This window comes from Epinephelus fuscoguttatus, linkage group LG23 (assembly GCF_011397635.1).
Source record: "Epinephelus fuscoguttatus linkage group LG23, E.fuscoguttatus.final_Chr_v1".
NCBI lineage: Eukaryota > Metazoa > Chordata > Actinopteri > Perciformes > Serranidae > Epinephelus > Epinephelus fuscoguttatus.
In genome coordinates, this window is record NC_064774.1 from 14,972,992 (window position 1) to 15,117,170 (window position 144,179).

Sequence of the window (144,179 nt, forward strand, 5' to 3'; positions counted from 1 at the left end):
TTCTTCCATGTACCATACAGTCATTTGCTAACGTATAGACCGAATCACCTTGACATCATGCTAACAACAATCATAACCAGGTAGACAAATGGCAATTGAATTTCAGTTGCGGAGACATGTAAAAGCTGTCAACGTGCATTTAATTATGTATAGCTAACCACAGTCGTCCAACCTATCTGACGTTTCTGCTGTGCTTACTTTATGTACTGCACTGCCTTGCTAGCGTCTTTGATAAACCAAATCTACCAGCACAGAAGCTAAGTAATGTACTGCTGTGGAGGGAGGCTGCAGAAAGACATATATGAACTGCCTAAAAAGACTTCAGGCTGTTCAGGCCCACGAAAAGTAAGGCACCAAATTTCGTACATATCCCACGTAACGATGAGCCAGTAATTCCTGCATAACCCACGTGACCAGTGTGAGCAAAGAACAAAGCGGTACTGAAGGGTCCAGTTCGGAGGTAGGCTGGAGAGTTGGATCAACACATTCTCACTCTGACCTCGTCACATATCGGCGTTTGGTCATGGACCTTCCAAGTCCAGATACAACGATCTGGGTGCGTTGGTTGTTGACGTTCTGGGACGCCGTGTCAAGTTCTGCCGGTTACATGCATTGTCTTCTTTGAAAATACACTTCTGTTTTCACAGGAAATTTACTGTTTACATACAGTCTCTTTCAAAATAAACACACTACGTCAGTATAACAACACAAATTGACGTTTTGTCCTTGAACAACTAATGCACATGGTTGGGTTCAGGCAACAGAAATACTTGGTTTGGTTTAGGAAAAAAGAACAGGGTTTGGCTTTAGAATCTTACAGGACGCGAACACCTGGTTGAAGGTCTGTGTTTGTTGGACCTATCCAGCACCACTCCCACACGTCCTACTCAGACTAACCTAACTTTCGTTCTCGTCCCACCGTGTGTCCCCCTGACGCTGGCGAGCGCTGTTAAAATATAACAGTGACTGGACAGCTTTTTTCACCAGTGTCTGACGCTGCAATTCACTGCCCAAGCACCAGATTTTGGCGACTTTGGAGTGAGACCGGATTTGGCGGATAGGTCATTAAACACAAGACTTTTCCCTGGAGACCTGTGTTGAGAACCATGGAACTCTGAGTCATTTTAAGGGATGTCCTAACCTTGTTTTTTTTCCTAAACCTGACCACAGTAACTTTACTTGCTTAGCCTTATGTTAATTACATAACTTTACCTGAAGGACATAACATCATTCGTGGGCCACTAATTTGTAGGATATCAGACAAACTGTTGTATGAGGATACACTGAAAGATCCACCTAACAAAATCTGTTTAAGTGAATGCCATACTTATAATATTTTCTTTTGCTTTACCTCACAGACTAACCAACTGAAGAAGTGGTATACCAGCAACTCCTGTGTTCTGCAACGTAAAATCTGTTTTTGTCAATGGAGTCAGGTGATAATGGCTTTAGTCGCCTGTCAAAAAGGGCTGTTTCACGGCAGTGAAAATATTCCATACATTGTTTACACTTCAACTGATATTAAATTATTCTCAGGTAGCTAAAAACTAACCAACTGATGTGGTGTTTGCTCATCCTACTTTTATTTTGTGTTTGGGCAATCCTGTCTCACTCCAAAGTCGACAAAATCCGATGCTTGGGCAGTAATTTGTGGTGTCAGACACCGATGAAAAAAGACATCTTTTAATGTTGGCGTGATACATGGTCTGTCGCCGCTAGAGTTTAATGGCGCTTGGCAGCATCGGGGGAAACGCGGCGGGACAAGAATGATAGCTAGGGCGGTCAAAGTTCTAAGTAGGATGGGTTGGAGGGGTGGTGTATGGGTTCAACAATCACCGCATAATCACCGACCTTCACCTGAGAGAGCAGTGTTCGCGTCCCGTAAGATTCTTAAGCCAATCCCTGTTCTTTTTTCCTAAACCTAACCACGTGCTGTTGTTGTTGGAGGACAAAAAAAGTCAATTCGTGTTGTACCGACATAGTGCGTTTATTTTGATAGAGACTGCATGTAAATGATAAATATCCTGTGAAAACGTAAGTGTATTTTTAAAAAACGACAATGCACGTAACAGGCAGAACTTGACAAGGCGTCCCAGAATGTCAAAAACCAACACACCCAGGGTAACTTTGATGTCGTATCTGGACGTGGAAAGTCCATGACCAAATGTTGATATATGACGAGGTCGGAGTGAGAATGATGATTTTGATTTTTCTTTTTAACTGTCCACCATGTCTGGCAGTCCAACAATGTCTTTGGAGTGCAGTGCTAATAGGTGGAACACTCTTTTAAAGGCAGCATTACTTTAATAATTGTTTACACATGTAATAAATCAGTGTAGGTAATAAACGGACTTGTTAGGTCGATGTAATCACTGCAGGACTCCCTGTTTGCACTTACCAGCAGTTCTGTTTTTAGTGGTGTGCAGCCAGTGTATTGGAGTTGTTTAAGGCCCTGTGGATTGCAGGAAACATCTTGGAGAAGACAGCAAAACGTCTTCCAGATTCTAGTCAAGGCTGACATAGAGTAAAGTTGGGTTTAAAACAAAAGCTGATGTCACTGCCAGCTCTCAGATTAAAGGTGTGACAATCAGAGAAATCGGCTAGTTCACTGATGAGCTAGAATTAAAACCATGCAGCCTCTCTGCCTGGCTGCCGATCTGCATCTCTCGCTCTGGATAATCAGCCGAATGACTTAAACACAGTGCAAACCCCCTGCTCTTTTTAACATGCTTTTCTCACCACCGGCCTCTGCCATTGATAAAGAGATTAGAATCAAGCAGATTAAAACACAGTCACGGGATAATCCTGGGTGCTCCAAATCTGCCAGGTCATCAAGTGACACTGTGTCGGGCTCCATAGCCAATGTCAAAATCAATTAAGTTTAAACTGGCTCTTATGTAACACAAATATACTTCTCGCATGGAGCGACACTATGGTGAGTTTCGGTTTATAAAGTACTTAAAATAGAATAGTTCAGGATTATTTGATAATATGCCTGGTTTTTACCAGCTCCCCAGTGAACTATACTGACGTGCAGAGGATTTCTTCTTCCTCATACCGAGTGAGATACTTTTTTCCCGAATGTACCATTTCATCAAGGTCCTCTTGAACCGCTCTTAGTCTGGCCCTTCCCCTGGAGCCACTTTGCCTTGGGAGACCCTACCAGGGGCTATTATCCCCGAACAACACAGCTACAAGGATCATGGGGATACACAAATCACCACGTTAAGGTGGCGATTCTAGAGCGACTTCTGTCAGAGGTGTTTCAGGAAAGTCAAACTGGTAGGAGGCCCCGGGGTGGACCCAGAACACACTGGAGTGATTACATATCTCGTCTAGTCTGGGGAATGCCACGGGGTCCCCCAGGAGGAGCTGGAAAGTGTTGCTGGGAAGAGGGGTGACTGGAATGCTTTGCTTGGTCTGCTGCCCCACAACCTGGCTTCAGGTAAGCGGCTGAAAATGGATCATTGGATGGATTAATAGATAGATAGATAGATAGATAGATAGATAGATAGACAGACAGATCACACAGTAGTGATACCCTCGATGAATGGATGGATGGATGGGTAGGTAAATGGCTCTGTTGGCAAAATCATTTCAGCCAGTGTCCCTAACTGAACCATTGAGAGCGCTGGCAAACAGCCACAACAGTGAGGACATGCATTTATGCCAAGAGATGATGTTATGTACTCCAGAACGGGGCTCAGTCTGTGGGGACTTGGCCTGGGGATGGAAGGGTGGCCGAGCAAAGTCCCGATCAGAGTGCTGTCTGGTAGCTGTAGAGGTGCCAGTTCACCTCCTGGGTACTCAAGGGCTGAGCTGTCCTTGAGCAAGGCAACGAACCCCCAACTGCTTGAAGCACTGACTATGTGGCATCTTTCCATTAATGCATGTCTATAACAATAATAACAATACACCAGAAATTATTCACATGATGAGTTTTAATGAGTGATTTGAACTGGGAAAGGTTGGTTCATTCTCCAATGTGTTTGGGGAGAGAGTTCCAGAGAAGGAGAAGGCCCTGTCACCCTCGGTTCGGTGCTTGGTCCTGAGTGGTGGAGTCAGGAGGTTGGCATCAGAGGAGCGGAGGCTGCGGGAGGGAGTGTGGCGGTGGAGCAGGTCAGTGAGGTAGGAGGGGGCCAGGTTATGGAAGGCTTTGAATTGGATCGTTGTGGGACAGGGAGTCAGTGGAGGACAGGGGTGGATGGATGGATGGATTAGGATTTTGGATGATGTACCATAAAGAATGCTGTTACAGTGGTCAGTTCTGGATGTGATGAAGGCTTGGATGAGAGTGGGTCGGGTTTGTGTTGAGGGCCTGTGTATGGAATGTAACTGTAACTAAGGGCTTCTTTTTCTTCTTCTTCTGTTATCATTATAAAAACCTGCACCTGCAACAATCACTATCCATCGTCCAAACAGCAGAGGCAGCTCTACAATATTGGCAGTGTGGGCACTGTTGTATTTTAAGACAGTACAAGTCTTTGATTTCGCACAGGCTGTTGCTCCCAGTGCGTGTGTGTGTGTGTGTACCAGTGACCGAGTCAACACGCGGCTGCTGCAGCTATTTAGGTCACTGTGCTTCCCAGACGGTCAGGTGACTGTCACGTTCAGGGTCCTCCGCTGCCCTCCAGCGGCAGAAAGGTGAACTGCAGCTAGTTGTATTGCAGTACTCTACACAAGGGGGATTTCATGTTGGTGGGAATTAATGAGTCATTACTTAAAAGGTATTTACCCTACAGTCCCTCGTGCATGTTGGGCTCCCCATGACATCGTGGTTTGAGTGTTAGTGACGTCAGCGTCACCTTAGCACCCACGTTGTTAAGACATGAGAGAAAAAAAATAGCTCTTATATCTGTTTATGACAATTAAAAATGACTTGTTCTGACCTTAATACAATATGTAGTATATTTACATTTTGGGCTGGGTAGTAATAGATTACGTGTAATCAGGATTTTGAAATCAGATTACAAAAAGCCTAAACTAAGAATAATTAGACCAGATTATACTTGAAAATTGGTTTTATTAGATTTTAGTTACATTATGAAGGATTTCTTGATGACATCTTTTTAACTTCTTAAAAATATGGCTTATTATTATTATTATTATGCAACATTTTCAAGGGTAATCAGATTTGATCAACGGGCAGTGTTACCAAGATATTGTCTTCGATTTTGGATGTTGTATCATATGGCATAGATGGTTTTTTCCCCCTCATTTTAAAGGCTGCGTTAAAGTCAGTGATGCAACTTTATCAACTTACCAGACTTTTTATCTTAACGCATTTAACCATAACCCACTTAGTCATTATTGTGTTAATAGTTTCTGAAAAACAAAAGTCATCCATAGAACTTCTTTTTTTTGTATCAGACAGGAATTTGGTTGGAAATATTATGTTTGATTTTGTCTCCCAGTCCTTTGAGGAGATTTAAAAATATCAAGATATATATCGCGTATCGAGATACTGCCTAAAAATATTGTGATATAATTTTTAGGACGAATCGCCCAGCCCTTGTGCTGAGTGTGTAAATGCATTTTATTTTCATTGAAAATGTTTCAAGATGTTTAAAGAGGAATAAAAGAATATTTGTGGAACTCAAATTTTTGTGACTGCATCCAGTCTAGTCCAGTTTAATCTGGATTTTAGCACTGTGTGTTTGCTTGTTGACCTTTTAACAAACAGGTCTCAGAGGGTCTGGGATTAACTCGTTTTTCTTTTGCTGGATCCCCTCAGGTGAGTGTTCTTTCTCCTCTTTTATGTTGTTTCTACACAAATGAATGTCAGAATAATCACGCATCAAGATTTGTCCTTCAGTATGTGGATGACTGTTATTGTAAGTCTTCTCTGACACATAGTCACAAGTACTGTGTCTAATTATACACTGTCAACTCTTCCAAGTTCCCAAAACAATTCTAGAGAACATACTTTGTTACTGTACCAGTAACTAAGGTGCAGAGTGAGAGCTGTTTTTCCTTCTTTCAGCCCGTTGTCACGTTGCCAGTGACTGGACCAGCTGACTCAGACTTGGCATCTACCTTGCATTTTACCAGCAGCACATGATTGTCTAATGTACGTGATCACTTACAGTACTTCCCCACAAAGTGATGCAACACAATCTAATGAAATGGAAACTGGGCTGTGACCTCTTGTCGTCACTTCATTTATTTACAAAAAACAGGAAAAAAAACATGGTTACAATGAAAAAATTACCAAGACGTAAAATGTCAAACAGAGGAAACATGTCACTGTTTTAATGTGACACTGATTACATCACAGGAGCATCATCTATTTATAGTTTAAAAAAAAGGAACAAAACCGTGTTTCGGCTTTCTGCTCTAACGGGTGATTGATGTTGCAGTCTGCGTCCTCCGGGGTTCAAATCTAAGTACAGCTCTTCCTCTTTCATTTCCTGTTGTGGCTCATTCTTCTGCAGCGCCTTGTCTCTGTTGGTGTTTCTGCTCTAGAACTTGAACTCTTTGTATTTCTTGGCGCCGCCTCTCGTGTCCTGTGGCTGGGCCTTCCTCTTTTTTTGCTGTGCGGTGACGAGCGAAGCAGGAAGGAAGAAGGAAAGAAAGGAGGGTATTAATATTCAAATATCACCACAAAGGGAAAACTGAAATGGCAGAACCACACTGCAGTAACAGCCCCACACTTTCCTTTAGTCTATCAATAACACCTGTAGAGTCAGGCTTTTTTCCTGTGTGTGCAATGGTAGTGATGGCCAAATGAGGCCTCAAGAACCACTGTCTTTATTTTCTGAAGCCATAAGATGGCGCTGGGTGTTCAACAAAGGTTTGAAAGCACACTTCATTGCAAGTACTTCAGCCTTTATCTTTAAACCAAGAGCGCCATCTGGTGGGGTCAGAAAATAAAGAAATCGGTTCATGAGGCTTCATTTGGCCATCACTAGTGATCAGTTTATCATGTGGGGTTAAACTGTGACCAGCTCTTCCATTTATAACGAAGCAGCCAGTGTTCTGTTTTTTTTTTCCTTCGCTGTAACTGCTGTAAGATTCCCCCAAATTCACTAGCGCTCTGACAGTGCGGCCACGACTATCGAAGCTTTGGTCTATAGAAGATTTTTACTGAATGCATCGTAACTTAAATCTCATAACTCCATGGGATCCTCAAAACTTGTGATGCCTGCAAGTATCTGACAATATATGAAGACACAATACCAAATTTGACAGAGCAGTGTTCAATTATATAAAACTGTATTTTCTTTCCTATAAAGTAGCAGTTTCGGACATACGAGGTTTCCACCTGACAGTGATGACATGTTGCTCTTCTCTTATATATGTCTATATTTATGACAGTTTCTGCTGCAGTTGCCTGGAAACAACTGCTCTGTTTGAAATACCAATCAGACTTGAGAACAGCATATGTAAACACTTCCATGAACTAGGTATAAACTGAATTACTAGACTGTTTAATTTCTCAGTTAAGTTAATTTGTCTGCATGAAGACAAACTATGACTCGTCTCTGTACCTTCTGTTTGGCAGCGTGCTCAGCCACCATGTCGCTGAAGTCCTCTTTCTCCACCTGGGCCTGCTGTTCTCTGACGTGCTCCTCGTACTTCTGCGTCATGGCCATGGGGTCCAGCTCCAACTCCTCCGGAGCCAGGGCCACCTCTACGCCCTGCGACTCCTGCCCTCCGCCCGCCTTACGCCCGACCATGGCCTGAAGATGGCAGAGAGGGAAAGAGACAAAGGAAGAGATTTAAGGATTGGCTACACACAGAGCATCCTAGAATTTGACTTCACTTGGACATACTGTAAATACGCCGCTACGCAAACATCATCTCAAGCTCCTATAATCGTCTTACCCCTGACACGTCGTAGATGTGTGTCGAGGCCATCATGGCAGCTCCTACGGGGCCAGTTCGTCTCTCTGGGAGCACCGTGAACAGCTGAGGCGTCTCGTTCCTATGAGCACAACAGACAGGTCAAACCAAGAAAATAAATGAGCTGATCAAATGGATGATAAATGTTTGGGTGCTTTTAATGTTTAAAGGTATACTAGGCAGGATTGTTGGTTATTATTTGTAAACACTAGGGATGCGCGTGATTAGTGTTTTATTTATGTACAAGGCTGCTAAACGGTCATGCAGCCGCCCGCCACTAGTTGGTGCTACAGAGACGTCAGAAAATGCCTCTCATTTCAAATTTAATTATAAATTAGATGTTGTTTTATAAACTTTAAAGTGAATTGCTATCAGATAATCTCCAATGTTCAATGTGCCCCACATTTCAGAGGCAATTTATTTATTTCAGATGTTATTTTAGTGGTTACCTTTGACTGAGTTGCCATCATGTTCACATCACACCGCACGGCGCCAAGTGTCTCGTACTTCAGCCGCATTTAAAATCCAACATGGCTGTTGAAGATGGTGATTAAAGGCTTCAAAGGGCTCTTAATGCACACAATATTTATTTGGGACAATGCTTCAAATGCTTAACAATGCTAAATTTTGACTGTTTTCTGAGTGTTTTCCCTTTTTGAGACTAGTCAACTAGTCTTAATTAAAATTTTTGTTTGGTCGCCAGGAACATCTCTAGTAAACGCGCTCGCCAGTGAAAATGAAAGCAAAAGCCAACCCTTGATTCATTTTTTTGGCATTTTGCCTAGTGATATTTGTTTTTTTTCTGCACTCAGTCTCTTGGATGCCTGCTGCTTACGGTCTGGAACCTGGTCACTACCTTTTCATAAAGCCCCAACCTCACCTGAGCGCTCTGGGGGTGCACGCCCACACACTGACAGAGGGCCATAAGTGATGACTGAGAAAGATTACCTGCGCTGTTCTTTTAGGAGAATCCTGCATGGTTTATCTTTAAGTATAGCCAGGTGGAACTAACTGCAACACTAATTATTTATGAAATTATTCTATGTATTTTTGTATTTTCCTTTTCACAGTGTAACAAAAGGTCCAAAGTGGGTCACAGGTTCGTTCTGAATGGACCGCAAGTGACTCATGAACATGTCAAGTTTGTGAAAAACTCATTTCAGAGTAAGGTGAATTTTCAGCACAGAGCTTTTATTTTGAAGTGCCGTTTCCCACTGTAGAGTGAGGGACTAACAGACAGTTACTTGACTAGAGACAGCAAACTAGCTCAATGACATGGCCAAACGCAAATATGACGCTGAATATATTAACTATAATAACTGTGTGGACCTCGAACTAATGACTGAGGAGAAATCTGGACCCTGTGGCTGGACCAGTTGGGAACCACTGACATAAGAGGTGCTTTCCAGTTTTATAACTGGTTGTGACTTGTTTCCTTTTGGGAAGGTGTTTGGTAAACTATCTTCTTCTGTTTTACGCTGAACAAAGTCCCCAGCAGGGGGGCTGTGTCTGTTTCTGACACTGCTGTCCTTGTGCCGAGGTCGCACTGAACCATGATTTCTGTGTACTGTCACACCCCTACTCATTTTCTATCCAATTTGTAAAGGTTTTAAAACAGGACATTATCTCTAAATACTTGTTAGTTGCAGACTACTGTGGCTGTTTGTCACTTCCAGCTTTTACAGCAGCAGTTATCTGATGAAGACAAAGACTCACACCATATGAAAACCTTGGAACAATAATAATAATTCATAATAAGACAGAGATTTTCTGGCATTCTTCCACAATGGGCGATAAAAAGTCGTTATTTTTTTAGATGAATTGGAGGTTTATGTTAATGTTGCATAACTTGTTTTTATTTTTCATGCTCTGTGCTCTTTCAATAAACTCATTAAGTGGGAATGAAATGTCAGATGCTTCCGCTACGTCTCGCCTGCGGTGCACCCAAACAGCAGGAGCTCTGCTGCGGGAGAAAATGGGAAATTAAAACAGCGCCACTGCGGTGACAAGACAATACAGAGCGACACTCACCCGTCCATGGCCTCCTCGATTTTCTTCTTCCTCAGCTCAATCAGCTCTGGCGTTTCCATGCCGGCGGGCACTGATGAGAAGCCTCCGGGGGTGATCAGCCCACTGAGACACACAGAATGAGATACTTGATGAGTTCTGTCCATCGCGTGTCAATTTCTGTGTGTACATCCTGGTGTGCTTGTATGAGTGTTAAACACCTGGAGCTGTGAGAGTGATCTGACACATACAGGCATATGGCCCCGCTCATCTGTGCATACACCCCCCTCCCCCAGAGCAAGCAAATGACACAGATGAGCAAAGACATGCACACACGGAGAGATGAGACCTGGTGCTTTAATCTGAAAGGTCAGGGGCCAGTTGATTTAATAACTACATGGTAAGTGATGGTAATGTCATCAGTCTGTGTGTGCACTGATAAGGCTGTAATGAATAACTGACATTTAACTGGCAGCTCAATGCAAAGAACGAAATAAGATGAGGAAGCTCTTAGTTTGGAATGAGACTCCTCAAGATTTATATTTCATAGCGTCTTGATTGAAGTGTACCTGTCTGCTGGTGTGAAGAATCCGGTTTCGTCTGGTTTCTCCTCGTCGCTCTCCTCCTCTTCCTCCTCCTCCGATGACTCCTCATCTGACGGTTCCAGTTCTCCCCACGGTGCGTGGTCCACCTCCTCCTCCTCTGCTTTGGCCTGATCACATATGCGACCAATTATTACACATCCAACTATAGGTCAAGAACTGACAATCTGAGTGTATATAAACCTGATCTCCAGGAAGAGGAGGCACATCTTTGTTATTCTATGATATTTACAGTTTCTTCAAAGAACATATGTGTGTGTGTTTGTAAGAGGCTGTGTAGTCCTGACCTGGAAGTCTGCAGCATTGGTCCCAAACACATCACCGTACAGAGGTTTGCCCATTTCATCAACTGGCGGCTTCCCCCAGCCTCCAGCGTGATAACCAAACGTGCAGTTCTGACAGGCGGAGAGACAAGAGCAAAAATCTAATTAAACACTCTGACACAATAACAGATATAACAACTGAGTTAGGTTTACACACTGGAGCCACTGGGATAAACTTTTTAAATGTAATAACAAAGTATAAAGTGAATTATTATTAGACAGGTAAAAACTAGTAGTAGTCGTCTCACCTCTGGGATGGGGGAGTTGAGTCCAGGGATCTTGAGATTGGGGTAGGAGGGAGGCGGGCCGTACCTCTGCATGGCTATCAACCAGGGAGGAGGCACCTTGTGAGCGTTCTGGAGAAGAAGAGACACATAAGCAACATAAGTTCACTGACCAGCACTACCTGAGGCTGGAGCCTATCCCAGCTAACACTGGGCGAGAGGCAGGGTGCACCCTGGACAGGTCACCAGACTGTCACAGGGCTGACACATAGAGACAGACAACCATTCACACTCACATTCACACCTACGGACAATTCAGAGTCACCAGTTAACCTGCATGTCTTTGGACTGTGGGAGGAAGCTGGAGTACCTGGAGAAAACCCACGCTGACACGGGGAGAACATGCACAGAAGGACTCCCTCAACCCGGTGCTTGCTACAGTACGCTTACAGTTGAGAACAGATAAGGAAAGAGAGTTCGGATATTCAAAATTGGAGTCAACGCTTTGTTCCCAGAATTAGCCTGGTTCCAAATAGCTAGCTGCTATCAAATGACAATTGTGCTCTAGCATTGCTAGGGAAGCCAAATATCCCATGGCAGGTGTATTGCTCAGGACACAAGGTAGCACAGTGTCAAGCGCAAAGTTGTTTGGAAGATTGGTTCTCTACAAAGATGCAAGCAGCAAGCCTGTTGCCCAACACATTTTAAACTGGTCCTGCACTAGTGCCGTAAAACAGTAGAGATGCTCTTTGAAACACTGGGCTGATTCTCTGTGGGTTTATAGAGCTAAAAATATGTTCAGCATTCATGACAACTGTTATTTTACTGCAACTGAAGTTTTAAAAAACAAAGACAAACTGCCCGGGTGTATTTTTGATAACTCAGCTGTCGTGTTCCTCTGCTCGTTATGCAGACTCTGAAGAAACATTTTGTCTTGTCATGTCTCGTCTTACAGGAGGAGATTCATTTTCACAGCCTGTGCGTTCATGCATTTAACAGCAGGACCAAGGAGAGCGACACAACGCGATAATAGGGAAAGTGACACAACAGCAGGGAAAGAAAGAAATGGCATTTTTCTGCTCTTTGCGACCTTTTTGTTTCCTGTGGTAGTTGTGCTTTTATTGTTTGTTTGCTCAGTAATGTCACATGGAATAATAATGTTAGTGGATCTTACGGGTCCGACTGGCATGCCCAGAGCGATCCGCAGCTCATCAGACAGATCACCCGGCTTCTTCTCTTTCAGACGAGTTTCAAACTCTTTACCCTGCAGAGACACAAAGACACAGAACAGGTCACTTGCTGGGCCTTTTTAAAGCAGCACAGAGCGCTGACGATTCATTCCCAACAAGAGTGATTGACACAGAGCAATAATTCTCAAGGATCTAGTACCTCGTAGTAAAGGTCTCCATGGATGGTGAGTTTGGGCTTGATCTGCCACTTGAAGAAGGCGTCGTGGAGCTTCTGGTAGTCGATGTCGATCTTCCCCATCTTGGGACGAACCTTCTCCCTCATTTTGGTTTTCATTGTTTTGGCGTCCTCCTGTAAACAGAGAATTAAAAGCTTAAAAAGTAAGAAGCTGTATCTTGATCTTCTTAGAAATAAAAAAGTTGAAAGGCGCAGCTTGAAAATGAGAGAGTATCAGTCTGGTCTCCCACCTTCTCCTGCAGGGCCTCCCTCATCTCCTGGATACCCGTTTTCTTGATGAACTCCGGCAGCTCAAACGGAGGCTTCTCTATTCCTCTCTTGCCCTGCAGGTACTTTCGTTTGAAGCACCAGTGGCGGGGCACCGGCACCGTGTTCCTGGTGGCCTTTAAGTGGACCAGCAGCTTGGGCTCCTGGGCCGTCACGTCGTGCATCTCTACGACATCTGGACGAGCCACCAGCTGGAGCAAAGAGACAGGAAGAGAGATGAGATGAAGGGTGATTGGAACTCTTTTAAGCCTCTGATAAAGATCCAGACATCCAATTACCAAAATCCTTCATCTGGGTAAGAAATGAATAACCAAGATCTAAGAAGTGATGTGATGTGACTTGAAACAGTAAAAAGCAGTCAGCTGAAGATGTTTTAATGTCTGGCCATCCAGCTGACGCTTATGGAAAACTCTGTTTACCTGTTTGAGTTCAGCGACAGTCAGCCTGTTCATCCTCCTCAGCTTCTTCTTTGACAGCTTAGGTACGTCTGGTCTGATTTCCTGCACAGGAATTCAAATGTTTTACATGTAAACCAACAAAGATTTTGTCCTTTCTGTTCGACTGTTTTAATAAAGGAAAGAAATCAAACCTCATCGCTGTCATCGCTGTCTTTCTTCTCATCCTCAAAGCCCTTTTTCCGCAGCACGGCCGTCTCCTGCTTCTCTGCCTTCTCGGGCTCCTTCTCCTTCTCCTTCTTCACATCGTCCGTCAGCTACGACAGCCAAACAAAACAAAACACCATGATGCACCTGAAAGCAACATATATGCATTAAAGAAAGTCAACAGTGCTCTGCAGTCACCTTGAACGCCTCAAAGATCCTCTTGAAGAAGATGTAGTTGGGGTCGTAGATCTCTGGCTCCTCTGTGACGTACTCGATCTCCACCTCGGGCTCCTTCTCCTTCTCTTTATCCTTTTCTTTCTCTTTGTCGCTGCCCTCCTTCTTCTTCTGCTGCTCCTGCTGCTCCGCCTGCTCCTTCTTCTCCAGGGCTCGCTTCTTCTTGCTCTTCTTCTTGCGGTTTCTACGCCTGCGGTTTTTCTACAAGAGAGGGTCGATTCATGAATTCTAAAATGACGATCTTTCGCGATGACATGCAAATGTGAAAACACAAACTGTGGCAGTGGTGTGAAAATGTGCAGTGAGTGTGACTCAAATATCCAAGATGATTTTATGCTTAATTAAGTGAGCTGGCCTCTAATTACCATAATACAATGAGTACTATAGTAGCAACAGCTGAAATACACAAACACAGCCGCCTAGTGTTTCTGGAAAGATGGTGTGAGAGAAGACTTACATCTTTCTTAGATATCTGACTGTCATCGTCTTCTGTCTCAGACATTACTGGTCCAGAGGAGTTGTTCATGTCCATCTCTGCCCCCTCATCATCATCTTCTTCCTCTTCTTCTGACAGACAGAGAACATACACAGAATTCAGATCATAAACCTGAATGGTACCACATCCAAACTGCACCCCGGTGTGTAACGTAACTCCAGTAAAACACTGAGCAACAGCCGTACTGACCTGCGGGGTCGGTGAGCTGCTCCTGTCTGATCTCCTTCAGCTGGAGGATCTTCTCCAGAGCTTGAGGGATCTTGGGCCCACTGACGCTTACCTCCTCACTCTGCCACATCTGGAGCAGAAGCCAAAAAACCCAAACAAAACCCTTGAGACTATGAATCTACAAATTTGAGTTGAAATAAACCCTCAATTCTCCCACTTAGGTGTAAAAACATGCTGGCTCAACACACTCTAAAATGACCATTCAATTAGAGTCTGGTGTGTTTGGGGCTGTTTCTGGCTCAACTAAAAGGATCTTACTTTTAAACAAAAAGGTCAGTCTCTGTAGAGATCCTTTCCAAAACACTGTTAGACATTGAGTCTGTCAGTGGCAAAAACAAGCACTGTTAGTGGACAAAATTGACGGTGTGAACATGTCCTTAACGGCTACTTAGCAGCCTGTTTTGCTGCTGCCAGCTGCAGTGCTCTCATTTAATACTGGACCAGTTTAAAAACATCTTGTCCCCATTTGTCGCTTGGACACAAACACATGGGAAAATGGGGTCATGGTTGAAAAATACCAAACTTGGCCTTTAATACATTTTGCACGTCTAAAACTAAGCATCAGTTGTCAGGTTTTTCCACACATTCACTTATTTGTAGCAGCCCGCCACTATTAAAACATCAGCCGCCCCATTTTGATTTCCGTCCTGTTATTTATGGCTCCACATTCTCACGGTGCAGAGCGTACTCTGGTCTCTGACAGAGCAGCAGCAGAACACCTTGTGCAGTGAAAGTGAAACTTAATTAATTACACTGGGTCTTAAAGTTTGCGTCGACTTATAGACAGCTGCTCCTCTTATCTATTGACCTAATCTGATTAGTGCTGATGGGATCAACTGATCAATTATCCTCCCTGCTACTCAAAACTCCTCAAACTGGCGTAGATTCTTATACCGTGGGCATCACTGGTAGTGTTATCTTTCTTAATAAATACATACTGTGTTCACTCCGGTGTGAACGGGGCTGCTGTAAAAATATACAAGTTTTAAATATGGAGTAAAAAAAGGAGGAGGAGCCTCGACCGCAATCTTTGGAAGAACCACAACTGAACTGAAGTCAGGTGCACAGGTTGCATTTACTTCCCACCTTATGACACCTAAAGAAAAACACGTGTGCTTACCTCTCTGTTGTCTTCTCCTGGAGGAGGCGGCACTCTCTGTTTCTGGGTCGGCATCATACTGACACCAGGAGGCAGTGGCCCACGAGGATCTAAAGTTGCTAGAAGACGATTTAATAAAACTTTATTTACAATGTGATCATTTACACCACACGTTTGATCATAAAAAGTCAGCCTTAAAGTCTCACTGGAGACCTGGAGCCCTGCCTCAGAGTCCAGATGAAAGCACTGTCATGTGCATTTATCTATTTCTATTTACTACATCATCAACATACCTCTCACTGCAGTGACAGGGGGACCGGCTCTGGGCCCCGGACCCTGCTGCATCTTAACCATCTCGTGCTGACGCTCCTGTTCCAGCAGCACTGCAGCCTGATACACAAGAAGGGAGTAGATGGGACTTTAAATCATGGTTAAAGAAAAGGAGTAAAATTGAATCGGGGTTAAAAAAAAAAGGAGAAAAAATGCGCCCTAACTGTTAGGAGGTAATTATTTTTAAATTGTTATAAAAGTGGAAATGTTGGCGTGTTTGCAACATTTTCTTTAATTTCTAAATCTGAAGTGAAGCTCTCTCTGACGAGGTGGACTATCTCTATCGTCTCACCCTTCTCTGCTGCTCCAGGAGATCCTGTTCATCCATGACATGGGAATCACCCTGTGATACACAGAATCAATGAATGACCGAGCAACAGCCAAACAAAAATTCTCCCTGCTCCATAGTGACTGAAACTTTTATCTGCAGCTGTTAGACACAAGCGTGGCAGTTCAATTCTACTATTCAAAGCAGATATTTTGGGTTGTGTTCTACAGCTTATGTTTTAATGTGTTTTAAGGACCCGTTTTTTCTTAATCCTACAATTCCACAAACTGACTGTATCTCAGCATTATGCTTGCGTTTGAAAGGGAAAGCTGAAAGCAACACGTGGATTACATGGTCGGTAAAGGTCACCTGCTGCTTGGCTCTCTCCTCCTGCTGCAACACCATGGCTGCTCTGTGCTGGGCCATCTTCAGCTGATCATCCTGCGATAAGCCGGGTGGGGGCAAACTTGGGGGCTCCATGCCCATGTGGATGCCGGGTGGAGGGGGCCCTCCTGGCATCATGGTCATAGCCTGGAGCATACCCATACCAGGGGGCATGGGTGGCATGGGCATCGGGGGCATGGGGGGGATACCTGGCATCTGGAGAGGAGGAAACACAAGAGACTGTGAGGAGAATGAGCGGCATGAGTGTGTAAAATTAACTCACACTGAGGCTGTATTCTAGATATTCTTTTAATTACAGCAGCACTACTGTTCCCAAAACTAACTGATGCTCACAGTAAAATGTAAGAGAAGATAACTTTAGATCCAGATGTTCAGAAGGTTTTAGCAGGAACCGAATTATCTGCAGAGGCCTCTTCCTCTCCAAAACAAAAAGACCAGGCATTTTAAATTGGTAAAAACACTCAGCCTTTTCCCTACAGTTTTCGGCTTGTCACGGAGGAGCTTCTAACAACGGTGGCTGATGTGAAAACACAAGTTGCTCTGGCGAAAGCCAGTGCTTGATTTGTCAGTTCTGGGCTATTGTAGAAACATGGTAGTGCAACACGGGGGACTCAAGGACCAGCTCCTTATGTTGATAGAAACTGCTCTTGGGTAACGAAAAACTCATAAGCCCTTTTTAGATAGGAATTGTGCAAATTTGCAGGAAAGCCCAATCAGTCTTCTTTCAGCATTGGCAGTATAAAAACAAAATGGGGGAGTGCAGCAAAATGCCACCTACCTACTTTTATTTATACAGAATGCACCTTTTTCGGGGCAATGGGGGGCGTGAGCAAGTAACAAAACATGTAGCTCAGCGTGTGACGTAAACAGTGATGTGGGAGGGAAGCCACAGCTGGTCAGTCCTTCTGCAATTCTTTCGTAAGTCGTCCCGTTCTTCACCGTCCCTGTCAACTGACGGTTAACGGCCTCTTTGTATGTGAGGACAAGGAGGGCGCGTATTTCCTAGTCTCCACAGTTGCTCATCTTTACAGTGTCTGTCAGGTTTGTGTTTCCCTCTTGCTACTAGCTGCTCGCTAATTCCTGCTATCAGCTGTTTCCTGTTTATCCACCACCAGTGTCTTGCATGTGCGGCGTCATCAACAGCTCCTCCTGTTGCAGAAGGCTGCCTTGGTCTGTTTAAACTAAAAGGATTCTGCCAATATGACTACGCTACGAGGTGGAAAATTGGGCACGCTGGATCAACTCGCCAATCCGCTCTGTGTGTCTAAACGCTCGCAGCTTGCCGGCAAAATGGCCCAACATTTGCGGAAAATCTGACAGTGTAAAAGGGGCTAATGTTTCTTATTTTCAGGTGATTATTCACCAAAGAAAACATACTTATTATATCAAGTTCCTTTTCTGGCAATATATCCCCTTTAATCCGACACACTGGACCTTGGATTACATGTTAAAAATAGGGTGATATGCAAATATCATCAAACATACAACACTAGTTTGCAATACACACTAATGTGATGATAGTATGAGATTTCCTCAGTATGATAACTGTCTCAGAAAATATCACGGTTTCAAGGTATTGCAGAATTTATATTATTTGCAGTCAGAATGACCCTTAAAGAATGAAAATGAAAGGGTTATTTCCGGTTAAACAAATGTTTTGTGACTATAATTGCAACTTGAAACCATTTAGTTAATGGCAGTAAAATGTAAAAAAGAAAAAAAAAAAAGGGCCCTTGAAAATAACTAAAATTAAGGGGAGATACTCCACCAAGTTGCTTTTTTCCCCAATATCGTACATAAGCAAATACACACAGTATGATAACCCTCAACTTTTATATTACGGTATTCCTTAAAACCCGTATGTCGCTACAACCGTACGTATAACACAATCATATCCACAAACTGTATTTCCACCCAACATCAACATCACATATGAAACACTTACTTGGGAGCTCATTGGTTTGTCGTCATTGGGTTTGCTGAGGAGGATCCCAGTCTGCAGAGAGAAACACGCACAAATGAGTGAACACTTTGAGCTTAATACTTTATGACCAACATGGAACTACTTTATCCTGATTAAATCATGGGTAGCTGCATGGTCAAAAAGTACTGTACCACTCTAATATGTAGTTGTATGGTAGATCTGTAGGAGTGTTGCTCATGCTTAGTATGTGCTTTTGCTAGCAACATGTCAACGCTTACAGGCACAACACTCATGACACTCAACATCAACACATAGAAATCGCTATTACATGGTTAACTAGATTTACCTGAATCATGTAGCCCTTCAGTCTGTCAATCAGCTCCTCTCTGGGACCTGCAGAATGACAGAAAACTTAATTCAAAGAAGACACGCATGCTCCACTGCTAACTACAATCTTCATATTAGACAGCACTAACACTTCTGTGAACGCAAGCTGAGTTTTCCACTCTAGTTACGTCCTCTTCAAAACTAAACTGACTAATTCATTAGAAAAGTTAGCCAACTTTAACTCTGGCGAGTGCCAACACGACCCTTTATGAAAGTTACCCTGCAAGCTAACAGCTAAACCAACAGGCTACTTATAAATATGAACAGATAACTGCTGTTAATGTTGCCTTCAACACATTTTGTTGGTAAATGTAATAACAGAATAGTGAATGGACATTTCAAATCGTGTAAACACACCGCAGGCCTAGCTTTAGCTAGCTCATTGCAACGGCGGTGTTGCGTTTGCTAGCTAGCGTTAGCAACTAGCTAGCTACTGTTAGCTAAACACAGCCCGTTTTCCAGCTCGCTCTCCGTCTTTCCCGGTCTTTTCTTACCCATATTGGGCGCTCCCAGCTCCGCCAGCTTGCCCTGAAGCTCCGGGTGGCTCCATGTGTTCAATGCAGCGATAGCACTGCCTAAATCGGAAGGGAGGGACTCGGTGCCCGGTGGTCCGTCGGATGCCATATTCAGGTTCTCTCAATGGGACAACGGCAGCTGCGGAGAGCACGAGCGGCGCAGGACCGGGACTTCCGCAAAGCATGACGGGAAACCGCGCTGCCTGCTGGGACGTGAAGTCCGACAGCAGGAACATCGCAGTTACTAATTATAGCCTCGAGATGTCAGTGCTGACACCTTGAATCTTGCTTCACATCCCCGTATTCATTCCTAACGGGTCAGTATAAAGGTATAACACACTATATTTCTATGAAACATTCTGTTTAACACATTAATTAAAGTTTTTAAGTAATATATGGATTTGTCTTGTTAAAATTCTTCAAAGTTATTCATAAATTTTAAAACAATGCTGCACAAAAATCTCAAGACAAAACTTTATTTTGTCCTTTGGCTCCTGTTTTAGGATAGTTTAGATATCCTATATAAAATATAGGCTATTAGCGGTAGAAAAAAATAAAATAATGAGGCATTATCTGCAAAATATACTTTAAGTTTCAAAAGTAGGTAGATGCAGCAAAATGGTGCCTGTCAGTGTTATGTTATCTCATGGATGGATTACTGGATGGGCTTACTAGGCACAAGTCCAGGGGGCCAAAGTGTCCCTGAACCTTCACTTGGAAAATGTCAAATTACTGTAACATGTCATGACCAGTAAGAGACTCAAAATGACCACAAAAGGACACAAAACAACCACAATGAGACCCAAATGACTACAAGGAGACACAAATGACTACAAAAAGACACAAAATAACCACAAAAGGACACAAAAACCACCACAAGGAGACACAAATGACCACAAGGAGACACAAGTGACAACAACGAGACATAAAACAACCACATGGAGACACAAAACCACCAAGAAGTCTACATGTCATGCTCCAGTGAAGAAGAGGTGGTCAGACACTTTGCATATCTTTTCCCAGGGGCCCACTGTCTCATAATCCGCCCATGTGTTATTAGCCTTTACATCATTAGAGTATTATCATTATTAGTGCATTAATAAATGTCCATGCAACCTTTAGGCATTGCATCTAGTTGAGACTGGCTAACTATTTATTTCACCTTCTGTTGGGAAGCCTAACAATGAATAACATTTCACTAGGTGGAGATGCTGATGCTGAATAATATGAATTTCTCAACTGTAGCGTTTGGATAAACGTTGTGGAGCTGAAATTACAATATTTCTCCTGAGAAATAAAGGTGAAAGTTTAAAATGTAAGTTCAAAATTATACTTAAGCACAGAAATTGAGTTACACTCCAGTACTGAAAGGGGCAAGGCTACATATGGACACATGAACTCCAATAATAATGTACAATATTATGGACACGTGTTGTTTTATAGTTAAAACGTTGTCTTATGTCATTATAATTCCGTGCAATGCCTAAATATGAAACCCGACAAGACTGTACTGCTTTATCAGGCACTGTCTGCTCTGTGCAAAACAACCACATGAGCGCAGTGTGTGGGGCCCTCCCTCTCCCTGTAGTGTGGTTTATAACCAGCGGGCACTGCGCAGGCGCAGTGTGAAAGGCGCACATTAGATCTATAGACCAGGGGCTGAGACAGCAAGCAGGGCGTTTCTGAATAATACGCGTCGGTGGAGAGCAGGGGAGGGGTTGAACCTTCACTGAACATGGAAGGAAAGCCAAGTTGCGTATTGAATGTCTAAATAACTGCCTTTTTAAAGGAACCACCCGACAAGGTAAATATAAAACTCCTTCACCAACTGATTTCACTGCACGGCTACAGTTTGTGTCGCGCTGCAGGATGGATACAAATCTTAAAATGCTTGTGACATCTTAGTCTGAACTTTTTACCACAGAGAGCTGGAAGTTTGGTTGTGAAAGCTGTAACCAGTCATGTAAAGCGAACTCCTTGCAACTTTCACGACGTTGTAAAACTGAAATGTGCCATTAGTGCGCGGTAAGTTGAGCGAAATCTCTGGTTATAATGTTTTGCATTTCTCTCTGATCTGATCACTGTGCACGGATACTTTTCCTTGGTGAGGGTGAGGAGAAACCAGCTGTTAGTGTTGGTCAACTTCAGAAAGTTTCAGTCTGACAGCTGGACACTGTGTCTTCTCCCAGGGACCACACCTACCCACCATCAGGACTACATGCTTGTGGGAGCCATGCACCAGGATGTGCCTTATATTAAAAAACAAGTTGCTTGAAATTCACTTTAATATAATAAGTCTTTTCTGCACGCACAGCTTGTTTTTTGTTTTTTCTACACCCTCCTTTGATACAGATCAGCCCAAGAGCCAGAATTTATCCTCCTCACTGGACACTGTGCGTGTCTAGTTCCTCTGCAGGTCTATTTTCTCCATGGCTTTAAAGCAAACACTTTGGATATTTCATTTCGCTGTGTTTGGAATATGAACCCTGCATGCAGAAATACACCAGAGGCGGGTCAGAAAGCTTACTCACAGCACAAACACTGGACCTCACACAACCCTCAGGCATTACTTGGTTACAAGCAGCATGTGTTTAAGCAGTCTGCTGTGTGGTGAGGACACACATCAGCAGGAGTGACACATACTGTAATGACGTTTGGGTTGGTTTCAAAATCCTCATGTGACCCCCTGCGTGTGTCCTATCATCATATACTGTACATTTTCCACTTATAGCTGCATGACCTGTCTCTTTTCTCCAACAGTTTATAATAACATCATATGTATAATGGATTTAACTACATGGTGTGTTATGGAGGAAACACATACACTATGTCACAGTCTGTGTGCAAGCATGTATTTCCTCATTTATTTGAGTATTTGCTTTGTTCTTCAGCTCTGTGCCGTTAGACTGGTGAAAAAAAAGTGTGGTGGCTTTTCTTTATGTGTCTAGCCTGCGTGTCATATCTCATCGATGTCACCACCTGCACTGAGGTGGAGGATATCTCTGTATGTATGTGTGTGTGTGTGTGTAAAGGGGGGTATGTAAGTGTATTTCACATGTGCGGGGAGAGATGAAATATTTATTACAGTCAGATTGAACTCACGTTGGGCCGAGTGAGCCCCGATAACACGCAGCACAGATAAAAACCACTAAATGGTTGTGATGTTGGTGGAGTATGTTATACTGTAAAACTTCAGTTAGTAGCCTGGGGTATTATTTGCTTAAACTGAAATCAACAAGCTTATATTTGGGACAGGCCTTTAATTGCTTTCACACAAACCTGTTTCTTGGTAAAGATCAGGAAATGCTATCAAATTGTTTATTTAAACCAGTATGAATTTCACTTCCAGACCAGGCCTCTAATTGAGACAGGCCTATATTTATTGAAATGTGTAGCTACTATGCTAATGCTAATGCTAGTACAGCCCCACTAACTGTTATGAAAGTAGCTTAAAAAATGAAAAAACGCCATTTACAGTACTAAGTGTTTGCAGTCTGCTGGAATAGCAGCATATCAGTATAACGTGTTCTTTAAATACTACAGGTATGGGATCTGCAGTAGCAGCAGTGGATTTAGTAGCAGCTGCAGAAGTAGTGTTGGAAGAAGAATTCAGTGTTTTTACTGGTTTAAATCACTGGATGTGTCTGTATTTAAGAGGAAGGGACCTCTGTGGATAATTTAGCTCCTGGTAAAAACCTCCCAAACATCTGGATCTAAAGGTATCTTAGAAAAAAGGTGAGGACACATAAGCAGGTGCTGGGCTAACGGCTAGCATTGGAGAAAAGCTAATTTGTAACATGAAACTGCCTCATTCAGTGTTTTACTGGTTTAAATCACCTGGTCTGTTTGTTTTGGGGAGGAAGAGACCTCTGCGGATAATTCAGATGCTGTAAAAACCTACTGAACTATGAGCGCTGAAGGAATTCTAACCAGGAGAAGTTTCAGCTGGTTGCAATCTGCAATCCTCACCACTAGATGCCACCAAATCCCCCTAAATCTTACACATGGCTCCTTTAATGGAGCTATATGTAAGAAATCTAAAGCAAATAGTCATAAAATATGTCACAGAGACTAAGGTATAATGTTCATATAACATACTGATCTCACCGGCAACAATAGTACAGCCAGAATATTCGCATTTAAAAAACATTTTTACAGTCCGCAAATCATGTTTATGTTTTGAATTTGTGTTTTGGCCTGTTGCGCCACCCACCGCCGTCTACCAGTCACGCAGTCAGTAGAGTCTCAGCATCAGTTACAGTTACAACTGAGCTACAGCAGCACGGCAAGCAGCATTAGCAGTGTCCCGCTACATAGCATTAGCAGCCGGCTCCTCCTCAGCTGTATCCCAGCAGCAGCGTTAGCAGTGTCCCGGTACATAGCATTAGCAGCCGGCTCCTCCTCAACTGTATCCCAGCAGCAGCGTTACCAGCGTCCCGGTACATAGCATTAGCAGCCGGCTCCTCCTCAGCTGTATCCCTGCAGCAGCGTTAGCAGCAGAGAAACCGGACTTGCTCGAACGAGCCGCTGGAAAACCGAAGATCAAGGACGCTGCAACGCGGCCCTGCCACGGCAGCCGCCCGTGGGCAAACCACTCAGTCTGTGTAGGGGAGGCGGCGGACACGACTTGCGGAAGTATTTTGAATTTGAGTGCAGTAACAATTTTGGCCACATTCTTACATACAGTGTCTTTAAATCAAAAAGTGTCTGATCAAACAATACGTAAAACTCTGGACGTTAACAAAATTGTATAATGTTGCAGTAGTAATACTCATTTTCAGATTTCTTTATTGTCATTGTACAGACATACAACAAAATTCAGGTGCACTCAAGGATCGTGTATATATATATTAGTAGTAGTATATATATAGTAGTATATATATAGTAATAAAAATATGCCTTCAATCCACTCACATTCTACACAATTGTAGATACCATACACGTGTTAGCACCCGATGCAGTTACAATGGGATAAAAAACGTACTTATGCATATTGTTGCGCATAAAAGAAGGTATTTCACTAAAGAAAAAGAACTGTAACGTGCTTTAGTGAGTTTGCTTCAGTCCAGAGTTCAGTATAACAAAGGTGTCTTTGGTAGCAGTGGTGGTTCTAGTACTGCGAACCAGCAGCTGTAGTAGCCTTGTAGCAGTAATACTAATTGCAGTAGTACTACCTTTGTTTGTAGTCGTTGAAATGGTAGTAAAAGCATGTATTCTCACACAGTTTCTGATTATAAAACAATTCTTCAGTCTGTAAAATTGGACCTGTAAACCTGAAGTTGTTGCTATATGTTCCATTCTCTGACTCTGTTAGCTGGAACACTTTCCAGTCGGTGAACTGGGATGTTTTCAATGGGTGTGGTTCAAAGTAAGCTGGAATGAAACTGGAACGGAGTTCCTCCGAACCAATAAGAGCCAAACACCTCCTGTCGTGACTGACAGCCGATTGTTGAAACAGGAAGAGTGTTCGATTTGGATAGTGGAGAGAGTTGAGGTCGTAAAAAAGAGATGAAGCTGATGAAGACGTAAAAAAAAAGGAGAGCTGTTAAAAATAAACCATCTGTTTGTCTGTGTTAGGAAGAAATAAAGAGACAGGAAGAAGCAACGTGAGGACAGCAAAGACAGATGGACCGAGATGAACTGTTTCAAAGCTCCAGTTCTGTCAAAAGCTTCGGTGGCACTAATGACAGTTTACACTTCCTCTTTCCTGCGTCTGCTTAATTAAAGAGTCAGAGAGAGCTTTTGCTTGTTCTGGGCCTCGTGCAGGCGTCATTGTGCATCAAGATTCACACAAAACTGCACCCTCTGTTAGTCCTGTGCAGAAGAAGTAACCCCACCCCACCCTACACACACACAAAGCTACCATCCACCACTTTGATAACACACCTCATTGGATTAAACATTGACTTTGATACGTTTCTGACTGACACTGTGTACAGCACACAGTAAAACTAGCACGGATGTGCCTATTGTGACTAATCCCTTTGCTATGCACAGTGAGCATGTGTATATGGTCAACTGAAAAGAAGAAGGCAGGGCTTGTTTGCCTTTTAAATCCTGAATCTATGGAGGGTGTATGTAACTGCTGCTTTTGTGTGTGTAGCACAGAGGTATAGAGCTATGTATGGACTTGCATCTCTGCATACCTTCCCATTTCAGCACCTCATTTTTAACTTTGGTCTTTCAGGGATTGAGCTGCTGGTGGGACAAGGAAGGACTGCACTCGTGTTGGTATCTGGACTAAAAAATAGCAACAACCTGTGACTGGTGCTCATTGGGACAAAATCTGCCATCACTGTGAAGAGGACACCCCTTTCCAGACAGAGCCTGTAAAACATTCTGAGCCCCTATACTTTTACTGGTTACTGCATTTGAAGCATCCCACAGCAGAACCACAAGTACCGCCTGGTCAATATTTAACGACTGCTTAATGGTCGCTGATGTTTCATTCTGATTCGTGATTGAGCCTTGAAGCCATTACCACCTTATATCAGATATACATCAGCACTGCCGCAGCTCTTCGCATCAGAACTGTAGCTACAACAGGTCACAGCTGTCCCATTAATTATTGACACATCCTATTGTAGTGCCACACATACAAACATCCAACAGAGACTGACAGCTGACCCTACAGTTTACTCCACAAGCTGAGGATGGAGGCGCCCATTTATGCCTCAGGCATGGCCTATAAGCTGAGGAGCCAGTGGGATCGTGATGATGGTCTGGGACAGAATCATAAGGCTGTGAAGTTTCTGGGTCAGGACTATGAGAGTCTGAAAGCCCAGTCCCTCCAGAGCAGGAGGTTGTTTGAGGATAGTTACTTCACCTGTTCCGCATCGTCTCTAGGATTCAACGAGCTCGGCCCGAGATCTTCCAAGACTGCTGGAGTCCGCTGGATGAGGCCCACGGTAAGAAAAGGAGGGGAGGGTTAGAATAAATATTATATTATTTACTGTTCTGACTTTTGAAAAAGCAACAAAAAAATCAGGTTTGTTCAGAGCAATTAATTATAAGATTATTAACTACTCACTCTTGTGTCAGCAAAAGCTTCTTCAAAGTTCGTAGGACCTTCAGGTTTCATCTCAGCCTTCTCCCAAACTATTTGAACTCTGTCCCAGCTGGCCACCAATGTTGTTAGATATTTGGATAGAATATATGTTGTAACATCAGTTGCAACGACCACAATTCAACGACAACGTCTAATGCCAATGTCAATTTGATGTAGAATACTAACGACAGTTGACGATGATATTTGGTTGGATTTTAAAGTTAAAGTTAGTGTCCACACAACGTGACGTTCTAACAGTGTTGGACATTTAAAATATTGTCAACCCGATTTCCATTCCAACCAATATTTAAAGTGTGTCCGTCGCAAGGGTCCAATTTGTGATATCATATTGACATCCAGTTCCAGCTTGGCTGCCACTGAGCATCCTGGTAGAGTTAAGATCCACAGCATCACTGAAATAGTACAGTGTAGTGATGGAAGTGGTGGTGACTTCACTCCTTGAAAAACATGTTTGTGAACCATGATTGTTGTGGGTTGCTCTGGACCACAACAGCCCCGGCTTCTTAGGAGCCTCATAAAGGCCAAGGCTTCTGAAAGCGGTCCCCAGGCTCACCTTGTACACTAAACCATGATTGGTGGAATATGAAAGGGCACTCCTTAGACCCAACTGGAACCAAAAGAGTGCAGTGGTCTCATTCACAGTTGGTCCTTTCTTGTCTTTGGATAAAAACAAATATCTGTAACAGAGGGTAGGTAGTCAATGTGATCCGCCATCTTGCTACTACTGTTTACTTCCCTTGTGCATTGCTTAGTGTCCTCCATTGATTAAACATCTTAAACATCTGGTTCTGCCCAAAACTGGTGGAAACATGGGCTGGATCGTTAAGGTTCCAAGAGTTCTGAAAATAACCGGTTCAAGAACCAGAAGTCATTTGGTGGAAAAGGGGTATCAGAAGGTGGATTGGTTCTGGATAGAACCCCCAGATACCCCTTTTCCACCTAATTAGCTCTGGTTCTTGAACTGGTGCCATTCAGGAGTCTTGGAACCTTGGTGCTATTGAGCGAACCAGTCCGTGTCTTCCCCAGTTTTGATCAGAACCATTGTAATCAAGGATGCAGAGGGTAAACAGAGGGCATTGCACAGTACACACCGGAAGTAAACAGCAGTAGCAAGATGGTGGATCATGCTGATTACAGATAGCCGTTTTGTTTATGTTTGGAACAACTATTAAAGAGACCACTACAAGCTCTTTTTTCCCCACATGATTTCTCACCTAACATCTCTTTTGCTGCCTTCTTAATCCTCTCTTTCCAACCAGTAGAATATGACCCGCCCACTGATGTCATCACGGTTCAAACTTCAGGGTCAAGGAACACCTCCTATTTTGGGGTTTCAGCAGGCTCTGGTTCAGAACCAATTTAATTTGGTTGAAATGGTCAAAATGGTTTAAAATGAGGTCCAGGAACTGAAACGGTCCCTGGTCTATGTTGGTGGAAAAGAGGTAAGAGAGGGTTCTGGGTCTACAACATAGAAAGGTTTTCTGTAGAACCTGTCACAGAGGGTTCTGGGTGAAACCTTTCACAGATGGTATAACACGCTAAAAGGGGTCCATGTGGAACCTTCACTAAAGGTCCTACCAGGAACCTAAAAGGGTTCTCCTATGGGGACAAACTGATGGACCCTCTATGGTTTCAGTTAGGAACCTTTATTTCTAAGATTGCGTTCTGTGTTAGCTTTTTTTATTACCTGCTATAAAATTATATTTATCTCCCAAACAGCCTTGAACTTCATCTGCTGCTTGGCAACTAAACTTTCATAAGGAGTGATTGTGGGATATCATTTAAACGTTCCCACAGCACCAGACAGGAGTTTGCAAGTGTCTCAGAGAGGTTTATCTCTCCTCTTCCTGCTTTTTTTCTGTCCATGTATCTCTTAAACCTCCAATCCTTTATCACCTGTCTCTGTGGTTCTTCCTCTCCCACTCTCTCATCAGTGCTTCCTACATTATGAATACCTCACGGTGTTCCCTGTGGCCAAATATGACACTGGAGAACAAAGTGGAAGTGTCTTTATTGGGTGTTATCACGGCAACCTTGAAGACAGCACACTCATTACTGTTGAGTTCACACATACCGTGACAGGTCACTGCTGTCAGTCCCGTAATAGAGCAGTCGTGATCTTAAAAGCTCTGAAGGTCGTGATCATAAGCGTGACTGCAGCCTGTTAGCTCCTCCTGCAGCTTCGATTTGAGTTTGTGAGAGTTGCAGTGGGCTTGTGTGCAGACCACACTGTGTCCTGTTGTGTGTCCTGTCGGCTGTAAGGCTTCCCGGGGTCTCGTTTCTCCAAAAAGTCTCATGTTTTATAATGCATGTGTCTTGCCTGCAACACAGGATCTGTAATATTTACGCCGCATAAGAGGGTTCATTGTGTTCGCATTTCCCCAAAAATCTGTGCTCTGAAAAAGAGAATTTATGCCTCTGTGTGTGTGTGTGTGTGTGTGTGTGTCACACGGTAACTGTTTCTGTGAATTCAAGCATGTGCCTGATGGTGTGTGTCTGTGCAGCTGTGTGTTTGTGGGGCAGGAGGATAAATGGAATATTTCTTTTTATAGCTTCATGCGGGGTTTCTCACGCTCAACATGCTGAGTCGAAGATGGTTTACAGAGCAGGGAAATACTTGGGAACAAGACGTGGACAAGAAACATTAGAATGCAACATTGTTTTCCTGAAATGTTAATTTCGTGATGTCTGCTGGTCCTCAAATAGTCTGGTGTTAATTTTAGCCGGGCATTTTTAAAGGAGCAGCTTCACGTTTGGAGAAATATACTTGATATTCAATTTACATCACTTTAAAAACATAGTGAATAAGAGAATTATTTTGAGCATTTTAAATTAAATTTACTTATAGCTTGTGTATGCAACATAGAGCATTAATAAAGCAGCAAACCTATTTGCTCTGTAAAGATATAGCAGTGTAATTGTGTCTTGAGGAGAGAATGATGTCACGCTACGTGTGCGTGTGTTGTAATCTGAACTTCTTTATGGTTTGTGGTAGCCGGTTCCTGCTAGCTCATTGTCACCGCTTTGCATTGTGCTCATACGGTCATGCGGTAAATGATATTGGAATGGCGTTGTCACAGTAGCTTAGTGCCCACCCTCTACTTCTCGGGTAAAACTGTTTGCTCTGTCAGCACTGTTGCTGTTGTTTAGTGCTGTTTATGGAGTTAGCACGGTTAGCAGCTAGCTGTGGGTTATCCGCCTCCATGTTGAGAACTGTTTCCAGACAACTAATGTGCTCTGAATTTTGCATAGACACACTTTAAATATTAGATTATCAAAAATGTCGCCATTTAATTATGTTAGTCGACTGATAGATTTACTTTTTACTTGTTTGCTAAGATTGATATCAGTTTTTTTTTCAGAACACAGACACTTTTGAGTCCTTTGAGCTTAGCGCAAACACTAAAATAAGTTCAAGCAGCTAGCCTAGCTAACTCAAAAGTTAAAAAATACCCCTTTAAACAACTTTAAAGCTTGTATAGTCAGCAGCTAACTAAAGCAAAAGGAATTGTGGTATTAGGAGCTATTTCTTGACTAAAAATTGTAGCATCTGAGACGTTTGTTGTGGGGTGGCCAGATTTGTGTGCTAGCTTCAACCAGAAGCAAAACCAAATTGACCAGCTTTTGGGGATATGAATATCATCCCTATGTTTCCTGCTTACCACTCAAAAAGGTTCTGTGTTTCCCGCTTGGTTGAGCGGTACAGTATTGACTGCTAAATTCAAAATGTTTTGTTTTCACATTTTTAACCACATATTTTGAATTAAATGAAACAGCTTTTGCACGTGGGCTTGGCTAGCTGTGTTACCTTTGTTGTCCAAAACACATAGGGCTGCAACTAAGGCCGTGATCACACAGAAATGAGACGCTACAGACGCGGACGCTTCAAAGACGCTTGAAACGCTGGAAGCGCTTATGCAATGCGCGCTAGCTACTGGCGTCTGATGCTAAAAAAGTTGAAAATATTTTAACAACGCGCGTCTAAAAAGACGCTTGAACGCTGGGCAGACGCGCCGTATCATAGGAAAACAATGGTTTTGCTGACGTCGCATTTCTGGCATTTCATCTCGGTGTGATCGCTCCCTAACCTAATTTTCATTATCAGTTAATATGTTGATTATTTTCTCATATATAATCAATTAGTAATTTGGTCTATAAATGTCAGAAAATGATGAAAAATGTTTCAAAGCCCAAGATAACGTCCTCAAGTGTCTTGCTTTGTCCATAACTACAAGATATTAAGTTTACTACTAAAAAGAGGAGCAAAGAAACCAGAAAAAAAAAATCACGTTTACAGAGCTTAAATTTTTTTTTAGCATTCTGAATTGTTGAAATCTGTCCACACCATGTATGGTGTGCTTTCTCTGGATAAGACCCTTTGCACTACTCAATACTGTCAGCATGAGAGAGACAGCAAATGTAACATGCTGATATAATAGGTATCCAAAAGCAAGCATTGCAATAACTTGTTTGTTTGTGTGTGTTTACACTCGACAGGAGTTCTGCAAGCGTCCCGAGTTCATCGTAGATGGAGCGACTCGCACTGACATCTGTCAGGGGGCTCTGGGTAAGTCCATCCGGCAGAGATCCCATCTGTTTCACTCTTACTACTGCATGATTCAGCAATTAGAGGAGAGAAAAAGCTTAGATTTAATCTGGTAGAATGTCAAAGTGAGAAATGCCGGCAGATGCCAAAATAAACAGGTGATTGACTGGAGGTTTGCCAGGTTGAAATCCCAAGTGTAACTGTGTAGACATTTAACATTGTCAGGGACATTTTGATATGTCAGACTAGACAAAGCTCTGGTGTAAATAATTATATTAAAGAGGGTTGAATTTGCGGTCCTGTTTGTAGACACTGGATACACTAAATTGAATCCACTGTTAATGTTTTAAATGACACCTGCGCAGCTAAACTACAAACTGATTTAACTGTATATCTTAAAGGAATAGTTTAAAATTTTGGAAAACACGCTTTGCTTTTTTTTGTTGAGCTAGATGAGTAGATTAATACCACTCATGTCAAGAAGCCAAGAGAAGATTTAGCAGACTGAAAGCAAGGGGAAACAGATATCCAGTTCACCAGCACCTCTGATTTACATGTTATATCTCATTTGTTTCATTTATACAAAAACCAAACTGTACAAACAAATTTTTTTTTTGGCTCTGAGCTTATATGGCTTGACATACTCACAGTGATGATAAGAATCCAGAAGGTCACTTTGCCCGACCAGGAAATAGTCTCTCACCTAATCTGCTGATATAAAATAAGCGTCTTGATCAAAATATTAAACCAAACTTTTCCTTTAGTTAAAAAACATGTTATCAGAATGCCACAGAAATATATGAACAGGTTAGGGTGAGTTTAGGAGAACAAAAAAATATGAAGTGATACTTTGATGTGAAGGTGAGACAAGTTTGGTATCAAATAAGCACTTGTTGAGCAAAATAAGAGCCCCTGCAACCTTTAAGGCAGTTGCCTATAAACAGAATGAGAAATTAAAGCCATTGAACATTGCACTACAGTAAAGGTTGAGGACTTGGAAGAGACAGGTTTTAAAAAGAAAGCATTTCTAAGCCCTGTTGCCGGAAGAAAATTTTAGCATTGTATGTTTGTGCAAATCATTGAGTCACTGCTGCCTTTCCAGCGGCGATTGTATCCCTGAATGTGGGTGTTTTTCAGTGAGTCAAACGCTGTATTTCAAGCAGATACAGAAACTGGGTGTTTTTTAGTGGGCCATCGCTGCATTTCCAGTGGCGAACTGCGGGGTTCTTCAGGGAGCTGTTGTTTCATTTCCAGCTGTGATTGTGCCACCAAATGTGGGTGTTTTTTGGCGAATCTTAGCTGCATTTCCAGTGGGTATTGTGCCACTTAACGGTGGTGTTTTTTAGCCGTCCGTCACTGTATTTCCAGCGGCAATTATGCCACTGAACTTGGGTGTTTTTCAGGGAGCTGTTGTTTCATTTCCAGCAATGATTGTGCCAACAAAGGTGGGTGTTTTGTAATGAATCATTGCTCTATTTCCAGCAGGTATTGTGCCACTGAATGTTGGCGCCTGTTAGTAAGCTGTCACTGCATTTCCAGCAGCTATTGTGCCACTGAACTTTGGTGTTTTTTAGTAAGCTGTCACTGCATTTCCAGCAGCTATTGTGCTACTGAACTTTGGTGTTTTTTAGTAAGCTGTTGCTGCATTTCCAGTGACAATTTTGCTACTGAAAATTGGTGTTTTTTGCAACTCATCGCTGCGTTTCCAGTGTCAGTTGCTCCACCGAACTTGAGTGTTTTTTAGTGAGCTGTTGCCGCATTTCCAGCTGTGCCACTGAATTTAGTGCCACCTGCATTTCCAGCAGCTATTTTAGTGAACTTTGGTGTTTTTAGGGAAGCTGTTGCTGCATTTCCAGCTGTGACTGTGCCAAAGGTGGGTGTTTTTTAGTGAATTGTGGCTGCATTTCCAGCAGTGTTTGCACCACTGAACTTGGGTGTTTTTTTAGCAAGCTGTTGCTGCATTTCCAGTGACAATTGTGCAACAGAAAATGGGTATTTATAGCAGTTCATTGCTGCGTTTCCAGTGTCGATTAATCCACCATATTAGAGGGTTGTTTGAGCTGTTGCTGCATTTCTAGCATTTTGTGCACCAACTGTGGGTGTGTTTTTAAATGGTCCTAACTGACCTCAGTGTGTAAAAATGGTTGAATTTCCTTTAAATATTGAATATCATGATAATTTTAGCTAAGATGGCTGAATTTGAATGTTTCTACAGAAACATTATTTCTACCATTTGCCGGTTCCCATTACATAAATGTCCTAAATCCTCTCTCTGTGTGTAGATAAGATTGAGCTCTATAGTCAACACGTCTGGTAACAAAATCAGCGGCCAAAGTCAACAGAGCAAACTAAACGAGGATAAGAGTGCCAGATGGAGATTGACATCCTGAAGGAGCGAGAGACGGAGGGCAGTTAACAGTCAGGTCGGAATAACCAGTGACATTTTATTGCCTGAGACGTTTCCCGCTCGACACAGAGCTGCATCTATTATTCAGGCTTTGTTTCTCTGCCTCACATCTGTAAACAAGGCCACCCTCCCTCTGTTAGCGTAGCTCTGGCAGCGGTGGAAGCGACTTCCCCCATCGCTGAATGCAATTCTTTACCCACCCTCCCCCCTCACAGCTCCCAGAGGAGCTGAGCTGAATTGCAAAACAATAACCCCCCAAAAATGATGAGCCAGGAAACATGATGCTTCACTTTGTTTTACAGGCAAAAGGCAACATGACTGAGTCTTTATCTGTACGCTATCTGTGTCGGCAGCTATCAGGGGCTGTTTATGGATTATGTGATTGATAAAGTAAAAGTAAAACAGCCTTACTTTATAAATACTGTAATCATTAACTAGCATGAAGAGATGAAACATTAGCAACAGTGAAGGAGAAAGTATCAAGAAAAGTCGTGACCTTTAGTATTAACATAAAGGCATCAGATTAGACCAATCAAAATGCTCAGCTACTCCCAGATAACACAACAAACATCACTGTTTTTGTTTGTGATCAGATTACCACAGATCACATACCACAGCCTGCGTGCATAAAAAGCAATATGGTAAAAACTACGTCAGTCATGGTGTTCCTGTCCTCCAACCGAGACCCTTTTGCAACATCATAACAGAAACAAAGTGTGATTCCTAAAAACAACGTCGGTGACTTATTGTGGAGCCGTGGTAGTTTCAGCCCCTTTCTGTAAGTCCAATGGAACAAGTGCCTCTCCCATTTCCCAGAGGGCAAAGCTTGTTCAAACATAGTCCCATGCTCTTGTCTTTGCTGAGCTGTAAATGGGAAAATTCCAGTTTCACGAGTGTCTTCCCACTAAGCCTCCGAGTCTTTACCTCAGTGAATGAGTGAATTATGGAAAATAGTTAGGAGTCTTTTTTAGATCTCAGCTAATATGGGAATGGATGAAGTCTGTGTTTAACACCTGCTTCACATAAACAACCTGCTGTCATTCTTGTTAACAGTATGGCAGGTTTTGGCACTCAGGGCTGATCCCAGGTAATAAAACTGTGTGTATGTGTCCTCAGGGGACTGCTGGCTGCTGGCAGCCATCGCCTCGCTGACATTAAACGACAACCTCCTCCACAGGGTGGTTCCTCACGGACAGAGCTTCGGACAGGGATATGCCGGCATCTTTCACTTTCAGGTAATGAAATCTTTACTTCCTGCATTTCCAGACGCCCTTCATATGCCTAAGGACACAACAAACACAGCTGACACCTCCACCACAACTCTGCGCCCCACTTTTCAAATGTAGTTCACTGGGACTTCAACTGTTGTTGCTTCTAAGATTCACAGTTAAAGGGTAACGGACCACTTCCTTACTGTTCTCAAACAGCTCGCCATCTTATAATGTTCCTAATGAAGGACTTGAGAACTCATAAGCCCTTTTTAGATTGGCATTGTGCAAATTTGCAAGAAAGACCAATCTGTCTTTTTTCACCATTGGCAGTATAAAAACAAAATCGGGGAGGGCGGAAAATTGCAGCCTACCTACTTTTGTTCATACAGAATGCGCCTTTTTCGGGGCAATGGGGGGGCGTGAGCAAGTAACAAAATGTGTAGCTCAGCGTGTGACGTAAACAGTGACGTGGGAGGGAAGCTGCGTCTGGTCAGACGGCGATTCTCTCGTAAGTCGTCCCGTTCTTCACCGTCCCCGTCATCTGACGGTTAATGGCCTCTTCGTTTGCGAGGACAAGGAGGGCGCGCAATTCCTTGTCTCCCCAGTTGCTCATCTTTACAGTGTCTGTCAGGTTTGTGTTTCCCTCTTGCTACTAGCTGCTCACTAATTCCTGCTATCAGTTGTTTCCTGTTTATTCACCGCCAGTGTAAAAGGGGCTATAGGCTGAGCTCATTTCATTTGCTGTGTTTCTACTCTAACTCCTTCCTGTTGTGTCATTTCCTGTCAGGTGCACCACTGGTTGTGCAAACTGTAAAAGTGAAATCAAGAATAAGAGTTTGTTTCTTTGGTTCAAACTGAAGTGGAAACGTTTAATATGTTGTATTTTTCGATGTAGTTGTGTTTGACTTCACACTGATCAGGCACACTCATTTCAGAATTTTTCTTTGACACACTAACAGCTCCTTTGTTTATCTCTCACTGTGGTTAGATGCATGGTCTGATTTGTGTTTGAAAACTGAGTCACAGGAAGATCCCTGATGCTGTCGGTCGTCAGTGTCTTTCACATTTGTTTTTGGCAGCAGCAGAGAACACAGAGAAGCTTATTGATTAATAGAAATACAGTTGCAGGTATTCATGCTTCAGGCCACCAAACAGCTCTCACTGTGTGTCAAACAGTGCTGAAAGGATAAGTTGATTAATCATTTATATGGCAGACAGTTAGTTCAGTGGCAATAATTTTACTACTCAGTTCATAACTTTAAGTATTTACTTTCGTCTGTGAGGGTGTCTAGCTTCTCTTCATGTCAGTTAAATTTAAACTGAATCATTTTGGGTTTTTAAATGTATTGACGGAATAAGCATTTGCAGGATGACACCTAGACCAGTGGTTCCAAACTGGTGGGTGACTCGGGAATGTGTCGAGTTTGTCAGAAACACACTTTATTTTGAAGTACAGTGAATTTCCGGCACAGAGCTTTTATTTTGAAGTGTGGTTCCCTGACTAACTGACAGCTTGTTAACAGAGACAGCAAACTAGCTCAACGACATGGCCAAACGCAAGTATGACGCTGAATATATTAAACTGTGTGGACCTTAAAGTAATGACTAAGGAGAAATCTGGACCCCATGGCTGGACCAGTTGGGAACCACTGACCTGGATCTAAATCTTAAAGGTCCAGTGTGAAATATTTAGGGGGATTTAGTGGCATCTAGTGGTGAGGATTGCAGATTGCAACCAGCTAAAACTTCTCCCAGTTAGAATTCCTTCATAATCGTTAATCATTACGCACAGAAACCATGCACACTGTTTCTGATGTGTTTTATTGTTCTATTCGTTGTGAAAATTCGCAATACAAGACATAATAAAAAGACAAATTCCCTCCTTTGCCTCTCTCCTCTGGAGTTACCTATCTGGCTGTCACCACTCCTTGTGTCTTTCATTTGGCTGCATGAAAGGCGGAGCTGTCCTCAGTCCGTGTCTCTGTAGTCCACATCCCCCTCCTCTGCATCATCATCCTCCTAGATATTACTATGTGACCTGCTGAAAGTGAACTGAGTTATGAAATGATTCTGTGCACTGCGGTTGTGTCTCGCAACCACATTGGCTTCACTGATTCTTGGTCAAACGTCTCTAAAGGCTTCTGACACAGAAAATCGAACCTGTTCCGAAAACTTTAACGAAGGACGAAAGTTCTGGGGTGTGATTGACACAACGTGAAGTTATATTTATTTGTAGATGTGCGACACTTAGGACGAAAAAACGGACTCACCGTGCAAAGGCCTTAAATCCTACACACTGGACCTTTAACATGTTGAACCAGTGAGTCAGTGAAGAGTTTAACTCGTGTGTCTCTTCCCAGAATTTCCCAGAAAGGAAGAGGAATTTAAACCACAATATTTCTGTCATAATCTGCATATTTACTTGTCAAACCTCACTGAGTCATCCGAGATAACTGACCTCTCAGATCCACACCCAGTCGGCCAGACGATAAACTTAACCTGGGATGATTTGAGTCACTATCAAACTGATTTAAGCGACCAACACCCATTTCTTTATCACAAATACAGTGTTTAGAATCTGTCAGTCACGTCTACCCCTTGACAGTCAAACACTGATGTGTCTAATGTTTCACTTCACCCGCCTGAAGGACCAGTCCTGCTGCTTTGTGACATAAATAAATTTGTTCTTTTTGTTCTGTCTCTATGGAGCGAGCCGACGGCAGACACCCGCACCTTATCAGCTGAACTTTGTACACAAAACCAAATACTCCAAACACACACACATGAACACACACACCCAAAAGCAGGAGGCAAATTTGAGACCATGTGTGCTGCTGCACACTGAACAGCGCATGCATTCAGTCCATTATGAGATAGGGAAATCTTTGCAGCAGTGGTTTATTATTATGCGGAGCTCAATTTGAATGTAGCATATTTGTACAACCAAAATGAGTGCAATAGAAAAGTATCTACACGCTGGAATTAGTACTCTCATAAACTTTTACAGGCAATATTTCTACCCCATGCAGGTCTGCATGAGGACGTAATCCCACTGAGGTTTTGCGGACGTGCACGCAGCAACACTCGCCATAAATCATAGCCTATCCTTGTAGTATTTAAAACTTCCTACCTCACAGGCTTCCCTTCCTCTATTCTTATTTCTTTCAACTTCCTGCATATTAGACTGCAGTTAAGGATATTTTTACTTACTGTTTCTATTCCAGGCAGTGTTATTGTTTTTATGTCGCCCAATATCACGAGCTATTCTGGTTTATTCGTTAGTGACATCAGGAAGTGCCGTGAAAGAGTGTGTCTGTCTGTGTGTCTGTGATTTCATATGCCTCGTTATCTGTGCCTGAGTGTGAGTCCTCTGATCTTAGACAGCCATGTCTCTGGTGCTTTCATTAGCTTGTGTTCATAGCTGGAGGGGGGCTGTGAACCTCTTTGCCAAAATGTGTTGCCAAGCAGCCTCGCATGTTCCTCTCATGTTCTCAGAGTCTGCAAAAAAAAAAAAAAACAGCTGCAGAAATCAGCGAGAGAGGATTTTAAACTGAGCACGCAGGAAATCTGGATTTGAATATTTAATGATTGATATTTTATTCTTAAGTGCAACCTTAAATTTTTCCACCATTTCAACCTGCTTTGTCACGGAGCACTTTGAGCCGAGTCGGCTGCCCGCTTTGATGCAGTGAAGGGTTTTTTGCCAACCAGACTGTCAGCCTGCCAAGTGTTGGGAGAAAGAGAGAGAACAAGGAGGTGAGACAGGCAACAGAGGGAAAGCTCTCACAGATCAAAGACACATCATACATGCACAGGAACTGACATACTATGTACAACAGGCATGGATGGATTACTGAACGGGCTTACTAGGCACCGGCCCAGGGGTCCAAAATGTCAGGGGGATCCCTGAACCTTCACTGCAAATGTCAGATGTCAAATTAACACGTACAGACCAGGAGGAGAATCAAAATGAACACAAAGAGACACAAATCGACGACAAAGCCTCACAAAACACAAGACACAAAACTATCTTAACAAGACACAAAATTCAGTCAATAAGACAAACATCTACAAAAAGACACAAAGGAACCACAAAGGGACAAAAAACAAACACAAGGAAACACAAATTAATACAGAGAAACATAAAAGGATAACAGGGATGCAAAGGAACTGCAAAGAGACACCAAATAACTGGAAAACTGGCAAAACAATCACACAGAGACACAAGATGACTACAATGAGACCCAAAACAACTTCAAGGAGAGACAAAACAATCCCAAGGGGACACAAAACAATTAAAAGGACAAATAAAGCTACCACAAAGCCACACAAAACAACCAAAAAAGACAAAATGATCTCAATGAGATGAAAATGTAACTCAATAAGACATTAACATCTACAAAATAACAAAAAAATACACAAAGAGACATGACTACAAGGAGACACAAAAGGACTACAAAGACATGGAAAGGACTACAAAGAGACACAAAATAACTACAAAACAGGCGAAATAACCACAATTTCTATTTTTGGTACTATATTGTATCTTATTGATTATTTTCAAGGCAATTTTAAATCTTTGTCTTTTTGTTTTATTGAATATTTAGGTGAGATTCATCTCACCTGCACAATCTGTTTTTTGTTGTTGTTGTTGTTTTTAAAACCAATTGTTTTAATAATGTGCAAATAAATAATACGAATACGAAAGAGACAAAAAACACCACAGGGACACACAAAGCATCCAAAAAGACACAAAATTATCTCAGTAAGACAAAAATGTAACTCAATAAGACCCAAACATTTTCTAAAAGACTGAAGAACCACAAAGAGACACAAAACAACAAAAAATGCCTCCAAATAACAACAAGATGACACAAAAGGACTAAAAAAGGACTGTTGACTGTTGCAAAGGAACTGCAAAAAGATACAAAAGAACTACAAAAACAGGCAAAGCAACCACAAAGAGGGACAAAATGACTACAAAGAGACACATAACAACAAAAAAGACATCATAGAGACACGAAACAACCTCAGGGAGACACAAAAGGACTACAAAGAGATGGAAAGGAACTGTAAAGAGACACAAATGACTACAAAAACAGACAAAACAACTACAAAGACACACAAAATGACTACAAAGACACACAAAAGAACCACAAAGAGACACAAAATGACAAAAAATACCTCAAAGAGACACAAAACAACTTTAAGATGACACAAAAGAATGACAAAGTGATGCAAAGGAACTGCAAAAAGACACAAATACATACAAAACAGTCTAAACAACCACAAAGAGACATATAACGACTACAAAGACACACAAGAACCACATGGAGACACAAAACGACTACAAAGAGACACAAAACAACTTTAAGAAGACACAAAAGAACTATAAAGAGCTGCAAAAAGACAAAATATCTACAAAGAAACACAAAACATCTAAAAAAAAAAGACCTCAAAGAGACAAAAAGCAACCTCAAGAGGACCACAAAGAGATGTAAAGGAACTGCAAAGAGACACGAAATAATTACAAAGCAGGGTAAAACAACCACAAAGACAAACAAAATGACTACAAAGAGACACAAAACAACTACAAGGAGACAAAAAGGGACTGCAAAGAGACACAAAACAACTACAAAGACATAAAACACAAGGAGACATAAAATGACAAAAAAGACCATGACGAGACACAAAACAACCTCAAGGAGACATAAAAGGACTACAAAGGGGTGCAAAAGAACTCTAAAGAGAAACAAAGTAATTACAAGGAGACACAAAATGACTACAAAGAGACACCAAACAACCTCAAGGAGACACAAAAAGACTACAAAGAGGTGTAAAGGAACCCAAAAAGACGCAAAGTAACAACAAAAACAGGCAAAGAGAAACAAAAGGACTACACAGAGACAAAATACCACCAGTAAGTCTGTGTGTCTTGCTCCTGTGTGGGAGAGGTGGTGGGGCCCTTTGTATATCGGCGCCCATGGGCACATTGTGTCATCATCCACCCATGGGAACATGCACAAACACACAGACTGACAACCCTGGATCACTGGTATTATGCTAGTCTTACTGCTCAGTCATGGAAGCTATTACACCAGAAATGGGCACACTGACAAATCAGACTGGTTGCTGTCAGCTGCCAACAGATGCACACACACACACACACACACACACACACACACACAGAGACGCAGGTTAAGCTGTAGCATAGTAGGGAAATCCATCCGTCAACCCCTGAAGACAACGAGTGGAGCATCTGTGTCGGTAATTGTCCACTTTTCTGAAGCATCCTTGAGAAATTCAGCTGTGGGGCTGCTGCGCTGACTCATCTGGTATCGAAGGATCGATAAATACCATCGCGCACATGCACACACTAATACACACACACACGCGCGCGCGCGCAGAGCTCCCATTTACTCATGTCTGCTGGGCTGGTGACTCAATTACAGAGAAGTCAGCCAAGGGAAAGCAGAATGTTTGACCCGCTTTTCACTGATTATTTCCAGAGATGCTGTGTACATTTTTATATATAGATGCAGTCGTTCTCCATGTATATATATACTACATGTTCCCTCTGCCAGAATGAGTGGAAATAATACTTCCATTTCCTCTGAAGGCTTGTAAATGCATGCATGTGTTTAACGTACATGCATGAAAGCTAAATGGCTCGTAAATACACACGGCTGCTTTCCATTTAGTGAAGAGATGCCCTACTTCCACCGTCCTCTTTTTCCGTTATGCCTGCATGGGTTTTTGTTTTAGCCTCTCTTCTTAGTGTTTGTATCACTGCCAATAAATGTTGCGCGTGTTTCCATTACTTGCAGTTTCTCATTTTCTTCTCTCTGCCCGAGCATGTTTCCACTTTCTGTTCCCCTTTTGTGTGCTGTTGAGTCTTCTTCCAGGGATTCCCCGTTGTATGACTTTGGATCCTTTAAGCCTCTGGATAAGTTCGCCAGACCTGAATGAGTCATCCCGAAATGTAATTACGAGCGCTGACTGTGGGAATGTTAATTGAAACAGAGCAGGAAAGGAGGGCGTCTGTGCGAAGGAGCGAGGCAGGCAAACAAAAGGAGGGAGAATAAATTATGAACCAGGCAATCTCAGCCATCTCAGTCGGAAACAAACAAAACTTAACTGGGGCAGAATCTTTTATCGTATTCTTATAATAGCTCATATTTCACACAGAGAGTCTGCACTGTTTGTTGAAATGTGTTGAGGAGTTCTCTCGCTAACCGAAATCCGTGCCACAGATGTGGTAAGAGTTCACATCCCTCAGTGACGCAGCGTGTTGCTCCCACATTGCTGCGAGATAAACGCTCAGCCACGGCAGAGTAAAATTAGGAAGTTGTGCGTGCCAGGGGCGAGTGTGTGTGTGTGTGTGTGTGTGTGTGTGTGTCTGCTTTGTGTGGTCTTCAGTCAGCCATGTTGTGACACAGCTCCTCCCAGAGGTAGATTCAGCTCTGCAGAGCATGCAGAATTCATCCATCCATTCGTCTATCTTCCTGCTGTTAACACACATGCTGACATTAAGTGCAATCTGTAAATTCACATACACATGCACACACAGCTGTGGCTTTTATTTGCAACTTCTTTCCCCAACGCTTTCTTTGTTCTACATACCTAATTACTTTGACAAAGAAATATGTCATTCACAGCAGCTGGTTTCTCAGATGACCAAAAGACAGAACTGGAGGTGCCCTCTTGTAATTGTTTTTGATGAGAATGAAGCTTTTTGATTGCGGTTTTTGAGTTGCCTCATGTTTCTCCGCTCTAACAACCTGGTGTTTTGCCGGAGTGCTCTAAACTCCTTGAGTTGAAAAAACTCGAAAACATCATCTCTTTTTTCGTCATATTTTCTCCAAATTGTCCAATCGGAGGATTTGAGAGGCGGGCCTTCTGTGGTAGTCACGACAACTAGTTTACAGTTGGTAAATAATGGAGGAGAAACTGGTAGCGGTTGACGATAGACAGCAGGTTGTCAAACTGCCCCTGAGTCATCCTAAAATATGCCTGGAAATGGCCATCATTGAGGAGAAGCTCCTGGACCAGCTGGTGGTACTCCCTGTGATCCACCCTCTTTTTAGGGTCTCATGTACCCACACAGATCTCTGTTTCCCTGTGCCCAACAAACTATATACTGACAGCCTCTCACCCTCAACCAGAGCTACAGCAAGAACACTCTGTCTGAACATTTTAGGAACTAGCTACTAGTTACTGTAAGATCAATAAAATGAATAAAGGATGGATTGATTACACAGGAAGGTTAGAATAAGGAGGTGAGCCCGTGGTCGCCTGGCAACAATAAAAAGGCGCAGCAAGTGTTTATTTTTTCACTAGTGGCATACACTTTCTGTGTGATCAGGGCCTTATGCCTCACATTGTCTCAACGTGTCCTCATATAACAGTTAAGATGAAATCCTGTGAATTAGCGCCCCACGAATGACATCACGTACTCAACATGAAGTTCCTTACTTAACGTAAAACTAAATAGGTTAGGTTCAGGCAAGTTAAGTTACTTTGGTTAGGTTTACGAAAAGAAACGTGGTGATGACGGGCGGCACGGTGGCGTGGTGGTTAGCACTGTCGCCTCACAGCAAGAGGGTTGCCGGTTCAATCCCGGGCATGGGAGCCCTTCTGTGCGGAGTTTGCATGTTCTCCCCGTGTCAGCGTGGGTTCTCTCCGGGCACTCCGGCTTCCTCCCACAGTCCAAAGACATGCAGATTGGGGACTAGGTTAATTGGTGACTCTAAATTGTCCGTAGGTGTGAATGTGAGCGTGAGTGGTTGTTTGTTTCTATGTGTCAGCCCTGCGATAGTCTGGTGACCTGTCCAGGGTGTACCCCGCCTCTCGCCCGATGTCAGCTGGGATAGGCTCCAGCCCCCCCGCGACCCTCAAGAGGATGAAGCGGTTAGAAGATGAATGAATGAATCTCCAAAGTTTGGGTGCCAAGTTGACACTAAGCTGCAGTACTAAGATGTAAGATTCATCTTGGCTACTCTGGCGTGAACCCTGACTTCGAAAATACATTCAAACCAGATTACATTTGAATTGAGGCATAGCAGTTGCAACCCAGTGCAGGTCATTGTCCAGGAAAGATCATTCACTCTGGAGGATATTTTCAAGTGTCTCAGGTTTTTTGGGTGTCAGAAGTGAAGGTAAAGTGGCCAAAAGGAAGGGGTCATGAAGATGGATTTTAGTCTAGGAGCCGTGTCATGTCCTCAATGTAATTTACACCTTGATGCCAGAACATCGGGGCACAGAGGAAGATGAGACTGAAGGGCACAGGGAGGCTCAGCACAGAGTGGACTCTGTATGCAAGCTTATATGATTGTTCTAAAGCCATCAAGTCCTTTGCTTCAGATGTGATGGGACTGTTCTTTATTTATTAATCTAGGTCTAGGTACGCTGTCTGAAGGGTTACTTATGGGTCCAAAGGTACCACACCGAAAGACTTTTATGAAAAAGGGGCTTAAGAGAGACACAGAGCTGCTCCTCTGTTTAATCTGTATGTTCATTAGTCTACAGTGGTACATCGGTCTGTATTTTTCGCATGCACGTGTGGGAGACAGAGCTGCTCGATTGTGTCAGGTGAGCGTTTGCGAGTTTGTGTGTGAGATGGATCATAGTGCATCACCATTTTTTCTTGGTAGTTGTAGTCTATTGTGAGACATGGAGACCGCGCCTGGATGCGGATGACAGATGTGTTTAAAACGCAGCGACAACACAGACATTTCATATACAAGATGTATATATTACGTGGGCAAAGTAGATTCATTTGTAAGGCCATAGAAATGACTTTACAATGGATTTAGGGCCTATTTGATTCTTTTATACTCATAGTTTTGAGTCCTGTGCTGCAAACCTTTAAACCTCTGTAGTTCCAGTGATGTGTGCAAGACGTACATACAGCCCTGCTATTTATTTTATATAATTTTTCGTTTACATGTTGTGCAGCTGTATATTTTTACACAGTGGGAAAAAAATCCCTGTCTTTGCGTTTTATTTTAATCACAGTCTGTTTTTATAAAACTGCTTGTGACATCTGAAAATGCGGCTTGCAACGGAACATGAAGTCCATTTCGTAGAAGATACCGAGGTATATATTTCTGTCCATATCGCCCAGCCCTACCTCAACCAAAATAAAAAACTTTTACCCCCTTTACAACTGGCATTAACATGCGTTTTCTGTGATTGGATTGCAATCGGATAGCGCTTGACCACATACATTTATACCTGGTATTAATATGCGTCTCTGGTGTCCACATCCAGATCCGTTTGCTATCTGATCATGATCCTACCCGCTGACCTCACATCCTCCTCTACTTCTTCTGCAAACATTTCCAGCAGCAGACTACAACATCATATCCTGTGCGCCGCAATAACAACAACAACAAGATGTTAGCCGCCCGTGAAGTCGCGTTATTGTATGGACACTTTTGTCGGTTTTCTTTTTCTTGGCAGTCGCTACCTGGTGAGGGTTGTTGTTGTTGTTGGTGTCTTCTTCTTCCTTCTTCCTGTGTCCAGCCGGCCCACCTCACTTGCGTATTTCCGCCCACGGAGTTGTTGTGTTGTTGTGTTGTACTCTTGTGTTCGATGTGGTCACAATGCGTCTCTGACCACCTTCAGTAGTGGTTTGGCAGATCGGATACAAAATATGTCCTTAATGCGTTTCAAGTGTATTTACACCTGCACTTTCATGTGGTCAAGAGCAATCCGATTACAATCTGATCACAAAAACCGCACGTTACTGTACGGTGTAAAGGGAGTACTTTTTTTAAATGCCTCTCCTGTTTTGGACCACTTCCTCCTCCTTCATAAGTCACAAACACATCCTTAAAACGAGAGTCTCAAAATGTCATCAGTGATTATTTCTATGTTGTGTCTGTGTGTGTGCTAACTAGCTGAACAAAAAATAGCAACATATATCAGCTGTTAAAATGGCAAGTATGAGACTTGAATCTTCAAAACTTTCAGTAACACCCAGAACTCTAAGGTTTTTCAATTGTAAAGCATGTTGTTTGTTAACATTGCTGAGAAATAGCAGGTGTCAACAGCAGAAACTCTGACACTTAATTGACTTCAACCTTTCTGAACCTGTTCTTCTTGTAAATGAGCTCCAGCTTTAGGTCATATTGCCCCCACACCTTCATCCCATACATCATATGTTGTGTCGATCTCTTCTGCTCCCTGCTGGCCGACAGGCACACTGCCACGTGTGTGAAGGCCAAATAACAATTCAGAGAACAATTCTCCCTGCCCTTATTTACCTCTGTTTACATGCTGCACTGCAAAGCCTTGTTCTGCCTCCTCATTCTTCATCTTTTCAGAGAGATTTGAAAGAAATTTCGAAACCCTCACATACATGTTTTAGGTTCTCTCATTTATAATGCAGCTGACTTGACATATTGGATATAAGTTGACTTGTTTTAGTTGAAACAAGGTGCGGCAAATCACAGCTACTTTGGCTTGTAAACCAGTAATTTGCTTGCAAGACTGGTTTGGAGATATTTAAATCATCAGCGAGGGCGCGTGAGTTTAATGATTCCCCTTCAGCCACTGTATTTATTTCAGGGTTGAAACGCAGAAGCAGGCTGAGGATTACAGCTTTTCTCAGATGTCTCCTCGGCGTCACGTGTTTGTCTCTTTCTGTGTGGTAAAATGTGATAAGCTGTTGATTCTTCTTTGTCTTTTGTTGCTGTGCCCTACATTTCAAACCAATGAAAATTTGAGCTGAGGGAAGTGTCAGTAAATCCAGCCAGCGGCGTGATAAATTTGGCAGCACCAGACATAAGACAGGGCTGACTGATCTTTGATCAGTAGTAGAAAGTAAGAAAGTACATTTACTCAAGTGCTATTATGAGAATAAAACAGTTTTAAATAAGTCAGACAGAACAGATACTCTGTGTACAGGTACATTTTTCCAACGAATATATATTCCTGAGTATTTCCATTTTCTGTTACTTTATACATTTTATACTTCTGCTACTTTTATGCACACTTTATATCAAATAAAACTCAGTTTATCTCTTGTAATTTAATCCTGAGTGTCTGATGAATGACCTGCTTCCGTTCTGCTCTGTCCTTTAAAGGGATGGTTCACTGGTTCACTCCAGATCAAAGATATTTTTCCACTTTCCTGCAGTGCTGTTTATCAGTCTAGATTGTTTTGGTGTGAGTTGCAGAGTGTTGTAGATATTGACCGTGGAGATGTCCGCCTTCTCTCCGATATAATAGAACAATATGGCACTCAAAGGGCCAATAAATACATTCGAAAAACTCAACAGCAATGTGTCTTTACAGTAATCATGACCCCTATTTTCTTTTTACCTAAATACACCCACCAACCATATTACTATGCAGAAGGAAGTGTGCATCTACTCACCTAGCACCACTGAGCTAGCTAACGTTACAGCTCAGCAGAGCAGGACTCCACTGAGTTTACATCTCATGCTGTCACAAGCACAAGCCTCTGGTCAGTGAGTAGATGCACTCTTCCTTCTGCACAGTGATAGTTTGCAGGCGCCGTTCGGTAGAAAGAAAATAGTTCCCACATGAAACTGCTCACAACAAAGTCTGTGGATTATCTTGAGTAACCAGGTCATGATATCTGGAAAGAGACATTGCTGTTGAGTTTTTCAAATGTATTTTTTGGCACTTTGAGCGCCGCAAGCTGAGTGCCATCTAGTTCCATTATATTGGAGATAAGACAGACATCTCTACGGCTGATATCTCCAACACTCTGCAACTCAGAGCAAAATAGCACTACAGGTAAGAGGAAGAAATTGTATTTTTATTTTAGGGGTGGACTGTCCCTTTAACTGACTTCACATTCTGTATGTCTTATTCATAGTTTGTGTATCTTAATAAATTTCGCCTGTTAGGTCAGTGAGTTGTAATATTGATGTTTCCCTCTGTCTGTCTGCAGTTCTGGCAGTTTGGCGAGTGGGTGGAGGTTGTGATCGATGACCGGCTGCCAGTGAAGGATGGAAAGCTGCTGTTCGTCCACTCAGCAGAGGGAACTGAGTTCTGGAGCGCTCTGCTGGAAAAGGCCTACGCTAAGTGAGACTGACAGATCATAATGAACTCTTAATGAACTCTCAGTCGAGGCTAATGATGTATTAATGTCACATCATCATCAAAATGCATGATGTTGTCGCTGCTGCAGCTTTAGCTGTTCAGAACGGATGATAAATACACATGAATAGGGGTCTGCTCTAATTCCAGTCCCAGTCTCAACTATTGAAGCCTGTAGCTGGTGGCTCCATTTTATACAAAGACGCCTATGACCAGAGTTTCGAGATGCAGAAAATCTGTGTTAAAAAGCACGATTGACAAATACTTGTAGCCCTTACGGACATATTGAGCAACTTGAGACCACAGCTGCTCCACTGGACAGCTGCGGTCTCTGTTGTAAATTTGCTTAGCTGTAAAAGTGAAGCAGAGCATTGAATGTGCGTGCCAAGTTAAGTGGGCCTCCTGGTTGGAGAGCAGAGAAGAAACGGGAAGTGCATGACGTAAAGTGAGATTTATGCATTGTTAGATTTGCTCTGTTGAGGATGTGACAGAGAACATACTCTGAACTTTTCCCCTCTAACAACAACTCAAGTCTTTGGACTCCATCTAAGGCCTGCTCTCATACCTAACACACTCTTTGAATGATTTTAAATCCTCATTAATCTCCTCCTGTGTCCCAGGTTGAACGGCTGTTATGAGGCCCTGTCAGGGGGCAGCACGTCCGAGGGCTTTGAGGACTTTACAGGCGGCGTGACGGAGATGTACGAGCTGAGGAAAGCACCCGCCGACCTCTTCAGCATCATCAGCAGGGCCGTAGACAGAGGATCACTGCTGGGCTGCTCCATTGACGTCAGTACTGCATCACTTACGCATCCTTTGTTTTAGTTTTAGCAGTGCTGGTAGGAGAATTTTGGATAGAGCCAGGCTAGCTGTTTCCCGTCTTTATGCTAAGCTAAGCTAATGTTTGGCATCTTCCCTCTCATCTTACCTTTGGGGAAAACACAAATAAACATTTATCTACATTTTAACAAAAAAAAAAAAAAACAAAGTAAAGAAAAGAAAGAAAAAACAGGCCATCACGTCAGTTCAGTTCAGTACCTCCAGCTGGGAAAGACACCTGCTGTGTTTTTAATCGACCCGTGGCTGTTTTTGTCGTGGCTCTTTGGCCATCAAACTTTGGAATTATTTTAGCAACCTGTGGCTGCTTTTCCAGTGGTGCTTCAGACCCAAAACATGGTTGTTACATAGCAACCTGTGGCTGTTTTCTGGCGGCCTTTAAAGCACCAAACGTAGATTTTTTTAGCCACCTGTGGCTGTTTTGCCTGCAGCTTTTCAGCCCCCTGAAGGGTAGTTATTTGTGACCCATGGTTGTTTATCCAGCCACTTTCAGCTCCCAAATGTGGCTTTTTTTTAGCGACCTGTGGCTGTTTTTCTAGCGGTTTTCAAGGCTCCAGATGTGGATGTTGTTTAGTGACCCGTAGCAGTTTATCCATTTGCTTTTTGGGCGCCAAATGGTGGGTGTTTTTCACCGACCAATGGCTGTTTTTCTAGTGGCTTTAAAGACACCAGATGTGGGTGTTGTTTAGTGACCGTTGGCTGTTAATTCAGTTGCTTTTTGGGCCCCAAATGTGTTGTTTTTTTTCACCGAACCGCAGCTGTTTTTGTAGTGGCTTTTCAGCACCTAAATGTGGGTGCTTTTAAGAGATTAATCGCTGTCTTTTCAGCAGCTTTTCAGCCCTTAAATAGTATTTTTCGTAACCTGTAGCTGTTTTTCCTGTGGGGATAGTGCCACAAAGGGCAGGTATTTTAATTTTTTAATTTAATTTCCTGGCCTCCCAAATTTTAAGATTTGCTTTGCTTTGCCTTATATCATTGTAAATTGTCTCTGGGAGCGTTTTATAAACAAAAGGAGAAATGGACAAAATACTATCGTTAATAATGAAAACAGTAGATTGCAGTGCTTTAACACCACTTATAAATCCAACAGGTGTTTGTAAAGTTTGGCTCACTGAGATATACTTTAGTTTGACCCCTGTAGGGGCAGGTTAAAGGTCAAAGGGCTGTACATGCCGACCTGGGATTTCAGAAGTTGGAAGGATTTTCACAGGGGAGTGGGGATCAGGGAAACCAGATGCATTCAAATACACCAACAGCACAGAGTGTACTGTTATATTTATGTTCAATGTACTATTATGTATTTGCTAGAAAAGAGAGTTGTTGTCTGACTGAGTGGGGGTGAACTGAGGAGACTGTAAATAGGGCAGTTTGAGTGAGTGGGTGCTGTAATGGCAGAAAAATGTGGGAAATTTGATCTGGGACCAGAAGAGGGCAGTGGAGATTGAGAGCTCGTGGTGAAAGGGTTGGAGCTGGCATGGATTCACTGTAATTCTCAAGGACAGTGGGTGTTTGCAGACAGAGGGGATTGAACTCTCCCGTCTGTCTTGGTGAAGGTCGTGCTCTGTAATAAGTGCTGATCAGTTTGGTTAGGACGAACTGCAAATATGACTCGTGTGGTAGGAAAACATGAAGACAAAGATGGAAAAAAACAGCAACAAAGGGAGGTCAATGAGGAGGTAGAACATCTCCAATAACAAACACTGTAACCTTTGCATTTACAGTTTACATTATTACAGTTATAAAGGGATAGTTTGGATTTTTTTAAGTACAGTTTTATAGGGTACTGGTCTATAGTCGCTGTATCACTGTCAGTAAGAACAACAGGTGTGCCCCCAGTTTGGAGAAGCAGACAGGCGTACCAAAATGGAAGCTAAGCAATGCACTGCTGTAGATGGGGAAACAGCAAAATGTATTTTTAACACAAAAAAAATCAATATCAGTTAAAATGGACACTATGTATATTTTGTTTTTTATCTTCCGACCTAAATCTACTGTAGGTAATACACTGACTACAGAAAAGTACCTCATACAACCCCACTTTGAAAAACTGAAAAACTGAACTGTCCCTTCAGTGTTGTAAAAATGAAGAAAGAGTATGGCATGCACACAAGTCATGTCTCCAATTTTGTACGTTAAAGGAACATTTCACCCCCCAAATTATCATTTGTATAACCATCACTCACCCTGTGTTACGTTTAATTTATGTAGAAAACTTTGTTTTTCTCGTATGGCTTCACAGTGAATGAAGAATCCAAAAAAAAAAAGGCGGCCAGTCCACATGTCACAACAGCAAAACTCAAGTAAAACATCTGTTTACAAGTGTTTTATACGGTATTGTTTTAGCAAAAGTGCACATTTGAGAAGTACTGAGCGTACAACTGGACTTTTTGGATTCTTTGTTCACTGTGGAGGCATGCGGGAAAAACAAAGTGGTGAGTAATTGTTATACAAAGTCATTTTGCAGGTGAAGTAATCTTTTAATATATGTGGAATTCAGTTTAATCGTGAAGATTTCTCAGCAGTCTTTGAATGTCACTGCATTTGCCGCTTACATAGGGTGACACACACGTAAACCCTATAGTGTCACTGTGTTTGAATTAGTTCAAACAGCCAGTAATCGTCACCACGTTAATGGATTCCTCGCTCTGTAAAGTCTGCTGACGTTATGAATGACTGTAGATCAGTAGTCAGTGACCTTTGTTCTCGTCCTCAGATCACCAACTCAATGGACATGGAGGCCGTCACATTCAAGAAGCTGGTGAAGGGACACGCCTACTCTGTGACTGGTGTGGAGGAGGTGAGCGGCAACAAAGCAAATCTCCTGGCTGAAAATGGCAGTACAGTTGTTTTGTGGTGCTCAAAACAGATCCAACAATTTTAGAAATGCAGTGTGAAATCTTAGAAAACACAAAATTTCTGGTTAATTCTCAAGTGGTAAATTGTTTCGAACCCTAATCACAATTTGCCAAGTGTATGGGAAACATGCATCTCATGACAGCGCGAGATGTGAACATAATGGCATCCTTAGGTGTAGTTCGGTAGAAAGAAATTAGTTCCCACATGAAACTGCTCACAACAAGGTCTGTGGATTATCTTGAGTAACCAGGTCATGATTTCTGCATCTGTTATTTCCTTTTCAACGCATGTTGATTTGATTTAAGCTGATTCAAGCTGATTTCTTTGTTAATTATTGTGTGTTGTACTGTAACAGTTTCAGACAGTAAATACACATGACTGTGTGCAGGGTGTTTGTGCAACACACTAACACCACATGACGCAAACAGTAAATATGTGTGACTGTTTCTACGCCCTCAGGTGGTGTACAGAGGAAGTCCGACCAAACTGGTTCGCATCAGGAACCCCTGGGGGGAAGTGGAGTGGACTGGACCCTGGAGCGACAAGTAAGATTTTACTTTACTCTTTCTAACACTGAAACTGTGGTGTTTAATGGCAACAGGGAAAAGGAAAAACACACAATTCCCAATGTCCTTAACGTGATAAATAGATACTGTGCAGGATTTAAATTTAAATTTTGGTCAGTTTTACCTTATATCTGTGCACTGAATCTGGTTTTTACATGCATTTATTGCCCTTGAATTTAGTTACCAAAGTCACACCACCCAGCCACTCTGATCTCAGAAAGAAAAAAGAAAGACAAACAGTAGCGGAGTGGGGTTATCTGGGCTGTTCTGCTGTCCTCAGTACTGGGAAGAAGAGTCAGTCAGAGTTGAGAAATGGGTCCGATTACATAAAGTCATATCACCGTAGTTATGAAATAAAAAAATACCAGACATTCTCCCCCATAGCTGAAATAATGTCACAATCCAGTTGAGCATCTTTTCTGATAATAATAATGCACGTGGAAGTCAGCGCTTGTTGGCATGTATTAGCTCTAGAATTGCCACAGTTATCCAAGTAACGTTGGAGTGAACACTGGAACCATAACTGATTTAATGAGCCATTCGCAGTTTCACTGTACCAGCCGTGTGTACTTAGACTTGCATGGCTTAATCTTTGAGACAAGCATATGCTACCGGCAGGATCAACCAGGTAGCGCTCTTGCGGGACGGCCGGGTGCTTCAGTTTCAGGTGCTACTGTTGTCAGTGCTACAGTTGTTAGCTTAGCAGTTGTTGGTGCTGCAGTGGGAACTGCCCATTGGTTCGACATCCCATTGTTCTGACCATATTAAACTCATTTTTCCGAAATCATCATGATGCCCTGTGGTTAAGGTCTGGTTAGGTTTAGGCAAAAAAAACACTTGGTTAGGGTCAGGAAAAGATCATGGTGTGGGTTAAAATGAAAAAGAAAGTGACAAACATAAGCCGTGAGCCTGCTCCGCCTCAAGCCGGTCGTGGCGCACCATACACCCGCCGCAAGCCGTTGAGCACCGCGGACAGTCGGACTAATGGAATGTCGAACCAATGGGCTGTCGAACCAGTGACATGGACCCACTGCAGTTGTGGCAGTGGCTGTTGTTGGCGCTGTTGTCGTGGGTGTGGCTGTTGTAGGTGCAGCAGTGGAAGGCATAGCAGTTGTAGGTGCCACTGTTGTGAGTGCAGTAGTAGTGGGTTCAGCTGTTGTAGGTGCCAAAGTTGTTGGTGTAACAGTTTTAGCAGTGGCAGTTTTTGGCGCTGATGTCATATGTCAGTACAGATGAGAAAAAAACGCTGGTGTAGTTATGTTTTTGTACATTCACCTCTTTTCTTTGTGACATCCTCAGCTCCAGAGAGTGGGACAGTGTGGATCGCTCCGTCAGAAGTCGGCTACAAAACCGCAGCGAGGACGGTGAATTCTGGTGAGTGGTCTTGTGCTAATGGGATCTCTGATCTCTGATTTTTGGCAGCTGAAGGAAAATCAGCTGATGTGACATTACCGATGAAGGCAATGCAACTAAAGCTTTGATTGGGTACAAAAAATATGCCCAATAACCATTGGTTACAACCAAGGTCTGCAGAAGCCCATCTCTGAACCAACAACGCGTCCAACCTTGAAGCAGATGGGCTACAGCAGCAGAAGACCACACCAGGTGCCACTCCTGTCAGCTAACAACAGGAAACTGAGGCTACAGTTCACACAGGCTCACCAAAACTGGACAAGAGAAGATTGGAAAAACGTTGCCTGGTCTGATGAGTCTGGATTTCTGCTGCCACATTCAGATGGTAGGGTCAGAATTTGGTGTAAACAACATGAAAGCATGGATCCATCCTGCCTTGTATCAACGGTTCAGGCTGCTGGTGGTGTAATGGTGTGGGGGATATTTTCTTGGCACACTTTGGGCCCCTTAGTACCAACTGAGCATGGTTTAAACACCACAGCCTACCTGAGTATTGTTGCTGACCGTGTCCATCCCTTTATGACCACAGTGTACCCATCTTCTGATGGCTACTTCCAGCAGGATAACGCACCATGTCACAAAGCTCAAATCATCTCAAACTGGTTTCTTGAACATGACAATGAGTTCACTGTACTCCAATGGCCTCCACAGTCACCAGATCTCAGTCCAATAGAGCACCTTTGGGATGTGGTGGAACGGGAGATTCTCATCATGGATGTGCAGCCGACAAATCTGCAGCAACTGTGTGATGCTATCATGTCAATATGGACCAAAATCTCTGAGGAATGTTTCCAGCACCTTGTTGAATCTATGACACCAAGAATTAAGGCGGTTCTTACAGCAAAAGGGGTCCCACCTGGTACTAGCAAGGTGTACCTAATAAAGTTGCCAGTGGGTGTACTGTGCTTTTTTGGTATGCTTCTGTTTCCCTTTGTAATGTCTGTTTGATTTATTACAGCAAACAGTTTATGTTTTATCTGTACTGAAACAAGGTTCAACTCTTGGCTGTCCTAACAGTGTATTTATGTCTCTCAGGATGTCGTTCAAAGACTTCTTGCGCGAGTTCACTCGTCTGGAGCTCTGCAACCTGACAGCTGACGCCCTGCAGAACAGCCAGCTGAAGAAATGGAGCTCTTCGCTGTATCAGGGCGAGTGGAGGAGGGGCAGCACTGCTGGAGGCTGCAGGAACTACCCAGGTATGAGCGATGAGAGGGAGGAAAGAGGAGGGAAGCTCTTGGATGAGAGAAAGAAACTGTTAGGAAAGGTTTAAATGAAAGGAGAGAAGGAGGATGTTTACTAGAACATAGTGTAATTTTATTTTCTTTGTACATTTTGGAGATTAACTCAGAGTTTCTCCTACTACTGACTGATGTAGGATCACACAATGGTTATACTGTATTCCATAGACATTTAATACGTTACTTTTAGGGGATAAAGAATGTTAAAAAACAAAAACAAGGAGGTGTAGAAGGAGAGAGGGAGGATTTGGATGAATTTACCAAAGGAATGTGACCCAGTGACTCCCATTTAAACACTAAGTAACTCAACAATGGCCTGCTTTAAAATACATTTTGGGAATGCCCCATCATGATTGAACACATGCGTGGAATTTGATTGTTTCCTCGATTCACTGTGACCTAGATAACAGAATCACGAAAGTGTAACAATCTGACCTTTACGACTCTTCCTCCCAGCAACCTTTTGGCTCAATCCTCAGTTCAAGATTGCCCTGCAGCACCCGGATACCCCTGGCAAATCAGAATGCAGCTTCCTGGTCGGCCTCATGCAGAAGGACCGCAGGAAGAAACGGAGGGAGGGCGAAGACATGGAGACCATCGGGTTTGCCGTCTATGAGGTTAGCTGCCGTCCAACAAACGCTGCTTGTTAAAGTTCTAGACCAGGAGCTTAACCTGGGGGTTCTCATGACTTCGTAGGATGCTTTCACAACTCGGCTGTTTGGTCCATTCGGTGATTTAAAAGCCTATCAATCAAAATCTCTTCTTGTGTCACCTTTTAGGCCGTCAGATGTCATTAATAATCAGAGCCTATAAATTCCAACAGGTTCAGACTCACCAACAATCACTGATTAACTGAATGTTTTCTCAAGAGTTAACGTCACTATGCCCCAGGATCTACTACTACCACCCAGTTGTGACATGGATGTAAACTGTTTGGGATTTATATAGTAGTTGTGCGGCAGACCCTACGCTGTCGCCATTGTGAGCATTTACACTGGTGCGATGGTGCGTCTTTGTCACTCTGCTGTTACACCTCCAAAACACTAGTCGGCGATGGAGGTTTCTGTGAAGTGCCGTTAAGTTTAGCTGATTCAAAACACATATTAAACACACATTAAATATGGCTTAATAGAGACAATTTCAAACACAAGTTCACAAATCAGCTTCACTTTAACTCGCAGCATTCACAGACAAACACTTGTCTTTATCTGGACACATTTCCCCCACAAATACAACATGATAATGTTTTTTAGCACAAGCCTATGGCATTTTACATTGTATAAATTAGCCTAGCAGCTTGCTGACTTTTCCTCCACTTGTAAAACCAGGGACAACAGCAACATTTAACAAAGTTAACATTACAAAATTCAGCTCCATTACAACTCACAAGGTTCACTGACAAAACAACTGTCTTATACTAAACACGTTTTCCAAACAAATACAACATGCTAACGTTATTAGTCACAAGCCTATGGGATTTTACATTGTATAAATTAGCCTAGCAACTAGTGGAGATTTCCTCTGCTCATATGAAGCCAGGATAAATCACACATAAATCACATATTGTTTCTTATCTGTGAAATTAAAGTAAATTAAAGCTTTGTTTCCACTGAGGGAAATGGTTTCAGCTTAGAGAAATAGACAGGAGGTCTGCGTCACTATGACATGTAGTAGCATTTCTGGGGAAGGTTCACATCAGGTCACGACGTAAGCTCTTTGTCGACATGGAGCCACGCAGAAGTATGAATTCTGCAACTTCCTGAGAACCAGTGATTCTAGTTTTCCGTGGTCTGAGCCAAATGAACCAAACTACAGCTGTGAACACACCCCAAGAACCTCATTTGCTGCTTGATTCATCCTTCTGTTTTCATTGCATTTCACAATCCAGTTAATTTCTGAGTCACTGCCACTTGGACAATGCTGAAATTTAGTTCCAGTAACTTTTATCCAAAGGGAGCAAAGAAAAGTGGAAACAAAAGCAGCACCCATGACAACTTTTATTAGTTAAATTCCTGGCTATACTTATCTCAGTTTGTCTGAGCGACTGTCTTTAATTTCTCATCACTGACAAATCTCTACTTTCTAGTTTATTCTCTGCCTTTATGTTGTTCCAGATCACGTCCCTCATTGTAATAATCAATTTCTCTCTCTCTCTCTCTCTCTCTCTCTCTCTCTTTCCTTTTCAGATTCCAAGAGAGGTATGTGCTTTATTTCTTTCCACTTCTGTCTTGTGATTCAAGAACAACCTGAAAGTTGTTAAATTGCTCGATTAAAACATTTAACTTAGAAGTAGAAGGCAAGGAACGTTTTTATAAATGGCACATTTGAGCAACATTAGGACATTTCAAAGTGCTTTACACACAAAGTGCAATAAAAATGTCTAAATACAATTAAAAACAGTAATTAAAGAGCCCAAAGATAAGAAAATAGAAGCAATCTAAAACAGTAAGACAGGAATAAAATACAAGAAGAAAAGAAATGAATAATTCTTTGTTTTAATAAAAGGCAGCGGCAAACAGAAATGTCTTTAGTCTTGATTTTAAAGAACTGAGAGTTGCAGCAGACTTGCAGTTTTCTGGGGATTTGTCCCAGATATATGGTGCTTAAAAAGTAAATGCTGCTTCTTCATGTTTAGTTTTGATACTGGGGACACAAAGCAGACCTGAGAGGTTCACAATGTAGCAGAGGATCAGAAATGTAACTTTAACAAAACCATGTTAAACCTTTTAAAGGATTTATTGAACGCTGACCAACTTCCTCCCCTCTCAGTTTAAAGGCCAGTCAGGAGTCCACCTGAAGCGTGACTTTTTCCTCACCCACGCCTCCAGCGCTCGCTCAGAGCTCTTCATCAACCTGAGGGAGGTCAGCTCGCGGTTGCGACTGCCGGCCGGAGAATACATCATTGTCCCCTCTACCTTTGAGCCGCACAAAGAGGCCGACTTTGTCCTCAGAGTTTTCTCTGAGAAGCCAGCTGACTCAGAGTGAGTGGGAGCAGAAGATACTTTGGGCATGATATGATGTTTTGGAGAGAAAACTTCTGTATTCTTCACATCTACAAGATTATTTTCAGAATTGTTCTCAGTAAAGTGTTCCTCATAACCACCCGTCAAAGATTACTGTTACTGAATTTGCATTCAAAGGTTCTGTATGTAACAGGAGTCAGCATCCTGTTGCTCACGCTTGCACTCTGCAGGCTAGGGTTGAGCAAAGTACTTGGATAAAACCAGTATCCTGTACAGATAATGTGCTTTTTATGAGCATTAGTATCAATCAGGTACAAATGTGTCAATAGCTGTACTGACAAAACTGATCTGAAGCTCAATCCTGAGATTGTTCTGTAAGTAGTTTTCTAATAGATAATAAATATAGCAACTCCGGTCCCGCCCATTTTCAGTTTAGCCACACCCACTTCTGGTTCAAACTCCACCTATGCCTAGTGTATTTACAGATACAGATAATTCAGTTGGTTGAACAGATACAGATGTAGATAATGGTGTACTTGCTCTTGCCTACGTTAGCTCATTGGCCGACCAGCTAGCTGCGACTTAGCTATGTGGCAAGGATCTGTTTTCAGTTGCCTTGGAGTGGATTTAGCATTTTGCAAACCACCTTCGAGAGTCTAGATGCGTCAGCTGATGTCATCCACTCAACACAGTATTTTGGTGCAGTTGGTAGCTAGCGATTAGTCCACAATAGCAAGCAACGTTAGGTATTATTAGCCAGCTGAAACTACAATATAACATCATATTTAAAATGTCAATGTTTCTGTGAGGACTGTCTTTAGCACCAGGGCACTGAATTCATGATGTTGGGCACTGAATTTGACGAATTGCACCCCAAGGTACTTACTTCCCACCGCTCAGTGATGTTACTTTGTCAGTAGGGGAGCAGACGGCAGCTCCGTAGAATGACTCCGACTTAAATTAGCAGCTGTAACAGCTCAAATTCAACTAGCACAAACCTCAGTGTCAAGGTCTGCTGCAAAATGTCCATCATGGAAACATCGCTTGTGTGGACTCTGTTGTGGTGGGCGCCGGTGTCTAGTTGTCCGGTTCCCCTTTACGTTAGCAAGTATTACACGCTGTTAACACTGATGTTGAGCTGAAATTCAAGGCACTTGGAAACGCACATAACATAACACCCTTTGAATTTTCCCACAGTCCTTTTTACAGAAGTCAGTCCAACAGGTTGTTACGGGCAACCAAGAAAGTTGGGGAAGGTCTCAGATTACGTTAAAGTCTGTTTACCTGTTGACAACAAAAAGCGATTAATACATGTAAAACGTTACATGCAGAACCTCTCAAAACAAAAAAAGACAAGTTTTTAAAAAGTAATTTCTTAGAAATACTCAAGGAACATCATGATGAAAGAAATCATACGTTTTAAAATAACCAACAATGTAACTTTACGTTTATCTTCTTTCCATGTCAGGGAGCTTGATGATAACGTCGAAGCAAAACTTCCAACAGAGGTGAGAGGATGCAGCTGAACTACAACACCTCACCACCAATAATGCATAGGAAGGAGCTAATGCTTACTTTAAACGTCTCTTTTTGTGTTTCAGACTGAGCTAGATGAGAGCCAGATCGACGCCAGCTTCAAGAATCTCTTCAGACAGCTGGCCGGGCCGGTAAGCGCGCTCAGCGGGAAGTTCAGCAGGAGTTTAGCAGCTTTGAGAAATATCGGTTATGATATGTCAAATGATTTGCTCTTCTCTGTTTGTGCCTTCAGGACATGGAGATCAGCATCTCAGAGCTGCAAACCATATTGAACAGGATCATCAGCAAACGTTAGTAACAGATGAAATCACTCTGGAATTACAAGCTTGCTCATAACGTTACGGAATTAGGAACAAGTATTTAAACTTTCAATATTAAAAGGCGAATTCACAAAGAATGACTGGTGATAGCACCGTGAATTGCGCACTACTTGTGCCTGCTAACTGTGAGGTCCAGACTGACAAGATGCAGATGTATTCCTCAAAACTTTAGGCAAGGAATTTAAACGTGACAAAGAGGAAGTATATTTGGGTCAGTGCTGGGTATGATACTCCTTATCAACGCACTTCAGTTACCACCACCTGTCAGAAGATGGTAATGATTTCACTGTAATTGTATGTGGCTATTAACGCTGATCCTTCTGAAATCTACTTTTTTTCCCTTTTATATAGAAAGGGGCTGATTTTGTACCAAACACATATGACGTAATTTGGATATGTGTAGTACAGGTACACTGAAACGCTAGCACAGTTAGGGGTGCATTTCACTTTTTGCAAAGAACTTTAAGAATTTCACAGTTTCTTTTTGTCTTATTTGTGTAGGATTAGTGGAATTCGCTCCAGACTGTTTAATGTGTTCTTCTTTGTGTCTTACTTTCTCATGCTAACAGATAAAGACCTGAAGACGGACGGCTTCTCAAAAGAAGCTTGTCGCAGTATGATAAGCCTCATGGACGTATCCTTGTTATGGCACTGAAGTCTCAATTCCTAAACATTAACTGAGCATAAATATGATAAGGGGAACAAGCATGTTGGATTCTTTGGATTCCTTAACAGAGTACTCCACTGATTTAACACTGCAGCTCTATGCTAGAATCTAACCTTGCTAATAATATGTAGCATCTCTATATTGATACAAGTTTAAACATTTATATTTGTATGTGTGACCGAAATAGCTAACATTAGCTCAAGTGGGTAGCTAACAGCCCACTTTTATAACTGCTTGGCAACCAGACCAGGCCTCTAATTGGGACAGGCCTTCATTTATACATCAGGCTAGTAAAAAGGAGTGGGTGTTTAATTAGGATTAGGCTTCTAATTGAATTTCTACAGTACATATCCAGCTAACTAAATAAAAACCTAACTTTGTCTGTGGATCATCAGACATTAAATATAGAATTAATCTGCAGATGCTCCGGTTCAAAGTGAGACAAAACTTTTTCATGGATGTCAATTTTGAGCCACAATGATGGCCAAAACATGGCCTGCAACAGATAGTAAGGCTTGTTGTTCATAGCCAAGCTGATTTCTGCAAAACTGGAGTAAGGAGTCAACAGAGACCAGACTTTGATGTGTAAAATCGGTGGAGCTCCCCCTTTAAATTGACTGCTCAAAGTAGTATCAAAATTTGATTCTGTTGTCGCACTCATTGATCAGATGAACGTCACTGTTGTTCCTTGACTTGGTGGCTCAGACGGACGGCAGCGGCAAGCTTGGCCTGACAGAGTTCCATGTCCTCTGGGAAAAGATTAAACGATACCTGGTGAGATTAAACACTGACAGGTCAGACGGGGAAGTCAGGATAAAATAATATTGATTCTGCTTCATGGTACTTGCGTCAGCCTGTTGTTTGTTTTGATGTCTGGCCAGTGGACTGGTTTTTCAGATTCTTGTTTGCTTGTCTCAAAGCTTGTTTCTTTCCGTTATTAATTTCCTGTTTCTTTTCTTTCTGTCCATTCTCCATCTGTCTGTCACCATGCCAGACCATATTCAGGCAGTTTGACTTGGACAAATCGGGCACCATGAGCTCCTATGAGATGAGAATGGCTCTTGAATCTGCAGGTACATGTCCTTTTTGTTTCAATAACCAGACAAAGGAAAGAAGGCATTTTCTCTTTTCGTCACAGTGTTCCCTGCTCGATTGTAGTTTTAGAAATCTTTTTGTTCTTGTCTGACTTTTTCTTGTTTGTCTTCTTCTCCTTCAGGTTTCAAGCTGACAAACCAACTGTTCCAGCTGATCATCCTGCGCTACACAGAGGCCGACATGTCTGTTGACTTTGACAACTTTGTCACCTGTCTGGTCCGACTGGAGACCATGTTCAGTGAGTCCCATTAGTGCATACCTTTGATATTGTTAAAGGAACAGTTCACCCACTTGTCAGGTGTTTTGTTAAAAAAGGCAACATGGAGCTTATCACCTCACTTTATCACAAAACTGTCAGACCCAGATCAAATAATACAGTTTGTAATTGAAATAAATAGCATATAATACATGTGTGTGGGTTGCTGGGATTCATACTCAACTAAACACAGCATATTAGAGGAGCAGTGTGAAAGATTTAAGGAGATTTAGTGGCATCTAGTGGTGAGGATTGCAGATTGCAACCAGCTGAAACTTCTCCCGGTTAGAATTCCTTCAGTGTTCATTGTTCAGGAAGTCATCCAAAGAGGTCTCTTCCTCTCCAAAATAAATCACTGAATAAGGCAGTTGATACAAAACACACAAAACACACATTAAACACACATTAAACATGGCTTAATAGCTACAGTTTCAAACACAAGCACACAAATCAGCTTCACTATAACTCGCAGCATTCACAGACAAACACTTGTCTTTATCAGGACACATTTTCCCCACAAATACAACATGCTAATGTTTTTAGCTCAAGCCTATGGCATTTTACATTGTATAAATTAGCCTGGTGGCTAGTGGAGATTTCCTCTACTCATATGAAGCCAGGGACGACAGCAACATTTAACAAAGGTAACGTTACAAAATGTGGCTCTATTACAACTCACAGGGTTCACTGACAAAACAACTGTCTTATACTAAACACGTTTTCCAAACAAATATAACATGCTAACTTTATAAGCACAAGCCTATGTCATTTTACATTGTATAAATTAGCCTAGCAGCTAGCAGACTTTTCCTCTACTCATATGAAGCCAGGGACAACAGCAACATTTAACAAAGGTAACATTACAAAATTCAGCTCCATTACAACTGACAAGAGACCCGTTTCCACTGAAGAAGTTCCTGGTACTATTTGGGGGGCAGGAACTACTACAGGAACATCGGCCCTCTCAACCGCCGTGTCTCCACTGAGTGGAGTACGAGGAAGGTTCCTGTAAAGTTACGGGCTGCCTCTGGATGTGACGTAATCGTTGCGCGACCATTTTGACTGGGGCAACGTAGGGACGGATGTCTTAGTTACAACATGATTGAGCTAACTGGAGTAGCTTCATGTCGAAACCGACAACGGGAGGCTTTTAACAGATGACATCCTGATGTTAGCTTTGCCGCTGCTGTTAGCTGATGCTTTCTAGACATCGTGATTTCCCAAAACTGAATAAATACCACACATAGCAACACAAAACTGCTTTGCTAGCTCAATCATGTTGTAATTAAGATATCCGCTGGAAAGAATATTTTTTTCACGGGCCATTTAGTGATTTTTTTTTTTACATGGCAGCGAAAGCTATATGAACGAGCTAATCCTCATCTGCTGAGTTTTAAAAATGCCGGCTATTTCTGTTGACGTCACATCCCGCCTTGAGTATATCCAATCAGCACCAAGTAATCCCCAAACCCCAGCCAGGAGTCTTTCGGGGCCGTTCTGAGTACCTACTCCGAGGCAGGGACTTGTTTAGCCCCCGTAAAAGTTCCGGAACTCTGTCCTTGGGGGTGGTTCCTGCGGTGGAGACACGCACCAACGGCCCCGGCCCTGTAAAATTACCTCGAAGTTCCTGCGGTGGAAACGGGTCTAAGGTTTACCAACAAAACAGCTGTCTTATACTAAACATGTTTTCCAAACAAATATAACATGCTAACGTTATTAGCACAGGCCTATGGCATTTTACATTGTATAAATTACACTAGCGACGATGAAGCCAGGATAAATCACACACAAGACTTAAAATGCTATTTTTGTGGAGGCTTTATTGTCTTCACAATTTATTGTTTCTCGGACCATGTTACACTTCCACAAAGTGTCATGAAAATCAGGCCAGCAGTTTTTAGTCCTGCTGACGGACAACAAACTATGCAAAAACATAACCTCCTTGGTGTATGTATTAAGAGACTATATTTGTTTTTGTCTCTGCAGAAACCTTCCAGACCATGGACACAGATAAAGATGGTTTAATGTCCCTCAACTTCACTCAGGTATGGCCACATGTCCATGTGAACAGAAATATTGCCACATACCCAAACACAGTCTTTGCTTTACAGATTTTATCTACTAAAACATTTTGTGTTAGATATTTACTCACCATTTCTGTGCATGAAACACCTATCATTATTTATAATTAGCACCCCCTAATTCACGCTCTCTCTGTGTCCCACAGTGGATCACCCTGACCATGTTTGCCTAGAGATGAGTGGACTACTCTGTAAATGTTGCACTGCATCCTGCTGCAGCTCCAGGCCCAGTATGTGTTGTTTCAGAAGTGCCTTTTCCTCCACCTGTTCTTCCTCTCGCTGCTGAGGTCCTACGAAGCTTAAAGACTGTAAATTCATCTTTACAGTGCCTACATTGGAAAAATGTGCCAATTCCTTTATTTGCCACCTGTTTTGCCAACAGAAGGAAGCTCACGTTTTTGAGCCTGGCCGTCAACTCTGCAGTAGCACTGACTGTGAGCAAGAACGGTTTTAGCTGAACATTTATTGGATGCAGAGGACGGACATAAACATATTGGCTAAATTTCAGCTGGTGGAGACAAAAAATTTGTATTGATTTGTAGCTTGTTTGTTTGGAAAAAAAGGCATCTAGACATATGTTTTCTTACAAGTTACCTCCTTAGTGTAGGTTTAGAGAAAGTGGAAGAAGTAGAAGTAAATTTCTAAATTAAATATTCAAATAAATTGATAGTAGGCCTGTCACTATTTACGACTTTGGTTGGATGATACTTTGTCCCAGAAATAATTGCGATAAACGATATTATTGTCATTTGAGACCATTTCATGCCACTTATATAAATAGCATAATAACACAAGTACGGTGTTTCAAAAAGAAACAAACATTTCTTGCTAAAATATTAGCATATTTTGTAAAAAAGTAATTCACACCTGGTAATATATACAAGAAAGTATATAGAATTGTAATACCATTATTGGAGTAGTCCAGAATTACTCAGTTTTAGACTAAATTTGGCCAACAAAAACAAAACAAACGATTAGCGAAGCTCTGCAAGCACTTCGCAGTTATCTCCATAATCTGGGCCAGTGTGCTGCAGTCTGCTCCCGGGGATGGACGGCCTGCGAGCCAGGTGGTTTGTTTTTGGATTTCAGGAAATGGAGGATGAAGTTGTTGAATAGTAAAACCTCAAACGACGAAATGTTTAGCATGTTGCCATGAGTTGCCAAGCTAACGACTATCAGGACTGTGCATGTTTTTCTCCAAAAGTGCAGCTGCAGGCTAGCGGTAAGCTACACTGTGTCATCTTTTAAGTGTTTTATTTTTCTTCAAGCATGCGGCAGTTAGGAGACAAAAAAAGGCGAAACCCTGCAGTTTATTCTGGCATCATGTTATGTAAACAAACATGCATGTAAACACAGGTGATATGTCCAATGTCCATATATTGTAGGATATGTTGACAACGTAATTGTAGTGACAGGCCTAATTTATATAATTGACTAATAAACACTACATAAAATGATATGTCTTGATGCCACATTTGTTGGCTACTTTTAGCAGGATTTAGCTTAGCATATTTTAAGCGGAATTCCTGAGCTGGATTTTTCAACTTGAAAATGAAAACCATTTTCCTTTCACCTAAAATGTATTGTTAGGTTGTCTATATTGGCAGCTGGCATCAGCCAAGCTGGGCTATTTTGAAAAGGTGTTTTTAGCTGTCCACATTTGCTGAAACTCAACCAATATGTTTAGGTTTGCTCCATTTTATCAGTCGGCGAGTTTTGCCCTTTTAAAACAAATTAAGTCAATTAGTGGTTTGGTTTTAATTGTGTTTTTTGGGGGGGTTAGCTATCAACAATTACTTATTAATAAAATGAGCTCTAGATTGTTTGAGATACTCCTGCATTTCTACTCTTTTTGACAGATTTTTGATTAAATCATTTAATGTGAAAACAATCTAGTGGTCAGTCCACTAAGAGTTAATGTGAGGACAATCTTCAAAACCCTCCTCTCAGAGCTTATTTTTTATCAAAGATATTTGACGATGAGCCTGCTGTCAGTTATCACAATCTCCGTGCCAGCGATATGGAGAGCTGCTGAGTGTGCCAGCTTGTTCTTCAGCTTACTCTTTAACACCACACATTCAGCACATATGAATGTGAGGATTATTTTTCTCTGCTCTGCCTTTGTAGCAACATTGCCGGCCGGGCATTTTGTGTTTACATCTTGTGCCAAACTTTGCTTTCACCTCAGCATCAAGAATCTGCTCATGACGCTTTACTGGGCACTGCAGTGCAGAGACAATGGTGGTTTGTTGTATCATAGAGAATGTGTTGGGTTTTATTTCTTTAAAAGTAATTCTGTTTAGCTTTTAGACAGATGTAATATGCATGGCACTTTTTACTGAATGTTTTGGAAAATATGGAAAAAAATTTATATTATGGTTGGAACTGGATGTCACAGTGGTTTAAAAAAGGGATGCGTCAGCCTTGTTTAATCTTGCCTTTCAACGGGAACAAGAACACATCAATACTTTAGGTGAAGGTAAACTATTATGCAAGATGGACAGATATGTTGGGTGCATGCATGTGTGACATGTGATATGTCGTCTGCCTGCCTAATTTCTTTTTAACCAGGGGAGCAAGTGTTTTATTTTAAAGAACTGTATGGCAAAATAATGTGTCACATTTGGGTGGGGGTGGGGGGGTGGGGGGGGGACTTGAAAGTGTTTAGGTATGGAAGAAATACGTGTAAAGTGTTATCATTTTCTTATCAAGCAAAGAGTTTCAAGTGTTACAAATACCCAAAATGTTTGTTCTGCCAATTATTTCTTGTCTTTCTATAAATGTCAAGAGCTGATTTTGAAACATTTCAAAAAGTGACAGCCAAACCCTTAAATTTATACGATACTCCGACAATGCCAGCATTCATCTTTCAGTCTTTCAGTTTTAGCAGCGTAATGCTTATGTAACGTTATCTAATGTTTACAGTGGTAGCATTCTGGGTCCCTTTGGACCCATTCGTCATGCAATACATTGGTTTACTGTGTAGCGTCTCTGTAAAACTTCAATACACACTTTGAAAATAAACATTGGGATTTCATGAGTCTCTGAATTAATTATCAACTTATATTCTTATATTGGGGGGGGGGGGGTGTTTTTCTCAACCTGAACTCTGTTTTCTGATGTTTAATTGTGATCAGTTGAGACAGCAGTGTTTGAAAGTGGTCCAGTATTGAGTGTGAGGGCCGCAGATGGCAGCAGAGAAACAGGCTGCAATGTAACGGTAATGGGCAAATGTGCACCATCAATTTATGTCCAGTAAAAGTATTTGATTTTGCCACTGACAGGCTCAGATTATTATATTATAAGTGTCTGACAAAGTTATGGAAAGGATCCCTACAGAGATAGACCTTTTGGTTCAAAAGTAAGATCCTTTTTGTTTAACCAGAAACAGCCCCAAAATTGCTATCGCCAAACCCACCAGACTCCATTTTAATAAAAAGTAATTTTATCCCTGTAATCACACTTTATTCAAAGTCAACGGAAACAAAATAAAACTCGCATAAACAGTCTTGATTTCTCATTCCACTGTTCCAACAATCACCAGCTCTGGTTTGGTTGAAATAAACCCTTAATTCACCCATTAAGATATGAAAATATGCTGATTCTATGCATGCTAAAATTACAGTTTCTTTTAATGGAGTCTGGTGAGGTTGGTGCAATTTCATGGCAGTTTCTGGTTAAACAAAAAGGTCTATCTCTGTAGGGATCCTTTCCATAACGTTGTCAGACACTTAAAATAACAATTTGAGCCTGTCAGTGGCAAAAAAAGCACTTTCAGTGGATGTAGATTTACGATGCACAAATGCCCCAAGTGCTTACATTGCAGTCTGTTTGTTAGCAGCTTGCTGCAGGAATCTTGTTTAATATTGTACAAATTTGTTGTTCCCATTAGTCACTTATGCCGGGTTAAAACTACACGACATTTCTGTCTGTTCCAACAGTCACTTGTCAGATTAGGCGATTGTGGAGTCATAAAATCGTGCGGTGACTTGGCCGACAGACATGACACACTACACGATGGTCCACACCAATCATCCCTGGTCGTGTTTTACGACGTGTGTCGTCGGGTTATTCTTGTCCTATTTTTGTTATTGTTACTATTATTTCAGTCACTGTGTCTGTTCGTGTGCCAGCCGAAATGTTTGAAATGATGGCGCGATGCATTAACTTCATCGAGGCAAACGGGAGCCTCTGCAGTTGTGGCAAGTAAATGTAAGTATTTACTATTTTATTACTTAATATTCTCCTTTATGAAGAAATAACATTGTTTGCTAGCATGATGCTAATGGCAGTACTCACCGGGTTGCTAAAGGGCCTCTGTTGTTTCACACCATCATTTTACCTTTTATCGCTCTGTGTGGTAACATCGCTAGAGGAAATATCAAAAAGGCTGGGCTGTTGTCGTACAGTTGTGTACGGCAGCAGATCGCTCTGTGTTCCTATTCGTCAGTGGTACGGCGATAACGGGAGAAGTTGTAACCGTCAAAAAGAAAATCAAACATGCTAGACTTTATGTCGGAAAGTTGTGAGGCATCCCAGACGTGGCACCAGTTGTCGTCTGCTATGATACAAAGGATGACATGAAGCAATGGATTATTGCACACGACACAAGCCAACACTGCATGTCGCTGCGTTAGGCTATAATCGGGCTGATATCAGGCTGATATCGATATTATTTGTTTGGTTGTGATGAGTAAATCAGTTAAAATGATAAAAAAAGAGGTTCCCCTCCACACCCCGAAGAACGACACAAACAAACTTAATATAGTAATAAATAGTACCTTTAGTAACAACATTCATATTAAAAAAAACAACCACAGTAAAATACATTAAGTCCACTAATGTACACATTTCAACAACATCATAATATTAAGATCTTTACAGCAAATTTTTTGCTCATTGTTAAGTTAAATTGCAGACATTTATACAAGCTGATCACATGTTTTAAGTTAGAACAAATACATCTCATTTAAAATGATACAAAAAAAAAGTTTTCGTCAGGTAGAGGAATGTAAGATGTCATAAGGTACAGTGATGTGAAAACAAACGATGTGTGCGTTCTGTATTTCTGTATATATATATTCTGTATATATCTATGTGAGATTTCTGAAAGGACTTCTCTTTTAGCATCTTTTGACCTAAGACTAAAAACAGCCCGACTGCTCACCCAAATACTAAACTAAGTGGGCTTTTCTTAGGCAGAATAGCATTAAATATAAACCACTTTCAGTCTAGTTCGTCATAGCTTCTGACTATCATGGCGTCTCTTAGGCGTAGTTGTTGTGCTCGATCCTGGTCACCATGGTGGAAACCAGCCGCTCCAGCTGCTCCGCTCGCTGCTTGCCCGTCTGAAGGACCTCCTCATGATTGGCCTTCTCCTCGCTGTCGTAGTCCATCACTGCCTGGTTGGTGATCAACGAGAGGGCGAAGACGCGCATGCCGCAGTGACGTGCGACGATCACCTCGTGGGCTGTGCTCATGCCTGGCGAGGAAATTAAAACATCGGGATAAATATTAAAGATACCAGAATAGATACAACAGAAATAATAACCTCCTGAACAATGAACACTGAAGGGATTCTAACAGGGAGAAGTTTCAGCTGGTCGCAAGTTTCATCACCTCACAATAATATATCGATTATTTGGACAGAGATACAATATTTCCTGATATCTCAAAGTCTGGCACAATGCTTTTACATTTAAATTTGATTCGTTTTAGGGTCCTGCGATTGATATGAGACAATTTCAATATATATCTTTTTCTTGGCTACTTGTCATCATCTGCCTGGCGCGAGACTGCTAGCACTGTTTGAATGTTTGGGAAGAAGGTGTGCTTGGATGAAAATGGTGTCACTAACATGCTATGGGAATTTCAAAATAAATTTGTATCTCGAAGACGATGACATGTATCAATGTTCTTAATTTGCGTTGATAAGATCGGATCGTTGGTCATGGAATCGGTGCATCAATGAATCGTCACACCCCTAACTGCTAAATGCCACTAAATCCCCCGAATCTTAAACACTGCGCCTTTAAGGGTCTGGTTTTCATATGTCATTGCTGTACAGAAACTGCAACTATGAAATAGTCTGTATTTTTGGCTATGGCGTCCATGAAACACTACTCACCGACAGCATCAGCGCCCAGTTTGTGCAGCATGCGGCACTCAGCAATGGTCTCGAATGAAGGTCCGCCCAGCACGCAGTAGACGCCCTCCTTCAAGAAGTCACCGAAGCCAAGCTCCTGTCCCACGTCCATGGCCATTTGCTGCAGCTCGCGATCATAGGCATCGGACATGCAGGGGAAACGCACACCGAACCTGTGAGAGGAAGGAGTCGAGAGACGGTTGGAAGGTTTAGTGTGTGTGGAGGCCAAAGGAGAACTAAGTATCTGCAAACATGTTAAATAAGCCTAGTTAGGTTACAGGAAACACATCCTACCTCTCATCGTTGGGTCCAGACAGCGGATTGTTGCCAGCGAATCCGGGCATGTTGATGTGGTCTTTGATGATCATGACGTCTCCCACCTTATAATCCTGATTGAGGCCTCCGGCTGCGTTGGTCAGCATCACCGTCTCCACGCCGAGCAGCTTGAAGATGCGTATAGGCAGTGTAATCTGGAAGCACACACACACATACAGTACATAAGATATTATGTAACCACTCAGCAGGGACTTTGCTCTTTCAGCAGCATTCTTTAAAGGCCACACATTTCATGGCAATTTTCTCCTCAAGTGTTCGAACACAGTCTGTTACAGCACACACACCTTCCAGATTGGGTAGCCCTCGTACAAGTGGAAGCGCCCCTGCATGCAAACACATGGCCTCCCCTTTAAGGTGCCGAACACCAGCCGACCAGCATGTCCGTGCACTGCAGGAAGGAAACACAAACCAGTCAGTAAATATCAACAGCATATAGAAACCAGTCCAGACATTCTTTGTAGTCAAACTCAGAGGTGGGAACAAGTCACAAGTAAGTCTCAAGTCTTTGCACTCAAGTCCTGAGTCAAGACTGACAAGTCCCAAGACCTATACAAGCAAGCCTCAGCAAGTCATTAGATCTCTTCAACACATGTAAGTCCAATTTTAAATTCACAAAAATCACATTAGTTAAGCATTAGCTGGTTAACTATGTTAGTATTCATCTCAACTTACTGTTCTTTGTGCAACCTGAAAGGTGGAATTTGGATCCACACATTGTGCATACTGCAGTTTGTTTTTATGTTAACGACTGTGTAGTTTTTGTACGTGAACAAAATTATTATTAGTAGTATATTTTTCCATCTGGGGCTCAGTAAAATAGTGTTAGTTCTTAATTGTTCTCTCCTGCTACTTGATTGGATGTTGGTTCAAACTAGGGGACTGTTCGGTATTTATTAGGGGGGAGGAGGTGGCGCATAAAGGGGAGGCATGTCAAATATTTTTTTAAGCACCCAGGGGGGCACTTCTGTTTTTTTATTTTGTCGTAGGGGAAGGGCATACAACTTTAAATGGTTGTATTTCGTATTTGTTGTACTGCAGATTTTAGAAGAAAACATGCCTTTCAAAACCGCTGCGTCAAGTTTCCTTTAAAGATCGATTGGATTTTAAAAATTTTTTAACAGGCCTTGGACACATTTTGTATGACAAATGCTTCTGTCAGAAAAAAACAACCAGATCTGGAATCTCCCCCCCCTCCTCTAAATAAAGAACAGTCCCTAAATGGATCTGGGAAATTAAGGTCAGCTCGCTGGGAATTAATAGCTGATTCAGGTAATGAAGGGAAAGTTACTTGATTTGTGTTATACATTTAAATAATTTAAAATCCTTGGACTTGGGGGAAGGTATCACAAGTGAAGTCACGAGTCATTGGTTGAGTTGCAAATCTTGATTTTGTTAAGGCAAAACTAGAGTCATCAAATCTGAGACTTGAATCAGACTCGATTCCAAGTCATGTGACTCGAATCCACATCTCTGGTTAAACTCACCGGTGCTCTGTGGAAAGTTTGGGATGTCCTTGTAGTTAAAGGCAACCTGGTCCTTCAACATGTCAGCGAGCCCTCCGAGCCCCGAGCCGCACACGATGCCCACTGTGGGTCGCACATCAGTCTGGGCCAGCAGCCAATCAGCAGTGGCCTTGCATTCGTCATAGGTGTAGCTGGGTGACATAAAAAAAAGGTCCAGGGTCAGGGTGACTGCAAAAACTTTTTCAGACTCACCTCTCTTTGCCTCCTGATTCTTTAAGTATCATGTGATGCGGTCTTTATAATCAGATTACAAGATGAGAGCGTTTTTCTGGGCAGCAGGCCTGATCGCAGAACTGCTACTAATAAGGAGATGACTTGAAGAGACACACACATTCCTGTAGTATCACGCCTCGTACTCTTCAGTGGTGACACACACACCTTTTTATTTGTCTGCTGAATTGAGAGATTACTCTCACTCATCCACTGTGATTTGTGTAATTCCTTTCATGTGACAAACTGCTGGTTTCACCCCCACCCAAGCATGGATTAATGGATATACGTGGCTTTGCTCCTAAAGACTTTGCTATAAAGATTTCCTTTTCATTTTACTTTATTAACACCTAAAAAACATCATAAAGTTAAATAAAGTTGAAGTGAAAGTCGAGAATATTGATGTTACTAATTGTCTGATCAGTAAAAATGTGATATAAAGTGCAAAAGACACAGTTAAATTCCATGTCTGACTCCCTAAGGAATAACTGAATGGTTTTTCATTTAAGACTCGCCGCCCACAGAACATGTGCGCATTTCTTTTGGCCCCAAGCCAAACATATTTTTTACCCACAGCCCCGACCTGCCCATGAAGGGGCCATGTGTTCAGCAGCATGGGAAGAGGAAAGCTGAAAGTACAGTCTGTTCAAAAGTATCAAAAGTGTACTCACCCTTTGGTGGCCTCTGGAAACATTGCAGAAGTTTAAATAAGTGTTAAGAGTTGGTAAAAAAGAGGAAATGTGCACTTTTTAGCGCAGAAAATCAAGTTCCAGTGCGGAAAAAGTGTTGGAAAAAGAGCCCAGCTGTTGAAATATAACTTATTACAGAAAAGCCGAGGGAGAAAAAAAGTTTTAAAAATGTAATCTCAAGTTTTTCAGGTGTTGAGTCCTGTTAAAGTCTTCTGTCTCGTGTGTGGAGAAGAGGCGCAGTCGCCGGGTTTATTATAGGCAAAGAGCCACCCCCCACCCCTCCTTCTGCTCAAAGTGACGCATGTGTGTGCCGCAGCCTCATTGGGTGAGTGGACACACCTTCATAATAGAGAAGAGGAAATATACGTGTATGTCCTGCTGGACAGCCCCCACCCCTTTCATCCCCCTCCTTCCCAGCAGCAGCAGCAGCAGCAGCAGTGTCCACATAAACCTCTTTACATCCTGTTCTCCACATCATGGTAACAAGAAATGATTGCAACATCCCCTAAGCAATGATCAGCTTTTTGTTGATCAATACTGCAGGTATTCTCCCGGACATGATGTGCATTTTTAGCATGACTCAGTTTTGTTTTGAACATCACGTGTCTGATGTGTCCATGTGATTGCTGCCCCTTTTCTCGCCATCAGGAAGTGTTTACATGGAATATGTCTTCACATGACTTTTAACCTCCATATACCTGAGCCTGAGTACTATGCTGGAGCACTGGCTGGGAATTGATAGTTGATTAAGGAAATGAAGGGAAATTAACTGATTTGTGTTACACACATTTAAACCTTTGGACTTGAGGGAAGGTATCAAGTATTTTCCAATCAAATGGCTCATGTCCAAGTAAAGTCACGAGTCACTGGTTTTAAAGACGAGTTGCAAGTCTTATGTGACTTTGTCAGGTTGGGACTTAAGTAATCAAATTTGTGACTCGAGTCAGACTTGATACCAAGTCAACTCATGGTGGGTCCAAATGTACAGTGAATTTCTAGCACAGAGCTTTTATTTTGAAGTGTTGTTTCCTGCTGTGGAGTGAGTAAATAAAGGACAGCTACCTCACAGAGACGGCAAGCTAGCTTGATGACAAACGTAGGTATGACGCAGAGTACATTGAACTGTGTGGGCCTTGGACAAATGACCAAGGAGAAATCTGGACTCCATGGCTGGACCAGTTGCAGACCACTGCTGTAACTGAGCATCAGAATTGCGTATTTGACAAAGTATGTCATAAAATGTACATTAGACTGTTCCCATAAATGATGGTCCTCTGAGAGTCCTTTGTGCAGTAGAAGTTATAGGTGTTTTCACCCACTTTGAATTCAGTAGAGGGAGCTTTTAAATGTGAAGTGCCTTGTTGAAGTCTGGCTTTCAACACTTTGATATGTGACTTTTCAAATACCATGAGCTCCAAAAGGAAAATCATCTGTGTGTTGAGCTGCAGATGCTTTGATTTCTTTAAAGGCTAAACGAAGTGATAAAAAATGTTGACATATAACAAAAAGACTCACTAACAAGGACATGGGTGGCTGGGTGGTGCGGTCGACATAGAGCCTGCACTGTAGCCTGATGTGCACCTCCCCAGAAATATAACTACCCATTGCAGTGACGCAGACCTGTCTATTTCTGTAAGCTGAAACCATTTCCCTCAGTAGAAACAAAGCTTTTATTTACTTTAATTTCACCGACAAAAAAAACAATAAATTGTGGAGACACTAAATCCTCCACAAAAATAACATTTTAAGTCTTGTGTGTGATTTATCCTGGCTTCATATGAGTAGAGGAAAAGTCTGCTAGCTGCTAGGCTAATTTATACAATGTAAAATGCCATAGGCTTGTGCTAATAACGTTAGCATGTAATATTTGTTTGGAATTTGTTTGGAAAACGTGTTTAGTATAAGACAGTTGTTTTGTCAGTGAACCCTGTGAGTTGTAATAGAGCTGAATTTTGTAATGTTAACTTTGTTAAATGTTGCTAAGTTGTTAGGTCCCCAACAGGATGAGCAGTTACAGAAAATGAATGAATGAATGAATAACAAGAATGTGAAGGGATGCATACAGAATAGAAGGGATTGCTAAATGACACCGTCCATGATGTACCTTTGAAATGATTTTTCCAGTCCATTCATCAAGTGTTCAGGACATTTTGTCATTAGATTGCAACACATGACCACCATGTGTGTTTTTGTTATTGTTGCCAGTAAGACTTAACTGTACACTGACACACCTCTTTTGGAGCACGTGTGTGTGTTGTAAATGAGACAGATTACAACCAGGAAGTCATAAATAAACACTTCATTCTTTTGATGGGCTCATTTATGGCCTCACATTGAACTTGTGGGATATTTTCCAGTTGTACACACACAAACACACACTCATAATCACGAGGAATGTCACCTGGACTCAATGTCCTGTAACTGATGGGCCGCAATAAATGTGAAATGGAACGAGACATTTAGTGGAGATGGACACGCATTCGAGAAGCAAGCCAAGTGTGAAAGAAAATATGTAAGTACCTTTGGTCAGTGGTGGAAGAGGTATTAAAATCTGTTAACTCTTAGTATCAATACCACATTGTGAAAATACTCCATTACAAGTACAAGATATCGGCCGTAGAGATGTCTGCCTTCTCTCCAATATAATGGAACTAGATGGCACTCAGCTTGTGGTGCTCAAAGTGCCAAAAAAGTACATTTGAAAAGCATAACATCAATGTCTCTTTCCAGAAATCATGATCCAGTTACTCAAAATAATCCACAGGCCTTGTTGTGAGCAGTTACATGTAGGAACTATTTTCTCTCTCCTGACCTACACCCACCAACCAAATCACCCTGCAGAGAGAAGTGTGCATCTGCTGCCAGCTCACCTAGCACCACTGAGCCAGCTAATGTAACAGCTCAGCTGAGGAAGACTCCATTAATGAGCACGTGCTTCTTGTCCATGAGTAAATGCTTGTATTTTTGATTTGGGGGTGAACTGTCCCTTTAAAGATTTGCGCCAGTAAAAGAACATTAAGTACCACCAGCTAAGTGTAATCAATACTACCAGGACAAAGTATTCAGGACAGCTCTTTTATTTGACTTTTATCAACCATGCTGTTATGCCCACTCTTGGGCAGCCCTGTAGGGCAAACAGAACTCCACCATTGATCCAAAATAACCACATAAACACCTTTAAAACAAATCCGTGGGATTTATTGCAAATAAAACAAGCAAACAAGACAACAACAACGCCAGGCTGAGAGGCAACAGCACCAGCAGTCCCCACACCAGAGGCCTCTCTCCTCTGCTGCTGGCACAGGAGCTCGTTAGCACCTCCTCCATGCCAGGTGTGATGCACCTGGTTAGGCAATGGAGCACATCTGGAGGGAAAAGGGACAGCAGCACAGAACATACAGCTGTACCACATGCTTTAAAGGAATAGTGTGGAAGATTTAGGGGGATTTACGCCTTTTTTCCACTTACGTATGTGTACAGAGACAAGGCAGTCCATTCATTTCTATGGGAATCTCCATGATGTCCGATGTACCTGCGAAACTCATCCCCTCCGTAATATTGAGGTCTGGAATTTGCCTTGAGAATGTTAAAAAAATATAACTTTTGCAGTGGATTTCGGAGAGACCGTATGACAGTGTGCTAGCTAACTGGCTAACAGACGATGTTCTTCAGTTCAGTTGCCTGTGTTACTGTCAGGTGAGTTTGTGTTATTAAAAAGAACTTGTTTATCTGGTTTTAACACATCGTGAATCTGAGTTATGTTATTCTGCTAAAATATGTTTATACATTATGTACAGTCAGATTGTCATTATGACTCGTTCAGCCGTTCATACGTATTTTTAATTAAATATTTCATAACCGAAAGAATGAGATCTCAGATAAAAGCAGCCGAAATGAGTTTCCTCCATGGGGTGGCTGGACTCAGCCTTAGAGATAGGGTAAGGAGCTCGGACATTGGGAGGGAGCTCGGAGTAGAGCCGCTGCTCCTTCACGTCAAAAGGGGTCAGTTGAGGTGGTTCAGGCATCTGATCAGGATGCGCCCCAAGTTAGAGGTATTCCGGGCACACCCCACTGGTAGGAGGCCCCGGGGCAGACCCAGAACATGCTGAGGGGATTACATATCTCATCTGGCCTGGGAACGCCTCGGGGTCCCCCAGGAAGAGCTGGAAAGCGTTGCTGGGGAGAAGGACGTCTGGGGTGCCTTGCTCGGCCTGCAGCTGTTTACATACAGTCTCTTTCAAAATAAACGCATTACGTCAATACAACATAATTTTTCCTTCAACAACATACGTACACGGTTAGGTTTAGGAAAAAAGAACAGGGTTTGGAATCTTACGGGACAGAAACACCGCTCCCCTGGGTGAAAGTTATGGTTTGTTGGACCCATCCACCACCACTCCCACCCACCCTTCCAGGCTGCCTTAACTGTCACCCTTGCCCTGCCGCGTTTCCCCCTGACACCACCGTGCGCCATTAAAGTATAACAGCAACCGGCTGCGTATCACGCCGACATTAAAGGATGCCTTTTTCATTGGTTTCTGATGATTCACTGCCCAAGCGCTGGATTTCAACGACTTCATAGTGAGACCGGGCTCATTGAAGAAGCAGGTTAAGTTTTTACAAAGCTGATTTTTTTTAGCATTCAGATTCTTTTGTCCTGAAGCTGCTGGTTGACGATATTTTGCGCAATGTTCAACGTCTTTACATCTGACCACAGTAAGTATTCATTGTTACTTCAGAGAGATGCATTCTGGTCAAAGTGAAAAAGCCTCTGCTGTAAAAGCAGCATTTTACATGAAGTATCTACTCACCGTTTAAATTGCTCCTGAAACCTCTCAGCCTTCACATGTGCATCAATATTCGGTGTGCAATGTCATCTAGTTGGCCGGATTGGCCCCTGAGCTGTATGTTTGACACCCCTGGGCAAGAGAACTTGTTTTTGTGTTTCTGGCCTAGTTCTGCGTCATCGATCTACTGTACATCTCATGCATTTAAGGACACATGGCAGGTGTCCTCAGAAATATGACAGTGGCGGAGGTTACGGCTGATAACCACTTGGTGCACTCCACACTGTCCTTTTCCTGTTCCCCTGTGTTAATCTGTCAATATATTTTACTGTTATCTCTCTTTGTTTCTGACGTTTTCTTGTCTCTGTTGTTTATGGGCCACCCAACTCCCTGACGAGGAAGAGATAAAGGAACAATGTCAGCGCAGGACTCCCAGTCTGAACTTACGTGTGTATTGATAGAAGAGCTTCTCAGAAAATCATTTAGACGAAAATGCAAACTATTAGACCGTTTAATGCTCATGTCAGTGACAGGACACCACAGAGAGCGGGGTCGCAAAAACTGCGAGCACAGGGCGTCAGACTTACATAAGAAGAAAACTATTTAACAATGATTACATAACACCCCACCCCCCTTTTTTTTTGGGGGGGGGGGGGGTATTTGTAAAAGAAATAGAGGAAAAAATGAAATGACACAATGATAATGAAGAATGGCATGTTCTCAAATGACCAACAGTGAAACACGTCTAGTGAAGAGCAAACTGTAATCATTACACAAGTAAGCCCATAATTTACCTTTGCCTTGGTTTACTTCTTTTGGATCACACAGGTAAACACAGACCCAAGAGGGTCCCACCAAGGGCTTATCAAACACCAGCCAAAACACGGGGAGAGCCTTCATCACAACACACAGCCTGACGTCGATGGACCTTGAGTTGTTTTTTTGGTGTTGACACATAAGAGGGCAGTCAACCTTGGTGCGTATTATGATTTCCTTGCAAGTCAGCCAACCTTCTGTTTGGGTTCTGTCGTCTTCATATCGCTTGTTCTTTATAAGGACAGCTGTTAACTTTGTCTGATAACATGGTGGCAGTCGTTGACCCGCTGATCTCTTCACTTGTCCCCTCGGTTACAGCCGACACGCCTTTGGCTCAGCCAATGAGTGGGGGCCATCTGACTGCAGCATGACAGCCCACAGTAACCTGTTTACCTGTTCCTCCGATTTTACAATGACAGGACTGTCAATAAAAAGGTTCATAAAGATTCACCTCAACATTGACGCTGATGGTAGCAGGAAATTTACACAGATAAACTCACTTTTATCTGACATTTATTTAAAGGTTTTTCATGCCATTGTACTTGATGAAAACAGACACTGGACAGGCATGGGATACGGTGTCAGCAGACCCTACAAGTTTGTCATGTCATACGCATCCCGACATGCATTCCACACCAACCATCTGCCGTGTTTGATGTGATTTGCAAAGCTGCCAGAGCTAATGCAAGCTGAGATTTTTCACACGGTGAAGTTCTGACCTGAATTGATCGGCTTTAGAGATGAAATGAGACAGCTTTAAGGATGGACATGCCATCATGTCAGATCTGCTGAAAGGTCCTGTCCTTGATCCTTAAGTCTTAAACCAATCCCCAGTCTTGTACAGTTAGGAAATTCTGGTTGTTCTGATGCAACTTGCAAAGCTTCTCTTTGGCAATTACATCTTGTGACGTGCCAGATGGGTTTTTAGAACTGAAACTGCTGACTCGTTGTGTGTCCTTCTTGACTTTCAGGGTACGCTCACACATGACCAAAATTAACACGAATATTCGTCACTCATTCACTTCTGTTCAGTGTGAGCTAAGGGGCGGATAAAACATTCGCATTCCGTGGAATTCAACTTTGATGAACTTTCACTGGCGAAATCACAGCCTCAAACAAATGCAAGGAAGTATATGGAGGATACATTGACTGTTGACGTATTTAAGGAGCTGATATTGTTTGATATCGGCCATGAAAAATAAAAACTATTTTTTCTCAGACCTTGAACTCAAACCACTGAGTTGCACCTACCAAAATATATAATTTAATAATTAAATGGATATCGTAAACATGCGGGTGACTAGTTCCACGACTAGTTTACACAGAGAATTTAATTATTTTTTTGGCATCATTGTTTTTCCGATCAAACATAAAATAGTTTGGACGTGTATCCCTGGGAATACTGTGTCCCGGTGTAAACCCTAGTACTCATTAACACCACTAAACGGACTCTGATGTTTAAAATTGTTGGAGTTAGAGGCCTAACACACCCACACATGACACACCCTCATGTGATTTAATATATTTTGGCTGATTAGATGTCTCTAAAGACTGTTTGGTTGAGTACAGACTTTTGTTGATTGACATCTTCATTACCCTCTGCTTAGCTTTATAGCATAGATGTGTTTTACATGCCTCTCTCTGGTTTATTGCCGGAAAGGTCCTTTATAAATACAGATAACCTCAATTGTATTGGCTGATAACAGCATGTTATAGACAGTGATTACTAAACTGTGTGACCCTCAGAAGAGCAGCTTGGTCTTTTGGGTGCGTGGTGACATGAGAAGTGGTTGAAACGTCAGAACACAGACCCAAATACAGTTCCCATACCCCTACTCTTTTCTCTCAGTCTGTAGCAGGTTCTTATCTTTTACTTTGTCCCATATTATTCTTCATGTCTGCTCTTTAAGTGCAGACACATAAAGCACAGTGTGCATTTAAGGTTGTGCAACAAAAGACCTAAGTTATCCTTTTGCTTGGCCTTGACACTTTTTGGAGCTGTACAAAATTGTTCCCAGTGTCCTTCAAGCAAACATCCGCAGTTGCCGCAACAAACCTACATAACTTAAACTAAATATTGATCTTCTGGGACAAATTGTGTGCAAAAGTCAGACTTTTTGGGGACAATGGTTGTCCTGTGGGGCAAAGGTATCCACATTTGTAGCAATGCAAAAAACCCCAACTCTGAGTCTAATAGAGTTCCTTTATGACCCTAAGGGTGCTTTCACACCTGCCCTGTTTGGCTTGTTTGCCCCGTAAGTGCGGTTCATTTGGGCAGGTGTGAACACGTCAATCACACTCGGGCGCGCACCAAAACAATCAGATCAAGACCTCCTTAAAGAGGTGGTTTCAGTCTGGTTACGAACAAACTCTGGTGCGGTTCATTTGTGGCGAGAACATGTTCCTACCTCGATCCGAACCGCCTCCTCCTGTACTGCCTTATTATGCATCAAAACATTGTTTTCTAGTTGGAGCCGCGCCTCGTTTTCAAACTGTATGGTTTGCCTAAAATGAACAATGACAGCAATATAGTCCACGATGAGCAGCGCTAAAATCAACCTGCGTAGTTGTCCCTCCAACTTTGTAACATAATAAGTGCCTGATTCAGACCAAAGCAAGACAACTCTAGGTCTGAAAGCACCTTAAAAACACTTGACTGAAAAGTCAACAGCTATCACTATTGAAAAAAGTACGGTGTATTTAAAGGTCCCGTGTGATTTAGGGGGATGTTGCTACATCCTGTCCTGCCACATAAGGTTATGTTCTGTTGCTCCTCATATTTCCTCAGTGTTTCCTGTTTCATTTTGGTCACTTGCCTCTTGTCTCCTTTCAGATCCACCTCATGTCTCGTTTCTCACCTGTGTGATTGCCTGCCCTAACCTAATGTGTTGCACCTGTGTCTCAGTGTATTTAGTCGTCTGTGTCTTTCCTTCCTTCTGTGTCAGATCTTCTTTACCTTACTGTGAGAGTTCCATCAATTTGTCTTAGTATTCTCAGTGTGTGCTTATACGTTTGCATCTCTTTTTTTACCTGCAGTTTGCATGTTAATGTGGATACCTTTGCCAGTTGGTCTGATTGCCTGTGTACTGTCTAGAGTCTGTTTTATTGGCCCATCATTAGTTTGTGTCTGACAGATAAATTCAAATATATGGAATATAATCTAAGTATGTTTTCTCTAGGGTATATTTGCCTGAAAATAAGAATCATAGTGTTTGTTTTTGTTACCTTAACATGAGACATTTATATCTACATAGGGAACAGGTCCTCATCCACAGTGTCTGCCATGTTGCCCTGCCGTGTTTCTACAGTAGCCCAAAACGGACAAACTAAACACTGGAGCTAGGTTGAGCTATTCATAAAAACCTCCTGAACAATGAAAGATTTCTAACTGAGAGAAGATTAAGCTGGTTGCTTTGAGGGAATTTTGTTGTGTTAGCCTTGGTCAGTAAAGGAAATGGATGATAGTTAAGGTGTCAGTCAGGTCAGCAGAAGGCCTAAAAGAGGCCGCAAGGCCAGTCTACTTGACCTTTGTAATGAACACACTCCATCAATCATCTCTAGTTGTGGCGGAGGGAGAACAGCTGCCCAGATAACGCTGCCTAGCTCTGTTGCCATGGCTCTCAAGGTTAAGGGAAAGAGCGATTGCCCTGTGCCCCAGGCTCAACAGACAAGAGTCTCTTTTAGGTATGTACATTTTGTAAGAAACAGTAGAGATGATTTAGAGCGAACCAGGTGAGTATGCTTGTTATTTAAAGTTGGTGTTAGAGCCATTTCTAGCACCACCTGACCTGGCATCTCAGGAACCTTTTCTTTAAGGCAGGTGTGCTTAATTAAGTGTGGAGGGTGGAAGATGCCACAGGGTTACAGTTTTTAACCACTGTGTTTTTGGTTAATCCTAGTTTTTTTGTCGTTTGATGAAGTCGTTTAATACCCCATTGATCTGAACTTTGTTTTTGTAAAGGTCTGTTTATTTGGGGATTTTTTGAATGCTACAATCAAGACAATCAGTTCATAGTGTCATCTTGCAACTCTTCATACATCCTGCAAATCAATTCTGAAACCAACATCAAACAGTGAGTAAAACTACACCAAAGACAATGAGTTCATCATATCTCGTTATGGCGTCTGTGGGCGGCTATTTTTTAACTTATTTGGAAGCCGCAACAGTTAGTAACCAATAGAAACCTCACAAAGCCATAGATCCAGACAAAATAACCTTATTTGGGAACGTGGTGTAACTCGTAAGGGAATACTATTTGGGTTAAATGCAAGATCTGGGCAAGGACACCCTCAGAATCTCTGGACGGCACACATTGGCTACGGTTACATGATGGCTTCTCATTCGGAATGAAATAAATCTGAATGAAACCATTCGGAATTAAAGTTTTCCAGGTAGTTTACATGGGAAATATTCATTCCGAATGAGGGTTTACACGGGAGATCAGTTTAATCGCCTTTATTTGGGTCCGCACAAGGTTTGGGGCAGGGAAGGTTTCTGATTGGATAGGGGGTGGGCGGATGTTACGTGTTTACGTTTACCGGAAGAAAACATTGTAGTCCTCGCTCCGGATAACAAGATGCTTGACAACGCCGTTCTTAGTGCCTTTTTCGGACGTGTTTTGCTTATATTCTTGAAGCGGCAGTACGACAACAACCTTGTTCTGCTAATGCTTCATCTGTTGAGAAGGCAGAAGACCGTGCTGTGGCAAATGGGAATTGGTGAGTGCAACGAGCCCGACTGCTCTATCTCAGCCCGTTGCTATGCAGCCCGTTGCTGTGCGCGCTATATACGTCATCGCGCCAGAAGGGCAAGGAAACGAGCATGCGCAGAAAGACCGGAATGAACTTAAAGAGGAATGAGTGTATACATGCACACAAAATTCTTTCATTCGGAATGACAAACGGAATAAACCACCCCCTTTAATCGGATTTAATTTTCAATCGGAATGACCATTTACATGACCACTTTTAATCGGAATGGCCTTTCATTCCGATTAAAAGTGGAATTAAACTGTCCATGTAAACGTACTGATCGTGTTACATTCTGTATGTTGAGCTGTGACTCTCCTCGATTGTGTCTTCATTTAATTCTGTGTGTGATTCGTCACAGTCTCCTGATGTCAGCTATTAAATCATCAGCTCTGAAAATTCTTCAACAGTTGCAATCTGCAGTCCTCACCACAAGATGCCACTAAATCTTTTTAGGTCTTACACACCAGCTCTTTAAACTATACCCAACCCTACAAACAACTCTGGTTATATGTCAAATATTTAGACTGTAGAATTCACCTGTGGTGTAGTGGAGCGCATACACAGGTAAACGATGTATACTCACCTCTTTTTCTGGTTGTTTTACAGTATAGTATACCCACCTATCAGGCAAAAAGCCATTGGAATATACAGGAGAGTTTACCTTCTTCCTCCCTGGTAACCTAGCCATCTACCTAATTACACACCCATCTCATCAGCTACCACTACACCACAGGAATCCAGTCCACATAAAAAATGACGCTTGTTCATCTTCTTGAACAACTGAGCGAAAAAAGTTATAAACAGCTGCTAAGAAGCTGCTGAGCAAGACACTGAACTCTGTGGGCAATGCATTCCAATCAAAGCTCCAAGCTGCACGGAAGCAGGACCATACGAACTCAGCAAAAATCTGAAAAGCTTTACTCACATGATGTAACTTTCAGGTGCAGTTTATAGGTGACTACTTGCTGCTTGCATGTGCAAAAATGTGTTTAAATTGGATTCCGTGTATTGACTGAACTCTGCTGCCGTAAGTACATTGACAGAGCTGTTTGTGAGGTCATGTTTGGTCATTGTATTTGGGTGAAATGGCAACTGTCTGCTTTTACATTTTTGTATCTCACAAAAATCTCACTGAAAATCCCATTACAGCAAACAGAGACTCAGGTCTGGAGGAAATGGGCTCTGCAGCAAATACAAAGCATAACATGTTTTTAAAGTGTCAATAAAGGACAATTAATCTACGTTCTACAATGCCTTTTCTGTCTTTTCTTTTTGCGTTGAACGACACAAAAAGAATCACAGGAAGTACAGTGATTTCAGTGTTAGTTGAAGTGTCAGTTCTGAGGGGAGCTGTTTGGCCTCATCTTCACTTTGATGTGGATTTATGGTGTGACATGGTGTCAGCAGTCATATGAGCTGGTGGAGCTGTTCACGAGCTTCTTCATGAGCTGATCTGTGAGGTCAGTGAAGGCATGAACAACTGGAGAAAATGTGCGTGGTTGCAGAATTGAAGCCTCACAAGACTTTTCCAATCTCAGCAGTAATTAACGTAAGATTCCTTGTATTGATCTGTGGCGTCACTTAAGGACGGCTCAGACGGATACTGGAGTTTGTACAGAGAGATTTTAAAGGCTTGTGCACATAATTACTGTCGTCATGTGTGCATGTTTATACTGTGCAGCACCCCACAATGAAAATATGTTCCCAAACATGTGCCATCAGGAGTTGGTGGAGACCAAAATAGAGCTAAGAAGAAAGTGAATACAGGACTTATACTCACCAGCTGGCAAAGAACACCACTCCAAATAAGTCCAATCCATGTCTGCCAAGTGTGTAAATGAAGAGTTGGTTGTGAAATCCATCCATCCATCCATCCATCCATTTTCATCTGCTTATCTGGGTTGTGCGAGCAGCAGGCCAAGCAAAGCACCCCAGACATCCCTCTCCCCAGCAACGCTTTTCAGCTCCTCCTAGTGGAAGTGCGCTCGACTATGAAAGCCCGAATGACTGCGGACATTCCTCGCGGAGTCCGTTCTGCGTACGTTCCACCCGAGTATGTTCGGGCCTTAAGGCTGAGCCCAGCCACCCCACGAAGGAAACTCATTTCAGCCGCTTGTATCTGCGATCTCATTTTTTCAGTCACTACCCAGAGCTCATGAACATAGGTGAGGGTTGGGACGTAGATGGACCAGTAAATCAGAAGCTTCACCTTCCGACTCAAAACTTATATGATTATCCTTTATGGAAAATTACCTAATTAAATCTTAATTAATATACATGTAAATATATCTGTGACATGGATGGCTAGATACAGCTCTAACACACACGAATGTCAGACTTTACTCTGCAGTCTTGACACTGTGACCTCCTGAGCAATTACACAGAAGTATGACTTCACATAAAAGTAAAATCACTTGGTCTCCTTATGTCAGTCCTGCAGTAAAACGCATGTTACATAAGCTTCAAACACTGACTGTGGATCAGCACGAAACCATGACAAGTGCTTGTATATTTATGGTGTGTGCCAAATGCCATCAGTGTATGACAATCATTGTTAGGAGGATACATTCCTTTAACACTCCCACTATTACATAAACGGCATTGCTCGAAAGGTGCATGTTAGTGACCCTCCAGACAGACTTGGACCTGCTGTCCAGGTTTTAATGACAGGTAGAAAACTTTCTTCTTCACACAGTGCAGAAAATGTTCTTTAAAATGTTTATTTTGCCGTTTCCTGTATTGCATTGCTATCTATCTTTGTATGCCATAATATAGGCATATACTGATACATATATATATATATATATATATGTATGTGTGTGTGTGTGTGTGTGTGTATATGATATATGGATATACATATATATATATATGGATATGATAAAATGTACAATGCAGGATTTATACTTACTTACTGATGCAGACCTCTTGTCTATTTCTGTAAGCTGAAACCATTTCCCTCAGTGGAAACATAGCTTTTATTTACTTTAGTTTCACATATTAGAAACAATAAATTGTGAAGACAATAAAGCCTTCACAAAAATAGCATTTTAAGTCTTGTGTGTAATTTATCCTGGCTTCATATGAGTAGAGGAAATCTCTGCTCGCCTCTAGGCTAATTTGTACAATGTAAAATGCCATAGGCTTGTGCTAAGAACATTAGCATCTTGTTGGAAAACATGTTTAGTAAACGACACTTGTTTTGTCTGTGAACTTTGTGAGTTCTAATGGAGCTGAATTTTGTAACGCTAACTTTGTTAAATGTTGCTGTTGTCCCTGGCTTCATATGAGTAGAGGAAAAGTCCACTAGCCACAAGGCTAATTTATACAATGTAAAATGCCATAGGCTTGTGCTAATAACGTTAGCATGTTGTATTTGTGGGGAAAATGTGTCCAGATAAAGACAAGTGTTTGTCTGTGAATGCTGTGAGTTATAGTGAAGCTGATTTGTGTACTTGTGTTTGAAATTGTCTCTATGAAGCCGTGTTTAATGTGTGTTTAATGTGTGTTTAATGTCTGTTTTGAATCAACTAAACTTTACAGCACTTCACAGAAACCCCGCCACCAACTCATGTTGTGGAGGTGTAATTGCAGAGTGACGCAGAAACGCCACCACCATCGTATAGCTTTATGTAATTAACAAGAACAAAACAAAACAAACACCAGAAATGTATCTGTGGCAAATGTTTGCATTTTAGTAAGAAATATGAACAAAACTATCCTCTCCACATGCTCTTTTGACAATATTTCCAGACATGAGGGAAAAGTGTTTTACGTAACCTACAGATGGCTAATCTCAAAGGAGATAACGCTGGGAAAACAACCATGTGACCAAAGACTGGATACAAACAAACAGCTTGGGTTTTTACAGTGACGGTGACACTGGTATGGAGGGTCAGATGTTGCTCAGAAAAATTCAGAGCTCCTGATGTTCAACTTACTCATGAGTACTGTAAATATACAAATGCCTGCATGGATATTTGCTCACATACATTTGCACCATCATACACGTCAGCGTGAGTTTAATTTTTCCCCTCCTCTGGGGGACAGGTAGGAGTTTTAGCTTTGGTGTAAAAGGGAGCAACACATGTTTGTCTTTTTTTGTGGCTGTTTGTGGTGAAAATGAATTTCTAAAATCATCTGATGGAGCTCCTTGGTGATAATATTATGGATATGGTACTAAATATACTCGTTGCTCCTTTGAGGTTGCAATACACATAGAGCTCAGGATATATTACACATTCCTCATGCATGTATGCAGCTGTAAAAGTTTGCATCAGTGGAACATTGTGGCCACATGTGAAAACTGAATCATGTGCTCTCATTTTCAAGGACTCTTGAAACGCTACACACTGACCTTATTCACACAGGCGAGGTAAGTGTGGGAGACTCTACCTAGAAGATTATTTTCTGAGACTTTGTACTGCAAAACTGGGTTTCAGATTAAATTCACCAGCAAAGTTAGCTGCCATTCCTGCTCAGCTTAGACTCCTTGATAGTAAAATGTCTACTGTTTGTTTGTTTCAAAACATGTGAGTAAAATACAACCTATCAACAGTGAGCTGGAGGGTGACGATGATTCAAGGGGCACACATGTGGTGAAGGTCTACAGACATTTCCAGATTTTTTTATTAAAAAAAAAACCAAAGGTCAAAGTTATGTATGGTCATTTCAATTAAATTCCAAAGTAACTGATGACACACTAATAGTGTGGGAGTGTAGTGACACAGAAGGTCATTTGTGTGGTCAGAGTTATGTAACAGTTGGCCTACGTGACCTGTTTGTCTTTTCAGGCCTCTGTGCCAAGAGTCAGATTTGGCTGTGCTGCTTTCAGCAATGATCGAATGAGGCATGGAGGTGACATAGGGAGCCAAAGCTGCGAAGCAAATAATGGAGCTCCAGAAAGTGTCTTACCTGAGACTGAATAAGTATTAACAGTTATAAGTAAAAACTAGTAAAATACAAAACAATGAATGAATGCACATAATCAGAATCATAATTAAAGCTTAACAATATAAGACTATGTCATCAGCGTAGAGACCTCATTATTAAATCTCCCTAAGTCACGCTTATTTGCAAGAGCTAAAAAATCTGAACTTCAGCGACCAATTCACGCCGCGATAGCCAATCTGCACTGAGATCCTCCGGGGAGAGATGACACAGAGGACGTACCAGTGGAAGATATTCATTGAGTCGGCGATTTCATGTGTGTGTATGACACGAAATGTTTGCACATATGAAGTGAGCTAACAAAAAAATATTCTAGAGTTCAAACTTGTGTGAGTAACACGACACAAAAAATTCTCATCGTGTTTGGCGTGAACACGATGGCATAGGATGGCATAGACCCTGTCCTAAATTCAAAGTGACTGCCAAAAATGTGTTGGTATTGTAATAACAATAAAGAAAGGGAACACTGTAATATAAATATTAAAAGACTTCTCAAACCCCATGATGCTTTAATAATCCCCAGACCATGTATTAATGGGTATATATTTTAGAGCCAAAACAGTGACAGTAAGTTCTGGCATCAAAAGTAGAATTTGGCACTGAAAAAGGGAACATATAAAAAACATTTAATTTTAATTTTTGGATTTTTTTGCATTCTGATATGTTTAACAAAGGCAGTGTTTTGATTTTTTTTCTTTGTGTCACTCTTTTTATCAGGGTTTTTATTTAATTATTCATTATTTATTTATTTATCTTACGTTGACAGTTTTTTTTCACGTTTTGCATATAAGAAAAAATCCAAAGACTGACAAAGAAAAACACATCAGTATGCAAAAAATATCAATTGAAACTAACAAGCAAACAAACAAACAAACAAACAAACAAAAAAAAAAAACAATTCAATGCATGTTTTATTTTTCTGTGGAACTTGTTTCAGTTCTAATGTTTACTCTTCAGTGCTAAATTATACTTTTAATGCCAAAACTTACCGTCTCTCTATATCAACTGCCAAGATGATTAATTAATAGATATTAATAATTCAAATGAATAATAAATAATTTAAAATTATAATCAACCTCCACTGTGCCTTTGACTCCTTAGATAAAACTGATTTCCGCAGGGGTTGGCGGAATTTGTTGTTACGACTTTTATTCATAGAATATGACAAAAACTTCATGCAACTCTAAGATTAACAGGATATTACTGTTTCTCACGATCTTTGACTGAATGCATTTTATTTGGAAAATCAGCAAGAATATAAACAAACCAGTCATTAACATGGTTCAGAAGCTATTTGGCTGCACGGACCACTAATGAATCCGAAGGAAATCTAAGTGACTGAAAGAGAAACTCTGAAAGGCCAAAATAATTTGCTTAACAGGGCACAAACTGCCTTGGATTATCTGACACAGGTTCGAGACACTGACCTGTTTAACCTGGTTTATCTTTAACAAGCAGCAGCACAGGAATAACAGCTTCTGTTCTGAGGTTAATGTGGCATCCTGTCACATCCTGAGCAGCAGTGAAAACACATTTTCTCACAGTTATGCAACTGATAGGAAGCGAGGCGAATGATGTTTAGAGTGGAGAAAGCAGGGAAATCAGGGATATAAGATGCAAGATATTATCATCTGTATTATCATCTGAAGGAGAAACATGATACAAACTTCAATAGAATAACTTTTCAGGTGCCTTCATGTCTGCAGCGATAATGTGCTGACAGACAGAACACATCACGTTGTCTTCATTGTGAAAACTTGACTCGACCTCGTGAAGGCAGAAATTAGATGAGCTATTTGTAGCCTGCCATGCTGCAGCGCATTAGATAAAACTGATGGAGAAGGAATCGCTTATTTGTATGTATGTGTATGCGTGTTCCTTTAGATTGAGATAACTGCTTCCTCCTGCAGGCTCTTTAGCAGCACTGGTTTACACGATTAAGATTTTGATCTCAGGGGCAAAGAAAAAACACTTTACAAGTTTGAAAGCCGAAGTTCACTGCACATATTAAGAAAAGTGCTGCCTGACAGATCATAATTAGATACTCTCCAAAACACCCATGCTACACCTTGTTTGATTTAAACAAGTCAACAAAAGCATTTACTCTGCAGGGTCACCAACCAAGCTTGCAGCATGTCCCACCCCCAGACACAGACTGGCCAATCACATCGTAGCATCAGGCTGACAACAACACAGCTGTGCTCCATTGACTCTAATGCAGTCGTTTCAGATTTCCTTCATTTTCAGGCTGGTTTTGTGGATTTGGAGCTAAATGTTGTGTCTGGGGCACGTCGTGTATTAATGATACTCGTTACCTGGAGAGGTTGGAAAAATATATACGTTTCTTCCCTGTTCCAAAACCAAAATCAGACCCTGAAAAGTGTAGGGTTAGCTAGCTAGCTACTGAAGATATAGCCTACTGAATGTATACACATGCCGCTCAGTGTACCCTTATACCCTCTATATAAGCATCTGCACTCATTATGGTTCTGACTTACACTTTATCCTCAGGTTTTCCTGTAATTTGTGACCCATCGCTGTGTCATGTGACTGGAAATAAGGTTTGAAGTCATAAGATAAAGGCTACATTTTCTTTTTCTTCAAGCAGAACATTGTTTAAACTGCTCATAATTCAATAACAATTAAAAAACACATGATTAAGTCTAAAGAAGGACCAGCCCCCTGTGATTAAAAAAAGACCAGCGTGGCACAGACCCGCTCTACCGCTGAGCTACAGCCGAATACATCCCCACTACTGATATCTTGACTGTAAGGGAGCCGGGAAGGTCAGTTATACCAGGCAAAGCCCTCTGATGTCTGCCTGTGACCTGGATTGTTCTGCCCGCACGCTGTCAGACCACACCGGTAGCGTTTAAGAAGCAAAGCGTTTTGCCTGCCTGATTTTGTGGATTTGCAGATTTTCTTTTGTTTTGTGTTTTAATTGGATTTATTGTTGTCACTTCCCTCCTTGTTGTGCTGTAGCCTGCAGACAAACTTGATACTGTTCAAAGTCCAGTTATGAACAACATGGATCAAAGATTTCTGGCTGTGTTTAGCTTCAGAACTAAGGAATCTCTTGGATGAGAGGTGGATAGAGAGGATAATGTACCTCTGATGGGTGTGTGTATGACGGATAGCCACCAGATGGAGTTAGAGAGCAATGCTGCACATATCTACCATGCCTTCTGCAACTTCACAGTTATTTTATTTTGGTTTTCAATGTCATGTTTTCCTCACTCATTTTCATTGTCTCTGTGTGATTTTATGAGATTAGCTGAGGAAGCTTTTGAGGCAGCAGGTTGATGTAATACAGCATGGTAAACTCTTCTTCTATGGTGGTCAAACCTGCTTCTTCTGCAGCAGCTTCCTCTCTCTCTGCAGTTTTATCATCAGGAATAATTTGCAGTGTTCTTGTTTTTCTGTCTCTCTGTGTGTGTCTGTGTTTAATGTGGTTTTTGGCTTGTTTGCGTTTGCGTGTGGATTTTCACACTTATATGTTTTATGTAGTTTTACAAACTAGGTTCAGGAACAATGATGACGCCTCGAACACATCCCATTTCTGTCCAAAAGTATTCAAGCACACCTGAAACATTCTCTGTTTCTTCAACGCATTTCTCACATCCCACCTTCCCAATCCCTTCTCGTCTCTTACTTTTTTCTTCTCTGGTCCTTTCTGCGTACAGGACCCAGCGGGAGCTCTGTCCGAAGCCGAGTCCACAGGGAGACAACCCCCCCCACTCAGTCTCAACTTCCTGGATCCCTCCTGCGTTCCTGCCTTCAAGCAACACATCCATCATCGCACCGCCCATGACCCTGAGACTCAGCCTACATACCTCAGCCTTCATCCCTTGAACTGCATCCTGTGATCCCTAATCTTTCATCCATTCATCCCTTGACCCTCATCCTTTCATCCCTTCAACCGTCATCCCTTCATCCCTCATCCATTTGACCCTCAACCCACATTTCTCCGACCCTCATCTCTCACCCTTCATCGTACATCCTGTTATCTCTCCATCCCTCAATCCTTATCGACTCATTCTCTAATCCCTTGATCCTCATCCTTTTATCCCTCACTCTTCATCCCTTGATCCTCATCCTGTCATCCCTAACCCTTCATCTATTCGTCCTTCAGCCCGCATCCCTCAACCCTTTGACCCTCATCCCTTCACTCACTCCCTCATCCTTCCATCTTCATCCCTTCATCCCTCGACCCTTATCCCTTCATCCCTCACCCTTCATCGAACATCCTATAATCCCTTCATCCCTTGACCCTTATCCCTTCGTCATCCATCTCCGACCCTCATCCCCTTATTCCTCGACCCTCATCCCTTCATCCCTCACCCTTCCTTGAACATCCTACCATCCCTCCATCCCTCAATCCTCATCCCTTCATGCTTTCCTCCGAACCCTTCATCTATCATATGCAATAAACCATTTGAAATCTTTATCTTGTGTGTGTGTGTGTGTGTGTGTGTGTGTGTGTGTGTGTGTGTGTGTGTGAAAGTGACAGAATAAAAGCAGAAACAATGGGGGAGGGCAACATGTGTGACATGTGATGGAAACACAAACCTTATCCCGGGCCAAGGAGGCATATCAACAAAGAGAGGGGTGGAGAAAAGGAAGATGGAGGTGAATAAAGGAGGGAGCCTTCCGACCGGTCCACATTACACCATCATGTGCTCCTTTCTCTTCTTCCTCCATACCTCCTCTTACAATGTCTCTCCGCTCCACAAACTCCTCCTTCTTTAACGTGTCCTGTCTGCTTGTCATCCTTCCTCCTGTGTCTCATTCTCTCCTTCCCTTCTTCCTCTCCTCCCTTCTTCTCCCTCCTCTCCTGACTCCCTCTCAGTGACAGTTGACCTCTGTGACACAGTTTTCCTAAAACTCTCGCCGCTCTGAAAACAGTGGAGCAACGTCTTGGTTTGTGTTGGTTTAGAGAGGTCACATTCTTTCATACATACATGAAGTGGCTTGAATATGGAGCGGAGCAATATTATGTCTTTATACTGATGGTATTTGATGCAGCCATGTTTATTTTTGGAGGCTCGAGCTCCTTCGAACGACAAAATAAGGTTTTGTTGTTACCAAATAAGTGGTTAACCTTGGGTCATTTGTATTGGAGGGTGATGTGATGGTTTTGGCAAAGTGTTACTGTGTGCAACTTACTATTTAAAAAAAAAAATAGGAGTAGAAATAGTCATGTGTTTGGCAATGATCAGAGGCTACATTAATTTAGTCTGACTCAATGGATATACAATATTTTGTCTGCCATTCTCCCTCCCCTCCACCATGTGCATGTTAGCATTTTCAAGATCCTGTCCGTGACAGGAATAACAGCAACAACCTCGAAGCTCACAAATTACACACTGAAAACAGCAAGTTTTGACAAAGATTTAAAGGTGCAATAATACATGCCTGTTTTCTTCTTTCAGATCTACAACAAATAAAACAACTTGTGAATGCAGCTGGGAAAAGCCAAGACTCCATCTCCCAGGACTCTTGTGCCCTTCTGTTTTCTGTCACAGCCAGTCAGAGCTGATTTCCCACATCTTTTGAAACATCTCCAGTCAAATGATACTTGAATTTGATCCTTTTTGCGCCGGAGGTCGGCTCTTGGACAGCCCAGATTCCCCTTCAAATCAGCACACTTTCTGCTGCTGCTGTCTCCGGAGCCGCTCTCCTTCCGGACAGTATGCCCAGTTAGCACAAGCTAAGCCAGCAGTTGTGCTAACATCCAACATTAAGCTGTTAAACGGTCCCAACAAACTCACACCAATACCGAAACAGTTTGACTCTGTCATTAAAACCGCTAATAACTGTGTAGTAACATTGACCATGTGATGCTAACAGTTAGCCCTGTCACCCACATTTTGCGAGGGCACTGTCAGGACCATTCTGATTGGTTTAAAGAAACAAAAACAAGCCGCAGCGTCTTTTCCCCTGAAGCAGAATGATAATACAGTGATTCCAGATTCTTTCTCAAGTGCTGACACAGCGCTGGCTATACAAGACTGACATTAACTTTGGGCTTGGTGATAGAAGGACTATGTACAAAATATCAAAATTTAAATCTGCACAGGGTCAAGTAGCGTTACATAAGACACTGCACTGCTCTGTTTAATCTGTCTGTTAATTAGTCTGCAGGGGCACGTTGGTCTTTATGTTGCATGTGCTGCACCAGTGGGAAAAAGAGATGACTTGGGGCGCTTTTCCGCTCTGAGTTGAAGTTTTTCAGCTTGAGAAGTTCAGAGCGCTTGGGAAAAAATGCCAGGCACCTAGAGCTCAGAAGCGTGAGGCGCGTTGCAGTGCAAAAACCGCAAGCAAAATGCTTCATTCTCATTAAAAACAATTACAAAAAGCCGCCTCCAGCTGCCAAAATGCTTCCTGTGTGATCTGGGCCTAAATCAGTCTGTGAGATGTGTGAAATTACAGCTCATCATCTCTCTTTGCTTTGCTTCTGTGCATGTTGTTACATCCTGTTCCAGCTGTTAGTTTAGTGTTCTTGTTTTCAGTTTTTCCAGTTAGCATTTCCTGTTTTATTTTGTTACTCAGCTGTGGCTTTGGTTTTAGATACAACACTTAACCTGCCTCCCTTGTGTATTTAGTTTGTGAGCTCCTCTTGGTCTGCGCCAGTTCATCTCTACTGTGTATGTGTCACATGTGCGTCCCCAGCATCATTCACCCTGTCTTTCAACTACTTAGAGCTAACACACTGATGTTAACATGTTAAGGTAAGGTACATCATTTACCATGTTCATAACCTTAGCTTTTAGCATGCTATTGCCACGTTGCCTCTGCATGGTATACATCAAGGCTTTACTCAGCTTGCTCTTTTTTGGAGTTCCATTAGCAAAAGTTGTGGATAGTACCTGGTACTTTTGTGGTACCGCCTCAGTCAAGGTTCCATGCAAGGTGGTGGAGTTAAAACACGGCAGTAGCGCTTGTGTGACACAGGACATCCTACACAAACCCACCATTTTTTTAAATCGCAGAGCTACCTTCAATAGTGACTGCAATTTTTTTAATTTAAAAATGTAACCATCTGCTCAGTTGGTACTAAGGGGCCCAAAGTGTGCCAAGAAAATATCCCCCACACCATTACACCACCACCACCAGCCTGAACCGTTGATACAAGGCAGGATGGATCCATGCTTTCATGATGTTTACACCAAATTCTGAACCTACCATCTGAATGTGGCAGCAGAAATCCAGACTCATCAGACCAGGCAACGTTTTTCCAATCTTCTATTGTCCAGTTTTGGTGAGCCTGGGTGAACTGTAGCCTCAGTTTCCTGTTGTTAGCTGACAGGAGTGGCACCTGGTGTGGTCTTCTGCTGCTGTAGCCCATCTGCTTCAAGGTTGGACGTGTTGTTGGTTCAGAGATGGTCTTCTGCAGACCTTGGTTGTAACCAGTGGTTATTTGAGTTACTGTTGCCTTTCTGTCATCTTGAACCAGAGATGGTTGTGTGTGAAAATCCCAGCAGATCAGCAGTTTGTGAAATACTCAGAGCAGCTAGTCTGGAACCAACAACCATGCCACGTTCAAAGTCACTTAAATCACCTTCCTTTCTCACTCTGATGTTCGGTTTGAACTTCAGCAGGTCGTATTGACCACGTCTACATGCCTAAATGCCTTGAGTTGCTGCCACATGATTGGCTGATTAGCTAATTGTGTTAATGAGCAGTTGAAACGGTGTGTCTAATGAAGTGGTCAGTGAGTGTATATTGACTCCACCTGCTCAGTTTTCAACCAACCAATGAGGTTCGTTTTCAGAAATAAATATGAAGCTGTAATAGGTGCATATTCCATTGTTAAAAAAAAGATGCAATGGGTTAAGTTGCCAAAGTTAAATGTCCGTGTGATGGGGAGGGTTATTTCAGGTCAGTATAGGCAAAGTAAGTTCAGAAAGCTGTCGACATGTCTTCACCCAGAAGGTAAACACACTCATATAATCTGGGCCCCTGTGAATGCAGGGCCCCATTGCCTGGAATAGGGGAGCCCCACACTCTGCAGGACAGGAGAGGGTGCTGCGGAGGAACAACACCGGCTGGCAGCTCGGAGGGGCCCCCCAGATTGATGTGCGTGTGAAACCAGCCGGGCCCAATATTGCGCAGTGCTGAGTTTATTGTGCGGTGCATCCCAGCTGCAGATTCATGCGTCTGCACCCCGCCTGGAGACTCTCATCTGAACTTTCGGTAAATTTAACTCTGGTCAAAACAAAGTCAAAAGGCAAGCTTTGAATGGTAGGCAGACAAGTTGCCCTTTGAAATAAAAAAACTCTATAAGGCTGCTCCTTTAGAGACATACACTAACTCTGTGGGGAGTAAGACCATATACTTGTTTTCTATTTACAACAAATAATATAACTTTAAGCATTTAAAACTGTAGCCCATAATCAAATAGTCAAGCTTGCTTTCTATTCACATGTGAGACAAAGTGAGTTAAAAAAACATTAAAATCAAACACATAGTCCAAATATATCCAACATCATTGAGCCTTCCTTTCTAAAACTGGGGTGCTTTTTGTTTTACAATGTATTTTAAAAGGTTACTTTTTCCACTTCGGCCAACTTAATAGTTTCAAAATAATAACAAAAAAGTCTTTCACTATTTTTATCCCAGGATTTTTTGCATGTTGCTTTTGTGTCAACATCATGATTAAATCTTAACACTTGATTTCCATTTTAAAGAATCTACTGTGTTGTTTTAAATACTCTGTTACGTAAAGGTACAGACGTATAATCAAGACAATATCAAAATATAATACTATGAATATATTCTTATATATTACTGTTATTTAATTTTCTTTGTCATCTACAGTTGTGTCTGAACTACGGTACTCTGCCTTCACAATCCCTGATAGTACTGTTTCTTTTCATCCATATCCATATGCTTTCAGAAAACGTGAGCAAATACGAAAGAAATGAACACAGAGTACAGACCGAAGGCTCCATCTGTCCCATTCTCCGTACCTGACGTTGAGTACAAACAAGCCCTTAGGTCCAGTTCAGACTAAAGATTTGCGACGTGACAAAACCGTTGCAGTGGTATGAACTGGCTGACTGAGTTCAACTCATGCCGGGTGATGGTGTCACTTGCAGCTCAGCTGGTTAAATCGCCAGCGGCTGGTTTTAGAATGTAAAGTACGTCACCTGTTTTAACAGCCCGTCGGCTCGTAGTGAAGTCCGCTGGTAAAGTCAAAATGGTGCCCTCTGTTTCCATCCTCACGGTGTGCCAGTGTCGCACTGTAGGTTGCTGCTGCTGCTGCTCACTGTATGTGTGTATGCCTCCCCACACGCACGTTCTCATTCACTGTTTAACTGGCGCTGGTTTTTATCTTTTTGTGGTGTATTCATTGTAAATACAGTCCATCTGATGTTTGTTTTGTGTCTGTTTTTCACCGTTTCATCACGACTACAAATGCAGCTGTAGCCAGTATCTCACTATCACTATCCTCATTCATATTTTAAGAAGCTACAAATTATATTCAGCCACAAAATAAGTCTGAAAAGCGGGAAAACAGAACGAAAGTATGGAGAGTTGTTGCATAGCGATGATACACCATCTCATCTACAGTAGTTGCATTGGTGTGAACTGGCAAGTTTTTAGAATGTTGCAGAACAGCACATTGCAGGTAGTTGCTTGTTTTAACTTGTCTTGTTGTAAATCTTTGGTCTAAACTGGGCTTTACTTTCAATAACAGCTGGAAAAGCGCCAAAAAGTGGAGTGGACTACAAGTATAGTGAAGTATAAAATAAAATGCTAACGTAAAGTACAAGAACTTAGGTACAGTACTTGGTTAAATGTGCTTTCCACCAGTTTTCCTTTCCGTCAGAGGTGAAAGTTATAACACATTCAACCATGGGGCCAGTGTTTCAACATACTTGTTGCTCTGGTGAATTAATTCATCCTGGTCATCCCATGCTGCTGTCCATTCACAGCACGACCACGTGTACTCGCCTATACAACCACCGAGCCCCCCCTCCTTGCAGGCGGACATGGCACAGCCTCACAGAGATGCACCGACATTATTCATTCACTGCACGCTGGCCAACGCAAAACCGCAAGGAGCCAAGTGCACAAGAAAAGAGCCCTGTTTTTTTTCCTCACGTCTTTGATTTGTAAATACCTCCGCTTCAGTGCAACAACTTCCAGGCTTGTATCTTATAACCATCAAACGTTTACATGAGAAAGTTGACAAAGGCTGAAACAGCGGAGGAGGCCTCGCAACAAAGAGGCCCATTTATAGAGTACAGTTGGGGAGCGATACGGAGAGGGAGGGTAGGAGGAGAAGCTGGGAGGAGAGTTGAATTAATGAATTAAAAATGTTGTGAAACAGCGGCTGTCTGAATACTTTTGGGTTTATATAGAGAGGCGTGCAGGGGGGTCCTGGAGGAGTGGACAGCACAGGCTTCTTTAACTTCTCTCTGTCCGGACACACAGGGCTCCCTCTCAGCTTAACATGCAGGAAGAAGCGCAAACTGTGCTCATCTGATTACATAATGACCCAGTAACAGTGAGCCAGAACCGGTACTGCCAGTACCAGTGTGCTGGGAGACACTGACTGACTGGTTAATCCTCGCCCAGGCCTCTCGCCTGGTTTCATGTTTTTTCTCTTTCTTCTTAGAAGCTTTAATTTTTCTGAATATAGGATGACAACGACGTAGAGGGACTGCAAAAGAAAACAAACAATGTGATGTCAAAGTGAGAGGTGGCGTAAAACATGCTCGAGCTGTCAACAAGTGCGCGCCGCTCAAAACCGTGAATTTTCTCATCTTTTTTTCAGTCTTTTTCCTCCGAAGACAGATCGAATGCCGTCTGTCTTTTTCACATGTCTGCTGGACAGTGAAATTAATTAAAGCTTCAGGTTTCAAAGCTGTGGTCCAAGTGAACTTCTGTTACAAGTCAGCAGGAAGGTAAGAGACACAGAGACATACTTTACTTGTCATATTTTGCAGCTATTTTTTCTTTTTCTTCTGACATCAAAGCAACATTTGATCAAAATCTGAAAAAAATGTGTGGATCTGAGTTTATTTGACTTGTGTGCAGGCCAATGTCATCAAATATACCCAAATAAAAATCTCTGCAACATCCCTTTAAGTACTTATAGTGTGTTTTATAGGACTTTAAAGATTTATCTAATCTTTTATTTCCAAAATCCTGCCTTGTGATATTCCTCTAACATCCAAGAACACGCTTGTTTTTAGCTGTGATTTTTATTTTAGTTCTCATGATGTTTACTAGTTTTCCCATAACTGTTGTGATGTGGAGAATAACCCGAGGAAACATGCTGCATAACCTGAAACTGTCTGATGCAAGGCTTGAGGTTAACAGGTGTTCAGTGTCGCTGCATCCACTGCCTTGTGTTTACAGCGCGGAGGGATATTAGCAGTAACAATAGAGACGGTCAAATCTGTAGCACTATCTGACTGCTACACAGGATTATTTGAGGTTTTAGCATTAAATTATTAGCATTAGTAGCAAAAACAGTCCCTAAAATCCTACAGTAGTTAATAATGTAGTGGATGTACCAATGCTTTTCTAGTCAAAGATAATTCAGTGTTAAATGAAAAGCTTAGCTAACTTGAGCCTCCACACTCTGCACCTGTACTGGGTAGATATCTATGATTAATAAATATGGTTTTCCTCACAGTTTGGAGTAAACACTTAGATGCAACACAGAGGAAAATACATTTGGGCTTCTGCTGCAGAACAACAGAAGCTGTGGTACTGCTCCATGGAAAACACCAAACATATTGATTTACTGATGTAGGGCTGCCCACGGCTAAGAATTTTCCATTTGACCAATAGTTGTCATTTAAGGCTGTTAGTCGACTAGTCGCCCGCATGTTTAGGATATTAATTTGATTATTAAATTATATATTTTGGTGGTTTGAGTTGAAGGTGTGAGAAAGAATAGTATCAGTAACATTGTTAACACTGTGCTACATTACAGAGAAATACAAACCGTACTAATGAACCTTCATTAATATAGGCCTATATTTTATCTACAAGTGCACGTCACACACTGAGCGAGCCGCCTGTTAATGACGCTGTGGGCTAATGGGCATGTAGCTACTTCCATGTTTCAGATGATACGTCATGTTTGTAGTCGACCAATGAAGATGAGTTTACATATCACCTTGGGTTCGTCCTTCACCTTCTCAAAATGATCCCACACTTTGGATTTCCTGCCCGACATATTATTAAGTAGCCTGTGGAATAACCGCAGGTACCAGCCCTGGAAATTAGAGGCCGTACACATGCTGCGTCTTTAACCACCTGGATAATGCGAGGTCAGGCGCTGGGCGCTGCTCTTATGGCTTTTTTGTGTCAGCTTTCAATCCTTGTGTTTGTATCAAAGAGAGTGGGAAGAACAGGTGTGAATGTGTTTTGACTCCAAGTCTACAGAAAGTCTCGACTCCATTCAGTCAAAACAAATCCCACCTTCTCATTGAGGAATTCCCCATCGGCACCACAACAGTAGTACACTGGCCAGATTTACAGCAGAGAGACACAACGTTGGCCACTACTAACTCGGAAGAAGATGGTAAAAGTCAGTCCTAAATTACAGCCCGGTGGCCCACAGCTGCTCTCCATTGTTTAATTTGGGTCAGTGTCGTAACTCCTCAGCTTCTAATTCTGGGCTGAGGAAGTGGAGGGGTGAAGGGTTTATGGAAGTGTTTAGATTTAGATGAAGGTTTGGACAGACTGCTGGACACAGACACATTGAGACAAATGTCGGATCACCATGGCGACTGGTCACATTTACTTCCTGTTGTTAAATTGCACATGAACGTAATTATGTTAACATGGAGTACCCACATGTACAGGCCATAATACAAATACACTGAGTGTAGATGTAAGTCAAAGTTGCAGTGGTGGAGAATTGTGTTTTCATACAACTACGACATGAGCTGTTATATTTATGGGGGAATTCATTCCCGCCTTGATCCCAGTTTTTTCCACGAAGCATGAGCTGGAATATAGGAGGAAGGCATAGTTCGGATCTTCTAAAGTGGGCTTGTATGAGGTACTTATCCATAATCAGCATATTATCTACAGTAGATGTCAGTCAGTACGCCCCCAGTTTGGAGAAGCTACCAGGACTACTGACATGGAAGCTAAAAAACGTACTGCTGTGAATGTGGGCTGCTGCAAAATGTATTTTAGCCACTTCAAAAATTAATTTCAGTTCAGTTATACGCTATTGAGAATATTTTCACTGCTTTATCTTGGCATCAGAGAATCTGATCATCTATCTATGTTCTCATCAAAGCCACCAGACTCCATTGACAAAAACAGTAATTTTAGCTGGCTGAACACAGGAGTCGCTGGTCTACTGCTGCCGCAATCAGTTAGTTAGTTTGTGTTATTGTGTGACTTCGGTGAATCTGAACTAACCCTTTCAAACACAAAAGACACACAATAACACAAACAAACTGACCGATCCAGGCAGTGGTAGACCAGCAGCTCCTGTGTTCTGTGATGTTAAATTACTGTTTTTGTCAATGGAGTCTGGCTTTGAAGAGAGCAATATAATGGCTTCAGTTCCCCAACAGGGCACTAGGGGCATGTTGACTTCCATCTACTTTATGTAATACACTGACCATGGATAAGAACGTTAAACAACCCCTCTTCAAAAAATCCAAACTATCCCTTTAAGGTGTCAGTATGCTTCAAGCAAAGTGTTTATCGGATGGTCAATCTGCATCTGAAACCCTACACCTTTTTGATGTAGGAATCAAGGATTACATCTGATAATTTTTGTAACTCTTCAGAAATTGGAGACAGTTCTGCCCAGCGAAGCAGAACCCTCAAGCCCCCCTTCTTCTGTCACATTTCTTGTGAGATGGTTGCATGACAGGATTGTTTTTGATTGTCTGAAAAGTCCCTGTCTACACTGTCTTAAAGCATGGCTATCTGGAAAGGCTCTGATCACATTTACCTTCAGACATAGTCGAACGACTCATCAAATGAGCTAGTTCTTTTCAAGCATGCTGACATCTTCATGCAATCACACGTTGTTAATAGTTTACCAATCTCTAAAACACAATTAAGTCTTTGATTAAACACCCAAAACGTCATTAGATACACGAAGAAGATTCCTATAATTGTTCCCCAAACCTGCATTGAGATGCAAGTCCTATAAATAAGTCTCTTATAATATGCGTTGCAAGATTTTGAGCGCTGGGTTGCAAATTAGTTGGAATACCATTGTCTGGATTCGGCAATGATTTAGTGAAACAGCCTCGTTGGCCTTTTCTTCCACAAGGATCCTCCAGTTTTCAGGCCATCAGGGGTCCTCAAGTGAAAGTAAAGCGTATTTACAGTATCTATTGATATCTGTTGATGAAGATTCTCAATCATTAAGGTCATCGTAAGTGCTATATCGTAGGCAACCGGTCTTGCTTGAGTTCTCAACTTAACTCAACTTAACTCAACTCAACTAAGATAACTATTAGTATCCTTAAACAAGCCACAATCATACCAACGAACCTCTGATATATCTATGGGAGGATGATCACTATGTTCAGGACAGGAATTGAATAAATATAATATGTAGGTTGGTACTTGTTAGGTTGATTTTAAGTGCTTGTTGATCTTGTGAAGATGACTTTTTCCTATAACTGAAGAATTAAGTATTTATAGATGGGTCGCAAAAACTTGTCTACTTCTTCAGCTCAACAAACAATTTAAAAACTCCTTGAAAAACATGGTTATGGTGATGAAGAGTTGTTCTGGAGACACAGTTGTTTAGGTTTATGAGACCCTGGGCCTCATCTTCACCTGACAGTGATGACATATGTTGTTTCTATACTGACCTTATATGTATGTGCGCTCCTTGTAGTTTCAAAGACATAGCCATTTTCTTATTGCCATTCAAGTACTTGGTATCTATGAATTGATTTTAATAAACACAATGTTTGTGGGGTTTTTTGCCAAATTTTAAAAGACTTTACATCAGAAAGTAAGATACCCACCCAAAATATATCCAAACTATATCTTAATGCTTTTTAAAAAATCTTAAAAAAACAACAACAAAAAAAAAACCCATACTAAATGTAACACGTCTGTACTGACCGTGAGAAATGTATACTTGGCTTTGCTATTAATACCAGAGCTGCGTTCTGAATTTCACACTCTTTGCTTTCACTTTCAGTGGGCACTGCAGCTTGCCTTTGCAGGTGCTGCATGCAGTATGCACACAGTGGGGACACACTACTTTGTCATACCATTTCACCCTGAACTTTGATCCTCTTACTCACATATCTGTTACCTTGAAGATAAAACGCCATTTGCTAAGCTTGCCAGAGATGGAGGTCAACCCGGAGAGCTCTGCTGTTGTTAATCTGCAATGTATGGAGTTTTAACTTTTAAGTTATAAATGCATACATTGCGGATTCCTTAGAATCTTAGAGATTATTTTGTTCACTTTAAGGTCCAATGTGTAGAAGTTTGGGGGATATATTGTAAGAAATGGAATATAATACAATGTTTTCTTTAGTGTATAATCACCTGAAAATAAGAATCGTGTTTTTGTTACCTTATAATGAGTTGCTTATTTCTACATAGGGAGCTGGTCCTTGTCTACGGAGATCATCGTGTTGCACTGCTAAGTTTCTTCAGTCCCAGAACTGACAAACCAGACATAGGGCCAACCACCATAGTAAGCAGTCCCTCCACGACAACTAGTCACGACAAGACACCGATTTTTTGTATTCGAAACTGCTTCATTCAAGGTTTTTAGCTGTTTAAATCATCGGCTCTGTTTGTTTTTGTGAGAAAGAGACGTCTGCGGATAATTTGACTCGAGGCAAAACCCTCATGAGTGTCTAGGTCTTAATTTATCACAGGAAAAAAGGTGAGCAGACATTAGCAGGTGCTAGGTTAGCGGCCCATTACGACAGGCCAAACAGCATGAGAGGAACATTGATTTGTTGAATGACACTGCTTTATTCAGTGTTTTTGCCGGTTTTCATCACCTGGTCTGTTTGTTTTGTAGAAGAGGACACCTGTGTGGAGTAATCGGCTCCTGGTAAAAACCTCCTGAACAATAAACACTGACGGAAATGTAACCTGGAGAAATTTGACCTGATTGCAATCTGTAGTCCTAAATCCCCCTAAATCTTTTTCACTGGACCTTCAAACATTAAGTTTGGCCATGTTGTCGAGCTGGTTTGCTGTCTCTGTCAAGTAGCTGTATGTCCATCTCTCACTCACAGCAGGAAATGACACTTCAAAATAATGCCAGAAATTCACTGTACAAACAAATACTCACACTTGTGAGTCACTTGCAGCCCATTCAGAATGGACCCACAACCCACTTTTGGATCTCAACCCACCAGTTGGGAACCACTGTAGTAAGACATCCTGGTATTTTTGGCACACTGCATTTGACATTCGATGTACTGGGACAAACTGAATCTTTCCTGGCATACATATAGGATGGTAGCATGGATACTGGAACCCACAGCAAAGCAGGCAATAACGACAGGAAGTGAGGAGATGAAACAGGAAATGGAGCAAGTAAAAAAAAAAAGGCCAACACAAAGCACAGCTAAAGAAGATGCTCTGTCTTAATGAGACTGTCTGAAATAATTCACTGTGTATATAAAGACACAAAGACACAACAGCAGCTCGTTTGTATGGGCACTGCTTAGTTTGGCTCCAGTAAGTTTGTGGTTTTAACATCTTGTGCTGGCTGAGTCAATGCCTTCTTGGCATGGCCTGTGTTGATGTTTAGACAGTCCTTTCAGTTGGCTGCAGAGGCTGCTGTGGCATGGACAGTGGTCACAGTTATTCAAGTTGTGTTGTATTGAGTCTTTTCAGTGTACTGGCTGCTAGGGGTTCTTTGTGGCTGTGGACACTGGACAGGGGCACTGAGTGGAAGGGATTACTCTCTCCTCTGGAATACTAATGACCCTCTTTTGTCACCGATCTGTTTCCTCCACCTTTACTCCACATACCCCTTCACCATCCATTTCCCTCCCTCTTCCTCTTTCACTCCCTTTGTCACCCGATGCTCAATTCTCTCTCAATCCTCCCCTCAAAACCAATTATCCCCCCCCCCCCCCCCCCCCCATCTCTGCCCCCTCACAATGTCAAGCACCGCATACTCACACACACGATCACGCACAGTCGCAAACACACACTTTAACCCTCCGTACCGCTCTCCTCTGCCCCATCTAACTTGCTCTCGCTTTCACTCGCTCGCTCACCCAGTCGTATTTTTCAATGGTGGCTTTTGTCCCTTTCATCTCCTCGAAAACAAAGGATTCTTGTGCGCACAGGACAGAGGGAAGGAGAGGGATGGAGAGCCGGACGGACAGGAAGAGATCCTAACCTTGAGTGTGGAAGAAGTCATTTTACAAGAGAGGGAATCCATCAGTGTTACTGTCAACCAGACTGATACACTTCCCAAATATTGTTTTAGCTCTATTAATATTTACATAACCAAGACTGGTGACTGTAGATTCAGTGACATAAGGGTTTAGATATTCTGTATTTTTCCTATCATCAAATAACCCCCCAAAAAAGATCAAAACCAACAAGCAATTGAATCTTCTCACAAATATAGTCAACCTCACACATAGATGAGTTGCACTCCGTGACAAATGTATTGTAGGGCACTGTAGTTTATTTTGAGTCCACTGTCCTGCTGCCAGATATACTCACTACTGCACCACATGTGTATTATTCCACAGCTGAAAATAGTTCCATCAAAGGCACCATCCATCCACATCTGATTAATGGAGTGCATAGTTGTTTTATAAGTAACTTTAAAATGAAACTACTTATTTTAATTTGTTTGGAGAGCAGCACTAATTATTATTTTTTGGAGAAAAAATGGATCAAATGATGATGTGTAACGTGAGAAGGATCGCTCGTAACAATGTACCCACAGAAAATTAGACAAATAACAGTTGGCAGTTTACTTTTAGCGTCTTTGAATGTATTGTTTTAGTTTTTATGACCTGAAAATCTTGCGTTTTAAGTTACTCTCCCCTTTCTCATCAAATTAATTTCCGATCACAGCAGACAGACAAAGTTAGCGACTAGCTGGTGGACATACTAGAGCTGCCAAAGAGCCAGATATGTCCATTAGGAGTTAGTGGAGACCATGGATTGATACAAAGATGGATGACATGTCCCCACTTCCTCCAACTGCACAAAAATGAAGCCAAAATATCCCACATAGAGATGCTGCAATCTTGCGCTAGTGATGTCATTTGAATTATACCCAAATTTATCAGAAAAAATGAACACTTAAACATCAGTATGATAAAATCTAACTGAAATGACTGAAATCATCTTTGGGAAAAATGTATTTAACGTGTATGTTGAGTTTTTACTTTGGCCCATGTCTCATCTGTTACCATAGAGGGGCAGGGTACACTGCTGTCAGCCACTACAGGGTGACTGAGATGTTTTGGCTTCACTTTTGGGAAGCTGTCATGTCGTCCATCTTATTATGTGATGTCACACATTGGTTTGTGGATTCCTGTTCTGAAGCCTTGAGTTTGGCATTTTGGCTGCCGCCATCTTGGATTTATGTAGCCAGAAGTGATCATGCTGCATCTTACTTAGGGCCCGAGGACATTGTCTGCAGATAGCTTATCACTCAAAGCGATCGCACCCTTAATTGTACGTAACTGCAAATGTTAATAAAAATATAAACAGTTGTGTTATATAAAAGTTCGTAAAGTTGCCCTGAACATGGAAATTAGCTGTAGAGACCCAAACCGTTTTTGTACCAGGATGTACACGTTTATTTCTGCTACAAAGTTAGGCATTATTACATGGACACTATGGGGATTGACTCACTTTTGGAGCCAGCCTCAAGTGGCCATTCAAGGAACTGCAACTTTTGGCACTTTCACATTGGCTTCATTTTTCAGCCTCTGAGGCTGCTGCTTGGTGGAGACCAAAACAGAGGTTAAAGGATATTAAATATTGGACCCACATTCATCAGGTGAACAGAAACATGACTCAGAAGAAATGCTAATGTTGCTCTTTGTCTGCTGGATGTGTAAATAGGCAATGAGTTTGCCATTGCAACTTTATGTTGTGTTTACACCTTATTGTGTACCCAATAGATAAGTTAATACTACATAACAGACTTATGTGCTCATTAGGATCAAATAGACTGAATGCCATAGACAGGGTAGGGTTGGTACACACGTACATACATACATACATTGCTAGTTGCTGAATGTACATGCAATTGCTAGTTGCTGTGTTGTTGTGTGTAAGGTCCTGACTTTGCAAACCAAACATTCCTTCATACAATCAATGGTATTGTATTGCCTTCTAACTGTTCTAAAGGTCTATATGTCCAATACACGAGTGTGTGTTTACTGTATGTGTAGGCAGGAGCTCCACAGGGTTCAGAGTTCAGCTGGAGATGGACACGGCCAATCACATGGGCCTCCTCTTGACCCCGCCTCCCTCCCCTCTCTCCCCCTCCACATCTTAGTATTCAGAGCACAGACATCAACACAGATCTCTATTCATTCACTCAGTGTGAGCTCCAGCGTGGAGAGAGGAGAGAGAAGGGTCAGAAAGGACAGGAAAGGACAGAGCGTATCAGATCGTCGTGTTTCTTAGGCTTTTGTTTGTGTTGTTTTGTTTTTGGGTTTGTTGTATTCACTCCGGAAGGCAGAGGCAGTTTGAGACAAAAGGGCCATTTAATGAACAGTGAGTGTGAGCGAGGGAGAAGGAAAGAAGTAGAAGGATGTGGAGAAACTGCAGCTCAGACCAGGGTAAAACTGTTGAGTGTACGCAATGGACGACCCATACAGTGACAATAAGTGTCCATGGCACCCGGGGGTGGTGTATGGGACACTTTGAGGCCCACAGACACTTAGAATCCACCCCAGCACATTACACCACCATTGTCTGACACAGGCATTCACTTGACACTTGTTACATGACAACAAGCACTTAGCTTGAGTAACAAGAGATGAGGGTGTACTTGTATGGGAAATAGGAATGTCAGTGATGGTTACTTTTGCTTTCGATAGCCTGACACCCATTAACCAGTAACTAACTAGGTCATTTTAGAGAGGAAAGAAGAGCAAAATGATGTGAAATACAAGAGGCCTTTCCTTTCAGTCCAGCACTCTGTAGGGCCACACTTTATACTGCTTTCCATTTAAAGGTGGTGAATTTTAATGTTTTGTGATGAAAAGCCCCATTTCTACCAAACACTTTCTTTTCTTTTCCTTCGAGTAAGGGTTAGACTAAATGCTGTTCACATAACCTGGTTGAAATTAATACATATAAATGCTTGAAGATCAACTCATTACTACAAGTCATATAAAAACTAAAGTAATGGTCAAAGTTGTCATAGTGAAATTTAAGGTGTGCTGATGGATTCACATCGACTCAACTCATGCATTGAGTAACATTACAAATTGATGTTCCACCTTAAAAGTCATCAGCAGTCGGCCCAGCGAATTAAGTTACTTTTTCTCCGACTCCAGCTGCTGCGAGAGGCAGCAAAACATCCTTTCATTTTATAGTTACAGTTTACTAATAAAACTATCCACAGTGTGAACAGTGGTTACATGAGCCTCAAAACCAGCCACAACTCAGCCCTGAGCAGAGTGACCGTCCTCTATTAACCAATCAGACTGCAGTGTTCACAGCTCCACCTTTTAGTACCAGATCTGTGTGCTAGGTACCCCAACAGAGGGGGGACCAAAAAGATAATGGCTGGGGTTGAAGTCAGGGCTCCCTGCAATTAACTGGGAAGACCATTATATCTATCAACCTTACTTTGTGCACATACATATGTATATATTTCACATATATTTTCCTCAATTGGAGCTAAGGGGCAAAGCTCGAACCATTTAAAAAACAGCCCCATACTAAACCTTTACAAAGCCATCTTCTTCTACAGATCTCTGCAGCTGACATCGTCTCAAAACCTAGATCTGATCCCAAAGTAATGCACATCTTCCTGTCAGATCTGCTGCATAAATGGGGTCTTTATTTAAGGAAAAACAAGCCACAAAGTGAAGGGAAGCGTATGAAAACAGCTTTCAGCAAAATGGAAGATGGTGGTCCAGCAGAAGACCTCGGCGTCCCTGATTCAAACTGAAAGACTCTTAATCTTTTTCATGTGGAATAACAGTCACTGGTGTCTCCTCATCTCAATTCAGTGGCTGTCTTGTGCAACCAACACGTGAATGGGCCTGCACTATCACGCTTTTAATGTGAAAGAGCAGCTGTGCCTTCATGCTGAAAGGAGGCTTTTATTTTGACAAGGCCAGCTGCCTCCATTGAAAGGAGAAAGGGGGCTTAAATGGACCACCATGGATAGCCACAACGCTGTCCAGCTGAAAAATGTGCTTCTAATCCCCTTCCTCTTCTTCTTCTCCTCATCGTCATCTCCCTCTCCTCCCAAATGTTCCACTCTGTCATTTCTCTCATTCATGTGGTCGTCAAATGTGCTCTCTTTTCTCCTTATTCACACACCCTGCACCTTTTCATTTGGTCTCACCTGCTGTTCACTTGATTTTACTGCCCATACAACCTATGCACTATTTTCCCGCTGTCTTATCTCACTTTGTCTTTTCATGTACACCCCCTCTACCCACTTTTCTTCTTTACCTTACCTCCTGTTGTCTCTGTCTCCAACCAACTGTAGCACCAGCCATGACCTCAGCCACTCCCCCCTCCTCTGAAGGCTCCTCCCCTCAGAAAGTATGCCACTCCCAGACACAGACTGACATCACCAAACCCCTGCTGGGCTCCACAGGGGGCACTGGAGGTGCTGGTGCAGGTGGAGGAGCCACGGCAGCTGGAGGGCCCAATGCCCTGCGGAGGAGGCGACGCGTCCTCTCCAAAGATGGCCGAAGCAATGTACGCATCGAGCACATAAGCGGGCGAGGGGCACTGTACCTCCGCGACCTCTGGACGACTTTCCTGGACATGCAATGGCGCTACAAGTTCTTCCTCTTCTCTGCCACTTTTGCTGGGACCTGGTTCGTGTTTGGAGTGCTTTGGTACCTGGTGGCCATGGTGCATGGAGATCTACTGGGTAAGGAGGAGGGGATGGAGGGGGGCAGAGCTTTTTAGTGGAGAATAAGATCAGAAAAGCAATGCGGTATGTGTATGGCCCCTAATGGTCCCCAGATAATTATTCCCACTTATCTTAGTAATTACCTGACTTTTCCTCCTGTGCATCAATTCATGTTTTCAAGTGAAAAGTCTTGACAGCTATTGAATACATTCATCCTTTTATTCATTTTCCGTAACCGCTTATCCTTAGGGGTCGTGGGGGGCTGGAGCCTATCCTAGCTAACACTGGCCGAGAATAGATTTCTCATGACATCTCATGTCCCCCCATGGATGAATAATACGAACGTTGGTCATCCCCTGACTTATCATTTAGTACCATCATCAAAACAAGAGTCAGTGTTGACCAAACAGTGGAAAACTATTACTGAAAACAACATATGAGTTATTGGTATTGATAGGTAACCTTACCAGTCAACACAGAAAAGTCATGTGAAATCTTGCTTGTCTGTTTCATCACTTAGGTACTTCTGAAATAAAAAAAGTCTTTATCCATGTCCTCTGGCCTTCTGTAAAAAAAGACCTAAGAAGTACAAGTACTTTTTTGTGAATGTGTTAACAATAAAGAAAGACACACGGAATACAGTTTTACATGGCAGAAAGAGCATGAGAAAGATCCAACAGAGCACTGAGAGAGGGAACAAAATGTTCCTTTATAATTAGTCCACTCCCTCAAACCCAAGATCTTCTGCTCTCCCTCCCTTCCTCCAGAGTTCGACCCCCCCTCCAACCATACTCCGTGTGTAATGGAGGTGAAGACCCTGACGGGAGCCTTCCTCTTCTCTCTGGAGTCTCAGACCACAATTGGATACGGTTTCCGGTGCATCACCGAGGAATGTCCTGCTGCCATTGTGCTGCTCATCTTTCAGCTGGTCATCACCATGGTGATGGAGATCTTCATCACCGGCACGTTCCTTGCGAAGGTAGTGAGATACAGTTTTTAGTGTTAGATACTGTTGTCATGATAGGCTATTGGTATTTCTAACTTTGATACAATACCTTAACAAATATCAATATTTGATACCATTATGATACGACGATACCATGGGGAGGTATAACACAGCTGTAATATGATGATGCTAATTTTTCTTTTCTTGTTAGTAATAGAGTCCAGCAGAATGACTGTAGTAAACATTGACAATATGAGAGGATACTGCAGAATATGAATATTGAAACCATTTCAGTGTCACTTTACCACAGGATGTCGGTAATATTAATGGCTACTTCGCACGGGATAAGAAATATCAGTAAAACTACCACAAGTGGGAGGGGTTAATCCATTCACGCTCCGCCGTCCCCTCCTGTCGTCATGTGCGTATGACATTGCTTCCTGTGCGTACCACACTCCTTGTATGTATAAAATAATATAGCCTACAACATCGAATTATTATGAAATGATTAGCCTACGGGTTGATTTTATTGTCATTTTTTTATTAGCCACATAGCCCTGCTACATTGCATACTTAACTTACCTAAAGCAATCAGAAGTCCCGTGCCTCGGACAAGTGCTTGCGACCTTCTTTTTGGTTTTGAATCGTGTTCATTGTAGGCCCACAGTACCTTAGGTTTCACACGGACTTGTCCGACTGTGAAGTGCAAAACTGAGTGCTTCTTCAAGAGCCTCCATGCTTAAAAATCCGCGAAAAACGACTTGTAAACAGGATATGACGAAATATCTACACACATATTTACTGTTGGTCCATTCGCATGGGATTAGTATTACCTGAGGTAATTTTCCGGGACCCTTTTACAGAAGGTAAAAGTCAAGGTAATCTTTACTGACATTGTGCGGTAATGATTACTGACATGGCACATTTGGACGGGACTAAAATCTCTGGTAATTATTACTTTACCCCACGTACCTATGTACCTGTCTGAATAGGGCCTATAACTGTGCCAAAGCAAGTGGCTGCCTTGTGCCAACAGTTTAACTTCCATCGATATTCTGTATCATACTTACCAGGCCACCTTGGGCTATAGTAAACATTGTATTGCCCTTCTGTGTTCTGCATTTAACAACAAACAAGTGTTAAATTTAGTTTAAAACTGTCATCTTTGTTATTTAAACAGAAACAATATACTTAATAATAGCTTAATGACAATAACGTTTATTTACAAAGCTCTCAAATCAGGACGTAATTTGCAACAACAACAAAAAGAATAGAAAAAATAATAACTTATATCATGCTGTTTGTCATGCATTGGGCTAGCATGTCCCTCCTTTACCCTGTATCAGTGCAGCTATCAGTATGTGGAGCAATCAGCTTTGAGCTTATCAGTTAGAGATTATTACCATGTTGATTATTACCACTCTAAACTATCAAAGCACAGTTATCTGAACAGTTTCCTCTAAACAGTCTAACAACCTTTCTTTTATCACTACATCCCTGTGATGTTACTCTGCCACGTATCACGTATCTTTCTGTAGGCCAGGTTTATCTCGAAGACAGAAAGAGGAAATGAGAAGCCCTGTTTACATGATTACTGGTGCTCGTGTGAAGTGTTTACAGCGTGTAGAAGTAACAGGAATCATTATATATCAGTTTTTACCAACTATGACACGTTTTCATCCTCTTGTAGGTCGCTCGTCCCAAGAAGAGAGGCGAGACAGTGAAGTTCAGTCAGCACGCGGTTGTGTCAAACCATGAGGGTCGACCCTGCCTCATGATCCGAGTGGCCAACATGCGCAAAAGCCTGCTGCTGGGATGCCAGGTACGCAAGTCACTCTTGAATTAATAGCAACCCCAAATAGGCTACCTATAGATTTTAATGCATCTGAGGTTTGCCTTGTATCTCTGCATCGGCTCTGCACAGCATTTGACTGGATGCAATGCCATAATGGATATGAACCCACTGACCCTGACATACAGTTTTACCTGGAGGCCTATACAAAGAAGAAAAAGAAAAGCTTTCATGACAACCACAAGCTTTTTAAAGTAAAGTGCTTCATGAACAGTAGGGATGTCAGTTTTGATCATTTTTTTCTTTTGATAGCCCGACACCCTTTTATCAGTAACTAACCAGTTTACTTCTAAAGGTGCGGACACACCAAACCGACATCAAAGAACTAGCGGCAACGAAAACCAACTGTTGCGTCATCTACATCACCTCACGTAGCCTCACGTCGCCTCACGTCACCCTGTGTCAGTTGCATTTGAACACACTACACGGACTACACATGACGGCCAAGTGGCACGTACGTTCTGCACCTGCATGAGAGAGAGCGGAGTGACAGAGTGGTACATCCTGACAGCCGAGGGGTTTCCTATCTGTGCAGCCGAGCACCGCAGCACCTCCACAGACTATTACATCCAGACGGTCCTGGTGTTAACTCCGCAGGCTCCACTTCACTCAGCTGCCCGATAAACCCGCTGCTTCTTCCCACTTTAACCTGAATAACAAACCAGGGCTCGGTTCTCCGGTTGGATCCAAACAGAAAGCCGCGGAAGCTAACTGGCTGCGCTTCCCTCCAGTCATGCTCCCACCTAGCTCCGGTTTGTTATTCAGGTTAAAGTGGGAAGAAGCAGCAGATCTATCCGGCAGCTGAGTGAAGTGGAGCCTGAGGAGGAAACACTGGTTAGCCCCAGTTTCACTACAGGCAGATTCACTCGCTACTGGGGCGAGGGAATAAAACCTAAACAGCCAATCAGAGTGATCTCTTTCACCTACAAGCTCAATTGGCTGAAAAGCCGCTGACGCCGAAGGGCAGATGGTGCGGGACACACCGCAAAACTAGGCCAACAGACGCTCACTGATGGCCCGACTTTGGTCGACGGCCGACTGTTGGCTTTGCTGACAGACAGCCCACTCCCTGCTTTAAAGTACCGAAACATATGCCCACTGCCCACCATCCGGTCTCCACAGGTTGGCTAACATTAGCCTTGGCCACTCTAGGCTGCGTGCCAGATAGTGGCGCCACTCATTTTGATTACTTGCCTCCAGGACGGCCTCACTAGCGTTGTTAACTATTTTAGCACTACTAGTCATGCTGAAACTGCTAACTGTGCTAACAGGGCTAATGGTGATAACACAGTATACAATTCTAAAGGGGGTTTGTGGGTTAGATTGAGTTCACTGGGGCAACCTGAGACAGATCAGGAGGTATAGGCACAACTGTTCCACAGTAACGCTGTTGGGTCGGGACGCCGTTACTAGCGGTAATCATAGCTAGTGGAGCCATTACCAAGCTTCTATCAAGCCTGGTTGATGCACAGAGCAGCAACTGAATGATAAAATTAACTTATATAACCTAAAGATATGCATAAGCCATCAAAAATATTCTGAGCAGTAACCTATCCACGGTTAATTGTTGACATCCCTGTTTAACAGTATCAATCTGACTGGTATAAAATATATTTAACGACACATTCAGTGACTGACGATGCCATGCTTAAGGACACATCGCCTATGATGAAGACACCGGCCGTTTCAGGTATTAAACCTGGGGCCTTTTGGTTACAGGATGCCTTCTGCAACCTCTTGGCTACATTTACTGACTCCATCTTGGCTCCCAGGTGACGGGGAAGTTGCTTCAGACGTCCCTGACAAAGGAGGGTGAGACGGTGCGGCTGGACCAGCGCAATGTGCCTTTCCAGGTGGACACGTCAAGCGACAGCCCCTTCCTCATCATTCCTCTGACTTTCTACCACATCATTGACGACAACAGCCCCCTCAGGGCCTGGGCAGCAAAAGGTACGTCAGGGCTTTAATGTCAAGTTGTGTGACAGTCTGACACACAATATCAAGAAGGGTGGGGAGAGTTTTACATCAATACTGAGACAGAAAGTGGAGATTTTTTTTCCCCAAAACTATGTGTTGGCTCCAGAGGGAAGCTGCCAGCAGTGGAAGAAGAAGTAGTAGTATTACTAATATGAATATTATTGTTAATGTGTAACTGGATCTTGGTAATATAAAGTATATTTCAGTAACAGCAATCACTTAATGAGAAGATTGAATTTGAAATCAAAGTTTATTGAGAATAACTGTATGCACATGCAGCATGTACTGTATGTGTATGTAGGTGTATTGGTATTTACGGTCATGTGCTGCGTGCTTGGCTGCCTCTAACTGTCCAGAGTTGGGCTGGTTTGGCACTGGAGGAGAGGGTTTCTTCGGCTGGAATGTGTGTGAGAGAGATCTGCCGAGACACCCCTCATTAGAGCACAATGCAGTACAGTCTGGGGTGCTGACACGAAGCCTGCACAGATCCACTTACAGCAGCACAGACCTCTCAGCACTGGGAGCAACAAAGGCATCAGTACGAAGTCTCTGATCGCGGCGTTATTTACACTCACACCAGTCGTTTACTGTAGACGGCCTCTGTCATTTCTTTACTTGGCCTCACTTGACACCATTGATTTTCTGATATGATATTATCATGTCGTCTAATTGCTACTCCTTTGTGCTCTGCCCTTTAACTTCTGCTTTCATTTCCGCCTGTTTTCTTGTAGCTCTTCTTGCCTTCCCTTCAGCAGTTATTTTAACCACAGTCACCATATTCAAGGGATTATATTACAGCACACACAATACTGTCCGTAATACTACTGTAATCCCTGGTTCAGGTGCCCACTGTAGCAGCAGCCAGTCTTGACATTTCCCCAGTGTTGCTTCATCTGTGTTTTTTTTCATAAATACAGTGATGCCTAAAATGCACTCAATATATCGTATGTGTTCACAGGGGTGTGACACCAAATTTTGGGCCCATGTCACTCTCATGCACCTTTTGAATGTAATTTTTACAAAGTCTGTTTGCTTACTTTCCTTTTCCTTTCTTTTATTGTTTTCTTTTTTGGAACCCTTTCTTGCGAAAGACATGACAGTGTACAATAGCGCTCCACCAGCGTACGCACTCACTCACTCGGCTCTAGCAGTATGCAGAGACAAATACTCAAGCAGTGGCAGACCAAACCATCTTGTGGCTTTTAAGGGCGAGGAGGGCCTCAGCGTAAGTAAAAAGTAAAATAAAGTAAAAGTAGTAAGTAAGTAAAAAGTATAATTACCATTTGAGAAACCTACTCAAGTAAAAGTTGAAAAAAAAGGTTAATATATTACCCAAAGTACAAGTTACTTTATATTTTTAATATTATTTTAGGGTATTTTTTTTTATCTTACTGATCACACTTTTTAAAATTAATAATCCTGACCTCTTTTGATGAGGATTCAAAAGGCCTAAAGACCACTAACTACAAGATAAGTTAACGTCATTATCATAACATCAAAGATTAACCTTAACATATCGGTAGCTAATGTTAGCTAGATAGCTACATTAAACCAAGAGCAGGTCTATGTGCAACTTCAGTGTGCTTGCAGAGGTGAGAAGAAAAGTTTTCTCAGTTTTTTTCAGGGGACACAGCAGCACTTCATCATGTAACTGCTGTCTTCTTTAGAATTTGGGATAAAAAGCGTTGCCAGATGTGGCCAGGGATTGCAGGGTGTCCTCCAGAAATGCTGTTAAGCCAAGTGGCAGATATCTTTTGACAGGGCTGGCGACCAGCTGTGGCCCAAGGGACAAGTGCCCGTTTTTGAGAGGGAACAAACAGAATATGTTTCAACCTTGATGTCGTCAGTGCTGCCAAAATTATGTTCTTTTTGTGTCATAAGTAACATCTGGTCTCACATGCATGTGTAATATGATGCAGATCTGGTGTGTATTCATAGGAAATAGGGGGACAAATCAAGATTTTGCATAGGGCCCCCAAAAAGTCCCACAGAGATGAAGAGGAGTCACTAAATCAGTAATTGATTATTTGAGCTGTTCAGAGTGAAACGTCGGCTTTGACTCATTAGAGTTCACTCTAACTTTATCATTAACACCTAGCAGTCTAACACATTCATAGCAAACTAACCTCACTGACTTGGGTTAAATTCCACGTTATCGGTAGGTGTGTGTGGTGTATGGGTGTCAGTTTCACTTTCCTCATTGTTCAAGGTTTCAACATCCAGAAGGTGTTTTTCTTTGATCTTTCAGGTACTGTAGTTAAAAAAAAAAAAAAACACCTTAAAATACCCTTTGTTTTGAGAGACTCCTTGGGTGCTTTCCCCCTTCTACACTCAAAAATATACTTGAGTTACTTGAGTGTGTAGATCATTCAAGGTTGGATAGTTGGATGGCTGTCTCTAATGGAATTTAAAAAGCCTGCAGTTCTTGGACATGCATCCATGGTAACACTCATGACTGAGCATACTTGTGCACACTGATTCTTTGAACAGAGCTTCAGAGTTCCCTGCAAAGCTTTCTTTATATCCTCAATGTGTAGTTAATTTACAGCACCTCCAGCATGGACCTGCTCTGATAGGAACATTGAAAACTGCCTTCCTGTGCAACAGTGTGTGAATCTTGTTGGCATTATGTGACCATGAGTCAATCAGAAGGGCAAGACACTGTGGAGATGGTCTATTAAGAGAGGTGCCATTGCTGTCCAAACCACTGAGCTAGAGTATCGAAGCATTTCTCTTAAGACTGATTGTGAAACTGTGTGCACACTGTGGAAAACTCCGTCAATGACTCATTGAGAGACTAAATATTTCCTATAGAACTGAGAGGTCAGGAAACTCTGCTGTGGTTGATGACGAAGAAAGTGCTTGTCGGTGAGATGCAGTCGCTACATGCTAACATCTGTAATGCTGATGTTTAGCAGGTATACTGTTGTGTTCACCTTCTCAGTTTCATATTTTAGCATGCTAATATTTGATTAGCACAAAACAAAGTACAACTGAAACTAAAGTGTGATCAGTTTTGCAAACATATGGTCATAAACAAAAGTACTAGGCAAAAGTACTCAACAAAATTTTGACTTGACAGTGGCGCTACATGAAAATTTGGAGAATCACCAACCCAGTTTCACTCCAAAGTCATTGGACAGTGACTTGTGGTGTCAGACACTGACAAAAAAAAAGCCGTCCTTTAACGTTGGCATGACTAACAGCCAGTCGCCATTGTAGTTTAACTGTGCTCGGCCGTGTCGGGGGGAACGGGCGGGAGAGATGATGGATGGGTCCAACAAACTTTCACCCGGGAGTGCGGTGTTTGCATCCCGCGAGATTATAAAGCCAAACCCTGTTCTTTTTTCCTAACCTTAACCACTTGCATTATTGGTTGAAGGAAAGAAAACATCAGTTCACGGTGTTGTACCAACGTAGTGTGTATATTTGAAAAAAGAGTGTATGTAAACTGTAGTGTATTTGAAAGAAGAGAATGCATGTAACAGGCAGGACTTGACAACGTGTCCCAGAACGTCAACAACCAACGCACCCAGGGTACCTTGCACGTCATATCTGGACGTGGAAAGTCCATGACCAAACTTGATGTGTGACAAGGTTGGAGTGAGAATGTGTTGCAACCCCCATAGTTATTACAATTTATCCTGACTAGGACCATGAATATCTGTTAAATTTTATGGCCACCCATGCAGCAGTAGCATCCCGAGCCATGCTGCTAAGATTGCTCCATAAATGCAGACGGAGCCCTTTGTGGCGCCCACAAAAGGCCAGCAAAGAGAATCCCTCAACCAAGTTTGTCGCAGTGAGCACAAGCGGTTGCGAAACCTGGTGTTTTTGCTCTGGTTGGAGCGGGACTGGGTCTGGGTTAGGGTAAGGACTGTTTAGACAGATGACAGAGTCTGCATTCTGAATGAGGCCTGTTGACGCAGGTGTGTGCTTGTTTGAGTGCATATGACTTCCAGTGTGTCCTTTGTGTTATTGAAGTTGTGTGTCAATGAATGACAAGTCTGCATGTGTTCTTAAAATGTATAAAACATTTCTGATTGGAATGTTGCCATCATGCTGCAGCCTTCTGTGTGTGTGTGTGTGTGTGTGTGTGTGTGTGTGTGTGTGTGTGTGTTCAAATTTCAGGAATGAGTTCTGACAGTGTTTGTGTATCTGTGTGCGTGTGTGTGTGAGAGAGATCCGGTCAAGTGTTTTTGGAATAAGTCAGTGAGTGGGGAGTTTTTATGTTTTGGAAATTTCAGGATGTGCGTGTGTGTGTGTGTGTGTGTGCGTGCTTGTGTGTGTCTTTCCTTAGCCACATACATGACTGCCTTTTACTGAATGAATGAATCTGTGACCCAGGTCTGCTTGCTTTTAAAAAATGAGCTGCCATTTTACCTCCTCAAATACAATGCAGGCAGAATATTATAATATAAACAACTACTGCTTAAAGGTTCAGTGTGTAGGGTTTAAGGGGGTAAAGTGACAGAAATATAATATAATACATATGTTTTCTTGAGTGTATAATCACCTGAAAATAAAAATGGTTATGTTTCTGGTCCTAAAATGAGCCGTTTATATCTACATAAGGAGCAGGTCCTTGCCTACGGTGGTCGCTATGTTACACCACCATGTTTCTACAGCAGCCCAGGATTTATAAGATATTATATAAGATAATTAAGTATCGCATATATAAAAACAAGCAGGACATAGTAGAAACAATCAAAACACTGAAGGAATTCTGACTGGAAGAAGTTTCAGCTGGTTGCAATCTGCAATCCTCACTGCTAGATGCCACTAAATCCCCCTAAATCTGGACTGTGCTACATTGCAGAGAAATAAAAAACCGCACTAATGAACCTTCATTAATATAGGCCTATATTTTATCTCCAAGTGCACGTCACACACTGAGCGAGCTGCCTGTTAATGACGCTATGGACTAATGGGCATGTAGCTACTTCCATGTATCAGATGATGCGTCATGTTTGTAGTCGACCAATGAAGATGAGTTTACATATCACCTTGGGTTCGTCCTTCACCCTCTCAAAATGATCCCACACTTTGGATTTCCTGCCTGACATGTTATCAACGAGCCTGTGGAATAACAGCAGGTACCAGCCCTGGAAATTAGTTGTCGTACACATGCTGTGTCTTTAACCGCCTGGAAAACGTGAGGTTGGGTGCTGGTTACTACTCTCTTTTTTGTGCCAGCCAATGCCACAACCCAGGTGTGAACGTGAATGCAAGCATGCAACCAGGGAGACATATGTGGGAATGTTTGTATATGAATCGTCACTTTCCTTTTTCTGTTTCTTTTCCTCACACAGTAGCATCTGTAAATCTTAGTTTGTTTTTGTATTTGTTAGTATGTCCATATTGTCAACATGATTTTGCACTAATTAGAGAACAAAGGGATTAAAAAAAGTAAGCTCAAAATTCAGTATATTGTGTTTTTAGCTTGATATGCTGCCCCCAAGTGGCCAAGGGTACAGCTTTGAATTCCTCTTGAGTGACGTCTTACGCCAGGGCCACACCACCCGCGGAAGCTCAGAGAAGAGAAGGCAGTTTCCTTTCGGCGCCCATGTTAACCGACTGTGTCGTCCACACTGGCCGCGCCGGGAAGCTCCGTGGCAGGCTCACAATTTGCAGCGATCAGTTCGGCGTCTGGTCTATTTTCTGCGTGAGCCGCGAGCGAATCTGACAAGCCAGGCAGTGAAAAACAAGAGCTGGGAGCAGAATCGCTTGTCTACGGCATGGAGAAATGCGCGTCTGATGTGAACGGAGGTGCTCCGGCGCGCGCGAGAATTTCGGTGCGCTGTGCTTCCGCGGGCAGTGTGGCCCTGGCGTTAGTGTTTACTACTGTGATAATCATTTTCAAGCAGGTTTTCCTTTTCTGTGATTTGTTTTTTTTTAATATTTATTATATTAAAACTGTAAAGGGATCAATTGAAATGCCTGATTGAAAGGAGTAAACTGATATGAAAACACATGGCTTGCTTTGTAAATGGTAGTTTGTTCGTTTGTTGTTTAACCTCAGGCCTGCTCCATCCTCCAGGTGGTGGCTGGACAGACCCGGAGCTGGCTGACTTTGAGCTGCTGGTGATCATGAGCGCCACAGTTGAGCCAACCTCTGCCACCTGTCAGGTTCGAACATCCTACCTTCCGGATGAGATCCTCTGGGGCTATGAGTTCCCCCCTGTTGTCTCCCTGTCTCCCTCAGGAAAATATGTGGCCGATTTCGCCTTCTTTGACAAAGTGGCCAAAACCAAAACCCCACCCCTCTTCAAGCAGGCCCTGCCACCAAGCCCGCCATCACGGGCGTCTCGTTACCACGGTGGCAAGGAGGCTGGGACAGACCCAGAGAAGATGCGACTGGAGGAGAATTACAGGGTGGAAGAGAAGGGGCGAGAAAGGGGGCGCATCAGAGATAGCAGCCCACTGAGTGTGCGTATTAGTAATGTGTGAGAGAAAAGAGAGAAACAGGAAGTGGTTACGGAAAGAAGATGTGAAACAGAGGTAAGGTGAAGACAGGAAGGAAAAACAAACAAGCTGCTCATAGTGTCAGATGAAAACATCTCACCCACTCGTACACAAAACACTCCGCCTACGCATATGAGAGGAACACCTGGGTGCCCTTTCACTTCACCCACCAACCGCGCACAGACACACTGCCGGTGTGTCACTGTCGGGAATACACTGAGAAAATCTGTGGGGAAATCTGTGTCTAAAAACCCAGCATGTACAAATGTACAGCACAACATCAAGTCATCCATAGAGACATTTTCTACACTTCTGTTTTGGAAAGGACTTGTTTTAATGCAACTGGAGGATGCTCAAACACTGCAACATAATCTTCATCTTATCAGGTCATTTCTGTCTGTGTTTTATTCCCAGGGTTGTCGGAATAACTTAATCTGATTCCAGTAGAAATCAACTTGTTTCAAGAATTTTCTAGAAATTTGTAGGATTTTTTGAACCAAGAAGGAATAAGAAAAGTGGCCTTGATTTCAGAAAAATAAAAAAAAAGTTGATTTCTATTTCTGTTTTAAGAAAATAAGAACTCAGCTACAGAAAAATGTACTTGATAGGAGGATTTTTGCAGTGTGGTTGAACATCTGACTGAATCACTGTACTGTTTTTTCCCCGTTTTTAAAAATGAACAAAATACCTGCAAAAGCAGCCCGTTCTCATTCCCAGGTCATCAAAATATTAATGCTTTGTCACACCCATCGGTCATGAGTGTATTACTGAATGAGCCTACCGGACCCAGGCCAAGGGGCCCCTAAGCTAGAGTCTCTGACAAAAAATTAGCAACAGCAACTTCACATAAAGGGCTTCTTCATCATGTCCATAACAGAGCCTAAAAAAAGAAAACTAAAGAAATAGCCTAAACATTCACCTCTAAAATGTCACAAGAAAGAAACAACAGCATGCTGTACCTGCCCAAGAGAGGGTGAGGAAGCCTTTTACACCAGGTCCAGGGGCCCATTGTGTCATAATCCGACCATGCCCTCTGTGTCTTTTAAATGCCAAAGGCGCCCTTTAGCGTCTTTATGAGATGCAGCGGGATTCCATCTAATTCTAATGTAAACCCATCTGCTGCAGTATTTGATGCTGAGAGCATCTGACACAGTGTACAGCGTGAGAAAGTCTCCGTCTGGTGTCAAGGAGGGTTGGTGGATTGGTCAAACAAACACAGGACTTTGACCCAGGAGACCAATTTGTGTCCTGTGTGAAACCAAAAGTCAACAAGGTTTAAAGTAACATTACATCATTTTTGATTGTCACGCACACGTGTTTACATCAAGACATGTTACGTACTTATTTTAACCCTAAACATAATTTTATTTCTCAACATATCCTCAAACAACGGTTTGTATGATTTCCTACAAATAAGCTCCCCAATAATGATGTTACGTGCTTAACATAAAGTTACTGAACTAACGTAAAGTTATGAATGTTTAGGCTAGGCAAGTAAAGTTACTCTGCTTGAGTTTAGGAGAAGAAACTTGGTGTTGATGTACCATAAAATGACTCAAAGTTCACACTGGTCTCCTGGGGAAAGTCCCAGGTGAAGTTCTGTGTTTGGTGACGCATCCACCGCCAAAACCTGTCTCCTTACTGGCTTGCTCAGGACCGCTTTCTTCTTTACTCCCATCAGCGCATTGGTTGCTGATCACAGCCATCCAATATATGTTGGTTTAACAGGTATTACTGGCCAATGATTATGTGAGATACATGCAAATTTTGGTGCATAAATATACACATAGTGCACAAGAAAAGCCGGTGTTTATAAACAAAAGTTTCAAAACATTAACCATGTGTTTCAGCTGGGCATCACCTAGAGATGCTAGAGGGTGCCCTGTGCGTCGCTATCAGATGCCAAGAGGCATGACAAAGCGTTGGTATTTGACAGCCGGGGAATGGGAACAGGTTAGCAAAAGGTGGCGAAAATACTGGAACCATATTATTTTTTTAACGAAGGATTTTAAAGGAATGTATCATATTTTATGTACACAATAGTTTCTAACATCGTTACATGTTGTACCTGAAATATTGTGCTCTGTCATATGAATGTCTTTTCATGTTTATTGGGATAAATCTGTTTAGTGATATTACTAAAAGCACTTTAACTTGAAAGAAAAGTGGCATTTCACACAAGGGAAATAACTGAACTAACTCTGAAACCTAATGCACTGTAATAAATGATTAAAATTTGGGTCATGTTTGGGGTTTGTGAGCGTGCGATATTTGCTTGAAAATGGGTAATTCTGTGAGTGTTCGTACGAACCCTTTGGTGAGCTATCCTAAATTTTATGTGAGTTAATGTACCTCTGTACAGTGTATAAAATATTTTTTCTTACATTTTTCACATCAGTATGTCCTGACATTTGATACACAACTCCACATTTTCCATATACCATATTGTCAATGCAAAAATGTAAGAGTGGGCCCATCATTTCACTGCTGTCATTTTTCCATCCATTGGCTACGAAGGAGCCTGTGAATTTGGCCAGTATGTGCTAATCATCTGCCTTTTTGGATCTGAAAAGAATATATATCTAGATAAAAATGTACCCCTTTTTAAAATATTTACATGAAAATGGTGACAGATGAATTAAAAAATCAAATTAAGGTACTCTTATTTAAATTTCTTGGCAACAAAAATGAATTTGAATTTTTACATAAAAAAAATGTTTTCACTAAATTTCATTACTAGAAATGTAATCAGTTCTTAAAATTATTTTGTTTGAATGGCCAAACATTTTATGAAAAAAATAAAAATAAAAATCAGTAATATATTAATACGTTATGATCTGTGGAAATTTGTGCTCTTGACAGAGATTAAATGCCACTATTCAGATGAAATCCTCTGCTGCTTCAGACCAAGCCCAATGATAACAATATTTTTGAAATGTGAAAATATTTCAGTATCCATGTGTGGTGAGGGGTTGTGCTTGTTTATACTGTAAAGCCTACTGTATACTGTATATGGATCACTCACATTGATCTAACTTTTTCAGTAAGCACTTTTAAGTGGCTCTTTTAATAAATGTATTATTTACAACATGTCTACGTGTGTGCATGAAACAAAATGATTCCTGCTTGATTTGTCTTCGTGGGTGAAAATAGTACATTATGAAAGATAAAGCATTTTATCTTCTGAAGCTTTTAATCGCATTCATATTAAAATTAAGACACAGATATTGAGACCCTCAACCTCAACAACCTTAACTGAGGTTGACAAACATCCTGCCTACTAAGACACTCAGTTGAGCAAACCTGCAGCTCTGGCTTCCTCTGACCAATCAACACACTGATAGCGGCACCATAACGTGTTCAACGGACATTATCTCAGTAGAGTGGTAAGAAAATTATTTTACAACATACCATACTCGTGAACATCAGTATAAGATTTTCAAAATGAGCTTGTTTTATCATCAAACAACACAAATTCCATTAATAACACTGAATTGGACATTTTTTAGCACTTACGCTAATGCTAATTTTCGTGCTAATTTTTGCGCGATTAATTTGCATGGTGATATACATTTAAGAACTGTTGGTTTTATCAGTAGGCCCACTTCCATGCTGAACCGGAATATTACGCGTCAAAAAAAAGCAATGAAATTATCTTCAGAACATCAATTTTTCTGAGCTTTCACACTGCAAATAAAAGTATCAACCAGTCAAGTCGTGCAGAATGTCACATCACAGCACCGCGACAATGGCGGACCTGTTGCAACTGTTGCATTGCTGCTGGTATGAATAAAATTAGAGTATTTTGTCTTTTTGTGTTGCTTTTTACATGCAATTAATTCGCACATAAGTCAATTTCTTTGAACTGCTGTTTGTGTCATGTAGTTCACTGTCACTCAGACCATGAATATTAGGCCTTGTGGCAAAAAAGCCAGAACAATTTTGATTTTTCTGAGCTTTCGCACTGCAATTAAAGGCATCTACCAGTCATGCAGTTGAAGCCGGCTGTACAATAATTTACCTCAAACTCCCAGATGATGCTCTGGGTCAGTAGAATCCTAGTTGTTGGTCCTCTGCCTCCTGATGCGGTGCTAGCATCCTCGGAGGGACCTCAAACTGCCCCACCGTCAACCAAAAATGTGTCCAGAGCTTTGGTCCCTGTATGAGGAAGTGGAACCCACCTCCTTTTTCTAAATAGTTCTGATGAAAATTGGTGCTGGGTGTCAGTTTCCTCCTCAGGCTTTCTGAAGTATGGTTAATAAAACTGAAAAGAAGCAAGTCCCACTGTCCCCCACAAAGGACATGTGTTAAAATGTGTATTTTGAGAGGCTTGGAGTGAACATAGACTTTTGAAATCCTTATACAATATAGTTAAAAATCATAAATAAATAAATAAATTAGAATGAAGAAATGAAACAATATATCTTAAACCAAACATGCAGTTCCCCTTTTTTGAAGAGACAAAAGATATGATTTGTTGGGTACACCGCCATGTGTGTTACATCTCAGGAGAGCTCAGGATGTCCTTTCCACAGCATGTCAGGAGACAAATAGACTGCACGCATAGTGTTTATGATGAAGGCCTCAGTGTCATGTCCACATAAATGGACAAATATGAGGACAAATGAGGATATAACTGAAAAATAATTAACAATTATGATAAAATAACATCTATTAATATTAATACTAATGAAACAAATACTTCAACTACTTTCGGTTCTAAATAATATAAATTAAATAAATAAGGTTAATTAAAATAAAAACCACGTAATACACCTTTAGTTTCACCTCCTCTCATTTCATTGGTCATTCCAGCGGGCAGTGAGTGATCGTTGTTCTGATTGGCGGCAGGTGAGGAAGTCAAACATGGCGGGCGGGCTGACGCGCCGTTAGAGAACAAAGGAGCAAAGGAGAGAGAAGGCTGACCTCTTACATTGAAAAAAGAAACTAGTAGCAACCGGTGACGATTAAAATACCAACTAACAAGGTCGGTTGATGAAGCTGGACGTTAATACTTAGGTGCGTGTCTGCACAAGACCGAACTGTTAAAAGGTTTAGCCGTTAGCTGCTAAGCTAGCGGGAGTAACGATGCTAACTGCTAAGCTAGCTTGAACGTCGGCTGCGAATTAGTAGCATCAGCTAGCAGTAATTTCAGTTAGCTTGTGTTACTAGAAAAAAAAATGAACGAGTGGAATTTGTATTCAAGGTCAGACCCACCCCACGGTGACCGGAAAAGCAGTGTGGGTTCCCTGAGGAAGACATGGACGGTTCAGGTGTTAATTGTGCTAATTATGTAAGGTTAGCGCCAGTGACCGGAAATGCACCTGGTGCCTCTGAGGATGATTTTAGCTTCAGCTGCCAACGAGTGCTCCCCTGCCTCTTCAGGATGGAAACATACCTGTAAGTTAAACGTCCTTTACCTGTATCTTGGCCTGTTTCACTGAAGAGCTTTACATTATTTTTACTGTTTATTTATTGTTTTATTTTGTGTGTGAGTGTGAGGGGAAGTGGGTGCCCATTTGTTTAGCTGGTGTAGTTATACGTGTACGCCAGAGTGTTTAGTCCTATTTTGTTAAAAGTTGTGGGAATTTTATGTAAGAAAGTGGACAATTATCTAAACATAGTGCATGATACTGTGAGAATTTTGTCATAGTTTTAAGGTTTGTTTTATAGGGACAAGTAGTTTGTCTAATCTGCATTTGTGGTGTGTATTGGAAGTTATTTTATTGTGACAGTTGGAGAATTGTATTGATATTTTTGAGTAATATTTAGTTTAAGGAAGTCTACATTTCTTTAAAGTGGACCTTGTTTGTATTTTCTTGTTTTAGTTTTGTTTAAATGAAAATTTGTACGGCAAAGTATTTTTTGTTATTAACAATTTGCATGAATTTCGGTTGTACTGTAATTTTTTGTAAGCAAATTGCAATAATTCCAATTGAATCAAATTTATTACATAAAAACAGAACGAGACAGTGATGCCTGAGATATAATTTTGGACTGAACAGTTCCTGCAATTTAATAAGTATCTTGAATCCGATGTTATTTGTAGATGTAGATGTTATTTCTCCTCTGTCAGATGTTTATTCCACTTAATGGTCATTTTTGAGGATATGGTTTCTAATGGTAATTTATTATGCAACAGTCTGTTTTGACAATTGGCTCACTGATTACATTGTCAACTTTGCTGTCGTGAAAATGTGCAGGAAGTAACAGATTGCAACATAGGAGTGAGACTGCGGACCTGTCTATTCATATCGAGATATTTTTGTAAATGAAAATTTTTCCCCTGAGCTTAAAATAAAAATCCATCCACACGACCTAATTTTACCAAATACATCCGTCTACATTAGAACACTTTCACAACTACAAATGCTTATGTGTGCATTGTTCACACTGACAGCGTTGCTGCTGTGGCGCTGCTTCAGAGATGCCTGCTGCTGTAACTATTGTGTTTCCTTAACTGAAAGCCGGCACTCCACATGCCTATGTAGCGGTACAAGCCTCTGCATAATCGACGACATAGTCCTGCAAATATTTCGCAATAAAAAGCCTCGTTAACAAAAGAGGGGACTCTGTCCATAGATATATTGTCAGGGGACTTTTAGTTTGAAACAGAAACAGGAAGTACAAAGTCAAAAATCAAGACTTATGATTTTTTTTATGTTTGTGACAGATATGTTCGTGAAACTGGAGCGAAAGATTGTATGGTGGCAACATGATAATCAAAAGGCCATTTTAACTGCCAGTTTGTTGCTGATGGCATCACGTGGAAAAAATTGGTGAGCCACGAGAATCCTTTTCTCTAGATGTTCAGCGGCGTTGGCTGTATATCTGTACAGGCTAATGTTGCCTATTTCAAAACACCTACTGCAGATCTCGTCATCCGTGATTTCCGTTCGATTTAAGGACGAAGAAGCTCACTTACAAATATGAGTGACACTCTGGACATGCTAAAGTTTTTCTTTCACTCCTTATCAATAACAGTCCCACTCAGGAGAGTGTTCGACCAAGGCTGTCGGTTATAGTGGACTTTAAACCCAGGATGCTGAGGTGAAGCAAAACAATGGGAGCAGCACATGTCTCTGTTTGTCCGTGAAGTGGTGATCGTAAGTGTAAAGTAGGCATTAAGGCCCTGACACACCAAGCCGACGGTCGGCTGTCGACCAAAGTTGGGCCATCGGTGAGCATCTTTCGGCCTAGTTTTTGCGGTGTGTCCCGCACCGTCGGCCCTTCGGCGTCATCGGCGGCTTTTCGGCCGATTGAGCATGTTGAATCGGCGGCGGAGCTGGTTGGTGAAAGAGATCACTCTGATTGGCTGTTTAGTTTTTATTCCCACGCCCCTGTAGCGTGTAGTGCTGCAGGATTTGGTAAAAATGTGCGATTGCAATTATGGTGGACAGTATCGCGATTTGCGATTGCGATTACAATATAATTACAATAAAATGTAATAAATTAATGGTATCATGAGTCTTTTTGCTTGATTCAGTGTTTCCCCTACATTATATTAGAGGGGCACTGACCTGACAGTGTGTCAATGACCATCAACAGACTGAGCACAGCCAAACACGCTGCTCACACAGCAGCGCAGCCTGGCACTGTACACACAGTGGAGCAAGCATATGTTGCGTTCAGGCGTTGTCACGTAAATGACAAATTCCAGCACGCCATAGCACAACTCAGCAGCGTGTCATGTGGGTCGAAACAGAGCAAAATTGCTCAATTTTTCATTTGTTATGGAGTCCATGATTTCCCTATGACACTTACAAATGTTTGCTTAACTGTGCTTGGATGTTGTTTTATGAGGCTCTGGCGGCTTTCTGTTGTCTCTTTGTCTTTAACATTACGCGGCTCGGCTTTCTCTCGCATGCACTCTTCCTACTTTTCCCTGTGCTGTGCTGTCTCAAGTGTTGATAGATTGGTCGTGTTGCCGCGGGACGTGGCGACTTTAACTTTTAAACTTTTACACAGCACGTCTTTCAGGTACGGCGACTTTGGACAGAAAGACGTGTTGTGTAAAAATTTAAAAGTTAAAGTTGCCACGTCCCGTCTCAAGTGCTGATATAGATTGGTTGTGTTGCCGCGGGACGTGGTGACTTTAACTTTTACACTTACACAGCACGTCTTTCTGTTCAACGTCGCCGTACCTGAATCCAAAGTATCGCCAGGTAACAGACGTTTTTTCGCCACCAACTCAGCCTGTTCATGGTCAAGCTCATGCTCTTCTTCAGCGTCTGTGTTGGTCACTGCTGCACGCCGGCTGTACGCACCAGGATAGCTTGTGGGCGTGATGTCAACAAACTCCACACACTACAGGAGAGGCAGTCATGTTCACAGGCACACATGTTAACATTTATTTAGCCTACATTAAATTGCAAATCGCAGCCTTTTATGCGGTTATGTAATCGCACAGCCTGACATCGCAATTGCGATTAGATTAATCGTGCAGCACAAGTAGCGAGTGAATCTGCCTGTAGTGAAACCAGGGCTAACCGGTGCTTCCTCCTCAGGCTCCACTTCACTCAGCTGCCTGACAGACCCGCTGCTTCTTCCCACTTTAACCTGAATAACTACTACTAAATAATATCTGTTTTAAGTAACTCTGTTTGCATGTGGATGAGAGGCCCAAATGTAGAGGAAAATATCCATTTATGAAAATATCTGGATACGTATAGACAAAATATGTGTGGAAGGTTTAGTGTTTAGGGTCATCTATTGGTAAAACTAGCTAAAACAGCTAGGTGTCACTAAATCCTGCACACTAGATGTTTAATTATCAGAGAGTTGCATTAATCAAACTTAGATTTACACAATGTGACTAAAGTGATCTTTTGTCACATTAGTCACATTGTGACTAAAGTGATCTTTTGTTGCTATTTGTCTGGGCTACTCCTTCTAGAAAAATGGCTGGCGGGGATGCTGAAGTCAGGTGAGGTAAGTAGTGTCTCTTTTTTTGTTCTGGTACATTTTCAAATGTAAGTCGAAACTGTTCAGTGTAATTCATTACGTAAAAGTCAGAAAAATGTTTTGTAGAGATACATCAGACATGCTCATTTTGTCTGAAAGTCTCTGAGCTTCTGCATTTCTCTTAACTGCTGAAACAGCAGAGATGGCATAAACAAACTTATGATGGTAACTGTAGCTTACAAGCTAAGGAGAAACGCATCATCTGCCAAGGTGCTGTGTCGGCCATGCTAATGTGTGTGAGTGAACATTCGTGGTGGATACGTTTGTAATTTGAACGGCGTAAATCTACTGCTTACCTTGCGATCAACACATCAAAAGGACCACACTATTTAGCATCCAAACTGACGGATGATGATATATGTAGGTAAGTCTTCTTGATTTTTGTGTGTTAGAGCAAACAAGCAGACAGCTAGCCTGCAAACTGATGTTCGCAGTTCACTTCTCCATGGTTGATTTGGTAGCTAGAAAGCTAATGTGCATTGCAGTACAAAATACTAACTCTTTATGTGTCTCTATGGGTTATAGTGCGTGTCAGCCAGTGATAAAATGTGATGGTTTCTGTTTCATGCAAATGCTGCTTAAAATGAAATTGAATTAGCTTCATGAAAAGAAGCTCTCTGCCGTTGCTGACAGAGAACCAACAGTACTGAATATGACAAGTGGGAGGTGCTGTCATGTCATTTTGTATGCTGTGTCAGAAAACAACCACATGCAATTCAAACTGAGTCGATCTTTTAAGTTCAGGGTAAATGTTTTTGTAATTATGGTCATGGTTTTGCAATATAGTTGAGTGCTATTTCTTCCATAGTACTAGATCATGGTAATTTGTAGGGATGTCCCGATCCAGCTTTTTCACTTCTGATCCGATACCGATATTACAGCTGTGAGTTTTGGCCGATACCGATCCGATCCAAGTGCGTATTATACATATTCACTTATTTTGTTGTCAGTCATGTTAGAAAAGGTTTGGTCAAGCAATATTACTCTAACAAGAACAACTACTTAATTGGGTTAGTTAGAATGATCCACAACAGTTGGTATGAGAAACTGACCTGTTTATTAAATAAACAAACTTTAAACTTGAACATTAACATTAAGTAAAAAATATAGCTGGTTTACTTTGGCTGCTTTGGCCCCTTAATAAATAGAAAATAAATCAACACAAGAAATCTTTAAAATGTCTAACATTGAAATTAAAATAGCAGCAAGACTCCACACACTTGTGCTTTGGCCCCCTAATAAATAAATAAATAGATTAACACCACAAGACATTGTTGACATTTAACAAACAATGCAGCCTTTCCTTTTCAGTTATTTTAGTAGTGTCAGTGCCAGCCTGGTGCACAGGCACAAAATACTGAACAACTGTTTAAACAAGCAATAGTCCATCCATGGCTCCAATTTCACTAATTTCACTGCCCAAAACAATGTCATCAGTGCTCTTTATTTAAACAGTAAGAGTGTAAACCAAATAAAAATATCACTCTCAAAAAACCATAGCAGAAAACAAATAGTCAGTTAACTAAGTTGACCGCAACTCTTCCTACCCTCAGTGTGTGTCTGCATGCTGGCCTGGTGGATTGATAGTAAGTGCTGGAGTGGATCACTGGAATAGACTGCTGGATCGGAGTTCTTGGATCTGCATTTTTCCATGCAGTCCGATCCGATGCCGATGCACGTTTTTTTGCTAATATCGGCGGCCGATTCGGATCGGGACATCCCTAGTAATTTGGTCTCCACTTTAGTGTTATATTACAATAGTACAGGCAAAATTTCCAATGGTATTGCAGTGTTTCCCACAGGACTTTTTGGAGACTATGGGGGTGATTCTGAATCCTGTAGGGGGATCAGGGGGCATACTCCCCCTGGAGAAAATTTTGTATATATTTGATTTAAAGGCATCAATCTCGTGAATTCTGAGAGCCAAGTTATGATGGCAGAATATGCCTAGATTTTCACATCTTTGTGCTTTTTATGTGTGAAAAATATTCTATTTTAGGATTAAGGATTAGTGGTTAAACATTTCAGTAATCAAAAGAAAAATGACTAACGTACTGATCTGCCTCTGGAGGGCTATTTTATAATTTTAAATCATGTGCAGACAAAATATTCTTTTAAAACTCTCTCTCACACTCACAAACACTCAGTCAGAGGTGCTCCACCAGATGCGCCGTGGCCGAGAAGCGGCTCGGCGCTCCGCTCTGCTAAAGATGTGCGCCAGGTCTTTTTTTGATGGATGCTGTGTGACGGCGCGTCAATTTGCACAGACCAGATGAGTCAAACAGGAAGTCAGGTGTAGAAAAGACGAGAGTATCTGGTCAATTTTCAAAATGAAACGCCCATGAAAACCCAGGGGGGAGCCAAAGAATTCTCAGTAGGCACTCTAGCCGGAGCGCTACAGAGTGACATTCATTTACTGGAGTCTCGTCAATGTATGGGAAGCACTGTATTGTACTTTTATAGTAGGGACCACATTACTGTATCCCATTTTATGGTATTGCCAAGGTGCATTTTTCTATCAGGTAAAAAGTGTGGCTGTAGTTTCCATAAGTTTGAAATTTCCACAGATAACATCATGACCCATAATGCAGTTGTTACAGTTCACTTCAGTATACACTGGCATGCTGTTTGTGCATAGATAGATGTGAAAGGCAATTAAGGCAAGATGTTTATACTTCAAGGTATGTTGTAGTTACAAAACAAATGTCACTGCCGTCTCTGTGACAGACTAATGATGACTTTAATCTGATTTAAAACCTGCTCTATTTCCTGCACAAACAACAGGAAGAAGCTGAGGTCACATTGCTTGGTTGCACAGTGCATTCTAAACCAAAATAAACCTACAGGTAATTTACTCACATAAACGCACACAGGCATGCATAAAAACAAATGGGGAAATAAAGGAAGTGTCAGGGCAAATTGCAGGAGACAGACAGAAGTGAAGTCTTCCATTTACACAGACTTGCATAAATCCAGCTGTGTTGACCATTTAACCATGACGCTAGACATCTGAGAAGTAATGCATGGAAGCATTTTGGTTTTGATCAATGTAGATAAACACTTGGATAAAGATAAGGCTGTATGCTGACTTTGAAAGACACAACTACCTTATGGTAATATTGCTGCAAAAAAAAAAAAAAAAAGGTTTACTAAATAGCTTGTCTCACAAATGAGGCAAATAAAGAACTGAATAAACAGACTGTTACTTTTCCAGTGTAGTTTGGGGCTAGGCTGTGTGGGTTGCATTCAAATGAATTAAAACAAATGATGTGCTTGTTTTCTTCTTTGGAAAGTGACAGCTGCGCTGTGTACTCCTTCCTGCCTTTCATCTGATACATCATTGCCGTGCTTCACTGCGCCCATGAAACCCGTGTAAAACTTAGTTTCCTGTTAACAATTTCCTGCACATTGACTGTGTGCAAAGGATTTTGAGGGGACTGAAAATGTTTCTTCTTCTGAGTTGTTGGATTATTGCAGGTAAGAAATAAATATTTCCATATGCATGTTAAATGTCTAGGCGAGAGGATCTTTTTTTTTTTTTTTAACTAGATAAGGTGTCATGAAGTCAAACTCTGTGACACTGTGTTTAATGCAGTTAAGTCTTGTTTGCCATATGCAGAAGATATTTTTTATAAAGTTATTTCAAGGAATTTATTATTTTTGAGTTAAGTAGCTCTTAGCGCTTTAGCCTTTGTGCTACTGGTTCTTATGGTTTTGAAATCTGTAAGTTCATCAAAGGCATCCTTACTAATGCTTTGTTACAGGTGCATTTAGCATTTTCTATTAGTTAAAGAAGCCAAAACAGACCTTATATCAGTGTCTGTCCTGCAAACACTAAATAAGTAAATAAAAAATAAAACAAGGGAAGGGATTTTGTTTTTTTTTTAAATTTATCTAATGTTTCCTGCCAGGTGTTTCAGCAGAGGACCCACCAACGATGCACTACAGGGAGAGAAACAGCTCTTTATGTCTAAAAATCAGAAAACCACCACCACATAAAGACATCAAGTGGCGTTTTAATGAGAAAGTCATTGTTATGCAGATGAACGTCACACCTAAGTACATAGGTAAAGTGAATTATAATCCACAGGACCACTCCGTGTGTATCAACAAGCTCAACGACACAGACAGTGGCAGCTATCAAGTTTCAGTCACTGATGGGAATTATGATGAATCAGTGGAGAAACACATACTGATTGTTGAAGGTAAGATCTGAATGCTTCTCTTGTCTTTAGCCAGTGTATGGGTCTTCTTGGTCTGCAGATTTCATTGTTAAGGTTATTATGGCAGTCCTTATGATACATGTTTCTTTAACTTGCAGTATTTAGCGCAAGACCGCCTTCAAGATTTTCTCAAACCTTTCATTACATGAATATAATACATCAGACACCCCTTTAAATACATAAACCATGTTTTTTTTCCTACATTGTTACATAGTTGGCATCCACCAGTGTAACTCCCTGTTTATGTTCATGTTAGTATTTCAAACAATATGTGTAAATTAAAGTCTCAGTCAGATCTTTTATTTGCCTATGAATCTATGATAAAGACCACGTGGCTCGAACCTTCATGAAAATTTTGTGTTACCAGAACCGGCTGCTGACATAGAAAGTATAGACAAAGCCTAGGTATGCTGGGATACTGTAGGGACACTCAATGGCTAGGGAAATAAAGAAAAAAAATACTTAAAGCATGCATGTATGTATAGTGGAGGCTTTATCTGAGTCTGTGTTGGTACAAATTTATTGATGTTGTTATTCCTACTGGTTTCCACCAGAGGGTGCCAACAAATCACCCAATGCCTCAATATCTCTGTTTGGGTGGGTGTTGCAGAAACTGTTCCCACACCTGTCATTAGGATGTCAGGGCAGCACTCCAACCTGTCTGCTGGATTCTGCAACATCACAGTCAACTGCTCCATCCAGGACGACTGGGTGTGGTCTGTCTGCGATGAAGACAGTTGCGCAACATCTCAGAGATCACTGAGGAAGGTCAACATCACCATCTCAACCAAAAACAGATCTATTGTGTGTAGTGGCAACAACCATGTCAGCACAAGCAATGTTTCTGAAAGCATAGAGGCAAGGTGTAAGTATTTTTTATTTCTTTATTTAAGGCTCACTCAATGACTGTCAAACTCTAAATCAAGAGAGTAATATTCAGTCATTTTTTCCTGGTCTCATCATATTTAAAATTCTATTTGCTAATATGTGTTTCCATGTCTTGACAGGCTCAAGAAAATCCAATTCTGAACATGGGGAGACATCAGAACCACCCACTGTACAAATAATAGTTATTGCAGTGTGTGTGTTCTTCGGTGTTTCTCTCTTCTGTGCTGTGTGTGTGGCCAAGGGACTTTTTTCAACAGGCCGTAACTCCTTTCAGGTAAGCAGGATTTATCAAGCAATACATCTTCATCTTTGCCACTGAAACAATTATTCAAGATGTGAAATTGAGTTTTACCTCAATGTTGGATAGTCACAGTAGTTTTTTTTATTTTTTACAATACTAAAAACATATTGTGCTTCATTATTTCTAGGGTCGGACATCTTCTGCTCAGTTAATAGAAAACCAGCCAGTGGATGCACAGCCACAGCCTGCGCAGAGAGTCTCTACCTCTTCTACCTCCAGTCAAGCTGAGGCCTCTTATGAAAACGTGGATACGTCACAGCCCTGCCAGACCAGCAGCCCAACCATCAGCCCAAGAGAGGGCTTGGGATCTGCGCAAAGTCAGAAAGTAGATACTGTGTACAGCATTTTACAGGCACCAAATGTGACTTCCTCGCTAGGCAAAGTTGATGGCAGTGAAAATACGAAAGGACCCAAGGACGTACAAAAGGCATCGGCGTCTCAGTATGCCATCCTGGACGAGGCACAGCACCCTGCAAAAATTGACACAGTGTACAGTGTGTTGCAAAAGCCAAAAATCTGAAGTCACAGCACCACCGATACGTCAAATTTTCAGAAGACATGAGAAGATGAACATGACAAGTTAGACTCTGTTAGTTGAGCAGGTTAGACTCTGTGAAAGCCAGAATTATGATATTGACGTTCATTCAGTATTCACTTGAAACTGGAGGACACTTCTTTCGTGATTTTCCAATTTTTTTTTTTTTTTTTTTTTTTTTTTAACAGTTTTTTAGTATTGTGGTATTTTTATTTTTCCAGAAGAGATGAGAAGCTCATTTATATTTTTTCTTTACATGAAAAAGCAATCCAAAAAAAAAAAAAAAAAAACTCATTCATTCGTCAAGTCATTCGTGAATGACCCACCACTATAACATGTTTTTTTAACAGGCTTCTTTGGATTGTTGCACCCTAAAATGCCTGATTTCAAAGGCAGATTTTCAAAAAAAAAAAAGCACTGCATGTTGTTATGTCTTTGGGCATTACTTTCTTTTTTTCTTTTTTCAATGAAATTGCGAGAGCAAGGGAAAATGCTGAAAAACTTTTTTTTTTTTTTAATTTATAATTAATTAAAAATTAGAGGCAACTTGTTCCAGTCCGAAAAAAACACGGCTAACCATGCATATTTAGCCTAATTCACCTTGATTCTTTTAGCATGTTTTGATGATTTGTCTTGTCAGTTGTCCATGCACTCAGCCATTCTCTACATGTGTTTTGTGGTAGAAGAATCTTTGTCAAACGTTGTGGTTTGTGTTCCACCACAATTTTGCACACAGTGCAAAATAGTTAACCCCTGTTTTCCTGCAGAATATCAGGGATTTGCCTTGCATGATCTTTACCAGTGGTATTTGTTGGTAAATGTGAGACGTTTGTGTTGCACGTCTGCATCTTCACAAGTGGATAGAAGGAAATGAGTTTGGGGATGATATGCAGGGTACTGCTATGATTCGTAAAACTAATGGAGGACTACAATGATTGGGAACATTTGTGTTAAAGTTGCAGTGATTGGACAAAATTGCAACGTTGGTCAGAGTTCTAAGGGATTGGTTGAATTTGCATGAATTGTTGCGGTTGCGTCCTCGCAATAATCCTGAAAGGCTGTGTAAGGTCCAGTGTTATCAACTGCAGCAGCAGTATGCTACAGACCTTCAGCTGAACAGAGAGTTTGCCACAAATATTTCATGCATAACTCAACCAGGACTCAATGAAAATCTTACACAGTAGTAGTATCATTTCTAGGTGCTCGCAATGCAAACCAAGCCTTAAAGCCTGAACAGGAAAAAACAGCAGAAGTTATGGTATTTCAAACAGATTTTTCAATGTGACATACATACAAAGCAGTGACCCAGAGCTTAATGGGGACAGTAGAATTTAAATTAAAATTGGTCACTAAAACGTTTTTAGACTTGGTGAAAGTTTTAGGTTGTTTCTACTTGTTTCTGTACAGACTAGAAATTGATCTTTGCTGATTCAAATATGGCTATTACATTGAAGGACTTGCATTATAGCATCTTGTGTGATTTCAAAAGTTGAATATACTGTACAGGATTCCTATTTTGTTAATGGGCTGACACACAGAGCAATACACTTCATGTATGGAGATGTAAGAGGAGACACTGTATTGCACTTATTGAGGCTTACCAAAGTTTGTCTGATTTGTTGGTGAGGATGTTTTATTGTTTTACTTGACAGACCCCAATCACTGTACAGTTAAAATAGGAGTACCTATAAATGACCACATGGGGGTGCCAAATTACCTTAATTGATATCTACACAAGGTCAGTGCTCCTTTGTAAGTCTGGGACTGTTGGTGGTAGTTATGTCTCAGGATGCTATTGTCAATGTGACTAATGAGCCACATTCTCAAAAAACTTTAGTACTTAATAATATCTTTTGAAATTACTTACTTTAAACTCAGAGTTTAATTCCTGGCAGCGTTGTGTTCCAGCAAACACAATTGACTGCTTACTGTGCATTCACACCAAAAGCTTCATGAGCGCAAGCCGTCGCTGGCATCGCGCTGCCTAGCAGCTCTGGCAGGGCTTGCAGAAGGCTGCCAAGGTGTGGGGCTTTCAAGCTGCGGTGCAGAAGATTTCTTTCTTTCTTTCTTTCACTGTCCCGCCTTGAGAATATTCATGGTCTGCAATTGGCTGCTGCTCGCTGCTGCTTCGGTGGCGTCGCTGCTCATTTGCATAAAGTTGAGCATCTCTCAACTTCTACTTGACGCTCCGATCGCTGGCATCGCGCTGCTCGCTGCTGCTCACTGCTGCTGACGCTCCAGAAGCCCTTCGTAGCAAGCGTACATTGAAAATGAATGGCTGCCGGCCGCTTATGACGCTCATGACGCTTTTGGTGTGAATGCAGTTAGGGGTCATATCCTTAGCACTGCACTAATGTATGGGACTGATGGTTCTGAGCAAGTTAGCAAGCTGCAGGCCTTTCTGTACCATCTCTTTACTGAAAATGAATGACTCCATCGTTTTGCTTGGACCTGCTGTACTAAACATTAGAGCAGGACAGAGTGGGAACCTTTGTGTCCGATTTTCTCAGACTCAGCCCTCTTGCGTTGCCTGTTATCTTCTTCTGATGTTTCTGATTGAGAACCATTGACCGCACATTTCCTCATGTCACCATCAGTTGTCATTGTTTTCAAAATATTCTGTTAAAAATTGTGCCTTAGTTACTATATTATTTACCATTGATGCAGTGCGTTTGACAACATTTCTGCCACTCACACAAAAATCTTATTGTATATGATCCCTCCTCTTTTTCAGTGTACAGATATATAAGCTCTGGTGTGAATGTGGTGATAACATTGACTGATTCTTATCACTACAGCAACACGGCTTAATGTGTGAGTAACTGGAAACAGTTTTTTTCATGCCTGGTAAGAAACATTGGCTTATCTTGTCTTTTCTCAGGCTGTAGTTGTAATCTTTAAAGCACAATAAAACAAAACCCATGCAACGGTTTGATTCAGTATTTTGTTAATTTGATCAGTTTTCCCCTTTGTGCATGTATTGTCTAAAGTTATATTATCAACATGAGCTAAAAGTGAAGGTATCTCAAATTAGAGCTATGTTTACTCCATGGTAGAAGGCTGCAGCAGACAGGCCACATAAAGTCTAGAAAATTAAAGGTTGGAAATCTTAATTATGTTCGTTGTGGTTTTGTTTTAGATCAATGCTTTGTAGTGCATTAGGCCGCAAAACAAGAACAGCATGGAGGACAACATTTAACACTGCTAAACTAATGAGGCGTTGTGGTATCTATTCATTCAGTTTTTATTCTACATTTAGTAATTTAATTTTCAAAAGTGAAATCGCCTTTGTGTAGCTGTTCTGATCCAATTTGCAGCAAGATAAAACATTTATTATTCAGGTGATTGCTTTGTCATTCATGGTATAGATCTGAAGTGAGGTCCTGTCTTGGCGTCTAAAAAGTTTTAATATGTGTTGGATTTAACTTAAGATTTAATTTTAAATTTAATTCAGACATTTAAGGTCATATGATGTCTTAGATTTAAACAAATCTTTTAATACAGCAAGTGGCCAATCAGACTATACTAAGTTCCTGCGTACAGTTAAGATATTTAATCTAACCTCTGAAACCTTTCAATCACAAGGCTACACACTTCTCTGGGAGCTGAGTTGTAGCACAATGCACAATCCCCTGTTGTTGAAAAACACTCACCTATAATGCTGATAGTAACAATTTCCTACTCGATATTACACTTCATCTACTGCAGACTGAATCACAATGTTTGTTTACAACAACTTCCTGGTAGGAAACCCCTGTGTCATTTACATGAAATAAGATGTTGCAGAGCAAGCACTGCCTCAGTTGTTAAAGTTTTAGCCACCTGAGAAAAGGCCCACCTAAAATATATCTATCAGTTTAAGTCTAAGCAATATGTAACATTTTTACTACTTTACCTTGCTGTTCTCTCATAGCCACCAGACTCCACTGACAGAAACAGCTGTTTCAGAACAGGGGAGTTGCTGGTCGACCACTGCCACGTTCAGTTGTTGTGTAAAGTAAAGCGGTGAAAAAATTCCAAAAATAGCGTACACTTAAACTGATACTGATTTTCTTAGGTGGTTTAAGTATATAGTGCTGCAGCCCTTGTGTAAAGCAGTGTATTACTTAGCTTCCGTGCAGGTGGATTTGGTTCATCAAGACGCTAAGCAAAGCAACACAGTACAAAAATAAGTACAGCAAAAACGTCAGATCAGATCACTGTGTTAAACTATATATCATCAAACATTCAGTTACGGCTGAAAGTGCTGCACCTGGGGGAAAGAGTTTTGTGACCCATCCACGACTCCGACCTTCCTCCTCATGGGCATACTTCCTTCTTTCCCTCTGCTAGCACATTGGTCACATGATCGCAGTGTTTATAAATACATGGTTTATACACAAATTACTGGCTCATGATTACTAGGGATGCACCGAATATTCGGTAACCGAATATATTTGGCCGAATATTGCAAAAAAACCACACATTCGGTATTCGGTGGAATAAGTTAAAAGCAAGGCCGAATAATAGCGGCGTTTTGATAACGCAATCAAACGGCGTGCCGTGATGGGCGGAATGAAATGTCGGTAGTGTGGCGATCCGTCCGTCACGGCACTCGCATTTGCGACTAAAAATAGTTTTGAGCGAGCAAAATAGGCTTAAATCATTCAACACACTGTGCGAGCAGCCTACAGATTTCACCCAGCAGCAGAAACGAAAGGCGAATCCCATCGGTTGCGGGTTGAACGGGGGTCACAGACACAGACAGTAATGTTAATGTATTCCTGTCAAATATGGTGGCCATCGGCTTACCGGGCGACGGAGAAGTCGGTTCCAATAATGTCCTCTTCTTGGTGTCATGACTGCCCAAAAGTACCTGAACAGCCGAGCCAGCCGAGCACAGGTAAGTGATGTGTCAGAGGAGAAACGAGCCTTTCACATTTCTCTCTTTCTGGCAGTAACGGCCCACAAACATCACTGCACTTTAGGGACTGTTCATTACTTATGAAGGGACTTTTCTTTACTTATGAAGGGACTGTCAGGGGAGGAGGGTGGCTGGTTGATTTTTATTTTATTTATTTATTTATTTCATTTTGATCCCCCTATGTTAATCACTTATTGATGCTGTTTTTGAAGTATGAATAAGTCAATAAGTAATTTATTCCATTGAAATATCATTGATGTATTATAGAAAAGTGATTGATCTTTTCATAAATGACAAAAGGCACATCTGCCTCATTTTCGTTGTGGTATCCTGATACTACTCAGAACCATGATATTTTCATTGGTATTGCACAGTGGGTCCCAATTTTGGTACCGTGACAACACTAATCTGGAGGGTGTTCATCTGCAAAAACTAATGAAAAACTAAACAATGATATTCGGTATTCGGTACTCGGTATTCGGCCAAGCGTTTAATAATATTCGGCTTCGGCTTCGGCCACAAATTTTCATTTCGGTGCATCCCTAATGATTACGTGGGTTATATACAGTTTTTTTAGGGTATTACCTTACGTAGCTATACGTACAAACAATACATGAGAACAGCATGCAGAACGCTGTAGTTACAAGAAATTAAGCAACCAATAGGAAAAATTTGAACATTTAATTCAAGAATGAACCAGAAAACAGGAACCGTTTAATAGATCAGCCCATCACGATCAGACTCTCAAACCTTATATCAAAATGTAGCTGATTCTTTTGTCTTTTAACTAGAAGTAACACATTTCCAATATTTTCATCTAAACTGTTAAGTCACTTTATTTTCGAAAGTACAAAACTGAAATGTCTGCACTAGAAAAGTTAGTGCCTTTCAGATGTTTTATCATAGTAGATGACTGCAGGGCAAGCAAACAAGTCAGTGTTACATTTTTGTTTCTGAGAACGTCCAAGCACCAAGAAATAGCTGTAAGCCAACCAACCCTTGTTGCCAACCAACCGCAGTTGCCCCAGCACACAACACAAACCTCATCACAATAGAGGCAGTATATGTCCACAACATACACTAAATAAACATACAATAAAATGTAAGGTATGTGTATGATGTTATAGGGTTAAATTAAATGGTCTTATGTTGCAGGGATGTGGAATAATTGATTATTGTTTATACCAATTTTTAATTTAATGATTTTAGGCACCATGCACAAACCTTTGCAGATGAAACAAGCTAATACATTTTCACCTGTGGGCAGGAAGTGTAAACATGTCAGTACGCTGTGGTCAAAGCCCCTGCAGTTGTCTTGGCTTTGTGTGAAAGGGAAGTAAGAACAGACAGGCCACACTGAGAGAAGTTAGAGAAAAAGTTTGCTGTCATGTTCACATGAAAGGATACTTCTCTCTCCTCATTTTCCATTGTATCACTATAAATACAAAGTATTAGAATTTCTGACAAGCAGCGCAGCAGAGTGTGTCAGCGCTGGATGTGAAGATGGGGCACACTTTGCTCTGTGTGCTGGCGTTATTCTGTGAGTACATCAGCGACTTTTCAATTTTGTGACTTTCAGAGGCAGACTCATGTTTTTATATAGACTACAAAGCTGTTGGATATTGAACTAGATTGTAAGTAATTTTTTGCACACATATTTGCATAATGCATGTACTGTATATAATGTACGGTATTGTTACAGTTATAGTTTTTGAATTGATTTTATTGGGTATTTTATGTATTTAATATTAGGAGTTTCTCATCTCTTTACAGACTTAAAGAACATCATCACAGAAATGTGTAATACTGTTGACTGATGAGCTATAGTTGCCACAGTTGTTGTCTAATGAAGTTTTTATCTTTATTGTAGTGCTGAGCACGCTCCTCTATGGACAAGATGAAGGTGAGCAGTTGTCTATTTCTTTTATTTTTAATCATTCAGTATTGATCTGTCATTTTACTTCATGTGTGAAAAACAAATTATGAAAGTATTATTTGTATGTATGTTTATGTAGGGAGACCTGATGCTGTGCTGACCTTGATGTCAAAGTGTAGTAGTTTTTCTGCAGAGGTTGTTGCCTTCATACAGACACATCTTCTTTCAATACATTTATCTAATCATCTAAACAGGGCAGAATGAGGAACAAGATAGACACACTGAGGGCACTGATGTGACGGAAGGGCTAACAGGTGCTACAGTCAGTTACAACGGTCTGCCCCAATATTTCAATTTGTAATTACCCCATGCCGTGCCTCTTGCCCAGTGTCAGCTGGGATCAGCCCCCTTGCAACCCTGAATAGGGTAAGAAGTTTTGGATAATAAATTAATAATTACACTTATTATGCAGTTCAAATCTCATTTTTGATCGTGACTTGGTGTGCTCGGTGCCACAGTTGTTAAACATTGTGAAGTGCTTCATACATGACAACTTATAAACCAACTTAAAGTTTCTCAGTAGTTGTAAGGATACTACTACTAATAGCACTACTTGGGGTGAGATGTGGTTACTGTGAAGGTGATAGTATATAGGGTTGGGTCGGTTCTCGGTAATACCAATTTGATTCAGTACTCCATCTTGGAATGGGTTTTCTTTTTGGTTTCTTTTTTTTTTTTTTTGTTTTTTTTTTCTCTGTTTAACAGTGATGGGGAGTCGATAATGGCGGACAATTTAGTTTCGTGCCAATATGGCAACACTTTGGCTTTGAGCCAGACGAAGGAGGCAACTCTTGTTTGCACTGATTGAGTAAGCTAAACCTGCAAATTTATTTGCAAGGAATAAAAGAATCAACGTGTTACTGTCACTCTGTTGTCCTATGGTCGTTTTTTATTTTAAATGAGTCAGTTGCGCCCCCAAGTGGCGAAAATACGGTATTACCGACTTGATGTGGTTTTTCACAAAAACCTGATCGTTTTTCTTTTTCCCTCATCCCGACCCAACTCTGATAGTATATGCAGGTTGTCTGCAGGTCCCTATGAAGTCTTGAAGTGTAATAAATTCAATTTTCTAAACTTTAGGCCTTAAAATTAAATTGTAGTCCTAAATTTGAATTTGTGAGGTCTTAATTGCCACAGACATTTGATCTAATTTCATATGACCATCTTTAGCTTTCTTTTGGTCGAAATGAGTCAAGGTCTTCTGCGTGAAGGTCCACGTGTATAATGTTACAAAATCTTTAAAAGTACCTATGGAGTACTTATAGTTTGTTTTAGGCCATTGAGAGTGTGTCTTTAAGTAGTGTCTGCTTGCCTTGAATGATGACATTTAAAAGCAGATCCACAGCTTAAGTCCCCTGTTATTCTTGCTGCATGTGTTTTTCCACAGCAGGGCAGGTAAAAGAAGTTTACCTGTTGGTAGGTGAGCTGTTTGCAGAGGTGCAGTCAGAGCCTGTTGTCTGCAGCTCTTCATTTTCATCTCACAGTAGCTGTTTCTGCTTTTACTCTTCCTCCCCATGGTATTATTAGACTTGCCCTTATTAAAGAAAGGCGCTTCATGCAACCTCAAACACAGCTGAAAGCAAACATGAAACAGTAAAATAAAGCAGATATCTAAAGTAAAAACAGGACGCA

At 41.7% G+C, this 144,179-nt stretch overlaps 5 protein-coding genes and 1 long non-coding RNA gene across 10 annotated transcripts in view; 3 read left to right on the plus strand and 3 right to left on the minus strand.

Moving 5' to 3' along the window:
• Window positions 1-6,147: 6,147 nt before the first annotated feature.
• sf3b2 (splicing factor 3b, subunit 2) lies at window positions 6,148-19,329 on the minus strand. Of its 3 annotated transcripts, none has more exons than XM_049568746.1 (22): window positions 19,161-19,329; window positions 18,626-18,672; window positions 18,301-18,351; window positions 16,320-16,550; window positions 15,975-16,025; window positions 15,646-15,742; window positions 15,374-15,471; window positions 14,215-14,323; window positions 13,987-14,093; window positions 13,494-13,730; window positions 13,283-13,405; window positions 13,113-13,193; window positions 12,657-12,884; window positions 12,391-12,540; window positions 12,176-12,265; window positions 11,026-11,133; window positions 10,742-10,849; window positions 10,422-10,564; window positions 9,877-9,978; window positions 7,828-7,927; window positions 7,491-7,682; window positions 6,148-6,533 (listed from the first exon to the last, which is right to left on the minus strand). In XM_049568746.1, the coding sequence occupies exons 1-22, from the start codon at window positions 19,288-19,290 to the stop codon at window positions 6,462-6,464; spliced, it is 2,655 nt and encodes an 884-aa protein (XP_049424703.1). In that variant the 5' UTR covers window positions 19,291-19,329; the 3' UTR covers window positions 6,148-6,461. The 3 variants fall into 3 exon arrangements, with proteins under 3 accessions (XP_049424703.1, XP_049424702.1, XP_049424704.1); XM_049568745.1 differs by having other exon boundaries at window positions 13,987-14,096; XM_049568747.1 differs by lacking the exon at window positions 15,975-16,025 and having other exon boundaries at window positions 13,987-14,096.
• A 1,499-nt stretch (window positions 19,330-20,828) lies between these two features.
• Window positions 20,829-66,356, plus strand: capn1 (calpain 1). Its single transcript, XM_049567774.1, has 22 exons — window positions 20,829-20,985; window positions 25,369-26,089; window positions 30,748-30,817; window positions 34,320-34,438; window positions 47,343-47,476; window positions 48,112-48,280; window positions 51,042-51,125; window positions 51,644-51,729; window positions 53,050-53,124; window positions 54,199-54,359; window positions 54,858-55,018; window positions 56,588-56,599; window positions 57,171-57,382; window positions 58,833-58,872; window positions 58,966-59,031; window positions 59,133-59,190; window positions 59,790-59,854; window positions 60,593-60,661; window positions 60,882-60,960; window positions 61,104-61,220; window positions 63,225-63,283; window positions 63,466-66,356. Exons 2-22 carry the CDS (start codon window positions 25,835-25,837, stop codon window positions 63,490-63,492), a joined length of 2,118 nt encoding a protein of 705 aa, XP_049423731.1. The 5' UTR covers window positions 20,829-20,985; window positions 25,369-25,834; the 3' UTR covers window positions 63,493-66,356.
• A 1,726-nt stretch (window positions 66,357-68,082) lies between these two features.
• pnp5a (purine nucleoside phosphorylase 5a) lies at window positions 68,083-72,467 on the minus strand. Its single transcript, XM_049569039.1, has 6 exons — window positions 72,205-72,467; window positions 71,285-71,454; window positions 70,085-70,188; window positions 69,759-69,934; window positions 69,447-69,637; window positions 68,083-68,801 (listed from the first exon to the last, which is right to left on the minus strand). The coding sequence occupies exons 1-6, from the start codon at window positions 72,225-72,227 to the stop codon at window positions 68,587-68,589; spliced, it is 879 nt and encodes a 292-aa protein (XP_049424996.1). The 5' UTR covers window positions 72,228-72,467; the 3' UTR covers window positions 68,083-68,586.
• A 25,396-nt stretch (window positions 72,468-97,863) lies between these two features.
• kcnj10a (potassium inwardly rectifying channel subfamily J member 10a) lies at window positions 97,864-123,853 on the plus strand. 2 transcript variants are annotated; one of them, XM_049569202.1, is made up of 6 exons: window positions 97,864-98,440; window positions 109,183-109,575; window positions 110,325-110,536; window positions 112,194-112,325; window positions 114,128-114,305; window positions 120,355-123,853. In XM_049569202.1, the coding sequence occupies exons 2-6, from the start codon at window positions 109,191-109,193 to the stop codon at window positions 120,780-120,782; spliced, it is 1,335 nt and encodes a 444-aa protein (XP_049425159.1). In that variant the 5' UTR covers window positions 97,864-98,440; window positions 109,183-109,190; the 3' UTR covers window positions 120,783-123,853. The 2 variants fall into 2 exon arrangements, with proteins under 2 accessions (XP_049425159.1, XP_049425160.1); XM_049569203.1 differs by having other exon boundaries at window positions 97,865-98,440; window positions 120,373-123,853.
• Window positions 123,854-132,757: 8,904 nt separating this feature from the next.
• si:ch1073-220m6.1 (T-lymphocyte surface antigen Ly-9) lies at window positions 132,758-135,891 on the plus strand. Its single transcript, XM_049569196.1, has 5 exons — window positions 132,758-133,238; window positions 133,673-133,966; window positions 134,595-134,849; window positions 134,992-135,146; window positions 135,301-135,891. Exons 1-5 carry the CDS (start codon window positions 133,205-133,207, stop codon window positions 135,691-135,693), a joined length of 1,131 nt encoding a protein of 376 aa, XP_049425153.1. The 5' UTR covers window positions 132,758-133,204; the 3' UTR covers window positions 135,694-135,891.
• Window positions 135,892-135,979: 88 nt separating this feature from the next.
• LOC125884298 (uncharacterized) overlaps window positions 135,980-144,179 on the minus strand; it is a 50,703-nt gene continuing 42,503 nt past the window's right edge. For both annotated transcript variants that reach the window (XR_007448682.1, XR_007448683.1), the window contains exon 2: window positions 135,980-137,393. This is a non-coding gene — a long non-coding RNA (uncharacterized LOC125884298). The remainder of the gene's footprint in view (window positions 137,394-144,179) is intronic.

What these genes read in the sequence shown, in the direction of transcription:
- si:ch1073-220m6.1 (XM_049569196.1), top strand. Translation starts at nt 133,205, where the DNA reads ATGTTTCTTCTTCTGAGTTGTTGGATTATTGCAG. An exon ending in GAGTTGTTGGATTATTGCAG is followed by an intron (nt 133,239 to 133,672) that starts GTAAGAAATAAA and finishes GTTTCCTGCCAG; the next exon opens with GTGTTTCAGCAGAGGACCCA. An exon ending in ACACATACTGATTGTTGAAG is followed by an intron (nt 133,967 to 134,594) that starts GTAAGATCTGAA and finishes TGGGTGTTGCAG; the next exon opens with AAACTGTTCCCACACCTGTC.
- capn1 (XM_049567774.1), top strand. Translation starts at nt 25,835, where the DNA reads ATGGAGGCGCCCATTTATGCCTCAGGCATGGCCTATAAGCTGAGGAGC. An exon ending in CTGGAAAAGGCCTACGCTAA is followed by an intron (nt 47,477 to 48,111) that starts GTGAGACTGACA and finishes CCTGTGTCCCAG; the next exon opens with GTTGAACGGCTGTTATGAGG. An exon ending in AGCGAGGACGGTGAATTCTG is followed by an intron (nt 53,125 to 54,198) that starts GTGAGTGGTCTT and finishes TATGTCTCTCAG; the next exon opens with GATGTCGTTCAAAGACTTCT.
- pnp5a (XM_049569039.1), bottom strand. Translation starts at nt 72,227, where the DNA reads ATGTTTCCAGAGGCCACCAAAGG. An exon ending in AGGGCTACCCAATCTGGAAG is followed by an intron (nt 69,935 to 70,084) that starts GTGTGTGTGCTG and finishes GTGTGCTTCCAG; the next exon opens with ATTACACTGCCTATACGCAT. An exon ending in ACTGGGCGCTGATGCTGTCG is followed by an intron (nt 68,802 to 69,446) that starts GTGAGTAGTGTT and finishes TTTCCTCGCCAG; the next exon opens with GCATGAGCACAGCCCACGAG.
- kcnj10a (XM_049569202.1), top strand. Translation starts at nt 109,191, where the DNA reads ATGACCTCAGCCACTCCCCCCTCCTCTGAAGGCTCCTCCCCTCAGAAA. An exon ending in GGTGCATGGAGATCTACTGG is followed by an intron (nt 109,576 to 110,324) that starts GTAAGGAGGAGG and finishes CCCTTCCTCCAG; the next exon opens with AGTTCGACCCCCCCTCCAAC. An exon ending in CCGGCACGTTCCTTGCGAAG is followed by an intron (nt 110,537 to 112,193) that starts GTAGTGAGATAC and finishes ATCCTCTTGTAG; the next exon opens with GTCGCTCGTCCCAAGAAGAG.
- sf3b2 (XM_049568745.1), bottom strand. Translation starts at nt 19,290, where the DNA reads ATGGCATCCGACGGACCACCGGGCACCGAGTCCCTCCCTTCCGATTTA. An exon ending in TGAAGGGCTACATGATTCAG is followed by an intron (nt 18,352 to 18,625) that starts GTAAATCTAGTT and finishes TTCTCTCTGCAG; the next exon opens with ACTGGGATCCTCCTCAGCAA. An exon ending in AGCACGCTGCCAAACAGAAG is followed by an intron (nt 6,534 to 7,490) that starts GTACAGAGACGA and finishes GTCACCGCACAG; the next exon opens with CAAAAAAAGAGGAAGGCCCA.